Genomic DNA, 144,179 nt, shown 5'->3' with positions numbered 1-144,179 from the left:
GGTTTACTGTTTAATCTTGACTCCACCCCTCTCTAGTCCCAACTCCTCCCATCTGCAATCATAATTCCTCCTCTCTCAATTCCTGAAAAACTGAACTTTTTGAGTGAGACTGAGATAGAGCTTTGTGATTGTTCTATGTACATGTGACTGTGCTATGGGGTAATTGTATTTATTAGCCCTAGTACCCACACACCTGCAAGTGAGGGGCATATGCTCTGTAACCCTTGCTCTCCTGGCTCCTCTGTGCTGCTGTGGTATAGGCTGCAGCACAGCGTTCTGCCTCAGGCTCTCCCTAGAGAGCTCTCTTTAGCTCAAAAGTGGGCGTGGCTATGACTGTGAGACTGCCCCCCCCCCTAAATCCGGCCCTGGAGGGGACACCTTTCCTATCACAGTTACATGTGTTATATACAAGAGCTTAGCTACCATAGGTGCAGGGAGTGCAGCTGCTATGGGGCCCAGAGCTGAGAGGGGCCACCTTCCCTGTCACAGTTATATGTGTTATCTACAGGGTGTAGCTACCATAGGTGCAGGGAGTGCAGCTGCTATGGGGCCCAGAGCTGAGAGGGGTCACCTTCCCTGTCACAGTTACATGTGTTATATACAGGGGTGTAGCTACCATAGGTGCAGGGAGTGCAGCTGCTATGGAGCCCAGAGCTGAGAGGGGCCACCTTCCCTGTCACAGTTACATGTGTTATATACAGGGTGTAGCTACCATAGGTGCAGGGAGTGCAGCTGCTATGGGGCCCAGAGCTGAGAGGGGCCACCTTCCCTGTCACAGTTACATGTGTTATATACAAGGGTGTAGCTACCATAGGTGCAGGGAGTGCAGCTGCTATGGGGCCAGAGCTGAGAGGGGCTACCTTCCCTGTCACAGTTATGTGTGTTATATACAGGGGTGGTAGCTACCATAGGTGCAGGGAGTGCATCGGCTATGGGGTCCAGAACTAAGAGGGACCACCCTCCCTGTCACAGTTACATGTGTTATATACAGGGTGTTGCTACCATAGGTGCAGGGAGTGCAGCTGCTATGGGGCCCAGAACTGAGAGGGACCACCCTCCCTGTCACAGTTACATGTGTTATATACAAGGCTGTAGCAACCATAGGTGCAGGGAGTGCAGCTACTATGGAGCCAGAGCTGAGAGGGGCCACCTTCCCTGTCACAGTTATATGGGTTATATACAGGGGTGGTAGCTACCATAGGTGCAGGGAGTGCAGCTTCTATGGAGCCCAGAGCTGAGAGGGGCCACCTTCCCTGTCACAGTTACATGTGGTATATACAGGGGTGTAGCTACCATAGGTGCAGGGAGTGCAGCTGCTATGGGACCAGAGCTGAGAGGGGCCACCTTCCCTGTCACAGGTACATGTGTTATATACAGGGTGTAGCTACCATAGGTGTGGGGAGTGCAGCTGCTATGGGGCCCAGAGCTGAGAGGAGCCACCTTCCTTGTCACAGTTACATGTGGTATATACAGGGGTGTAGCTACCATAGGTGCAGGGAGTGCAGCTGCTATGGGACCAGAGCTGAGAGGGGCCACCTTCCCGGTCACAGTTACATGTGTTATATACAGGGTGTAGCTACCATAGGTGCAGGGAGTGCAGCTGCTATGGGGCCCAGAGCTGAGAGGGACCACCCTCCCTGTCACAGTTACATGTGTTATATACAGGGTGTTGCTACCATAGGTGCAGGGAGTGCAGCTGCTATGGGGCCAGAGCTGAGAGGGGCCACGTTCCCTGTCACAGTTACATGTGGTATATACAGGGGTGTAGCTACCATAGGTGCAGGGAGTGCAGCTGCTATGGGACCAGAGCTGAGAGGGGCCACCTTCCCTGTCACAGTTGCATGTGGTATATACAGGGTGTAGCTACCATAGGTGCAGGGAGTGCAGCTGCTATGGGGGCCAGAGATGAGAGGGGCCACCTTCCCTGTCACAGTTACATGTGTTATATACAGGGTGTATCTACCATAGGTGCAGGGAGTTCTATGTGTCATATACATTTTTTAAAGTTAGGGTGTTACATACATACTTGCCTTGGAGTCTGAAATATATCTAGTTACGCCCATGGACCTGTTCATTGTAATGTGGCATAATATGAACCGGGGGCACTGCAATGTGGCACAATATCCCTATAATTTATGTGTGCCATTATTAAAGGAGGGTTGGGATTGATTTGCCAGCAGTTGGGATGACGGCGGTCAGAATACCGACTGCAGCATCCCGATAGAATTACCTTCCCCTTGTCCCTCTAAACCTCCCTATCCATAGCCTAAACCTAACCCTGCCCCCTGCAGCCTAACCCTAACTGTCCCTGGGGGACCCTAAACCTAACCCACCCTTCCCGCATCCTAACCCTAACACACCGGGGCACAGCCTAACCTTAACCCTCACCTTGCAGCCTAAACCTAATGTGCCCCCCGTGGCTTACCTCTTCGGCATGGCGGTGGGTGTTAGGGATGCTGGTGTCGGGATTCCAGCGTCGGGATTCCAGCGTCGGGATTCTGATAGGGGGGATCCCGTCTGCCAGGATCCTGAACAGATCCCATTAAAGGGATAGTTTGGAAACAACTACAGGAGTGAAGTAGATTTCTTTATTACTACTCCTATACCTACACACCAACCTCTCTCCCTGTCACACACACTTTTATCTTAGATCTTCCTGCATTCATGAATATGGACACTCTTTATTGTGATAGTGTGATCTATAGGACAACAGCTGGGGCAGAAGTTTGGCATTTTTACCTGTACATTCTTGGTAGTAGATTTTTTTTAAATCCATGGGGTAAATTTACTAAGATGAGAGTTCTATTTAAGATGGGATGTTGCCCCTAGCAACCAATCAGATTACAGGTATTATCTTCTAGAAGGTGCTAGATAAATAAGAAGTAGAATCTGATTGGTTGCTATGGGCAACATCCCATCTTAAATAGAACTCCCATCTTAGTAAATTTTACCCCTATGTCTTCATTGGTTTAACGTTTTCCTATTTATTCTCAGCTTTTACTTGTGTCATTTATACGGATCAGCCTATTGCCTTTTATTGTACAAGGCATGTCACCTTTATTTATTACTGATGCTGAATTTTGAGGTCTTAATTGTATAGGAAAGCAGCATTAAGGGGGTAAGTTGATCGCAGCAGCAAATTTGTTAGCAGTTGGGCAAAACCATGGGGGTCATTCCGAGTTGTTCGTAGCTGTGCTAAATTTAGCACAGCTACGATCAGGCACACTGACATGCGGGGGGACGCCCAGCACAGGGCTATCCCGCCCCGCATGTCAGTGCCGGACCCCCCGCAGAAGTGCAAAGGCATCACACAGCGGCGATACCTTTCCACTTCAAGAGTAGCTCCCGACCGGCGCAGCTTTAGCGTGCTGGCCCAGGAGCTACTCGTCGCTCCCCGCCCCGTCCCGCCCCCCCAGTGGTCCGGCCACTGGACCGCACCCCATAAACGGCGGCTTAACGCCGCCGTCCATCCCCCTCCCGCCCAGCGTCCACCTCTGCCTCAGAGGCGATCGCTTGGCAACGATGGCTGCCATGCGCCGGCGCACTGCGGCGTCGGCACATGCGCAGTCCCGACCCGATCGCTGCGAGAAACTGCAACGAGCGATTGGATTGGAATGACTCCCCATGTGCAGTGCAGGGGGGACAAATGTAACATGTGCAGAGAGAGTTAGATTTGGGTGGGGTGTGTTCAAACTGAAATCTAAATTGCAGTGTAAACATAAAGCAGCCAGTATTTACCCTGCACAGAAACAAAATAACCCACCCAAATCTAACTCTCGCTGCACATGTTATATCTGCCACACCTGCAGTGCACATGGTTTTGCCCAACTGCTAACAAATTTACTGCTGCGATCAACTCTGAATTACCCCCTACGTCTCACCGGTGTGACATTAGATTGGTCCGCAAGACTCGTTTTTTTGTCCTTCTTTATATCTGACCTGCTTTCTGATCTCTGATGACTATAAGGAGCACGTATGCCTAAAACTTTTCATGAAGACAGACTATTGCCTTTATAATTGGTCTCTAGGGTTATTTAAACATGAAAGGCCAATTATTTGGCTAACCATGCTTACAACCATAGTTGCCAATTCAGCTTATAACAAGCGGAATTGGGCTTGTTTTTTCTTCTGGTTGCTTATTTTTTTGGGTGGTTGCTTGTTGCTTGTTTTTGGGCTTATAATTTTTTTTGCTGCTTGTTTTTGGGCTTCTTTTGTTTTTAGGTATCACTGACACCGACTTTCAGAGATAATTAGTCATTCATCCATATAACACAGATCCTCACACAGACATACTGTAGGTGAGACATGTGGATGAATAGAGTCTTAAAGAAATGATGATGAGTCATTCATTATGTCTATTGTTGCCAACTGCTGGTTGTGTGTATTCAGTAGGGCTAATTTGTTTTTAACGATGACAACAACAAAGACACTGACCAGACACACAACAGTGAAGCAATTTAGGACCACTTTATGTGGTATTCTTTATGTCAGATATGGTTTAAGACGCTTGGGTATTTGTTGCAAGGATTTTAAACCAACTACCAATATGCTTCAGCGCTTCAACTCAGGAATGTATAACATGGAAGCTTCTATAGACGATGGAGACAGCTCAGATGAATTTGCTTACAGTATATCCATTTTACATAAAACCTTTGAAATTCAGTGTGCTATGTACTTTACCTCGCAGTATGCCATCTGCAATGCACTTTACTTCACACAGTGTGCCATGCACTTTACCTCACACAGTGGGGGTCATTCCGAGTTGTTCGCTCGCTAGCTGCTTTTAGCAGCATTGCACACGCTAGGCCGCCGCCCTCTGGGAGTGTATCTTCGCTTAGCAGAATTGCGAATGAAAGATTAGCAGAATTGCGAATAAATAATTCTTAGCAGTTTCTGAGTAGCTCGAGACTTACTTCTACACTGCGATCAGCTCAGCACGTTTCGTTCCTGGTTTGACGTCACAAACACGCCCTGCGTTCGGCCAGTCACTCCCCCGTTTCTCCAGACACTCCTGCGTTTTATCCTGGCACGCCTGTGTTTTTCCGCACACTCCCAGAAAACGGTCAGTTTCCGCCCAGAAACACCCACTTCCTGTCAATCACACTCTGATCACTTCAACGATGAAAATTCTTAGTTCGGACGTGAGTAAATCTACTAAGTTTTGTGCTAAATTACTTAGCGCATGCGCACTGCGTACCATGCGCATGCGCATTTTTGCCTTAATCGCTCCGTTGCGAAAATCGGCAACGAGCGAACAACTCGGAATGACCCCCAGTGTGGTATCTGCAATGCACTATACTTCACACAGTGTGCCATGCACTTTACCTCACATAGTATGCCACCTGCAATGCACTTTACCTCTCAGTAATTCCTTTGTTATTTATTAAATTGAGTTACTATTTAATATTTATATATGCATTTATTATTTTGAATTGTCTTAATAATCTTTTGTTTTGTTACCTTGATTTGGCCTCTTTATTTATGTAATAGAAGTACAAAGTTGGATGTTGTAAGATTATTTGTTTTATCTTTCCATCGAATAAATATTTCAGTGAATACAAATGACCACAGATACAGTATATACAGTTGGCAATTTTCACTTGAGATTTTTCTTTAGAGGAAACATGAAAGTATAGTATCTTAAATTCACAACTCTAACTATAATATTTATAAAAATTCCAGTATTCTTTAAAAGCCAGTTTTGTGCTTATAAATATCATTGTAAAGACCTTAAAGGCAGATTATATAAATAATTCTATGTATTTTAATAAGACAAACAATAATGTTTGTTTTTATATATAAAAAAAAAAACTTGAGTTGGGCTTTTTTTTGGGCTTTTTAGGATTGGTTTGGGCTTGTTTTGGGCTTATTTTTCAGTCATCGGTTGCTTGTTTTTAATTTCAGAGTTGGCAACACTGCTTACAACTAACATCTACTGTGCTTCTAATAAATATATGTGCACTTCAGCTTACCTCCATAGATTTAGACCACACGTCTCAGCATTCTAGACCGTTAATCTGGGACTCATTATCTTGTATAGGGCGACTGAAAGTTCTCAGTGGACTTGAAGCTGTGGGACAAGATGAAACTTGCAAAGCTCCATGACTTGGAGAAATCTCTGCTTTGGATAAAGTAATTACGATCTGTAAGAGGTAAGAAGAAACAAACACTTAAAAGCAATGGAAAATATGCAAAATGATGGTACATTATCTACTCCTTGAACAATTAATTGGCCTCAATTACTCAACTTTTATGTGATTTTTTTACTAGATTACCTTTTCCACTGTTCACTTTGGTCTTTTGTCCCGTGTTACGTCTCACTCTATTCCCTGACATAACTGGTAGTATGATTTTCACAATATACCATCATGTAATAACATGTATGGCTTTCTATCATGTTAAGCCTGGAGAAGTGATAAAGTAGTGAAAAGTGCAAGGTGATAAGCATCAGCCAATCAGCTCCAATATGTAAATTGACAGTTAGGAGTTGATTGGCTGGTGCATTATCACCTTGTACTTATCACTGCTTTTTCACTTCTCCAGGCTTAGTACATCTGCCCCAATGTACCTAGATAACATATTTCTGTGTCAAAAAGATGTCTCTTGTGGTTCACTGTTATTTAGTAAAAAAACAGTAGCAGCGCTGTTTAAAAACAAATGTAGACTGTTGGACTGTCGGATTTCCCCCGACATACTGAAACTGTCCTATGGGAATTCTTAATGAGTGGTTTATTAGCACCATTTTTATATATGATATTTGCTTCACACTTGTGTAAGTGTTTTGGAAGGGGGATCTCCCCGATATTACTATATCTCCTTAAGGGAAGTAGTAGAGAGTGAACTCCAATATTATCTGGAAGTAATACACGAGGATCTTGGTGTATGTTTGTTTTTCTTTTCCATGTATGAGAATATCCTGTGGAAAATTGGAAGGAAAAATCTCCAGATCCATCCCACTTAAGAAATTAAGGGAAGTGTATTTCCATTTGTGAGCGCTTGAGCTCAATATTTGTTTTTTGTTTTTTGCATATTGTCTTGTTTGGAACTGTTGTGATTCCATATCCATTATATTTCTCGAGCTGCATCACATTAGAGCACAGAGGTACCTCAACATTCTTTAGGCTCAATAGGTATTCATCCACAAATGGTATATACTGTAGCTTTCAAGGACCTTTAAACAACGCTAGTGGACACAGTTCGTGGAGGTAACATTACCAATGGAGGCCGCTGGAGGAAGATCCGTAGCTTTATCCAATTGAGCTCTTTGGAAATGAAGCTGTCCTCTCTAGTGTGCAGTGACCGACCCAAATGATATCTTTCACAGATGGTAGTTGCCAAATGAATTGGTGGTGTCCACAAATAAATGTGTCCTATCAGGTCCGTTGGTGGAGCAGGAATCAAATGGAGGTATCTGCTGACGGGATGGTAGGGGTTCCAAAGCCTGACGCGTTTTGCTGCTATCTAGCAGCTTTATCAAAGGTGAACTGTTATTAAGTCTGCATTCACCTAAATATTGGTTTAGCACAATACTGTGTAACAGCTTGTTATGTACACATGCCTGGATTTAACTTTCACTCAATAGACTAGATCCGAGTCCTATTCAGTTTTCGTCTCTTTGCTGACATAAGATAGGAGTCAGAGGCTGCAGCTCAGACACTCCCTGCAGCCTCTGACTCCTATCTTATGTCAGCAAAGAGACGAAAACTGAATAATTAAGAATACTAAACTGACACTGGTTAAACGGATGTATTTTAATGCTATATTAACAGCATAGGGCGATATTTCTATGTATTGGCTGAGGCTAGAGGTGATTTCTGTGAGCAATGAAAATGCATTATGCTCTATGAAAGGCTATTTGTGCTTTAGTGCGCACAAGAGGTGTGGCTGATGTATTGGGTGAGGTTTACAGTACCAAAAGTTGGTAAGAATGTTCAATTTGTCCCTAACAACAGTGACAATGACACTCTGGTACGATCAATATGGTATCTGAGTATAGTTTGCACTTGTGTATCAAGAATAAACAGACCAATGTTATTATAAAGCAAAAATACTAAACCTAGACCCCACCTCCTGTACTTTTGAAATGGTCCCTCCAGGAAAGATACTGGACGTATGTCCAAGTAAGAGTTTGGTGGGCATGATGCCATGAACAGAGTCATCAAGGTCCATTCTCCTACAATTCTGCAGCGATGCCATGAAGATGAGATTTATGTGATCAAGCCTTCAGACCACTCACTTCACTGGGTATCTGGAAAAGGCTGATCTACTCTCCTGGAAGGCTGGAAGAGTTTTATTAAAGTTTGGTATCTTCTGGACATTCCAGGAGAACAGGCAAGTCTGTCCTTCTTCAGGTTCATTATAAATTTATCTCCATAGAGATCCAAGGCTCCAATCTCCTCAATATAATGATGTAAGTATAAAATGTATTCTATCAGCACTGTCACATATATGTAAGAAAAAAAATATTATAAGATACTGCGACATACCTGAGTCTATTATTCAGCCTTCGCACGAATCCAGACCTGAAGATTAGATTCCCAACCGCATTCCTCAAGGCACACCAACAGCCAGTGCCAGATTAAGGTCCACACGGGCCTGGAGCTGAAATTTATAAAGGGCCTAATTTAGTTTTGCAACATAATGTTCCGCCCTATCAGTTTAATAAATAGAATGTGCGTCACACTAAAGCTATACTTCCCCGCCCACAAACATGTTATCTGCACGCTTACTGAGCTACTGAGGCAAAAATAATCAACACAAGTATTAGTTACCAGATGGGCAAGTGCACCCTGAGCGCATTTGATGCCAGTGTGAATCCACCTGATGACAGTGTGATGACCAAGACAACTGATTAATACAGGCCTGTGGACAGGGCTGGTGCAAGGTTTCTCAACACCCTAGGAAAAACTTCAGCCTGATGCCCCCTCCTACACACCAGTAGCCACTATACAGCCACTCAGGTGAAAGTGTGGATGCAGCATCTTAGAAGTTCAACAGCAGCCGTATGCATTAAGTTTAACAAGGACGCATCTTTCAGAGTTATCCTGTAATTTATGATACACACCCCCCCCCCCCCCCCCCCCCCCACAGATCCTGGCGCCCTAGTCAGCTGCCTACAGCTGCCTAATGGTAGAGCCGTCCCGTCCCATGGAGGAGGATGTACTGAGGCTGATGGAGAGTAAAAATAAGGGATGAAGGGGAAGAAGACTGAGTGGCACATGGAACATAGAGGAGGAAAGCAGCAAGACAGAGAAGGGGAAGAGAGGGGGTGTTACAGTATATAAAGACATTGTAGCAGGAGAAAAAGACAGTGTGGAATAAAAATAGACAAAATGGGAAAGAAAAAAAAGGTGAGTCTCAGAGAGATAAGGAGAAACAGACAGTGGGGGAAGGAAAGAGTCATGTGGAAGAGATAGCAGGGAAAGAGGCAGATGGAGTAAAAGCTGGGAGACAACTGTTAGGGGACAACCACATTTACAATATGATAATACAATATATATATATATATATATATATAATAGCTAAATATAAAAATATTCATAAATGCAAGCTGGGGAATTAAATTAGCATTGTGTACACGTAGCTCCCAGGTTAAGTGCCCATAGCTATTCAATTGACTGTATCGCACCCAGTAACTATTGCCTTGGGCTTAGTCGTGATAAAATGCATCTCCTGGATTAAATGCAGAGTGCAATGGTGTTACCACAAGTGGTAAACCCGCAACCAACCCCAACCCACTAGTTATCATGGGCATACCACGTAGGCAATTGAATAGCTTTGGGCACATCCTCATGATGCTAATTGACTGTACCCCATTGCATTCTGTAACTAACTTAAACATATCAATATGCACTTCAGAAGCACCAAAAAAATACAATGAGCAAACTATTAAACACATAAAATGATCATGTTTACATGCATGGCACACACACATGGAGTTACAATTCAACAGCCAACGGCCTGCAGCCCCGCTATCAAACTTCCACCATCATCTCCCCGGACAGTAGCTCTCGCTAATCCGTAGCAAACAGGTGATTCCCGGCTGCTGCTCCCGGTTCCCCCTTCCCTGTATCTTTGCACTCTAACAAAGCTGAAGCTGTGACCTTCACAACCCTGGCGTCTTCTATCCAGGATCAAGGGGATTGGTGTCTCCATCCCTCAGACTGGGTACCAGAGGCCCAGCTCCCGAGTCCTATGTCTCCTGCTCAGCTTCTTCCACCCCTCAGTGGGCCAGAGACTGCTTGCCACCTACCCTAGTCACATGGGCTCAGATTGGGAGGTCCATGCACATACCCTGCACCACTAAACGTACTCCTGGCACATTCACATGCCCCATGTATATACACATACCTTTAATTTTACACACATAACCCCTAATATACTTATATGCACCCCTCATGTACATGCACATACCCCCCCCATATGCATATATACAACACTGTATATACACATACCCACTAAAATACATATATAGACATAAGCCTCCCTACTAAAAATATATACACCCTCCCGTACTTACACCCAATATATAGTGCATATATACAAACTGCTATACATATACTCTCGGACAGCACTCCATAGACTGGCTATCACTGGATAAGTGATCAACAGCATCCAGCAGGAACACTGTAACTCACCCAGCCCGATCAGTAATTACTTCACCTGAGCCGGACTACCTCCGTGTAGCTGTGTTTAGGTGGTGTGGTAGCACCTGTGTTGGTTCACAAAGTCCGTAGGAGGCCATAAGACACTAGTAATGTAGCAGCGCACAGGAAGTGCAAGAGAAGTTTACCGCTGCGCTGCCACACAGTGTGCTGATGTTGATCCACAGAAGGAGGGGGGGCTCCAGTGGCTGAGCTGGCAGCGGGGGAGGAGTAATCCGCTGGCTGCGCTGTCAGAGGCGGGTGGACTGAAGGAGTGTGATCCGGCGGCTGTGCTGGCAGCAGGGGAAGGACTGAGTGAACCTCCGGTTACTGCGCAGGCAATTAGGAGAGGACTTGAGGAGTGATCTGAAGGCTGCACTGGCAGGGGGACTCCAGTGGCTGCGCTGTCAGAGGGGGGAGAACTGAAGGAGTGATCCGACGGCTATGCTGGCAGCGAGGGGGAGTAGTGATCCACTGGCTGCGCTGGCAGGGGAAGTGGGGCTCCGGTGGCTGCGCTGGCAGGATGCTGACTGTAGCTAGTAAAAAAACATTCCTCAGAATGCTGTGGGCCTATTTTGATGAAGGGCCTGGAGCTGCAGCTCCATCAGGCCCATTGTTAATCCGGCCCTGCCAACAGCGCAGGTTTTAGTGATATCCAGGCTTCAGCACAGATAGTTAAATCAAAATAACTGAGCTACTAATTAAGTCACCTGTGTTCAAGCTGAATATCACTAAAACAAGGACTGTTAGTGTGCCTTGAGGACCGAGGTTGGGAATGCCTGTCCTAGTGAAAGGACGAACATTGAGTCAGCATACAAAACACATGCCTTGGCCTTGTACAGGAAAAGGATGGGTTCACTCCGAGCCTTGGCCAAGCAAGTCTATTTTCATAACACTTTTAGATGCTTAAAAACATGCATTTTCCTCTCAGCGTGAGCGTAGGGTAACAGGATGCAAACTTACCACTAATATGAGGTCTCTTGAAAGTCAGCATTAAGTGCTTTGACAGGACTCTAATCTATGCTTGCACAGCAGGCACAGCACAATAACATTTTAAGGAGATTTGGAACATGATGTCAGATTACTATAATTTACATGGGAAGATTAATTAGTTTCCTTATGGGTGAGCTCGGATTTTAAAATGTGTTTCAGCTCATCTATGGAGTGTGAACTTTGAGATCAACAAATACAATAGCTTGTACTGGAGAAAGAAGGTAATTAAAGGTGTAAATTAATTTCACAAACCCCAAGTGTAAATGGCATTCAAGCATTAGCGCTGGGATAATGGTGCAACTAATGTTCACTTCTGATAACACAAACATGCTGTGTTAAGGGATTCAAGGCCTAATTCAGAGATAGATAGAAGTTCAATGCGGCATGCAAGCAGCACTGAATTTCCATCCGACCTCTAGGAGGGGCATCAGGAGACGTTTCAGTAAAAGAGACACCTCCTGCAGGTATCTGCGGTAACTGCGACCATCCAATTTTGTGACCATCAGTGCTCAATGTTCCCCCGCAGACAGAAAGCTGAGTAACCCTGAAAAGGCATCTGCTCTGCCCTTCTGAGAGCACAGGGGGTGCCCAGGGAGGCTAAAGCAGCATCACCAGGCCCCTACCCAACCTTTATTATGGTACTTGGCAAGGGGGATCATTCTGAGTTGATCGCTCGCTAGCAGTTTTTAGCAGCCGTGCAAACACTATGCCGCCTGTAAAATCCAAAAAACAAAAGTTCAGTAAAATGACCCAAAAATCAAAATTAAAAGCATCTGATGAGAAGCGTAAACTTGCCAATATGCCATTTACGACACGGAGTGGCAAGGAACGGCTGAGGCCCTGGCCTATGTTCATGGCTAGTGGTTCAGCTTCACATGAGGATGGAAGCACTCATCCTCTCGCTAGAAAAATGAAAAGACTTAAGCTGGCAAAAGCACAGCAAAGAACTGCATTCTTCTAAATCACAAATCCCCAAGGAGAGTCCAATTGTGTCGGTTGCGATGCCTGACCTTCCCAACACTGGACGGGAAGAGGTGGCGCCTTCCACCATTTGCACGCCCCCTGCAAGTGCTGGAAGAAGCACCCGCAGTCCAGTTCCTGATAGTCAAATTGAAGATGTCACTGTTGAAGTACACCAGGATGAGGATATGGGTGTTGCTGGCGCTGAGGAGGAAATTGACAAGGAGGATTCTGTTGGTGAGGTGGTTTGTTTAAGTCAGGCACCCGGGGAGACACCTGTTGTCCGTGGGACGAATATGGCCATTGACATGCCTGGTCAAATTATAAAAAAAATCACTTCGTCGGTGTAGAATTATTTTAACAGAAATGCGGGCAACAGGTGTCAAGCCATGTGTTGCCTTTGTCAAGCTGTAATAAGTAGGGGTAAGAACGTTAACCACCTCAGAACATCCTCCCTTATACGTCACCTGGAGCACATTCATCAGAAGTAATTGACAAGTTCAAAAACTTTGGGTGACAGCGGAAGCAGTCCACTGACAACTAAATCCCTTCCTCTTGTAACCAAGCTCCTGCAAACCACACCACCAACTCCCTTAGTGTCAATTTCCTCCTTAGACAGGAAAGCCAATAGTCCTGCAGGCCATGTCACTGTCAAGTCTGACGAGTCCTCTCCTGCCTGGGATTCCTCCGATGCATCCTTGAGTGTAACGCCTACTGCTGCTGGCGCTGCTGTTGTTGCTGCTGGGAGTCGATCGTCATCCCAGAGGGGAAGTCGTAAGACCACTTGTACTACTTCCAGTAAGCAATTCACTGTCCAACAGTCCTTTGCGAGGAAGATGAAATATCACAGCAGTCATCCTGCTGCAAAGCGGATAACTCAGGTCTTGGCAGCTTCGGTGGTGTTAAACGTGTGTCCGGTATCCAGCGTTAATTCACAGGGAACTAGAGAATTGCTTGAGGTACTGTGTCCCCGGTACCAGATACCATCTAGGTTCCATTTCTCTAGGCAGGCGATACCGAGAATGTACACAGATGTCAGAAAAAGAGTCACCAGTGTCCTAAAAAATGCAGTTGTACCCAATGTCCACTTAACCACGGACATGTGGACAAGTGGAGCAGGGCAGACTCAGGACTATATGACTGTGACAGCCCACTGGGTAGATGTTTTGCCTCCCGCAGCAAGAACAGCAGCGGCGGCACCAGTAGCAGCATCTCGCAAACGCCAACTCGTTCCTAGGCAGGCTACGCTTTGTATCACCGCTTTCCATAAGAGGCACACAGCTGACAACCTCTTACGGAAACTGAGGAACATCATCGCAGAATGGCTTACCCCAATTGGACTCTCCTGGGGATTTGTGACATCGGACAACGCCACCAATATTGTACGTGCATTACATGTGGGCAAATTCCAGCACGTCCCATGTTTTGCACATACATTGAATTTGGTGGTGCAGAATTATTTAAAAAACGACAGGGGCGTGCAAGAGATCCTGTCGGTGTCCCGAAGAATTGCGGGCCACTTTCGGCATTCAGCCACCACATGCCGAAGACTGGAGCACCAGCAAACACTCCTGAACCTGCCCCGCCATCATCTGAAGCAAGAGGTGGTAACGAGGTGGAATTCAACCCTCTATATGCTTCAGAGGATGGAGGAGCAGCAAAAGTCATTCAAGGCTATACAGCTACCTACGATATAGGCAAAGGAGGGGGAATGCACCTGACTCAAGCACAGTGGAGAATGATTTCAACGTTGTTCAAGGTTCTGCAACCCTTTGAACTTGCCACACATGAAGTCAGTTCAGACACTGCCAGCCTGAGTCAGGTCATTCCCCTCATCAGGCTTTTGCAGAAGAAGCTGGAGACATTGAAGGAGGAGCTTAAACAGAGCGATTCCGCTAGGCATGTGGGACTTGTGGATGGAGCCCTTAATTCGCTTATCCAGGATTCACGGGTGGTCAATCTGTTGAAATCAGAGCACTACATTTTGGCCACCGTGCTCGATCCTAGATTTAAAACCTACGTTGTATCTCTCTTTCCGGCAGACACAAGTCTGCAGAGGTTCAAAGACCTGCTGGTGAGAAAATTGTCAAGTCAAGCGGAACGTGACCCGTCAACAGCTCCTCCTTCACATTCTCCCGCAACTAGGGCTGCAAGGAAAAGGATAAGAATTCCGAGCCCACCCGCTGGCGGTGATGCAGGGCAGTCTGGAGCGAGTGCTGACATCTGGTCCGGACTGAAGGACCTGCCAACGATTACTGACATGTCGTCTACTGTCACTGCATATGATTCTGTCACCATTGAAAGAATGGTGGAGGATTATATGAGTGACCGCATCCAAGTAGGCACGTCAGACAGTCCGTACGTATACTGGCAGGAAAAAGAGGCAATTTGGAGGCCCTTGCAGAAACTGGCTTTATTTTACCTAAGTTGCCCCCCTCCAGTGTGTACTCCGAAAGAGTGTTTAGTGCAGCCGGTCACCTTGTCAGCAATCGGCTTACGAGGTTACTTCCACAAAATGTGGAGAAGATGATGTTCATCAAAATTAATTATAATCAATTCCTCCGTGGAGACATTCACCAGCAGCAATTGCCTCCAGAAAGTACACAGGGACCTGAGATGGTGGATTCCAGTGGGGACAAATTAATAATCTGTGAGGAGGAGGATGTACACAGTGAAAGGGGTGAGGAATCGGACGATGAGGAGGAGATGGACATCTAGCCTCTGTAGAGCCAGTTTGTGCAAGGAGAGATTGATTGCTTCTGTTTTGGTGGGGGCCCAAACCAACCAGTCATTTCAGTCACAGTCATGTGGCAGACCCTGTCACTGAAATGATGGGTTTATTTAAGTGTGCATGTCCTGTTTATACAACATAAGGGTGGGTGGGAGGGCCCAAGGACAATTCCATCTTGCACCTCTATTTTCTTTAATTTATCTTTGCATCATGCGCTGTTTGGGGACTATTTTTTTAATCTGCCATCCTGTCTGACACTGCAGTGACGCTCCTATATGGGCCAGGTGTTTGTGTCGGCCACTTGGGTCACTTAGCTTAGCCATCCAGCGACCTCGGTGCAAATTTTAGGACTAAAAATAATATTGTGAGGTGTGAGGTGTTCAGAATAGACTGGAAATGAGTGGAAATTATGGTTATTGAGGTTAATAATACTATGGGATCAAAATGACCCCCAAATTCTATGATTTAAGGTGTTTTTGAGGGTTTTTTTAAAAAAAATCACCCGAATCCAAAACACACCCGAATCCGTCAAAAAAATTTCAGGGAGGTTTTGCCAAAACGCGTCCGAATCCAAAACACGGCCGCGGAACCGAATCCAAAACCAAAACCCAAAAAATTTCCGGTGCACATCTCTAATAAAAACATTGGTGAACTCATATTAAAATCCGAGGGCGGTATTCAATTCTTTTCAACCCCTCCCATACCCGTTCTGTTTCTGCCCTTGTGGGGGTGGGATCATCATTTGAGCTTGCTACTCCTGGGGTAGCAAGGCACCCGACCCTTTACACAGCTAAACCCGATTACTATGGGCGCGATATCTGCGATAACGGGGATCATTTTAGAAAGGAGATTGGGCGTGATATATCATTTGAATACCACCCTACCACCGCTACCTGAGGGCCCACTCCTTCCTCTAGGGATCAGGTTCCAGACTGTGCACTTGTATTATACATGGTAGATATGTTGCATTACACTGCACTAAACTATTGTGTATTTCAAGCCTCTGCGCAGGCTGGCCACACCCCCTTTGTAGGTTGGCCACACTCCTAAGTATGGGCCCCTATAACTGCATATAACCTGGATGGCCCTTCATGCCCCAGTCTGACACTGAATGTAACCCTGCCACCATGGTAGACGTATGCGCCCCCTTCACCACCACCATAGGAGAGGCATGTGCCAACACCACCACCATCATCTTCATCAGAGAGACATGCACCACCACCACCACCACCAGAGATGTTCGGAGACACATAATGTATTATTTATTTAATACAATATCCTTTGAATCAGGGTGTCCCAACATTGATCGTTTGAGGATTTCCATCTGTGGGACAGGTCAAATATGAATTCATATAAACAAGATTAAAGATATGAATGATTAGAGGCTGACGCTGTATTACAGATTGCCAGGGCTGACAGAACTGTTCAGGAAAAAGAGAAATGCAGGCGCACTCTCCAAGCACCAAGAATACTGACGGTCATAACAACTCTGACAAACAACATGATGCACAAGTGAAGTTCTCAGCACAAACCCAGCCAAAAATATGGACCCAACCACTGTGTCCAAGAGTACTTTATTAGATAGGTCCCTAACATCCCTAATACTAAAACTTTGGGGCCAATCCAATTAGGTACATGCTGCCATAATTTCTGCAAATTTGCATTGTGAATTCATTTTGCAATCCAATTAGCAACTCACATTGAACCAGTCAAAGTAAACTCGCATTTATTCTATTTGCACCTCATTGAGGGTGAGAGGTGGAACTAAAAATCTTTATTTTAACGTTAGAATGTCAGGACTCTGGTGGTCATTCCGAGTTGATCGCTCGCTAGCAGTTTTTAGCAGCTGTGCAAACGCTATGCCACCGCCCACTGGGAGTGTATTTTATCTTAGCAGAAGAGCTAATGAAAGTATCGCAGAGCGGCCGCAAATTTTTTGTGTGCAGTTTTAGAGTAGTTCAATACCTACTCAGCCAGCAGTGCAACTGAAAAGCTTCGCTAGACCTTGTGTGAAACTACATCTGTCGTTGTAATAGTACGTCGCGCGTGCGCATTGCGCCGCATACGCATGCGCAGAAGTACAGGTTTTTTTTGCCTCAAAGCAGCTAGCGAACAACTCAGAATGACCACCTCTGTGCAGACCAACTTGGACACCCCCTAATGACTAATTCGGCAATTGGAAGTTTCCAATTAGCTGTATTCATGCAATAATGACATGTCATTTGGGGGGGGGGGGGGGGGGGGTTTAGTAGAGAATTAATTATTTAGAAAAATAAATGTTTTTTTTTAGATTTTTTAAATTCTATTTCGTCACCTCAAAGTACCTCAAGAGCATATTTATTCCTACTTTTTTTTTTCATTTTTCTTTTTTTTTTTGTATGAAAGTAAATGAATAAAAGTTAGCTCTTTTATAATTTTTCACTTTAGAAAAAAAAAAAAAGAAAAAGAAATGCACAAATCAGCCATTTACCTCCATTACTTTCTTTATGACCACTAACAGCCTTCTGTATGATTCTACAAATTAAATTGTCATTTTCTTGGTGTTCAGGAAGGTCACCCCACTTTTTCATGCACTTCTCTCATATCACATATGGCTGACAATTCACAAACTCCGACTGTGATTACCATGAATAGGCATTTTTTTAATTGGATTAGAGAATTCTCGGGAGCACGCATTCATGCAAATGTCTTGGAGTTTCATGAAACATTTTGCACCCTTTTGGATTGACCCCATTATATAAATGTATCCAGGTTTTACATTTAAATAGACCCTATTCTAATATGTAGTCAGCAATTCAGGAACCTGTGCTAATTAAAAACACCTAGGGGTTGATGGAAGGGGTGCTATTCCAAAATGAAGGAGCCTTACCTTCAGACTGATGACCGTCGCCTCTCCTCTGCTTTGGTCACTGCTTCCCATGCACGAGTTCAAGATTTCTTCCGTGTTGCACCCCTTCAGTGGAACGCGCTTCCTCGCTCCATTAGACTCTCCCCGACCTTGCAAAGCTATAAACGGGCACTGAAAACCCACCTATTTATCAAAGCGTACCCCTCCAATGCATAACCTAGTCCTTAGGCTGCTCCTTCATCCTCTGCCCCACGCCTTGAACATCTCTGCTTTGCTTGCATACCGCCACCAGGCTTCCTCCTGCTTGCTTGCACCTCATGTCATCTGTCTGTCGCCCCTCCCCACTAGATTGTTAGCTCTTCAGAGCAGGGCCCTCTTTCCTCTTGTTGTCTAAGCTCTCTTCTCTACACATTTCACTCAGCGACCATCTTTACCTGCTTTTTCTCCTACTGGTAAAGGCTCCTCTCTATCTATGGCCGCCAGCCCCAAATAGTACAATGATTACTTCCTTGCTACTTACATCTAAGCTGTATTATGTTTTGAGTATTGTGGTGCTCTTTGTTACCTGCACTCCATTTTTGTTATTTATTTACTGTTAGGCTAAGTTTTGTCTCCCTGTACTGTCCTTTGTACAGCGCTGAGAAACACTTGTGGCGCCCTATAAATAAAATTTAATAATAATAATAATAATAATATATACACAAATATAGGGCTAGAATGTTCAATATGTCCTTTGAAAATTGTTGTAAATAAGTGAATAGCCTAAGCAGCAATCTATATTAATATTATACACAATGTAAAACAAGCATGCTTTTTTAAATACACATTACAGTGTTAGTACGTGCTTTCTTAAACCATCTGCTTTACTTCAAAGTGCAAATTGTTCTTTACGCAATTACCGTATAAAATTCTTTGAAACATAAAGAGTGATTCAGTAAGAACCTGCATTAGACGCTACGATGAGATCTAGAATGTTACTCCTTTGGACCAGGATTATTGTGCTACTGATGTGGTTACTGGTAAGAGATACAACTGTTAGAATATTTGCTCACGTCATTGCCGGCACAGCTTAAAATGAACATACGGCAAAGTGTTATCTAATTTAAAGACTTGCAAACACCTAAATATAACAGGTTGTAAATACCACCAAACATGTCTAGTACATGGAGAAACAAATAGCAATAGAGAGAAATATCAATTAGCGGTCTGTAATTCAGTTTCACTTAAAGGGACACAATAAAATGGAATGCACAAGGGTTCTCTGTGTAAGAAAAGTAAAGCTTTCCTGGAAAAGGAAAATACTGTATTAGCGCTTTTTCTCATTTATCCACAGTATGGATGGTGTAGTGGTTAGCATTACTAACTCACAGCACTGAGGTCATGGGTTCAATTCTCACCATAACACTAACTGTGTGGAGTTTGTATATTCTCCCCGTATTTGCCTGGGTTTCCACTGGGTACTCTGGTTTCCTCCCACAATCCAAATTTATACTGGTAGGTTAATTGGCTCCCAACAAAATTAACCCTAGCATCAATATGTCTGTGTGTACAAGTGACAGGGAATATAGATTGTAAGCTCCACTGGGGCAGGTACTGATGTGAAAGGGCAGATATTCTCTGTAAAGTGCTGTGGAATATGTGTGTGCTATATAAATAACTGGTAATAGATCAATTTTAGCGTTTAATAAGTGTAAGTGGAATTTTTTATATTAAAACATGATAGTCTGCTTTTTCAACTTAATTTCTTATTTTAATAACATGCAATAATTTATTTTGACAGTCAATAGGTTCAGGCTGGCAGGAAAACATTATGAGAGTTAACCCTATCACCGCTAATTTCTGCCCTCCTTTTACTCTGGCAACTAAACTTTCTTCACCAAAGTATCCTTTTGACCATTTACAACTGCAAGCCTCTGCCATACAGTACTTTGTAACACTGGTTACCTGTTTCCACAAGGGTGCCGTTCAGTGTCAGACTGAAACATGAAGGGCCAACCGGGGGGATGCAGCTATAGGGGCCCATATTTAGGGGTGTGGCCAACCCCCATAGAGGTTTGGGCAACCATTAGAGAGTGCATGGTGTAGGACTTTTAAGAAAAAAGTACCAGAACTTCAATGCACTATAGAATACACCAGTTCTGTGTAGTACAGTATAATGTACTACACTTGAATTATATGTATAATCCAAATGCACAGTTTGGTACCTGATCCTTAGAGGAGTGGATGGGCCCTCTGGCAGTGGGGCCTAACGGGGGTTTCCACTGTACCCCTGTGGGCCAGTCCGATCTTGGTGCCGTTTAAAATGATGTGGCTTTAACACATGAAAAAAGCCACATCCTAAATACAGACTACTCTTTTGCCTCAAAGGCACCTTAAAATATTAAAAAAAAATAAACAATGTTACCTGTAAGACTACACACCACATTCCACAGACCCTGTATGAGAAATAGGGAGAGATGTATCTTTGTACATAACGTGTGATTTACACAGAGATGACCCAATATCTGCACCCTGCTTTTGGGACAGTGTACTAAACTTTTGCGTTTCTTATACCATATAGTTCTAATCCAAACCATTTTTGTTTCAAGATTATACCTCTTATATGTATCTCCATATCGCTGATTGACACCCTGCTGTATTGACTAGCAAGGGTGATCTAGCAAGTCTACCAAGGCTGGATTGTTTGGGTCAGTGTACATCACTTAATTTTTAGGGAGACATTTACTAAGCAGTGGTAAGAGCAGAGAAGTGAGCCAGTGGAGAAGTGCCCATGGCAACCAATCAGCACTGAAGTAACATCTATAATTTGCATACTATAAAATGATACAGAGCTGCTGATTGGTTGATGGGGCAACTTCTCCACTGGCTCACTTCTCCACTCTTTTCACTGCTTAGTAAATGTCCCCCTTAGAGTAGGTAGAGATTCATGTCTAGACTAGTGTACATTGAGATGAGCAGTGGAAGATTGTGATGATGGAGTGTGGATTTTACCCCTGAATTGGGATGAAGTCCTATTAGGACTTTTGGTCATTGTACTGTCTAAGATCTTTAATTACACCAAATGACTGCCTTTCCCCCGATTGACTAAAATCCTATTTTCGGCCATGTAGAAACTGACACATTTATATGTATGAGCAGGGGACTAAACAGAACTTTGTGGGCCCCATAGCAACATATTGAGGGGCCCCTGTCCCAATGCTTTTATAGACACCTCTCCACCACACTTATTAATTTTATGCCCCATAATAGTGCCCTAGTCAATATTATGCCCCAGTTTATTTTCTGAAGCATTGTAGTAGTTCCATAGTTTACATTATGTGATATTGCAGGGCTGCCAGTACACATTATGCCACGTAGAATCCCCAATTCACATTATGACATACAGGGTGGTATTCAAATGATATATCATGCCCATTCTCCTATCTAAAGTGATGCGCGTTATCACGCATATCGCGCCCATAGTAATCAGGTTTAGCTGCGTAACGGGTTGGGTGTCCTCACTACTGCAGGGGGTAGCGAGCTGAAATGATTATAACACGCCCATCAGCAGAAATAGAATGGGTGTGGAAGGGGGTGAAAAGAATTGAATACTGCCCACAGTGTCCCCAGTTCTTATTATGCCACATTATAGTGCTCCCTGTTCACACTGTGCCACGTTAGAGTGCTTTCCAGTTCAAATGATGCCGTGTTACAGTGCCCCAGTTCATATTATGCAACACTATAGTGTCTCCATTTTATATTGTGGCACATTACAGTGCCCCAGTCCTAAGTATCTAACATTATAGTGCCCTACACATTAGAATGAGCAGATCAGTTTATGACAACTTTCAGTGGCCTCCGGGTTATATTATGCCACATTACAGCACCCCCATACCATTGTAACATCCACTACATACCTCTCACTGAAAATGTAATGTCACACAATTCAGGATGGGCAATGGATCAGACCAAATAGCTTAGCAGTCAAATCTGAGAAATTGGTATGTCACTTTATAACCTGGTCCAGGCCCCCTAAGCCTCTGGGCCCCATAGCAATGACACCTCTTGTAACCACTATAGTTATGTCCATGTGTATGGTATTGTGCCCCAATCCAAACATACTGGAAATATTCTTTGCACACCCTCTATCTAGTCTAAGATAGATTTGCCTTAACCACGAGACTGTGCAATCAAAATAAAAAATACTTTTAGTTTGGACTCCTTTGTGTGCGTCAGAGAGACAGAGGGCAATATTTACAAAGTGCAATTGGTAATTTAAAGGGGCACTCACATTCAGTGTAAAGAAGTGGCGTAAGTTCGCCCCAGTCGCCCGGAGGCATGATAAAATATTGGTGCCCCCCCCTATACATATAGGAGTATACATATATATATATAATATATACACACGCCATATGTAGATATCTGGTACTCAGGGTGAACAGTAGCAGCGTACTCAGGTGCCTTTCACAATAGTATAGATACACACACACACCTCTTTCACTTACACACACGCCTCTTTCACTAACTCACACTCCTCTTTCACTTACACACACGCCTTTTTCACTTACACACAACACACAAACACACCTCTTTCACTTACACACACACACCTCTTTCACTAACTCACACGCCTCTTTCACTTACACACACACCTCTTTCACTTACACACACACAGCTTTTTCACTTACACACAACACACACACACACCTCTTTCAGTAACTCACACGCCTCTTTCACTAACTCACATGCCTCTTTCACTTACACACATGCCTCTTTCACTTACACACACGCCTTTGCAATGGTGTTTGCATCTACAACATACTGCCCAACCCGGTGACATCATCTATATAACAAAACTCACTTTTTTTTTTTCTAATCAGTGCTAGATGCATATCCTATAACTCTATAGGTATAGTTGGAAAAGGTTCAAAACCATAGATAAGACTGCAAGATTGCAATTTGTGTTTGCTTCTCCTTACCATCCTGATCCAATTTAAAGTTGGCTAGTTTAATTGATTTGCTTGACTGTGTAATAGCTCAGAGTCAAACAATTGCATGTTCTCCTTTGGTTCCCCAGAGGTGGACAACTCAGACAAATCTTCTACCCAAGTGGCAGAGCAATGTCCTGAGGAAGCAGAAATCCAAGTGAACCAGGTTCCTGTTAGTTTTGAGACCTGGAAGTGTGACTGAAGTGTAAACAGCCATAGGACAGGGCAGTGGGAGAAGCAGCATTTGGGTCAAGGATTTAACAGCTTTACAGCATTGTAGAGGAATGTGATGTTTGGAGGTTGGCTTACTGCATACTAAATATGTTTTGTGGAGGGAACAATTCTGTAGGGAATGGAAAGCTGACTGCTGGGTCATGCAGATGATGCAAACAGGACTGTTTCATATGGGAGAAGCAGTGTGAAGAACATGTGATAAGGAGAGGACCAGGGTTATGAGAAATATCCCCATCTCCTGACAGCAGGAGAAACATTTTTAAAAGCAATTTATGAGCGTAACCAGTGAAAAGAGAGAAGACGGATGCAAAATAGATAATCCTTGATGAGAATGATGTAGTCTATGTTTTAACACGCACAAGAATGTTAATATAAAAAGACTGAAGGTAAAATGATAATGCAAGAGATTAAAACGAGAACTTGAATGATAAAACTTAGTCTCAATAAAAAAATGTTATCAAAATCCCTCATTCCCTTCTAGCTTAACCTTTTACTGGATCCTGTGATATTGGCGTACACTCACCGTTCTCTGCGAAGTGTGGTCAACAATTCGTAAGATGGGGCTATTCATGTAGCAGTGAAAAGCCCTTTATCAGTGAAAACAGAACTTTTTCACTGCTTCCTGCTATTCCAAATTCCATTCGCCATCTCTGGATGGCATAAGGAGGCTTGATAAGGGAGAAGAGCAGTGAAGACAGCTGTCTCCCTGCCTTCTTCCCGCCCCTTCGGTGACAGGAACAAATCAGAGGAGCCTGGGGCATATGCTAGGTCTCTTCCTCCTGGTTGCCCACTGCCCCAGTGTCCCCTTGCTCTGCTCCCGCTACTGTTATAGTAAGATGACCCGACCGGGTCAGCTTCTTCTGACTGCCCCCTCACCCTGGCTCTCAGCCCCGCCACTCTGTCTAGAAGCCACTGCTCTTATTTCACCCCTGCAGTCAACCCCCGGCACCACTCTGTCTAGTATATATGTCACACTGATTACTTTTGCTGCCCCCAGCTCTCTCAGCCCTTCCCTGTCCCTGATCTGCCCTAGGGTGCATGTGCAGCAGAGCCAGGATCCAACACACCGCAATGTCTCCAAGGAACACAGCTGAAGTCAGGATCTCAGAGGGCCTCTTATTCGCATTGCATTGCCAGAAAGGTGTTACTTAACTAATTTATATATCGCATCAAATTTTGTTTTGACTTTCTTCATGAATAGACCCCTTTATTCAAAGTGATCTGATTATTATGTGCTGAATAGATTAGCTGAGACAGCACCCAATGGAACATGTGTAATTGGGTCTGAGTTTGCCGGTTGTGCGGAATGCCGGCTGGTCTCAGGCGTTTTTTAAAGCGGCAATCATTTAAAAGGTTTGCCATGCCTTGTAAATGATTGGCGCTTTTAAAAAAAAGTCCAAGTTCGGACGGAATCCCGCACCTCCAGCAAACTCGGTCCCTATTACATATACCCCTATGATTCTATGGAAGTGGAGGAATCAGAACATGTTATTTATACCACTTTCACACCGAAAACTCCCTAAATCTTGGCGTTTACCCAGCATTGAGCGTTGGGTCATTTTACCGGTCTTAGCCAGACCCCCCTTTCACACAGAAAAGCAATTTACCAGGTGAAGCAGTTCTACCTGATAATTTGCCGATCAACCCAGGTATTTCTCCTATGTAAAAGGGTCAACTTGAGTCAAAAATGCCGGGTCTTCTAACCTGGTAAAAAACAGGGTCAAAGTCCCGGCAATTTCGTCTCGTCACTTTCACACAAAAAAAGGACCTGTTTTGATCGGCAAATTACCAGGTAAATGTGCTTGACCCGGTTAATTACTTTTCTGTGTAAAAAGGGGTATAAAATGTATTTGATGGAATGATCATACAATACCTCTTAATACTATAGTCTTTATTTTTTTTAAAAAGCCTTCTGACGGAGAGGATCCGACACTTCACTATTCAATTTGCGGGCATTTCCAACAGGTTTTTTAAACTCGAATCAGCATTGTCGAAAATGCGCCAAAAACTTGTTGGAAATGCCTGCAAATTCGACAAAAAATGTGGATCCACGGCTAATCCACCGATCCACGTGTTTTCCGAAAAACGGCACTGGAAGTCGGAAAAACTGCGCTGGAATTGAATAAGTCGAATCCAGATTTGACCTAAAAAAGTCGAAAAGTGCAGTTTTTGCGACTTGTCGGAAATTCAGACACTAATTGAATAGACCCGTTAGACAGTATTGTAAATCCTCATCTTTTACAGATCACTCCCCACCATAGTGTTTAAGTTAACAACTGTATTATATTGGGGAGACATAGCTCTTTGATAGAGTTAGTCTGCGAGAACAAACACCAGTAATTACCCAAAATGTATTACTGTATTGGTTTCATTTTATTTAGAAGGTACTTATTATTTTTGCATTAACACAATACTGTGTGGAACATATTGGTTCCTTTCTGCTTCCTCCAAAGTATTAATGGGACCATTTAAAAGTCTGTTTAATGTTGTGCATGCTTAGAGAACATCTGGAAGGAAGTGCTACATAGATGATGGTGGTATTTCGTGGTAGAAACAAAACCCAATAACGCATATTGTGGACAGCTGCTGACTGATGCTCCGAAAGCACAGGATCTCATTCTGTCCTACTGAACAAATGCTCATTTTCTCTAGACGTAATCCCTCTTGCTTTCTGAGCACAGGACAGTAGTGTGCCAGGAATATATTAAGGATACTTTGTGAGCCAGGGGAACTTCTGTACTAAATGCTGTCCATATGTCGGTGAGTGTGGATAACGCATGGCAAAGGGGTTTTAAATCTATTCACTGCTGGCAGATAAATCCCTTGTGGATGAGAAGCAATACCACCATATCTAAGATTTGCTGCAATTTAAAATCAGCACATGTACGTTGGCTTGTAATCAGTACCTGGACAGGGCACCCGTTCATTCCCTGCATGCCTGCGGATTGCTTTCCGGCACGATAATGGATAAAAGATATAGACCATTTCCTCTCCACTAATATTGAAGATTACACCGTTCAGTAACTAGGACTGTGGGTTTGAGACAACTGTATTAAACCATATTTAGTCGATCATCATAGACCTTCTGGAGAACATGAAACAAGCTGTTCCAAACTGAATTCTATGATTGTTTTCTGTAGTAATCAGTGGTTTCTTGCGCCACATACTTTTCTACACAACATAGAAACATAATCACGGTATTGAGAAATAAATTTGCCAGGGCCAGTTGGATACAGGCCCTCATTCCGAGTTGATCGCTCACTAGCTACTTTTAGCAGCCGTGCAAACGCATTGTCGCCGCCCCGCTTTGCAAGTGTGCGAACGCTTGTGCAGCCGAGCTCTGCAAAAACATTTTGTGCAGTTTCAGAGTAGGTCTGGACTTACTCAGCCCTTGCGATCACTTCAGCCTGTCTGTGTCCGGAATTGACGTCAGACACCCGCCCTGCAAATGCTTGGACATGCCTGCGTTTTTCCTACCACTCCCAGAAAATGGTCAGTCGACACCCATAAACGCCTTCTTCCTGTCAATCTCCTTGCGATCGGCTGTGCGTATGGAATCTTCGCTAAATCCATCGCCCAGCAACAATCCTCTATGTATCTGTACCACGCGCCTGCGCATTGCGGTGCATATGCAGGCGCAGTTTTGCAGTTTTTTACCTGATCACTGCGCTGTGAAAATCGGCAGCGAGCGATCAACTCGGAATGACCCCCACAGAAGGAATATTGATGTTCCAATACACAAACATTTGGCAAACCCCATGGAAAAACAGGATAAAATAAGGAGGTTATATAGACTTTGGTATACTCTTGCTAGCGGGTTGATTCTAAAGTGCATGTAATTCAGGAATCACACATTTGTGTGAGTGCAGCCACAACACCAGTAGCAATAGCATTTAAACTATGGTGTAGAAGGTGCAACTGAAAATGGCACAACTCAGAATAGACTACATCGTGCAAGGCCACATTTACAATGAGGCGGATGGAAATATAGCTCCAGACCTAGACATAAAAATAGGCCCATTATTATGACAGCATGATTACCATCTGCCTAACTGGTCACACAGTCACCCATAAATCTTACGTTTTTCTTACAAAATTATGCAGTTTTCTATTTCTGTGTATTTAGCGTGTCTTATAGTGTAGGGGTGTACACGCCCACAAGGCACTGGCCACGCCCACACAGCACTGCTTACAGCTCTTTTCTTCTCATAGCTCCTCCCCTTCTCAGTATAGGTCCCTGAACATTTTTGGCCTCAGATCATGTGGCCCTTAATCCAGCCCTGTAAAAGATGGTTGTATGGATTCAGTTGATCATGCAACAGTCTGGACCATAGACAAGCTCAGGTAATTACTGAGTTTTATCTCATACTAGTGCCCCTATATCAAAGGTTCCTCCAAAATTGGCTGATCATCATCAAATACTATTCAGTCACTAGGCAGAATCCAGCAGTTATTGCATATACGGACCTTTCTAACCCATTAGGACTCTCCTCTGATGCATGTCCTGTGGTATTAATAAGAACTGTGCTATATATTGGCATATTGGAGTAATTGCTGATGTCTGTAGAAAACTAAAGCCTGAGGAAACTTACCGTTATACACTGCGGAAAGCTGGAAGTACTAGCTAAGAATACCCAAGTGCAAGAGGTTGTAGGTTGATTGCAGGACCAGAATAACTGCGGGGCAGGTGATAAAAAATTGCAACATAGCCCCCAAAAATGGAAACACACAAATATTAAGCAATCCCAGGATGTATATACTTTAGACGGCAGCAGATAATCAAAGTTATCTTCTGTGGTCCGCCCAATTTTGTTTTCAAGAGCAGAAGCCATATGGGGGCTGATAAATGGTCAAATTTACCAAGCTCTGAAAATTCTGCTGGTAGCTAACACCATCTTCAGAAGTGATAGCCATTGTGGCCTAAGGGCTACATTACACCAATACGTTGGCAGGGAGTTCCTCAGGAATCATCCCCGGAACTCTCCACTAGCACATGCACAGTTTGATGGCCGCACACGCGCAGTAACGCAGACAGGTCACGAACCTGGAAGTTAAGAGATCACGTTAGAGATCACTTCACGTCTTAAACATCATCCATGCAACGCTTAATTCCTTATCGCTGCTATAAGTGGCAATTAAAAATGATAATTATCGGGACCTCCGAGCCCATTCTGGTACAGGAAACTTGGAGGAAAAACTGGCATTGGGTCCCCCCCAGCTTTCCAGGAACCAGAACCATACCTAACGAGCTGGGGGGTAATGCCATGGTAGGTAGTCACATATCATGGGTCCCCTAGCCAGCACACTAACCAGACCAAAAACTGGCCACACCAGGCCTGGAATTCCTCTGGAAGTGAAACCACTCTACAAAAATGGGTTCCCTCCTCCTGGGATTCCAAGGTCCTGGGGTTGATGTTGAAAAATAGAGAATATTGGGGGTCATTCCGAGTTGTTCGCTCGGTAAAAATCTTCGCATCGCAGCGATTTTCCGCTTAATGCGCATGCGCAATGTCCGCACCGCGACTGCGCCAACTAAATTTGCTATGCAGTTAGGATTTTTACTCACGGCTTTTTCATCGTTCTGGCGATCGTAATGTGATTGACAGGAAATGGGTGTTACTGGGCGGAAACAGGCCGTTTTATGGGCGTGTGGGAAAAAACGCTACCGTTTCCGGAAAAAACGCAGGAGTGGCCGGAGAAACGGAGGAGTGTCTGGGCGAACGCTGGGTGTGTTTGTGACGTCAAACCAGGAACGACAAGCAGTGAAATGATCGCAGATGCCGAGTAAGTCTGGAGCTACTCAGAAACTGCTACGAGGTGTGTAATCGCAATATTGCGAATACATCGTTCGCAATTTTAAGATGCTAAGATTCACTCCCAGTAGGCGGCGGCTTAGCATGAGCAAATCTGCTAAAATCCGCTTGCGAGCGAACAACTCGGAATGACCCCCCTTGTTCTTTGCTGTGGAACTACAGGTCCGAGGAAGTCTGACCCAGCTTGGAGAATTAAAGTGCTAGCATGCCCGGACAGTACAGGCCTGCTGTCACCTGTACTCCTGCTGTAAATATATATATATATTTTTTTTAAGTACTCACATAACTAATGCATTAGACACAATCACACTCACCATTAGACATAATCACACACTTTATACTTACCTACTCCTTGGAGGTGGATAGTTGCCTTGTCCAGGTAGAACTCCAGGGGACTTGATAAAACAAAAAATGCAGCTTCCTTAGCCCAGCAACAGGCTGTACTGTATGAACAGTATGGTGACCTGAATGCAGGGCCAGATTAAGCCCTTGGGGAGCCGAGGGCACCCAAGACAGGGGGCCTTACCCACCGACCACCAGCACCCCACAGCTGCAGCCGATCACCAGCACCCCCCGGCTGCACGCGCTGCTTGCCTCCCCCCTCCCAACGAGGTCGGCCACCATTGCAGCAGGGAGAGAAGACTGCAGGCTGCCAGGGAAGGAGGGATCCACGCTGCCGGGGGAGGAGTGCGGCTGTGCATGCGGCTACCTCCCCCCTCCTCTCGGGCTGCACGGTCGTGGACTAAGGCATGCAACCTCCAGCCTCCGCTGCTGCCAGGAGAGCTGCTGCTGCTGCCGGTGACAGTACCGTGCAGAGCACCAGCTGGGGGGGCCCTCAAGACAGGGAGCCAGGGGTACTGACCCCTTGCCCCCCCCTTAATCCGGCTCTAAATCAATGACAAATCCCATGTGGTTCTCTGCAATATATAGCTGAACAGCTAAGAGTCAGACAGCTCTCAGCCAATCAATGGTTCTATGGTTGAAATGAACTAAAATTGCACATGCCAGTAACCGATGAGTATCACCATTGGAAGGGTGGCAGCCCTGTGAGAGGGAGTACCGTAGCCAGGGCCGGTTCCGGGGCTTCTGGCACCCGGGCGGCATTAGGGTGTGTGGCTTCATACAGGGGGCGTGGTCAGTTACGCCCCCTGTACTGTTGTAGGATGTGCGGTGCGCGATGACGTCATCGCGCAACGCACAGCAAAGGTCCTCTCCACGAAGGTAAACTAGACGCTAAGTGTCTAGTTCCCTTCGTGGAGAGGACCTTTGCTGTGCGGTGTACGATGACGTCAACGCGCACCGCACATCATTACAGTGAAGGTCCTCTCCAGGAAGGGAAACTAGACGCGTAGCACATGCTTATTCATGCACATGCTTATTTTCCTATGTTTCTTAATATTTAACTTTTTCCTCAGTAAGGAAAAGTCAATTCATTTAATACTTAACTTTTTCTAAATGGTGTCAGTACTAAGTTTTTTTTAATTGCAAAAAATAGAAGTGAAGGTTTATTCCTCCTGTATGCCTTAAGATTGCCCTATAATACAGTGGTATGCTTCTCTGACTCTTGGTTATGCCCCAAATGCCATCAGGTGTTCCATGAATGTCCTTTAGGCCATGCAAGGCTAGAGTACCAGGAAATGTAATTGTATTTTAATCAGTAGACATTAACCTTACCACATTCCATTACTCTCTCTCCCTCTCTCTCTCTCGTCACAAGAGAACTGACTTCTGTATTGGAGTGCACACTTTCCCAGCTATGCATTTGTTGGTCCACTTGGCTCTTTCAGCTGTTTACGTCTGGGAACAGTCCATGGAATATTATCTACAGCTGATGTGAATTTGCAATTATCAATTGTGATTCAGCCAACAGTTGACCTTAAGGCTGGTTTACGTCTCTGAATGACCAAATAAATATTTATCTACATCAAATGTGAATTTGCATTTTTTATTTATTTTACCCATGAAGAAGTCCTTTTTTCTTCTTCAATGAATTGTGTAAAGGTTTCTGGTGCGTGTCCAGGCAATAAAAGGGAGGATCCTGCCTTCGACTTCATGCCCATAAAAGTAGCGGCTTCCGAGGTGGGGCAACAGCACAGTCCAAAATTAAAATAGGGGAGCCACACCAATTGCCACCCCAAATGATGCCAAACATCGCCGTCCAAGACTCACTGACAGATAGGGTGGGATGTAGTAAAGGAAAAAATGGGGTTAGTTGGTTCTTGGTTCTAATTTAATCCGATTTTGCACTAGGCTATCTGATGACACTGAGAAATAGGCACCCAACTTGCTGCAGCCTAAGTAGCTTAGTGGGCTGGTAACTGCCTGTTCTACTGGCAATGTTTATGGGTTTCTTGGTTCTATTCCTCTTAGTGTTTCATTCTGAACATTTTGCACTAGGCTAGCTGATGACACTGAAAAATAGATACCCATATTACTTTAGCATAAGTAGCTCAGTGGACTAGTAGCTGGTTTCTATGTTGGCAATGTTAGTTGGGTTCCTGGTTCAAATCCTGCTAGGTTACTATTTAATACTACAGATTTTGCACTAGGCTAGCTGATGACACTGAGAAATAGACACATAGCTGTCTGCAGCCAGAGTAGCTCACTGGGCAGGTAGCTGGTTTCTAGATTGCCAATGTTAGTGGGATTCCTGGTTTTGATCCCTCAAGTTTCTGTTTAATTCTATAGATTTTGCACTAGGCCATTAGAATACACTGATAAATAGACACCTGTCTGACTGCTCACTGGGCTAATAGCTGGTTTCTGTGATGGCAAGGTGCGTGGGTTTCTTGGTTCTATTACTGTTAGGTTTTCATTTAATTCTGTAGAGTTTGCACTAGACTGATGACACTGAGAAATAGACACGCAGCTTACCAAAGCATAAGTAGCTCAGTGGACTAGTATCTGGTTTCTATACCAGCAATGTTAGTTGGGATCCTGCTTCAACTCCTGTTTGAGTTTCATTCTGTAGATTTTGCACTAAGCTAGCTGATGACATTGAGAAATAAACAACAAGCTGACCACAACCTAAGTAGCTCAGCGGGCTTGTAGCTGGTTTCTGAACTGATAATGTTAATTTAGTTCCTGGTTTAAATCCTTAGCTTTCCATTTAATTCTGTAGATTTTGCACAAGGCTATTAGATGACACTGAGAAAAGAAACCAAGCATAATACAGCCTAAGTAGCTCAGTGGGCTAGTAACTGTCTGCTCTACTGGCATTGATGGAGGGACTCTTGGTTCTATTCCTGTTAAGATTTAATTCTGTAGATTTTGCACTAGGCTAGCTGATGATACTGATAAATAGACACTGACCTGACTGCAACCTAAGTAGCTCACTGGGCTAGTAGCTGGTTTCTGTACTGGCAATGCTACTGGGGTGCATGGTTCTATTCCTTTTAGGTTTTAATTCTGTAGCTTTTGCACTAGACTAATGACACTGAGAAATAGACAGACACCCTCCCGAAGCCTAAGTAGCTCAGTGGGTTAGTAGCTGGTTTCTACACTCACAATGTCAGTAGGGTTCCTGGTTCGAATGTCAATGTGATCAATTACCGCAGTGCATTGGCCAATTTAATGCAAAATAAGGAGCTTGTGGGATTCAAACCAAAGACCCCAACACAGTCAGAGCCAGGCATAGGCAAACTAGGCAATTGTCTAGGGCATTTGATATTCCTAGGGGCATCAGTAGTTTCTGCTGATTAAAATGATATGTGGCATGCCTATATTCTGTGTGTAGCATTTCATATGCAGACACAGCTTATAGGCATGCTGCATATAATTTTAATCTGCAGAAGCGGCTTGTGCATCCTAGCCACATAGCAATGCAAATAAGATGCATTTTCATTTAAAAAAAAAAAGTTGCCCGACGTTAGCATTGAGGCAAGATTTCTGAGGACACATCTGTATCCAAGCAGTGGCAGAGGTCACAGTGTTAGTGGCAGTGTGAGTGCTGTGTGCATGTGAGTGGGTTGGTTGTGCAGTAGTGTTCGGAATATGTGTAAGGAGCATTATGTGTGTCATGTAAAAATGCATTAATAATGCGCAATATATGTGTAAAGGGCACTGTGTGTCATTATGTGTATAAGGGCATTAATAATGTGAGGCATATGTGTAACAGGGTACTACTGTATGTGTGTCATTATGTGTATAGGGGCACTAATAATGTGCAGCAAATGTGTAGGGGGCACTATGTGTCATTATGTGTAAAAGGGCATTAATAAAGGTTGTCACAATGTGTAAGGCGCATTATGTTTATAAGGACATTAATAATGTGTCTCATATGTGTAAGGGGCATTACTGTGTGGAATTATGTGTATAAATGCATTACTAATGTGTGGCATTATGTGTATAAGGTGCTCTACTATGTGGCATTACGTATAGAAAGGGCACTACTGTGTCGTCTAATGTGAATAAAGAGCAATAGGGTGTGGTGTAATGTGAATAAGGAGCAATTCAGTGTGATGTAATGTGAATAAGGGGCACTACTGTGAGGAGTAACGTTTATAAGGTAAAGTGATACTACTGTGGGATGTAGTATGAATTATGGATACTATCGCATGATCATATGTGAATAAAGTTGCAGTACTGTGTGGCGTAATTGGAATTGGGGTTACTATTGTGTAGTCATGCGCCTTGCCAGCAAAAAAACACCCCTTTTTGGGCTGTGCGCCAAATGTGCGAACTGTTCCTATTTAAAATATAGGGGGTACAAACACCAAAATGAGGACTGCTATGGGTGAGGGGTGATGGTGCTGGGAAAGGGGTGCAAGGTCAGAGGCGGAAACAGCGGTGGTGCTAGGGGGCACCAGCCAAAATCTTGCCTGGGGCATCATATTGGTTAGGGCCGGCTCTGAACACAGTAGTTAGTGTCCTAGCCCATTATGCCATCGCATCTATAGAGAGAGGTAGAGACTTACTCAATGACCAACCTGGTGCAACACTGACTACAAGGTACTTAAAGCTAGAAAAGGGTTGACCCAGTAAACTACTACCTAACCCCCACTCACAGGTGCAGTAGATAAGTCACTTGCTATATTAGGATACATACCTGGTAACCTAAGGCAATTAATGTAAAGTTGACCGGTAATGATGACCAACAGGTGTAGAGTGGTATAACCATGAAGCCTAAACAGTGATTTTTGCACTAGTCTAGCTTATGACACTGAGAAATAGCTAATTAGGCCGTAGTGAGCTGGGTGGCTAAGTGGGCTAGTAGATGCTTTCTGTATTGGCAATGTTAGTGTGGCTCCTGGTTCTAATCCAGTTAGGTTTCCATTTAATTCTGTAGATTTTGCGCTATTCTAGTTGATGACACTGAGAAACAAACACACAGCTGTCTGCAGCCTGAGGAGCTCAGTGGAGAGGTAGCTGCTTTTCTATCCTGGTAATGTTAGTGGGGTTCCTGGTACTAATCCCTTAAATTTCTATTTAATTCCGTAGATTTTGCACTAGACTAGCTGATGACACTGAAAAATAGATACCCAGCTGACCGCAACCTTATACCCCTTTTCCACTAGCTCAAAAAACACGGGTAAATGCACGGAGGCGCGCATTTACCCGTGTTTTTTGCAAGTGGAAAAGGGTCACCCCGCAAAAACCCGGATCAAGTGACCCGTGAATCCTACCTGGGTAGCTACCTGGGTTGGACACGGGAATGATCCGGGTAGGGTTGTAGTGTAAACGGGAGCCGTGTCGATGCGACACGGCTCCCGTTTACATTGTATGGAAGGGCGGTGCTGGGAGATCATGTGATCTCCCAGCGCCGCCCCTGCTGCGTCACTAGAAGCGTCACCAACCTGGTAATATGCCGGGTTGGTGACTGCTGATGGGAAAGGGGCTGAGCACGGGTAGCAGCAGGGCAGCTCCCGTGTCAGGCTCCCGGCTGCGACCCGTGCTCGCAGGTGGAAAAGGGGTATTAGTATCTCAGTGGGCTAGTAATTGGTTTCTGTACTGGCAATGTTAGTTGGGTTCCTGGTTCGAATCCTGTTAGGTTTCTATTTAATACTGTAGATTTTGCACTAGGCTATTAGATAACACTGAGAAATAGACAGGAGCTTACTACTGCCTGAGTAGGTCAGTGTGCTAGAAGCTGCCTTCTGTACTGGCAATATTAGCTGGGTTCTTGTCTTGGTTCTATTCCTGTTAGGTTTTCATTTAATGCTGTAGATTTTGCACTAGGCTAGCTGATGACACTGATAAACAGGACACCAGCTCACTGCAGCCTAAGTAGCTCAGTTATTATACCCCTTTCACATCGCACTAAAAACCCGGTATCGACACGGCATATTGCCGTGTCGAAACGGGTCCGTGTGCGATGTGAAAGGTCCTTTGGTGAATTAGCGGGTCGCCTGACCCGGTAATTCAACCCGGTAAAAAAAGAAGGGTTATTACCGGGTCAGGCGCAGTGTGAATGGGAGCCGTTCCGATGCGATACGGCTCCCATTCACAGCATAGGGAGAGGCGGCGCAGGAGATGAGCTCATCTCCCGGCGGCGCCTCCACCCCCGCCCCTGCTGCTGCTGCGCCCTCCGCTGCTATGGCAACCGACCCGGTCTATTGCCGGGTCGGAAAGCCAGCAACGGAGCGCAAATGCCGGATCCCACCCGGTAAGTACACGTTTCTCTTACCGGGTAGGATCCGGCATTTGCGATCTGAATGCAGCAAATTAGCTAGTAACTTCCTGCTCTACTGGCAATGTTAGTGAAATTCTTGGTTCTAGTGATGTTAGGATTTCATTCTGTAGATTTTGCACTAGGCTAGCTGATGACACTGCTAAATACACAACCGGTTGACCACAACCTTAGTAGCTCACTGGGCTAGTAGCTGGTTTCTAAACTTGCAATTTTAGTTGGGTTCTTGGTTCTATTCCTGTGAGGTCTTCATTTAATTCTGTAGATTATGCACTAGACTAATGACACTGAAAAATAGACACGCACCTTACCAAAGCCTAAGTAGCTCAGTGGGCTTGTAGTGGTTTTCTGTACTCACAATGTTAGTGGGCAGTCCATGGTACATATCAGTTAGGTTTCCATTTAATTCTTTAGATTTTGGACTAGGCTAGCTGATGACACTGAGAAATAAGACAACCAATTTAATGCAGCCTAAGTAGCCCAGTGTACTAGTAGCTGGTTTCTATACCGGCAATGTTAGTTGGGTTCCTGGTTTAAATCATGTTAGGATTTCATTCTGTAGATATTGCACTGAGAAATAATAACACTGAGAAACAAACACCCAACTTGCTGTAGCTTAGTGGGCTAGTAACTGCCTGCTCTTCTGGCAATGTTGGTGGGGTTCTTGGTTCTATCCCTGTTAGGATTTCATTCAGTAGGTTTTGCACTAGGCTAGCTGATGACACTGAGAAATAGGCACCCAGCTGACCGCAACCTAAGTAACTTAGTGTGCTAGTAGCTGGTTTCTGTACTTGCAATGTTAGTAGGATCCCTGGTTCTATTCCTGTTAGGTTTCCATTTAATTCTGTAGATTTTGCACTATTCTAGCTGATGACACTGAGAAATAGCCACACAGTTGTCTGCTGCTTAAGCAGGCCAATGGGTTAGTAGCTGGTTTCTAAACTGGAATGTTAAGTGGGGTTACTGGTTCTAATCCCTTAAATTTCCATTTAATTCTATAGATTTTGCACTAGGCTATTAGATAACACTGAGAAATAGACAGCCACTAACTACTGCCTGAGTAGCTCAGTGTGCTAGAAGCTGGCTTCTGTACTGGCAATACTAGTTGGGTTCTTGGTTCTATTAGGTTTTCATTTAATTCTGTAGATTTTGCACTAGGCTAGCTGATGACATTGAGAAATACACACCCAGTTGACCACACCTAAGTAGCTCAGTGGACTAGTAGCTGGTTTCTGTACGTGAGATGTTAGGTAGGCTCTTGGTTCTATTCCTGTTAGGTTTTCATTTACTTCTGTACATTTTGCACTAGACTGAGGACACTGAGAAATAGACAAACAGCATACTGAAGCCTAAGTAGCTCAGTGGGCTAGTAGCTGGGTTCTATACTCGCAATGTCAGTAGGGTTCCTGGTTCGTATCACGCTCGGTTTCCATTTAATTCTGGAGATTTTGGACTAGGCTAGCTGATGACACTGAGAAATAAGAAACCCACTTTACCGCAGACTAAATAGCTCAGTGGACTAGTAGCTGGTTTCTCTACAGGCGATGTTAGTTGGGTTCCTGGATCGAATCCTGTTAGGTTTCCATTTCATTCTGTAGATTTTGCACTAGGCTATCTGACAATACTGAGAAATAGCCAGGGTGGCTCAGTGGGTTAGTAGCTGCTCTCTGTGTTGGGAATGATGGTGGAGTCCCTGGTTCAAATTTTGCCTGCTACTATAATGGAACTGGTAAACTTGGTATACATATGACTTACAATCCAGACAAAAATAGTTTTCGGCATAACTCTGGAATGGCTGGAACATTTTACACAGAGGCACACATGGGTAGGGGCAGAGGCACCCTTATGTAAGGGCAGAGGCACACATGGGTAGGGACAGAGGCACCCACGTGTAAGGGCAGAGGCACACACGGGTAGGAGCAGAGGCACCCACGGGTAGGGACAGAGGCACCCACGGGTAGGGACAGAGGCACCCACGGGTAGAGACAGAGGCACCCACGGGTAGGGACACAGGTAACCACGGGTAGGGACAGAGGTAACCACGGGTAGGGACAGAGAGTAGGGGCAGAGAAACCCACCGGTAAGGATAGAGGCACCCACGGGTAGGGGCAGGGGCAGACTTTATTGTTGAAGCTAAGTAAGGAGACCTAGGGCCCTTTGACATAGCGTCAGCCTGCAAACCTAACATATTTAACATACAGCGGATGGAGCTTGGCCTGTCGTCCCAGCATTTACATCACTGAGCAGGGCAGCATCAGAGGTGGGACGGGGCAGAGAAGGAGGCGGATTATTCTCCTCAGCACCAGCAGTTACAGCACTGAGCAGGGCAGCATCAGAGGTGGGACAGGCAGAGAAGGAGGCGGATTATTCTCCTCAGCATCAGCATCAGCAGTTACATCACTGAGCAGGGCAGCATCAGAGGCGGGACGAGCAGAGGAGGCGGATTATTCTCCTCAGCACCAGCAGTTACAGCACTGAGCAGGGCAGCATCAGAGGCGGGACGGGGCAGAGAAGGAGGCGGATTATTCTCCTCAGCACCAGCAGTTACAGCACTGAGCAGGGCAGCATCAGAGGCGGGATGGGGCAGAGAAGGAGGCGGATTATTCTCCTCAGCACCAGCAGTTACAGCACTGAGCAGGGCAGCATCAGAGGCGGGACGGGGCAGAGAAGAAGGCGGATTATTCTCCTCAGCACCAGCAGTTACAGCACTGAGCAGGGCAGCATCAGAGGCGGGACGGGGCAGAGAAGGAGGCGGATTATTCCCCTCAGCACCAGCAGTTACAGCACTGAGCAGGGCAGTATCAGAGGCGGGACGGGGCAGAGAAGGAGGCGGATTATTCTCCTCAGCACCAGCAGTTACAGCACTGAGCAGGGCAGCATCAGAGGTGGGATGGGGCAGAGCAGGAGGTGGATTATTCTTACCAGCACCAGCATGTACAGCACTGAGCAGGGCAGCATCAGAGGCGGGACGGGGCAGAGAAGGAGGCGGATAATTATCCTCAGCACCAGCATTTACAGCACTGAGCAGGGCAGCATCAGAGGCAGGACGGGACAGAGAAGGAGGCGGATTATTCCCCTCAGCACCAGCAGTTACAGCACTGAGCAGGGCAGCATCAGAGGCGGGACGAGGCAGAGAAGGAGGCGGATTATTCTCCTCAGCACCAGCAGTTACAGCACTGAGCAGGGCAGCATCAGAGGCAGGACGAGGCAGAGGAGGCGGATTATTCTCCTCAGCACCAGCAGTTACAGCACTGTGCAGGGCAGCATCAGAGGCGGGACGGGGCAGAGAAGGAGGCGGCTTAGTCTCCAGCATTTTTACAGCATCAATCCGGGGAAGCCCAGAGGTGCGGCCTGACAATGATTGCTAGGATTCTTTAAATTCCATAGCGAAGCATGGGTATTCAGCTAGTATGTGGAAAAAAGAAACTCTTATCCATGAAGCAGAGGAGCTACGGCTGTAAAATGATTGTCAAGCAGGTGTGTCTACTTAAGAGACAGGCAGCCAATCAGGAGCAGTCTCTCAACTGTGAGAGATTATAAATAAGAAAGGTGCAAACTCAGTATATGTTGCATGGAGCATTGAAGGGGGTACAGTTTTATTTTCAGCCCAGTAAGAGGGCACAATTGCATTTTTTTTTACCTCCTATAGGGGGTCAACACTCTTTTGCCACTACAAGTCCAAGAGTTTTATCAGGCAGGTTTTACCCTGACCACAGATTTAGGAGTAGTCAAATGACCACACATTGCTAGTGGTTTGCACAATCCTGCTGCTGGGGAATGAAAAACGAAGACATTGTACGCTAAACCCCACAGCAGTATGAAAACATCTGGATGACTTCAATCTGATTATTCCTGGGCACAGCCCTTATTTTTAGTCATCATGCGTTACAATGTTGTGTCAATACACAGAAATAACTACTATGGATTACACTTTATTTAGTGCACTTTGATAGGGGATCCGGTCTCTAGGTCGACAGTAACCAGGTCGACATTATCTAGGTCGACCACTATTGGTCGACAGTAACTAGGTCAACAGGGTTTCTAGGTCGACATGTTCTAGGTCAAAAGGTTGACATGAGTTTTTCACGATTTTTTTCTTTTTTTTAACCTTTTCATACTTTACGATCCACGTGGACTACGATTGGGACTAGTAACCTGTGCAGAGCGAGGCGAGCCATGCAAGGGGACACGGTGCACTAATTGGGGTTACCGGTCACTTTACGAAGAAAACGACACAAACAAAATGTTAAAAACTCATGTCGACCTAGTCACCGTCGACCAATAGTGGTCGATCTAATGACTGTCGACCTAGTTACTGTGGACCCGACGATCCACACCCGCCTTCACCATATCAGGGGCCGCCTATGCTATTGTTAAACAGAACTTGGCGTGCAGGCAGTTAATCTAAAACACATTTTGGTTGATTTTCTTTTTGTTTGCTAGGCACAAAATACCAGGAGTAATCATAATATGTTACAAAACATCCTTTAATTACTAATAAACTATACATATTACATGCTTCATGTCTACAGAGAAGCAGCTTTCATCATTTCCCTGACTGCTTCTAGTTCTGCAGTGTCTTCAGTTCTGTACAGAAATCAATTTATATGACTGTCCCTATGTGGAAGATTTAATATTCTGTTTGCAGCAATCAGCTGTAGAAATCTGAGAAAGGTACTTGAACTGAAGGACTGCATAAATATGATTTAATATTAAATAGAAGTAGGTCTGAGAAAACAATCACAAAATAACAGTTAGGGTTCCCACTTCATCACGTTCCACCTGCTGAAATAACATAATAGATTTTGGGGGATTGCTGAAGCGCGTCTTATTAATGGAGTATGAGCCAAAAGACATCTGCTGCGCAACAGGTGAACGTCCTCTACAGCCACCTTTTGAAGGCTTCCATCACGTTCTGCATTGCATTTATATTTATTTATGTATTTTTGTCAGTGTTCATTCTCTGTTGCTCTTGGTAAGATTTAGAGTCCTCCCATGGGCGAGGGCCTCGGATGTTCATCCAGTTGTCAAGGTCCTTCTGCTTCAGCTTCTGTAGATGACAAGTGAAAAAAAAAAATCATTGGTTGAAATCAGACCACTGGAAGATGACATAGTGGACCTGACTTGGTTATGCTTGGTACAGGGCACGACGGTGATCGGGGAGTAAAGTAAAGTTATGCTGGGTACAGGGCACGATGGTGATCGGGGAGTAAAGCAAAGTTATGCTGGGTACAGGGCACGATGGTGATCGGGGAGTAAAGTAAAGTTATGCTGGGTACAGGGCACGACGGTGATCGGGGAGTAAAGTAAAGTTATGCTGGGAACAGGGCACGACGGTGATCGGGGAGTAGAGTAAAGTTATGCTGGGTACAGGGCACGACGGTGATCGGGGAGTAAAGTAAAGTTATGCTGGGTACAGGGCACGACGGTGATCGGGCAGTAAAACAAAGTTATGCTGGGTACAGGGCACGACGGTGATCGGGGAGTAAAACAAAGTTATGCTGGGTACAGGGCACAACGGTTATCGGGAAGTAAAGTAAAGTTATGCTGGGTACAGGGCACAACGGTGATCGGGGAGTAAAGCAAAGTTATGCTGGGTACAGGGCACGACGGTGATCGGGGAGTAGAGTAAAGTTATGCTGGGTACAGGGCACGACGGTGATCGGGGAGTAAAGTAAAGTTATGCTGGGAACAGGGCACGACGGTGATCGGGGAGTAGAGTAAAGTTATGCTGGGTACAGGGCACGACGGTGATCGGGGAGTAAAGTAAAGTTATGCTGGGAACAGGGCACGACGGTGATCGGGGAGTAAAACAAAGTTATGCTGGGTACAGGGCACGACGGTGATCGGGGAGTAAAACAAAGTTATGCTGGGTACAGGGCACAACGGTTATCGGGAAGTAAAGTAAAGTTATATGTGGGTACAGGGCACGACGGTGATCGGGGAGTAAAGCAAAGTTATGCTGGGTACAGGGCACGACGGTGATCGGGGAGTAAAGCAAAGTTATGCTGGGTACAGGGCACGACGGTGATCGGGGAGTAAAGCAAAGTTATGCTGGGTACAGGGCACGACGGTGATCGGGGAGTAAAGTAAAGTTATGCTGAGTACAGGGCACGACGGTGATCGGGGAGTAAAGTAAAGTTATGCTGGGTACAGGGCACGATGGTGATCGGGGAGTAAAGTAAAGTTATGCTGGGTACAGGGCACGACGGTGATCGGGGAGTAAAGTAAAGTTATGCTGGGTACAGGGCACGACGGTGATCGGGGAGTAAAGCAAAGTTATGCTGGGTACAGGGCACGACGGTGATCGGTGAGTAAAACAAAGTTATGCTGGGTACAGGGCACAACGGTGATCGGTGAGTAAAACAAAGTTATGCTGGGTACAGGGCACGACGGTGATCGGGGAGTAAAGCAAAGTTATGCTGGGTACAGGGCACAATGGTGATCGGGAAGTAAAGTAAAGTTATGCTGGGAACAGGGCACGACGGTGATCGGGGAGTAAAGTAAAGTTATGCAGGGTACAGGGCACGACGGTGATCGGGAAGTAAAGTAAAGTTATGCTGGGAAAAGGGCACGACGGTGATCGGGGAGTAAAGTAAAGTTATGCTGGGTACAGGGCACGACGGTGATCGGGGAGTAAAGCAAAGTTATGCTGGGTACAGGGCACGACGGTGATCGGGGAGTAAAGCAAAGTTATGCTGGGTACAGGGCACGACGGTGATCGGGGAGTAAAGCAAAGTTATGCTGGGTACAGGGCACGACGGTGATCGGGGAGTAAAGCAAAGTTATGCTGGGTACAGGGCACGACGGTGATCGGGGAGTAAAGCAAAGTTATGCTGGGTACAGGGCACGACGGTGATCGGGGAGTAAAGTAAAGTTATGCTGGGTACAGGGCACGACGGTGATCGGGGAGTAAAGTAAAGTTATGCTGGGTACAGGGCACGACGGTGATCGGGGAGTAAAGTAAAGTTATGCTGGGTACAGGGCACGACGGTGATCGGGGAGTAAAGCAAAGTTATACTGGGTACAGGGCACGACGGTGATCGGGGAGTAAAGTAAAGTTATGCTGGGTACAGGGCACGACGGTGATCGGGGAGTAAAGTAAAGTTATGCTGGGTACAGGGCACGACGGTGATCGGGGAGTAAAGTAAAGTTATGCTGGGTACAGGGCACGACGGTGATCGGGGAGTAAAGTAAAGTTATGCTGGGTACAGGGCACGACGGTGATCGGGGAAATGAACCATGTTAAAAATACCCGATTTGCCGTGCTCGCCCGTTTTCGATCGGGATTTTTAAACATGTTTAAAACTTCCCAATCCCTCAAGGCGACCGCTGGGGAATCAGGCCATTGCCCCAGCCCGTATCTGATCTATGGGGGCCTTTATTCCCAACTCAGAGTCAGGCCCAGTACTAGGATATACAATAGGGGTATTTTAAGATTTAAAAAAAATGAAAATGAAAACATAATTTTTGCACGTTTACACCTTGAGAAGCAAATGGTTGAAAAAGATTCATTGCAGTTTAAATGAATAAAAGCTAGCATATCTCAACCCTAATGCCCCCACCCCTAATCCTCCACCGAACCAGGCAAGAGTCCTCTAGGGTTCCACTGTTCCTCTTAAATACAGGAACTTACAGATGGGGTTGGGGAGCAGGAGAACAAAACCACATGCTTTCAATTGTTGACTGGTAATCCGGCTCACCTCTCCCACAGCAAGGTTAACAGGTTTAATTAACCAGTTCTATGGAGTAGATGTATTAAGCCTGGAGAAGTGATAAAGCAGTGATAGGTGCAAGGTGATAACGCAGCAGCCAATCAGCTCCTAACTGTTGATTTACATATTGGAGCCGATTGGCTGGTGTGTTATCACCTTGCACTTATCACTGCCTTATCACTTCTCCAGGCTTAATACACCTGCCCCTATATTACAAAACCACTGGGGCTGCGGGCCTGCATTGCCACTTATTACTAGGTGGTAGCGCAATTTTATGCAACAAGTATGTAAAAATGGAATACATAGTAAAAGTCGCCCAAACATACAACTCTAAGCATGACCATTGCTGGAACGCATCGGTAGACTGTATTTTTTAAATAATATGTTGAATAATAAATACTACAAAGTTTTATTACAAAATAATAATTCAAAACAGATACAATTATGGCAAATACCAATTCTTGAATACAAATATACCACAAATTAGCAGATAACTATGTTTTAAGAAGAAACTGGTGTATACAACATGTATTGTTAGCATTTCCATACATAAATGTAAAAATGAGGTGTGGGATCGTTGTAACACAGGGGTTCCATTGCCACACTTACACCTCATTTCCACCAAAATATCGGGTCTGACACGGAATTTGGAACACAGTTGCAAACCGGGTCAGACCCGGGTTTTATCTCTTTCCACCGCCGCACCGGCTTGAGTTATTCCTGAGTTAGCTCTGTTCACACTACGCAGGGGTGCAGTGCCGGCGCTTGGAGACTACATCATCTCTAAGCGCCACGAAATTCGTCTCTTCCCATGCTGTAAACGGGTCCTGAGTCAGATGACCCGGGTTACCCGTTTACACTGCAGCTCACCCAGGTCCTTCCAGGGTAAAACCCTGCTAGCTACCTTGGAAGCATTGCCGGGTTGCTGCACCCAGGTTTATTTAGGGGGGATCCTTGTCCACTGACCAAAGTCCGGGGTTGATGTGCATTCACATGCAAGTGGCCAGGATTTTCATGTCCCTGTTTTCCATGCTTCCACCAGTATTACAAATGCTAATAAAAACTGTATTTTGATGCCAGTCGGTACAGGGGCTTTAGTGGGCAAGGGGGCCTGAGTTGTAAGAATGTAGCAATTTGTACACTGATAGAAGCAAGAGTAATGCTGGCCATACACTAATACACTAGTACTATATTGCGTACGAATTAGACGCGTCGTATGATGCATTGTGTGCACATCGTACGTGTTTTGGGTACGATTACGATATGCAGCCCCGTTTGTCGAATGTGGCATCCTCCAATCAAACGGGCAGGCCATATTATCCCTCGTGATCGAACCTGGTTTTATGCACATACAATGCATCGTATACGATCAGCATTATTTTTGAGTGGCATTATTTTGAGTGGCATTTCCTTCCAGGTGATCACGTGATTTTTGTAAGGCACACAATCGGATTGATAGATTGTATGCTTCATCGTATGCACAAAAAACTCTAAATCGTGTGCCAGGAGGCTCCCGGGGGGAATGAAGGGAAATCTTATGAGGAATCGGATCGGATGCTGGTCGCCCTAATGTATGGCCTGCATTAGATCAACACCCCATTTCAAACCGATCTGTGAATCACTTGCTGATACACACGACACGAGAAATAAAACATATATAGGTTACATTCAGAAGTACTGTATAGAGAATGCCAAAACTAGTCAAGAAACATGCTTACTCTGTGGCAGAGCTGAATTGTATATTTGTTTTATCGCCACCTGCTATTACAGCAGAGCTACGGCCGCCTTATACACCAGGCGGATAAACGACAAAACAAGTTATTAAAGAGTGACAATGAAACCATCACTCATCTGCTGAACGCTGGACTGTTTTATGTGTCAGTAGATGGATATAAACCCGGAACATACACATTGAGGTGTCAGGTGTATCCCTATGGCAAATAACAGAACACAATTTATCCCCATGAAAAGTGCATTATCACAAGCCACTGCTCAGTCACAGACACAGATTGGGGCTGCAAAAGAAACTTGAAAGGAAACATCTTTCAAAAAAAAAAAAAAGACAAATGATAAATTCATTATGTACAATCTGGCATAAAGCAGTTAAGCACACATGCAAACTACAACAGCACTGCGCTCTTGGTCTGTGCATAAAAAAGAAATAGTACTAGACAGCAGAATCTAATTCTACATTCATACTGTGATGTGGCTAAAAGCTCAGACAGAATAACAAGGACGCAAAGACTTGCTGAAGATCACTGCTCAGATACAACGCTGGACAAGCTTAGATGGTAATGAAGTGCTCTACTGAACTACTTAGCGTGACTTTACCTTCATGTGGCACCGGCTAATTGGTCAGTGGCACTATATGCAAATGAACAAGACTAACCATTTAAAGCAGCATGCTTTTAATCATGTTTACACAGGAGGGTTGGCAATGGCTCATTCACCACAGGCACGGTGCATTTAACTTGCTTTTAAAGGGGACCTATCATACGCATGCAGAGGAAACATCCATTGTGTGAGCTGAACAAATATTCATGAGAACGTAGGCTATGCACCAGGGATGTGAATATCATGAAGTCACCCCCAGTGATGCTGCTGTTTTTTAGCAGATTGGATACCTGCATGGTATGTAAAAATGTGGCATTCACGTCAACTGATGTGCATAGGAAAAAATGCTTCCGCTATGATGAAATACTTGTATGAAATCTCTTTAAAGTAGGATAGTTTTTCCCTCAATTGTTGACCCTCCTATTAGAAAAAGGTAAAGGGCCCTCCTTCCTCATCCCTAGCACTATAGTTGCTCTGCATGGGCGGATTGAACCACCGGAAGCATGGGAGAAGTCCTGCTGGGCCAATTCAGATTAATATTTGCGGATACCCCCTTGAAAAAAAAAACAGTTTCACACAATTATTTTTTTTAAATATGCCCCTAAGTGAGCAGTACCTTGGCATATAACTTACAAGCAGCAATGAGGGATAAATGAACGGAGCTGCAGGTTTTCAAAGTTACTGATTTTTGGCCATATTACGGTCTGATTTTAATATGGCGATGGCAGTAAAGGCAAAACCCAGCATATGTTTTCTTAAATAACACCGATTCATTATTTTTATTTAATCCCACGTGAATGCACCAGTTAATAGGTTTATGTAATGTGCAATGTGGATACAGGTTGAGTCTCCCATATCCAGAAACACAGATTTATTTTTCTAACACGACTGAGATAATGACATATTTACTTTCTGTTGGTTCAATGCACACAAACTTTGCTTAATGCTCAGAATTATTGAAAATTCTCTGCGTATAATGGGGGTCATTCCGACCCGTTCGCACGCAGCGGTTTATCGCTGCGGTGCAAACGGGTGCGGAATGCGCATGCGCTGTGGCCGCAGTGCACGTGCGCGACGTTGCCCGGCGACAGGGGTCGCCGGGTTACGACGCGTCTAAAGAAGGAAGCGGTCGCAGAGCGGACCGCAAAGAAGATTAATGGGAAGAAGGCGGACCTGGGCGTCACCGCAGCGTTTCCAGACGTTTTCAGGGAGTGGATTTGAAAACGCAGGCATTTCCAGAAGAACGGAGGGCGGATGTCTGACGTCAAAGGCGGCTCCTGCATCGTAGAGATCGTCGCACAGGGTAAGTATATCCAGGGCTGGTCTACTTCTGCTTCAAATTTTTTTAGCATAGCAGGGATGCACAAGCGATCGCAGCCCTGCTAAGCTAAAATACACTCCCCCCATAGGCGTGGACTAGCTGATCGCAGCAGCAGCAAAAAGTTGCTGGCTGCGATCAACTCGGAATGACCACCAATGTGTATATGAAACCTAAATGCATTCTGTGTTTAGACTTGGGGCTCATCACCAAGATCTCATTATGGTATGCAATTATTCCAAAATCCGATATCCAGAATACCTCTGATCCCAAGCATTCTGGATATGGGAGACTCAACCTGAATTAAAGGAACATATGGAATATGAATGTACTATGTGTTGTGTGGACTACATATGTAATTTAGTGGTATTATTCAAGCAACGTGGCTGCATGTAGGGGATATTAATGTAATGTTAAGACTGGTCATCTAATGTATAAACAAGTAGGGTTCCAGTGGCAGAACTAGTGGCGCTGTAGTAGGTACACTCCACCAGGGCCCGCCACAGTGAAAGGGCCCGCAGCTGCCAGCATTACAATGAGTCACACAGACTCATTGTGTGTCGTCCGCCTCCAGTGTCTCAAAAACTCAATGCAGCGGCTGCCTCATACACCGACCGTCCCATGTGCCTCCCGCTGACCAGTTGTTCTGAGGCCTCCCGCTCAGCTTTGCTAGTGCTTTCCTGTCGGCGCGGCACCTCTGTTGCTGCTGCTAGTGGCTCCTCTACTGACTTGATGCACTGGGGGCTGCCGCTTTAGTGCTTCCCGCTGGCCCAGCACTTTGTGCTGCTTTGGCTGCTGGTGGCTCCCCGGTCCCGGCACCTGAGGTCTCCCTGGACTAGTCTATGGCTGCTCCCAGCACTGCAAAGATCGTTTGCCACTCTGGAGCATCTTTCCACAATGTTACATGCACAGGGTGAGCCTGCACCAATTAAAGCCAGTACATCTTACACAGGTGAGCCTGCACATCTTACAGTCTAAGCGAGAGCAAGCACATCTTAAATGGAGCTCTGCTGTGTGGCATAGGGTGTATAAGGAGCTCTACTGTGTGGCATAAGGTGTATAAGGAGCTCTACTGTGTGGCATAAGGTGTATAAGGAGCTCTACTGTGTGGCATAAGGTGTATAAGGAGCTCTACTGTGTGGCATAAGGTGTATAAGGAGCTCTACTGTGTGGCATAAGGTGTATAAGGAGCTCTGCTGTGTGGCATAAGGTGTATAAGGAGCTCTACTGTGTGGCATAAGGTGTATAAGGAGCTCTACTGTGTGGCATAAGGTGTATAAGGAGCTCTACTGTGTGGCATAAGGTGTATAAGGAGCTCTACTGTGTGGCATAAGGTGTATAAGGAGCTCTACTGTGTGGCATAAGGTGTATAAGGAGCTCTACTGTGTGGCATAAGGTGTATAAGGAGCTCTACTGTGTGGCATAAGGTGTATAAGAAGCTCTACTGTGTGGCATAAGGTGTATAAGGAGCTCTACTGTGTGGCATAAGGTGTATAAGAAGCTCTACTGTGTGGCATAAGGTGTATAAGGAGCTCTACTGTGTGGCATAAGGTGTATAAGGAGCTCTACTGTGTGGCATAAGGTGTATAAGGAGCTCTACTGTGTGGCATAAGGTGTATAAGGAGCTCTACTGTGTGGCATAAGGTGTATAAGGAGCTCTACTGTGTGGCATAAGGTGTATAAGGAGCTCTACTGTGTGGCATAAGGTGTATAAGGAGCTCTACTGTGTGGCATAAGGTGTATAAGGAGCTCTACTGTGTGGCATAAGGTGTATAAGGAGCTCTACTGTGTGGCATAAGGTGTATAAGAAGCTCTACTGTGTGGTATAAGGTGTATAAGGAGCTCTACTGTATGGCATAAGGTGTATAAGGAGCACTACTGTGTGGCATAAGGTGTATAAGGAGCTCTACTGTGTGGCATAAGGTGTATAAGGAGCTCTACTGTGTGGCATAAGGTGTATAAGGAGCTCTGCTGTGTGGCATAAGGTGTATAAGGAGCTCTGCTGTGTGGCATAAGGTGTATAAGGAGCTCTACTGTGTGGCATAAGGTGTATAAGGAGCTCTACTGTGTGGCATAAGGTGTATAAGGAGCTCTACTGTGTGGCATAAGGTGTATAAGGAGCTCTACTGTGTGGCATAAGGTGTATAAGGAGCTCTACTGTGTGGCATAAGGTGTATAAGGAGCTCTACTGTGTGGCATAAGGTGTATAAGGAGCTCTGCTGTGTGGCATAAGGTGTATAAGGAGCTCTACTGTGTGGCATAAGGTGTATAAGGAGCTCTACTGTGTGGCATAAGGTGTATAAGGAGCTCTACTGTGTGGCATAAGGTGTATAAGGAGCTCTACTGTGTGGCATAAGGTGTATAAGGAGCACTACGGTATGCGGTTAATATACCACCTGTCGGGATCCCAGCTTTCAGGATCCCAACACTGGAATCCCAACAGGTGGCTAAATGCCGGCGGTTGGTATACTGACCACAGTCCCGTATTTCCCACTCGGGTGGTAGGTCCACGCCACCACCCGAGTGGGAATATAACCTGTGGTGAGCAAAGCTCGCCACCGGACCCAATGCGGCTGCCGCTGTCGGGATACTGACAGCCTCCATCCAGACAGCTGGTATATCGTATTTACTCCAGTACTACTGTGCGGTGTAATGTGAATAAGTGTGCACTACTGTGTGGCGTAATATGTACTGGGTGTACTATTGTGTGGCCATGCCAGGGACGTGCGCTGAGCTAAATGGCTCAGGAGGCACTGGCTTGCACCAGAGCCAGATTTACACGCAATATATGAGCCAAAGGGTACATGGGGGCATTATACACATGTGCAGCAGTATATACATCTGAAAATGTTGTGAGTTTTGATCAGAGATGTGCGGAAAAGATAGGTGCCTCACCTGCCATAGACTTTTTACTCCACAGTTTTGGCTATAAAAATTATTAGAATAATGCAAAGAAGATATTTCAGACATATTCTTTGTATTTTTCATATACTTTATACAGTAAAAACTCAGGCACAAACGTTAGTATGACAGGAAAGTCTCTGCCTCACCTGCCTCACCCCACCGCACGTCACTGGGCCACGCTCCTTCTCAGTAAGACCACGCCTCATTTTTTCCACACATACCTTCAGCGCACTCTGTTCCTATTTGGAATATGGGGGGAGGGAATGCATATTGTTGGACCTGGGCCCACCACTCTCTAGTTCCACCACTGATGGTGTCTCTATATTAAATGTATAGGCTAATAACATAATGCGGGGTGAAGGACGCTAATAATGAAATGTGGGACTCTATTAAATGTGAGTGCTATTCATTTAATAAAGGGTTGGCTGGATGGCCGGGGGGGGGGTGGAGGGGGAGGGGGAGTGGGGGGGGGGGGGTGGAACATTATATATTAACTGTAGGTATTAATAATTTACTGTTGGGGCTGGTTTGGGGGAAAAACATCCTTGGAGTATTGTGCCACTGCTTAGCTTTCTGGGAGGACTCCAATATTCGAGCACCAGCCAAGCAGCAATAGAGTTTAGGAAACCAGCAACTGTCTGAGAGCTGTGCTGATTCCACCATAGCAATCACTGTGCTCCCCCCGATCTGCCCTTGCCCAGGGCCAGATTAGCAATGGGACAGATGGAGCTCCAGCTCCAGGCCTCCACATAAAAATAGGCCCATCATCACGGCAGCATGGGGATCACTAGCCACCAGATGGCCGCAAGGTCATTCATAAATCATCAACTATTAAGACTGCATTTCTAATTTTCTCACAAAATTATGCATTTTTTAAATATTTTTACATATTTAAGGAGACATTGGAGCCGATAGTGCAGGGGTGTACGCGCCCATATGGCTCTGGCTACACCCACATAGTACTGATCACACACACCCATTTCTCATAACGTGGGGGGGGGGGGGGTAGACTCATGAACTCACGTTGGCCTACTACATACATAAAGGGGGTAATTCCAAGTTGATCGCAGCAGGAATTTTGTTAGCAGTTGGGCAAAACCATGTGCACTGCAGGGAAGGCAGATGTAACATGTGCAGAGAGAGTTAGATTTGGGTGTGGTGTGTTCAATCTGCAATCTAAATTGCACTGTAAAAATAAAGCAGCCAGTATTTACCCTGCACAGAAATAAAATAACCCACCCAAATCTAACTCTTTCTGCACATGTTATATCTGCCTCCCCTGCAGTGCACGTGGTTTTGCCCAACTGCTAACAAAATTCCTGCTGCAATCAACTTGGAATTACCCCCAAAGCCCCTGAAACAGGGTAAATAAAATCACAGTAACCTTACAATAACACCCACTGGTGTGAGGGGAAAAAAGAAACATCTGTAGAATCGTACAAACAGTAAATATTTTAAGTTGACTTAGAATCACCTTGTTTGATCTTTCTGGGGCATCAGGCCCACCAGAATGCAATCTCTCAATCATCGGAAACTGCTGCATTTTTTATGCGACCGCTACCTATTTGTTATAAACAGCTCCCTGAAACCTGTCTTTGCGATTTTATTTAAAATGCTTTCAGCCGGTTCTCGTTGCCAACTCAACTTACTTGAAGTGACAGAGAAGAGGAGTGAGGACAGGATGCGGGAAAGGTTATATTTTATCCAATCTTACTCTCATATTTAAAGTAAGTTTACATCAGTTCACAAACTCAGATGTGTAGTTGTATAAACGTAAAATCATTCCGGTCACCCCCGCGCTGCCATGTTATTGGGCATGGATACAATTTGTGTTTTTATGCTTTTCAATCCTCATTTGGAACTGAAGGACAAGAACAAAAAAACAAAAAAAAATAAATAAACCATAACAAAACCTAAACCGCAAAGTCCAAGAGCACCGTCTGCCCATTCGGCATCTGATGAAAAACACAGATTTAAAAAGCAACTTAATGGACTGAAGTCATTATTAAAAGATAATTGACAATATCAGAACGGACTGGTGCTTTGAAATTTCAAACAAAACTAATGGGATTAAAATAAAACAAAAAATATTTCTAAAGTGAAATTATCCTGATAGCAAAACAGACTCTTACATGAAGGAATGAGAGCAATATATTGTACGCAAAAGATTCCTGGTCTTAAAAGCTTTTTTAAACTTTGAACAATATTGAATAAAGTATAAACAACAAACGAAGCCCCCAACCCCCACAATCTTACTGGATAGGGGTAAATCACGTTTTACTGCCCTGTTGGCAATGAGTGGCGGCTCCTTCTTACATTTGGTAGGGGGGCTGGAACTCTTCCCGTGCCTGGAGAATAGGCAGTCAGTCCCCGGTTGTCCGCACCTGCACAATTCCCCCGGCTTCTATGCACCGCACAGACTGCAGCCCGTAGAAGCATCTGGCTTCACAGACACTGAGGGGGTTGGTGGATTTTACCTGGGGGGGTGGGGCTGCAGTCCTACAGCCCATAGGTAAAATCCGCCACCGGTTGGCATCCCTTGTGAAAAAGTGTTGGCTCTGCCTTTTTTATGCTGCCGATAAGTTCAAATACTAATAGTTAACACTTGGACCTAATTATGGTTGACCACCAGATCTTGATTATTGAAATAGGTGTTTGAATGGGGGAAAGCAGAAGGGCGGTGCTTCCATCCCCCCCACCCAAGTCAATGCTGTTGGGAGAGCAGTACTCAGAACTGCCTCCGTCACAGAGTACACAGCCACCGGTCACTAGGACCTGCCGCGGCTCGCACACCAGGTCGACCCTGCATCCTGCGCTAATGCACATGTGTGGCCATGGTGTGGGTCTCTCTCCTTCAGCGTCCATTAGCCACGGGCCCTGCTACAACCACAAGGGCTGTGTGCCTATGCTGTACCACCGCTGCCTAGGTGCCAAAGCACACTACTGCTCTCACAGCGAGTTCAGAGCCGGATGATGCATTCTGCACCAGACGCACTACAATGACCAGCAAAAATGCCCAGCTCCTGCTTGTGAGATCCCTGCACTTACTGTGGTTTAACACCTGCATCGTGTAGGTGGTGTGACGGGTTACTCCAGCTACCCCGGAGGGGGCAGAGACCTTCAGTGATTGAGGGGAGCCAAAGTGATATCTTGCCCCATCCAGCTGATGCCCTTGACCCCACTCAACCCATGTAAGGGAAATAATAGGTGAATTAAGTTCTAAAAATATTTTTGAAAATATGAATAGTCTTTAATAACATGTGAGGGATCTACAGGAAACAATGAGCCTGACTTAGCGTTGTACGCAATGCCGATATTTACCGAGTTGAGTGATTATCGTTAAACTGCTCACGCATCTATGTCGCACTGCGCACGATACGTTCTAAGCTAAGTACTAGATTATGGAGCTAAGTATAACATATATAAAAGCATAACAGTAACCATATTTTCATCATGGCGTTCTTAGATCTAGCTCAGTCCGTCAAATGTTGTAACAATCTTTTTCCATGAACTTCAGGCGATTATTCTCACGTTCAATGGGAACTGATTATTGATCCCATGAGACGTAAGGCAATTCAGGTACAAGTGAAGCAGAGAATTCAGGAAGTTTGCTTTCTTATAGGGTGATTAATCATTTCATTAAGCACATACTTTTCCACCGGAATGGGCTATTCTGGGAATGACTCCACCGCAACAATGTATGACCCAGGATGTAAAGCAGGTTAAAAAACCAATCCAGGTCTTCTAGTAAGGAGTGGTATGAATTAAGAAATGTGGTTGCTGACATGACACCCCCCCCCCCCCTTCCGATGGTAATGTGAGAGTTTACCTTCTGTTGTCCCCCTTATATGGCAATGTGTTTTTGTGAATGCTACTAATGTCATATTGCTCTATGTCTCGCTGCCGTTTCCGGTTATGTCATATACTGCCTTTTTGAACATTTGCTTATTCTTGTGTTGTGCTCATTGTTGGGTCTCGTTACATAGCTGTACTTGACACTTAAGCCCAGATTTATCAAGCCTTGGATGGAGATAAAGTACCAGCCAACCAGCTACTAACTGTCATTTTTCAAACACAGACTGTGACATGGCAGTTAGGAGCTGATTGGTTGTTACTGTATAACTCTCCAAGGCTTGATAAATCTGGTCATGAATATTCCTAGTACTGGTTTATGTTGCTTTCTTTTTGTGCAATAGTATTTTGCTTTGTGTCGGATTAATAAATATATCTAAAAAAAATAATAATAGATTGTTTGACATTAATACCCCTTTCACATCGCACAAATAACCCGGTATCGACACGGCATATTGCCGTGTCGACACGGGTCAGTGTGCGATGTGAAAGCACTTTCTGAGAATTAGCGGGTCGCCTGACCCGGTAATTCAACCCGGTATAAAAGAAGGATTATACCCGGGTTGATTACCGGGTCAGGTGCAGTGAGAATGGGAGCCGTGTCGATGCGACACGGTTCCCATTCACAGCATAGGGAGAGGCGGCGCAGGAGATGAGCTCATCTCCCAGCGCCGCCTCCACCCCCGCCCCTGCTGCTGCTGCGTTCCCCCGCTGCTATGGCAACCGACCCGGTATATTGCCGGGTCGGAAAGCCAGCAGAAGGGAGCAAATGCCGGATCCCACCCGGTAAGGACACGTTTCTTTTACCGGGTGGGATCCGGCATTTGCGATGTGAAAGCGGTATAACTTGTGCAACTAAAATGCACATGTTGCCCTAGGTTCCCAGACTGGGTGCTGTGCCCCGGGGCATTTGCAAGGGTGCCCTGGATAAGTGGTCCAGGACCAATTCAAATTATTTATTGCCACTTTGATAGGCAAAACCAGTGCTGGGGTCTTCCAATCGTAACATATGTGGACAAACTGAATGGAATCCGGTCTATCACCTAAGGGTGAACCCAAGGGCGGTTCTACACCTTGTGGCACCCAGGGCAAAAGTTTCCATTGGCGCCCCCCCCCCCCCAGCAAAACAGATAATACGCAGCTAAGGCGCACGTCAAAAATATGGGCATGGCTTCATATGGGAGGGGCGTGTCCACAGTTATGTAGCTGTGCCCCCTGTAGATTTGCCCCCAGTAGCTGTGCCCCCTAGTAGCCGCTTACAAACACAAAAAATAAACCAAAAACAATACTAACAGTACCAGCCCCGCTCCTGCTCCCGACCGCTGCCGCTCCGTCTGGCTGCCCGCTCCTCTCTATGGGAGAGACCTCATGACGTCTCTCCCATAGCGGTGCCGCACAGACACTAGAGGTCAATTATGACCTCTAGTGTCCGACGATGGAGCCGGCTGCAGCGGACGCCCACACTGCCCACGGCGTCTGCTGTAGCCGGGGAGTGGGATGCGGGTAGGCGGTGGGCGCGGCCGCAGTCACCCCGAAGGCGCCCGCAGCTCCCCAGGTGGAGGCACTGCTTGCCCGCGCCAAGAACCGATCCTGGGTGAACCCAAGAATGACGTATAAACACAATTTACTTAATTTTTTTTTTTCCTGAATTTCACAATAAGAAACTTTTGGCCTAGGGGTGCTGGGAATTTTTCTTGGGATGCTCTAGGGCTCAGTTATTCGCACAAGTTTGGGAACCACTGTGTTACATAAATGTAGTAATATTTTACTTACATACAAGGCCATTTACCAAACTGCACCAACACACATCTCTTCACTCATCTCATAATATCTCTCTACAAGATCTACGTCTCTCATCCAGACGCATTAGTTGCTCCCACTTAAAATGACAGGACTTTTTCCGGACTGCACCCGCTCTGTGGAATCCCCTCCCACGCACAATAAAACTCACCTCTAGTCTCCAAACATTCAAGCGTTCCCTGAAACCTCACCTCTTCAGATAAGCTTATCGAATTCTGGGTCCACCCACGTAACCTTCAGTGTCTCCTATCTAATTACATACTCTCTGTACAGTCCACACATAACCTCACGTATTTTGTCTTTCTTCACTTTCACATACTCCTGACTACTTGGCCAACATTGCTGGGTGATCATATCATACAACCCATTAAGAACCTTTGGAATCTGGCAGGACCATTATGCAATGGTCAGCACCAATCTTGTGCATCAATGCCTTTCTCCCTATAGAGTGTAAGCTTGCGAGCAGGGCCTTCCTCCCTTCAGGTCTGTCTGTTATTACTCAATTTTGTTTTATTACTGTTGCTCCAATTGTAAAGCGCAATGGAATATGCTGTGCTATATAAGAAACCGTTAGTTAATTAATAAATAAATAAATACAATTTGATTAGTAAAGCTGAAAGATAAGCTCTATCAAGTTAAAGTGTTGCTGAATTCTAGCTGTGATAATACAGAAAGTGTGCAAAACAAAACTTCTGCCTAGGCATCCGCCAATTCACCTCTGTGCGCATTTAAGACTTGTATTTTGGTTGTAAATAGCGCTGTCCTCCTACAGCCAAGTAGACAGTTCATTGGGATTCAGTATGGGATCCCGGCAGTCAGGAAACAGACGCCAGAATCCTGGCAGCGAGTCCCCGAGCGGGCTCGTTGCTCTCACCGTGCTTTGGGCTCGGTGGCGAGCCACCTCGGGTGGTGGCGTGGACCACCACATGACGGGGAATACAAGGCTTCTGTCGGGATTCCGGGCATCAGCATTTACACGGCTATCGTTATTCCGGCGTTGTGATCCTGAACGCTGGGATCCCAAAAGGCGGTATATTGACCGCATCCTGTACATTGGGGTAACTGTAAATTAATCCAGTAGGTCACTAGCAGCAACAGGGAGCAGTAATGGTAAAGTGGTGATATGGTGGGTGATGTGTAGGACTTCCGTTGTGTCATTTCACTGTTATTAACAGTGGAACTGTGTGTTTTTAATAGTTATGCCCAATCAGAGTTAGATATTATAGTCTAAGGAGCAAGCATGCTAAGGGGGGAATTCAAATGTTTGAAAAGTCGGTTGGGTGTCTGTTTTTTCCCTGTCTATTAGATAGGAAAAAACAGACACCCAACTGACTTTTCAAACAATTGAATCTCCCCCTAAGAGTTACAGTAATTCCACTCTCCACAACGTAATTCTATGTAGCAGCATACCTGTGTATGGTTTACATATGATTTGCCGGCGGCCGGGATGCCGGCTGTCTGTATCCCGACAGCAGCATCCCACCTGCCAGAATGCCGTTAGCGGGGCGAGTGCTATGAGTTCTCCTGCAGGCTTGCTGTGCTCGCCAAAGGTTCTGATCCCGCTCTATGGTGTTGTGGACCCCGCGAGTTGGAATAGTTATGCTGAGCCAGTATTCTGGCTGAAGGCATTGTCGACTGTTGGGATTCCCGGCGTCTGTATCCTGACCAATGGGATCCCGACATTCGGTAAATTAAACGCATCCCCTGTGTATTAACTGCAACCTAGCTGATATACCATTAGTATGCAGGAAGGTGGGGGCGCCAGTGTTGCTAAGGTTTCTGGGTAGATGTGCCTCATCACCGGCAGAGTGTAAATATATTCATATCAAAACAAGAACAATTAAATTAGTAAATATAATGACATGTAAGGGATGTAATTTCACTACCAACCTTCACATCAATGGCAACGAGGAGCCTAGTTCTCATAATTAGACACCTTGCAGCAACAACTGTTGTATATTATTGGCAATTACTGTAGCAATAAAAAAACAACTGTATTTCGCCTGCATTTATCACAACATCATCATCAAGGCATCCGACATTTACTCCGCTTTCCTGGCAATACTGGCCTGGGATGTTGCTTACCGCTAGGCCCTCCGTCAGTTGTGCAAAATGGGAGCATGGGCGCATGGGAGTGTGGACACCCCGTCACCGCCCCCGGTGTGCTTTAATAAACCAGCAGCAGTGCAACACCTACCAACTCCTCCGTGGATCGGCACAAATGTCCCGCCTGCTGGATAATGGGACAGCCCTTCATAATCAGGACTGCCTGACTAAAAGAGAGACTATTGGGAGGTATGCTATCACCATAAGGAGCCGGTGATAGTTCATGATCGCTCACAAAGACACCCCTATTCTCAGGCAAAAGGCCTCTTTATGGGTGTAGTATGAGTGGCCGGCACCAGGATCTCGATCGCCGGCATGCTGGCAGCAGGATGAGCGCAAATGAGCCCCTTGCGGGCTCTCTGCGCTCGCCACGCTGTGGGTACGGTGGTGCGCTACGCTATTTATTCTCTCTCTAGGGGAGTCGTGGACTCCCAAGAGGGAGAATAGTTGTCGGTATGCCGGGTGTCGGGATTCTGGCGTCGGTGTACTGAGCGCCGGGATCCCAACAGCCGGCATACTGAATACCACCCCTCTTTATCCTTAGATGACTACATCCCTCAATTTGATCTTTGTAGTGCCATTTTGGAGGATCCCAAACCAAAAAAAACTAAACAGCCAAAATCTAGATAGTAATAAAAACTCCATTGTTATTAAAACTGTAGGTGTCTCTTGCTTCCTGTGATCTATTAACGAGTCCTATTAAGTGATGGTCTGGAGAGAGTAAATCCTGTGCTTATTCAGTACAAAACAATTTGGGAAACTGATCTTAAAAAGACACAAAAGGAAACAGTTAAAAAGGAAAATTTTCAGCATGACAACAATAATATTATATATATATATATATATATACATACATACACACACACACACACACACACACACACGCACTCATACACACAGAAAACATATATTCCGCACAGCCAGTCATGTCACACGCAAACTGAAACAATACAAGAGCTCCTTTAAAAAACGAGTGTCCTACTTTGTCATGTGCCGTAGGTGACACATTCCTTACACTCTGCTTTGCATGTCCTCAGCCCAAGAACAAATCATCTGAGCTGATAGAAAGAGATATGATGGCTTAGACAAATGGGTCTCTAATGAGAAGGTTTGTGTGCTAGGAATGCAGGAAATAGGAACAGAACCTGTCTCACACACCCCTTGTGAGGAGCAGAGCCTGTCATTCTGAAGCCATGATTAGGGGTCTACTTATCATAGGAAAAAAAAACATCCGTCAGAGACAGGGCTTCTCTTCAGCTTCTCCAGGTATGGCATAGGCAAGCAGGGGACATAACTAGGGATATGCAAGCAGTGTCATTGCCAAGGTCACAACAATCACTGCCCAACAGCACCTGGATGCTCTGCACACACCCTGCAGCCTGAAGAGCAGGACCCTATGGGCTGTGCACTACGTCCTCAGCGTGACAATAGGACATCACAATATCAGAGGCAGGGCTGACATAGATCCCTACTCCGGCCAGGGGCACCGACAGCTGTGCCTGACCCAGGTACTGGGGGGAATAGGGCCGATGCAGGGAGGTGTGGCCGCCCCCTCCTTAGGTAATGTAAAAAACATTAGTCTTTTTGTAGCCACGCACTGTGCAGGGTGCACCAGCGCGAGAACCGATGGGCACCGGCAGGTGGTGAGCGGGTACCATCATCACTCACCTCCCCGCACACATCACGCAGGGAGAGAGAGGACACTGCTTCTGCAACTGCCTCTCATCCTAGCGCAGAACACAGCAGCGTGTGTACTGGGCTGCGGAGAGAGCCTGCTGAGCAGCTGTCACTCCTCTCTCTCCCCACCCCAAGTGCTGGTGCTATCTACAAAGTGGGAAGGGAGGGCAGCAGGACCCGAGCCTGTTGGAATTCCCCCTCTCTGCGCCACTGGCTCCGGATCTGTTGGTAATAGGTTGCCATAGCTGCGGGGGGCGGAGCCAGCAGCGGGGGGGGGGGGGGGGGGGGGGTGGAGGCGGAGCTGGGAGATGTCCTCTTCCTATGTATCGCACTGACCCAGGAACCCGTTTACACTGCCACTGACTGGTATTCAACCTGAACACACCCCACCCAAATCTAATTTTCTCTGCACATGTTACACCTGCCCCCCTGCAGTGCACATGGTTTTGTCGAATTGCGGGGCTCAGAAGCAGGGACCCAGTATGGGGAAGGTGGGAGGTGCTGCGGTATAATCGCCTGGAGTGGGGGACGCAGCCGGGTGACCGGAACCATCAACAGGAAGGTAGATGGTTAACATACCACCCATCGGGATCCCGGCTGTCTCAATACCTATGCCGGGATCCCGACGGGGATCATCATTGCCAGGGGTGTAATGACTAAGTGGGGAGGGAATACGGTCATTAGGTCGACACAACTTAGGTCGACAGTCATTAGGTCGCCAACTAAAGGTCGACATGTATTAGGTCGACATGGTCATTCAGTCGACATGTACTAGGTCGACAGGTCAAAAGGTCGACATGAGTTTTTCACATTTTTTTTCAATTTTTGGACTTTCATACTTTACGATCCACGTGGACTACAATTGGGAACGGAAACCTGTGCCGAGTGCAGCAGTAGCGGAGCGAGGCACCTTGCCCGAAGCACGGCGAGCGAAACAAGCCATACGAGGGGACGCGGTGCACTAACTGGGGTTCCCCATCACTTTACGAAGAAAGCGACACCAAAAAAAGTCCAAAAATCCATGTCGACATTTGACCTGTCGACCTATCACATGTCGACCTAATGACCATGTCGACCTAGTGTCCCTGTCGACCTAATGCATGTCGACTTTCATTGGTCGACCTAATGCATGTCGACCTTCATTGGTCGACCTAAGTTGAGTCGACCCAATGACCCATACCCGTGGGAAGATACTGCTATCCATAAATGGGGTTATGTGTATGGGAGAAGCACTGCTTCGCTCAGCTGTATAAATAGCATTTGTGTGCAGCCCCCATTGAAACCTATGGGGGCTGCAGAAATGTGCACAAACAAATAAATAAGCAGAGAAAGTAGTGATTCCCCCGTACTCTTCTCTGTTAATACAGATCATCAATATTTTAGGATTTCTCCGGTTACAATTCGGATGAAAAATATTTAAGTTTACTAAATAGACCCCATGGTCACAAAAAATATTACCAGATATTACCAGAGTCACTAAACCTAAAATAGAAAACTAAGGGCCTAATTCAGACCTGGTCGCTAGGTTGCATTTTTGTACAGCGGGCGATCAGGTCAGAACTGCGCATGCGTATACACCGCAATGTGCAGGTGCGTCGCACAGGTACAAAGCGGATCGCCGCTCAGTGACGGGTTTTGCGAAGGATCCATTCGCACTGGCGTTTGCAAGGAGAATGACAGGAAGAAGGCGTTTGTGGGTGTCAACTGACCATTTTCTGGGAGTGGTTGGAAAAAAAGAAAAGGCGTGTCCATGCGTTTGCAGGGAGGGTTCCTGACGTCCATTCCAGTCCTGGACAGGCTGATGTGATCGCAGCGGCTGAGCACATCCTGGGCTGCGCAGAGACTGCACAAAATCAGTTTGTACAGCTCTGCTACACATGCAATCGCACACTTGCACAGCTAAAATACACTCACCTGTAGGCGGCGCCTATCTGATCGCAGCAGTGCAAAATTCGCTGCCCAGCGATCAGGTCTGAGTTAGGCCCCAAGAGCATACATTTTTTTCACACACAGAACAGAAATAAACAGAAACCCACAAATAACCCTCAGTCAATATAAATAATGTTAGAATAATATTTGTATCAGATCAGAGCTGCTAGATGTAACATAGTAACAGTTTTTGAGGTTGAAAAAAGACAATTTGTCCATCAGGTTCAACCTATTTGTTGTTTACTATTCTGTATTAATTTTTAGGATTATTTTAGCCTGTTGCTAATGTCGGCCGTAGTGTTTATTCCTCTTTTATTTTTATTAAAATAAGTATAGTGCATGACTACGCACCATAATCCTGTATATCCTTATCCACTAGGTACTTATCTAGCCCATTCTTAAAACTGTTGACCGAGTCCGCCATTATTACTCCCTCAGGCAGGGAATTCCAAACACGTATTGTCCTTACTGTGAAGAAACCTTTAAGTCTCTGTGTGTGAAATCTCTGCTCTAACCTAAGCGGGTGTCCACGTGTCCTCTGTGTTGATCTTACCAAAAACAGATCCCCCGCAAGCTCTATGTATTGTCCGCTTATATATTTGTAGATGTTGATCATGTCCCCTCTTAGTCTCATCTTTTCCACTGTACACATGCCCAGCCTTGCAAGCCTTTCCTCGTATTCCAGGGTCTCCATCCCCTTAATTAGTTTGGTCGCCCGCCTCTGAACCTTTTCTAGTTCCAGGATATCCTTTTTGTAGTAGGGTGCCCAAAATTGTGCACAGTATTCAAGATGTGGCCTCACTAGGGATTTATATAATGGGAGTATAACACTCTTATCCCTTGCGTCAATTCCCCGCTTTATAGATGCTAGTACCTTGTTAGCCTTCTTTGCTGCAATCCTACTTTGGGTACTGCTGCTTAGTTTGCTATCTATGGGAACACCTAAGTCCTTTTCCAGTACAGAATAACCTAATTTTACCCCATTCAGTATGTAGGTGTTATTTTTGTTCTTGCTACCAATGTGCATTACCTTACATTTGTCTATATTGAAGCTCATTCTCCATTTTGCTGCCCATGCTTCCAGTTTGACTAAGTCGTTCTGAAGAGACTCAGCATCTCCCTCCGTATTTATAACCTTACACAATTTGTTATCGTCGGCAAAAATTGACACCATGCTCTCCAGATCTACTGCTAGATCGTTAATAAAAATGTTGAACAATAGTGGTCCAAGTACATACCCTTGTGGCACACCACTTAGTACTTCAGTCCAATTTGAAAAAGTTCCATTTACCACAACGTACTGTTCCCTATTATCTAACCAATTTCTGACCCAAGTGCATATTGTGCTCCCTAGCCCTAGTTCTTGTAACTTATAGATAAGTCTCATGTGTGGTACTGTGTCGAAAGCTTTAGCAAAGTCTACAAAGATTACATCCACCTCCTTACCCTGATCAGGGTTCGCACTTACCGTTTCATAAAAGCCTAGTACAGTAAGTTTGTTTGACATGATCTATCCTTCACAAATCCAAGTTGGTTCCTATTAATAACCTTACTGGCTTCATTGAACTTCCGTATACTGTCCCTTAGAATACCTTCCAGTACTTTCCCCACTATAGATGTAAGACTAACTGGTCTATAATTACCCGGTTCAACTTTACTTTTTTTTTTGAATATTGGCACTACTTCCGCTATAAGCCAGTCTTTGGGAACCTTGGGGGTCATTCCGAGTTGATTGTAGCTGTGCTAAATTTAGCACAGCTACGAACACGAACTCAGACAGGCGGGGGGACGCCCCAGCACAGGGCTAGGCCGCCCCGCACGTCAGTGCCGCCCCTACCCCCCGCAGAAGTGCGGCGATGCCTTTGTACTTCAAGAGTAGCTCCCGGCTAGCGCAGCTTTAGCGTGCTGGCCGGGAGCTACTCTGCGCTCCCCGAACCGCAGTGGCTGCGTGTGACGTCAGGCAGCCGCTACGAGCCATTCCCCGCACGGTCCAGCCAAGCCTGCGTTGGCCGGACCGCGCCCACGAAACGCCGTTTTGTCCCCTCCCGCCCATCAAACGCCTCTACCTATCAGGCAGAGGCGATCATAGCGCAGCGACGGCAGGCCATGCGCCGGCGCACTGCGGCGCTGGCGCATGCGCAGTTCTGACCCGATCACAGCGCTGCAAAAAACTGCAGCATGCGATTGGGTCAGAATGACCCCCCATGTTTGTTGTAAGTGAGTCATTGAAGAACAAAAATAGTAGTCTTGCTAGTTCGGTGTGAAGATCCATCAGAACCCTTGGGTGAATTCCGCCGGGACCAGGTGATTTATTAATCTTAATTTCTTTAAATCTGGCACATACTACCACCTCACTTAAATATGCACTTAGTAGTGAGACATTATCTTTTCTGCGATTGTGTGTTAATCCCTGCATCTGGTCCTCTCTTGTGAATACCGATGAGAAAAACTCATTTAATTTGTCCGCAATGTCATTATCGTTTTTGAATAAGACTCCCAGCTTGTCCTTTAAAGGGCCTATACTCTCCATATTCAATCTTTTGCTGTTGATATATTTAAAGAATTCTTTGGGGTTTGATTTGCTTTTCTTTGCTATTAGCTTTTCAGTTTCTACTTTAGCCGCTCTTATTTTTTTTATGCATATTTTGTTACAATCCTTATAGTGCTGGAATTACTCTGCATTCCCGTCTGATTTGTATTTTTTTTGAATGCTCGCCTTTTTTTACCCATTAGTTCCTTAATCTTCTTGTTAAGGCACATTGGTTTGGAATATTTAGTCTTTTGTTTGCTGCCCATGGGAATACATTTATGAGTATTACTAACAATTAGTCATTTTAATACCTCCCATTTCTCCGTAGTATTTTTACCTTGAAACAAAATTTCCCATTCGATGTCCCTTAAAGCTTCCCTCATCATGTCAAAGTTGGCTTTGCTAAAGTTTAGAGTCCTAGTTGAGCCAATATAGGACTGCTTATGAAAACTGATGTTGAATGTGACCATATTGTGGTCGCTGTTTCCCATAGGCTCCCATACTACAATATTCTATATCAATTCTCCATTGTTAGTTAATACCAGGTCTACGATTGCATTGTACCTAGTTAGTTCCTCGATTAGTTGAAGCAAGTAGTTATCATTTAGTATAATTAAAAACAAATTACACCTAGCAGTATCACATGGATAATTTGTCCAATTTATCTTCGGATAGTTAAAATCTCCCATAACTATTACATCTCCTACTCCTGCTGCTGCTTTTTCAATTTGCTTCAGTAACATTTCCTCATCAGACACATTAATAGCAGGTGGCTTGTAGCATAACCCCAATACTATCTTTTTTGTTCCCCTTCCCCCACATGCAATTTCTACCCATAATGTCTCAACAGTATTTACAGTCCCCTCATGAATATCTTCCCGTATATCAGGTTTTAAAAACGGCTTTACGTAAAGACATACCCCTTCACCCCGTTTATTTAATCTATCTCTCCTGAACAATGTATAACCCTCTAGGTTGACTGTCCAATCATGAGATTCGGCCCACCATGAGATTCGGCCCACTATGTGATAATAAAAATGGCTACATTTGACTCTAACAATTGACAACCAATGATATTTTTACTTCTGTATATATATTATGATTACATTTTATTTCTGATAAAACCATTCACTTAGGGAGGTATCCAATTACCCACGGTCAATTACCACTGGTAATTGAATCCCAGGGGGGCTATCCCATTAGCCTTGATAAGTCAGCACTTACCCCCGATGCCTCAGGCACGCAAAGCATAATCCACAATAAGTGCCCCTTAGACACGCGATAAGTGCCGCAAAAATACATAGGTCCGTGGCTTTACACAGGACCTGTGTATTTTCACACAAAAAACTGGTGTGTTTTTTGCATTACCTAATTGCATAGGTGGTGATAAAAAAAAAAAAATCCGAAAATCACCCATTTTTCGTGGCCGTGCCACTATCATAGGTAACTGGATATCCCCCTTAATACTAATATTTGTTTTGAAAGAACACATTTGTATATCTTTCTAGAGAGGTAACAGATGCATGGTTTGTTTCTCGGTTGTTTTCTTTTCATATTCACAGAAACACACTATAATTTATTTATTTATTAAGTTTCTTACACAGCGCAGCAAATTCTGTTGCGCTTTACAAATGGACACAATTATAAGACAAAACTGGGTACAGTCATAAAGGTAGGAAGGCCCTGCTCGCAAGATTACAGTATATGGGATGGGGCATATTCAATTAGCTGCAGGGTTTACCGCAGGAGGATAGCCTCGAGATTTAACATCTGGAGCTATTCAATTAGAAGCTCATTTCCTCCCGCAGTAAAGCCACAGCTAACGCGCGTAAACCCATAGGTTCCGGGTTAAAGTCCAACTGACTGCAGATGTCTGTTTCCGCCCCCGGTCAGTGCAGCCTGCGGGCTTACAATAGGTTGAATATAAATAGCTACAGTGCAATGCAACAAGCACGCTGTATGCCCCACAGCTAATTGAATATGCCTCTATACATTATAAACAAAACCATACACACATGAATATCTGAAGACCAACCCAGATACAATTAAATGTCAATCAGCAGATATGGATTGAAGATAATATACTTACAGATCACTGGTAATGGCCTGCGTGACTGGCCCAAGTGATCCGGATGCTCGTCCACTAAATATGCTGTCATGCTGATCATTGTTTGTATGTTTTGGCGCTTGGCAAGGTCTACCCACATGTGGCCAACTTTAGTGAACTTGATGGTGATTAGTAAATAGATATTAGTGCTATAGTAAGAGTGAAGTTTTGTATTGATGCCTGCATTTGCAAAATTTCACTTTCTTGGTCACCCATAACAGTATAAAGAGATGAGGCAAAGCTAAGGAAAAAACACCATGCCCCATCTACCACCCAATAATCAAACTGGACTGCATCCCCCAGGCGCTGCTCCATCACCACCCCCAAGGCACTCCTGAACCTATTTTTCTAGAAAACAAGCACTGATAAGAAAGTCGGCTATATGACATGTGCTGCATAAAGAGCTGCATTTGAACACACACACTTTTAAATCAGAAACACATCACTAATAAAAGGTGTTTGAGAATTCTCATGCGACATATGTTCTTTATACACCGCATAACTCCCAACTGCCCCCGATTTTCACGGGACAGTCCCTTTTTTTTGGGACTGTCCCGCTGGCTCACCCGCAGGCCGCAGTTGGGAGGCTCCTGTCACTCTGCTCTGCCGAGCATGCGCACAACGGCTATTCACGGGAGACAGAGGTGCTGGGGGAATGCCAGCAGCTCGCAGAGCTCTGCCCATGCCCCCTAAGTGACGAATTCGGGAGGCGTGGCTTGTGGACTCTTCATCCCCACTAAGCCATGCCCCCTTTCCCCAAAGCCACATCCCCTTTTCGGTGCCAGAATCCCGCTTAGACCTTCCTCAATGTTGGGAGGTATGTAAACAGACTGCAGACGCTTGTCCTAGCGTTGTCATTGTCCAACTGAGACGTATTCATTTTCTAGCCCATATTTTTGCCTCTACTAGAAACAATGGGGCAGATGTATTCAGCCTGGAGAAGGCATAAAGAAGTGATAAAGCAGTGATAAGTGCAAGATGATAACGCACCAGCCAATTAGCTCCAATATGTAAATTAACAGATAGAAGGTGATTGGCTGGGGCATTATCACCTTGCACTTGTCACCGCTTTATCACTTCTTTATGCCTTCTCCAGGCTTAATACATCTGCCCCAATGGGCCTAATTGAGACCTGATCGCAGCAGCAAAATTTTTCTCTAATGAATAACTGTGCCCCTTTAATAACTGCAATATAGAATGACCTTGTACACATATATATTTCTGTAGTGCAGCAAGAATATTAAATCCTTACATTGAATCATCTTCTTGCCTTCAGCTGATGTAGGGTCTTATTCAGGTTTGTTAGCAATTGGGCAAAACCCTTTGCAGTGCAGGAGGGGCAGATGTAACATGTGCAGAGAGAGTTTGATTTGGGTGGGGTGTGTTCAAACAGAAATCTAAATTGCAGTGTAAAAATAAAGCAGCCCGTATTTACCCTGCACAGAAACAAAATAACCCACCCAAATCTAACTCTCTCTGCACATGTTACATCTGCTGCCCCCCCCCCCCCCCCCCCATCCCTGCATATAGTTTTGCCCATTAGAGAAAGATTTTGCTGCTGCTAACAGGTCTGAATTAGTCCCAATACAGCAGGCACCTTTTTCTGGTCCTGTTTTTTCTTCTCTTTTTTTTTTGTCTTGCTTCCTCCGTAGCATAAACAGCTGTATATTCTATATTCACAAGCACTGACAACAAAGCAAACAGTTTTGCTGTTCCAGGAGGAGTGACACCACAATAACCAGCATGTATCCCAGTTAATCCTCTTTACTTTTCTTTCTGAAATCAGTTTTCTATGGCACAGCTTACCGCAATGGGCAAACTTCGCCACAAAAGTCACATCTACATATTTTCTTTCATCTGTTTGAAATTTTTAGCTTTTTTCCCCCCCATCAAAACTCATGCTACCGGACAGTTCACAGATTTATGTAAAGCTGGGTGTAGGTTTTATTTGCTTTTCTGTACTGTATGTGCTCACCATATATGCGTCCGCATACATCCGTATGCAAATCTTGATGCATCTTATACTTAGGACTGGCCAGACAAAACATGGGAGGAAGGTTGAAGGCAAGTGCAGGCTGAATACAATGAGGGCCTGTTCACGTAACGGTGACTGAAACAAACCTGGAAGAAGCAGGTAGGTACACCTGTCAAGAGGCGTGTCTCTTGTGGGTGCGGTCTCTTCTGAAAGGTAATTGCTGATAGTACTGAAGTCATTCGTTTGGCTGCTGTATTAATGGCCCTTACACACCTACAAGTCCCTGTTCCACCAAATAGAAGAATGCTCTTCTGAAACACTCTGGGCCTGATTTGCAAAGTGACCATATTTACTGATCTTTGCAGATCTGCAGTTCTTTTCAGAGTTGAGTCGTATCACCACTTGCGATTAAATAGGTGTAACTGTGTGACAATGGGGCATTCACACTCAGCGTAGGTTTGCAGCGCACACAGATGGAACTGTGGCCTATTAGGAGGCGAGCTTACACAAATATCTGGCAATTTCAGATGGATCTCTTGCACCCGGGACATCGCTAGCACAAATCCGTGTCACTTGTGGTGGCAGATGCTCTCACAAGTGAATGTGGAAAAGCAGTGCAGCGGCAGAGACCTGGTCGACTGAATTCGGGGGGAATGCCGCCCACCTATTTTCAAGCAGGAAACGCGGCTGCACTGCGTGCGACACTAACTCTGGCAGGATGTTCTAGATCACCCACTTCGAAACTCTCAACACACTTCGAGCAGTGGATAAAGATTAATAACACAAAAGATACTGTGAGCCTAGTCAAACACATTTTAATATGTTTGCAAAAGGGATGAAACGCTGATTCATTCGTCGGTGTGAATTTCATGCTGAGCGAGAGATGCTAAGAGAATTCCAATGAAAGTGGAAGCAAATCAGCAGGTGATGCGGATCGGTACTGCACAGCAAAGACAAAGCGTTTTCCAGTGCGGGAGAATTCTCTTCTCTGAACACAAAACAACAAACGTTTCACATTAATGAACTTTTGCGATATTTTTGCAAGTACTGTCGTAACTGTACAAGAAAGTTTGTAAAAGTCCAGTCGTTTCCATTTATTTAGAAAGGATTTCTTTAAACCGATATTTTGGATTTTCTGAAACGGGTTAGATTGGATTCTCAAAAGTAAATCTGGAATAGATCAATAAATATTGGTGGCAGGACGGAGGAAGTGCAAGCTTCCAAGGAAGACCGTTACTATGTGTTCTTCTACTGTAGTTACAGTACTACTCACAGTTGTCTTTGCTAAAATGTCATATATGATTTTCAGGAGCACATATAAAGCGGCTAGTATTTACCCCGCACAGAAACAATATAACCCACCCAAATCTAACTCTCTCTGCACATGTTACATCTGCCCCATCTGCAGAGCAACATGGTTTTGCCCAATTGCTAACAACTCTGAAAAAAACCCTTAGGCATCTCTCTTTGTCCTTCCTTGCGTTATTTTCATTTGATTTGTGTCACATGTACAGTAGGTTATATAATGACCTGGCTAACCTTTCCACTTTTCACAATAAGCATTTCCTAATCATCATTTCTATATTTGCTTTCACCTTTATATTTGCTGGCTAAGAATACATATATTAGAGACATGTGCACCATGGGAAATAGAGTTGTTTGCAGGAGTTCCTATACAGTAGCACAGTGTTCTTTTCAACGTCCCAGAGCACTGATGACTATTAGGAATGCAATCCTACAGGCTGACAGAGGAGGTCCTGAACATCAAAACCTTTAATTTTTCTAGGATAAAAATGCTTATTTTGTGTGATTTACAGTACATACAGCAGATGGCATGTTTTAAGCGGGACAACGCAGATTGTACATGTATATGTTTAATTTAAGATACTGCGAGATGCAGTCCTTGGCCTCGCCACTCCCAGAAAATGGAGATTAGGTGTGGTGTGTCAAACTGAAATCTAAATTGCAGTGAAAAATAAAGCAGCCAGTATTTACCCTGCACAGAAACAATACAACCCATCCAAATCTAATGCTCTCTGCACATGTTACATCTGTCACACCTGCAATGCACATGGTTTTGCCCAACTGCTAACAAATTTGCTGCTGCGATCAACTTGGAATTACCCCCAATGTCAGTGTTACCATTTGACATGTGGACATTCTGTATGTAAAATTTCCATATGACACCCAGGCAGTGCACAAGCAGTGAAGCCTCCCTGCGTGTTAACTATATTTTAATGACAACAATTTTGTTAGCAGTTGGACAAAACCATGTGCACTGCGGGGGGGCGGGGGGGGGGCAGATATAACATGTGCAAAGAAAGAGAGTAAGATTTGGGTGGGGTGTGTTCACTCTGCAATCTAAATCGCAGTGTAAAAATAAAGCAGCCAGTATTTACCCTGCACAGAAACAAAATAACCCACCCAAAACTAACTCTCTCTGCAAATGTTATATCTGCCCCCCCCCCCCCCTCCTGCAGTGCACATGGTTTTGCCCAACTGCTAACAAATTTGCTGCTGCGATCAACTTGGAATTACCCCCAATGTCAGTGTTACCATTTGACATGTGGACATTCTGTATGTAAAATTTCCATATGACACCCAGGCAGTGCACAAGCAGTGAAGCCTCCCTGCGTGTTAACTATATTTTAATGACAACAATTTTGTTAGCAGTTGGACAATACCATGTGCACTGCAGGGGGGGGGGGGGGGGGGGCAGATATAACATGTGCAAAGAAAGAGAGTTAGATTTGGGTGGGGTGTGTTCACTCTGCAATCTAAATTGCAGTGTAAAAATAAAGCAGCCAGTATTTACCCTGCACAGAAACAAAATAACCCACCCAAAACTAACTCTCTCTGCAAATGTTATATCTGCCCCCCCCCCCCCCTGCAGTGCACATGGTTTTGCCCAATTGCTAACAAACTTGCTGCTGTGATCAACTCAGAATTTCCCCCTATGTTTGATTCTAGGGTAAAACTTACATGTAGCTGCTTTTTTCATCTAAGAATTTCAGCTTGAATGTAAAGAGAGACCGTTTAAAAAAAAAAAAAAAACTAAAAAAAACCTAAAACTCTCACTTTGCTTTTTGAACTTTGACAGCATTACTAATTCTTTATTTTCACGCTTCCAAGAAATGAGGTCTAGTCTTCCTCTGTGATCCATGCTTCCAGTAAAGTGAGCACATTTCAAGTACAAAGTAGAGACAGTGGGGGTCATTCCGAGTTGATTGCTAGCTCCTTTCGGGCGCTGCACAGCGATCAGGCAAAAAAATGGCACTTCGGCGCAATGCGCACGCGCAACGTTCTTTTACAACGGCTGATGTAGTTTCGCACAGGGTCTAGCGATGCATTTCGGTCGCACTGCTGGCCGCAGAGTGATTGACATGAAGTGGGCGTTTCTGGGTGTCAACTGACCCTTTTCAGGGAGTGTTCTAAAAAACGCAGGCGTGCCAGGAAAAACGCAGGTGTGGCTGGGCGAAAGCAGGGCGTGTTTGTGACGTCAAAACAGGAACTGAATAGTCTGAAGTGATCAAAAGACCGACAATTGCCGGAGAAAGAAAGGGATTGCCTTTTTGGAGCACTCTATGAAGTTTTAGTTTTTCTGAGGTCTAACTAAGTAGTCTGAAGTGATCGCAAGCGCTGAGTAGGTCTGAAGCTACTCTGGAACTGCACAAAATTATTTTGTAGCCGCTCTGCGATCCTTTAGTTCGCACTTCTGCTAAGCTACAATACACTCCCGGTGCACGGCTGCTAAAAACTGCTAGCGAGCGCACAACTCGGAATGACCACCCGTGTCTGATCTGAAATCAGTTTCCCACAGCCCTACCTATTACATGACTGGTTTCTCAGTGCGCTGGTGGCTCGTGACAGTGAAAAAAGGAGGTGCAAACCCTTAAAGAGATTTAGAAGCACCGGTAACGTGGACATGCCTGCAGCGTGAAGCCGCCACACCCAGGTTGTGTGGCAATTTCCTACAAGATTATGAGCCTAATTCAGACCTGATCGCACCTCTGCGAATTTGCAGAGGTTTGTGATCGGACAGTCGCCGCCCATTGAGAGTGAAAATTCGCCCCGTGCAAGTCTGCGTACACCGCGCAGAAAGCTTTCCAAACGCCGGTCAGCTGCAAATCTGTTCACAACTCACTCACCATATAATGATTTTTCCAGTGTGTGCGTAGCCCGGGACTTACTCCTACAATGCGAAGAAAAACAAGCCGATTGGCCTGCGTTCTTCCGGACACTCCCAGAAAACGGCCAGTTACCACCCCCAAACGTCCAAAAAAGATGCAGGATTTTTTTTGCAGTTTGGCTTCACGCCTGCGCATTACGATCCATATGCATGCGCAGATGTTCGATAATCGTCCACTTGCGGTTTCGCACATCAGCGATCAGGTCTGAATTAAGCACTATGTACATAACAATTAAATGAAAAACAAAAAATTTCCATTATACTATGAAGCATTTAACATTAGGGTTTTACCTGCTATCCCCAATTTACTTCTATTTAGATTTCAAAAGAGCAGAATTCCCGTTATCCTGCAGGATTACTATACAACTACAGTACCGCACAATTAAAATCTTGAAAAACACATAAAAAGAACCACAAACATCACAGAGTATCCAGTGGATAATAATATATGACAGCTGCATGTGTGGATGCTTGGAAGTGGTCTACAAAGAATATAGTATAGTATGTAGGCTGTGCTGGAACATCTGTACATAATATGTTTCTGCAAAGCAAGTGGTTAAATATAAATACGTACTACAATACGGCTTAAAAAAAAAATACAGGTTAGAGCAGATGGGACACAAATAAACACTCTGAGAGGTTGACAAAATAATTTAAAATCTACAAAGAGATCAAACTTTAGTTATTAGTTACTCCAGCTTGGAAGTTCTAAAAGTAAAACCACAGCTCTATTTAAACTGCATGTAACTTATAGCCTGTGTATACGGGTAAACCGAAACAGACGGACTCAAGTGTAACGGACTAAATATCAAAATAAGTACTTGTGCTGTGCTTGCTATGGGTGGGGATGGTGCATCTCAGGGCATCTGAATAGCCATCTATTCTCTGTAACCACCCATGGCCTTAATTCAGAGTTGAGCGCAGCAGCAAATTTGTTAGCAGTTGGGCAAAACCATGTGCACTGCAGGGGGGGGCGCGCAGATATAACATGTATAGAGAGAGTTAGATTTGGGTGAGGTGTGTTCAAACTGAAATCTAAAATTGCAGTGTAACAATAAAGCAGCCAGTATTTACCCTGCACAGAAACAAAATAACCCACCCAAATCTAACTCTCTGCAAATATTATATCTGCTGCACCTGCACTGCACATGGTTTTGCCCAACTGCTAACAAATTTGCTGCTGCGATCAACTCTGAATTACCCCCCATGAAAAAAAGTATGTTTCCAATACATTTCTCATACTGCGCGTCTCAATTGCAACTGCGCCTCTGTGTCTACACAAGGTGGAACACATGCGCCGTACAAGGTGTTAAGGCATTTTCGTGCACACAAATGGCAATAAAAATAAAAAATTGCTCAATTCCGTGAATATCAGTATTGTGTCTCAGAATATCAGGGCGTTTCCATCATATAATGCAATTTTGAACTTTTACAGCTTCCTCAAGCCATATCATTACCAATGTCTGATTATGTTTCAACTCTCCTATATTATTTTTAAGCACCCTTGAGTATGTAAATTGAGGTCAGGAGTGATACAATGATATATTACCGTAATGCTTGCTAAGGGGTATATGTAATAGCCTGCTAGGTGAATGCTCTTGATTTGCAAATGACTGCAGCAGCTTTAACGATACGGCCAAACTCCGCAGAATCTCACTAACCCCTGTCTGCACCTCACAAGCAATGTATAAGCTCCTAACACTACCTACTAATTATATATAGGGGACGTCCGGTCATGTACTGTAGGCTTTAAAAAAGACAATGAATTAGAGATTTCCATGACACACAATGCACGGTCTTGAAAACTGTACCTGTTGAAGTTCTATACTTGTATGTTACATTCCTGCATAATGCTTAGGGCATGGAGCATCAGTTTCATACCAGAAGTACAAGCAGTCAAGGACAGAAGCTTCATGGGGGAAGATATTACTCGGATTCCAGCGGAAGACAGGAAAGAGAGGGACGTCGTGTTTCTCACACCCGGTGAGTAGGAGACGCACCATTCTCTTATTTCCCCCTTACATTCGACTGGATTGATCAGGTCTCTGATACAGGCTGAGATGGAGAGAAGGGATTGGCTGACCTTTTTCTCGCTCACTATGCATGGCTGAACTCTCCCTGCACACGCCAGAAGGACACTTTGCTAAGATTATATATGATATGCAAGTGTCAGAATAAGAAATCGGAATCAGGAGACGTTTTACAAGAGTCCGCTTGCATTTCATGTGCTTTTATATTTACATGCTGTTCGAAAGATCATTAAAGATGTTGCAAAGCATCTAAATGCAGCAAAAACACAGAAATGAGACAAGTAGCATACCAAAATATGCTACCAAAGGTTAAGTAAAGCTGCCAATATGTAAGGTAACACTACCAAAGATGATTTATCCTGTCAGGCCCATTTACATGGAATAACAATAGCACATAAAATACACTTAAAAACATACCACTGAGGACAAGCCCTAAATACGAGGGGTGTGCGATGCGTATGTAGGGTAGACACAATCTGACTGTCTGGTTTTGAACTGTAATCTCTGACTAAAGTTCTTGTGAAATGGCAAGGAACAGAACCATATATAAGCAACACTGCACACCGAAGAATTCGGCATGTTCACTTCACTGTGGAGATCAACAGAGGCCACTGGAGAGGGCCATGATCTTCTATGACTACAAGAGTGGTCTGCGACAGCAGAAGCTTAATTACTGACTGTGAGCTGCTTTTGGGGAGGAAGCACCGGCCCAGAACCACCGTGTCTGAGTAGTTTGCAGAACTGTGGCGCTGGAGATGGTTCCTGGAAGACTAGGAGCGCTGCAGCTGACCTGTGGAACCCATCACTGAGGGCAACGTTGCTCTGTGTGGGCTACAGTTGAGATGGATGACAGGGTGAACATGGCCCAGTTAGAGAAGGAGACAGGCATCTCATCAGGATCCGCCTGCTTAATACTCAACAAGAAGCTTGCTCTAAAGCAAGGTTTCTACATGCTGGGTGCCTCATCAGCTGGCCCGAGAGCAAGAGGCTCGGATGACTTGGTGCCACAACATGATCGCCAGATTTGATGGCGGTCGCTCCAACGCTATCTGGAAGGTCATCAGTGGTGATGAATCCTGGATCTACAGGTTTGACCCCGAGACCAAACAGTCAGCCCAGTGGACTCCAGTTGGAGGTGCGCTGCCACGGAAGTTCCAACAGGAGTGGCCAAGCAGGTGGCTATATTCACTGGGAACTGGTACGCCATCAAATGCCTGCAGCACATGCTGGAAGCCATTTCCATGGGCCGTTCAAGAACTCATAGTGCCCTTCTCCATCATGACATTACACAGTCCAGAAAAGCAGTGGATTTTCTGGCCCATTAACGCATCCAGGAGCTTAGTCATCCATTGTACAGTCCAGACCTGGCCCCCTGAGACTTCTTCCCTTTCCCACAAATCAAGCGCAAGACGCGTGGGATTCGTTTTGAGTCACTGGAAGCTGCAGTGGAGACTTCATCCAGCGCATAGAAGACATACCTGCTTCAGACTGGTCCAGATACTTCACCAAGTGGTTTTGAGCACATGCAACTTTGCACAGACTCCTTTGGTGAATACTTTGAAAAAATGTTCATTTTGTTTGTAAAATAAAATACTTTTGTGCTTCCGGAAACTTATTACACACCCTTCATAAATGAATTGCTTGCAACTCTGTATCCTGCACCTATATTATGGGGTAAAGGACGGATTTACAACCCATGCAAAAGCTCAGGATATCAATATGAACAGGACGATAACACCAATCAGGAAGAAGGATTCACTTCAAGGGGTAAATGTAACAGCCTTAAGGCCCATACACACAAGCCGAGAAAATAAAAGATCTCGCTCAGAAGGGCCATTCTGAGCGAGATCTTTTACTATCTCATGTAGTGTGTACACTCAATGCCGTTAACGACCCTCTCCCTCGTCTGAACATGTACAGACGAGGGAGGTCCTCGTTAACGACCGCTATGCTGCAGATGCAGCATGGGCGTCATTCCCCCCGCCGCCACTCCCTTCCCCGCTGGCATCAGCAAGTGTGTATGCACCCCGCCAGGTCCCTGCTGCTGCCAATATCGGCGTCGGTGGGGGCTCGTTTAGTGTGCATGGGCCTTTAGACTTGTAGGCATTGACGAGTTCCTGATGAGTCTGCCTGATGTTTTAAAGTGGCAATCGTTTAAAAGGTGCCTTTTAAATGATTGCCACTTTAAATATCAGCCAGACTCGCCGGGAAACTTGACGATTCCCGCAAGTCATATCCACCTTAAAACAACTCTCTGAAACAAAGTTGAAAATCATGTAGGTCTTTTTTATGATTGGCCACACACCCACACACACACACACACACACACACACACACTTCTGCTACCGGCATCTGTATGGGGTTATCTGTTGACCAACGGCCTGGAATTTTAACATACAGTAACAATGACGGTGTTTGTAGGTAGAGGAAACGTTAATAAGCCCCACACAAATCTCACACTCAAGCCAAATGAATTTAAAAAAAATACTGTAAATAAATAGAGATGCAGGAACTTCAATATCAGCTCGTCTTTATTTTTTAAAACTACTGTGACATTAAGGACTAGATTGAAAAATGATTCTTAAATAATAATAAAAAATGACATTTAAGTTACTGTATACTTTGCTATCCCTTGTAGTATAAACAAAAAAGACTTCTATGAAAATATAAAAAAATTTTTTTTACAATAAATACAAATATTTATTTGTGGAAACCTAGATCATCACAAAGCATATGGCTGGGAAAACCGCCAGAGATCTGATTTGTTCTGCAGATTTATTTTGTTCCTCGCAATCAAAATTATCACCAGTACGTGGCTTTAGTGCTATTCAGAATAAGAACTTTAGACACAGTACTGAGTGGTGTGGAAAAGAAAAATACTCCAGTGACACTAGGAATTAAATAAACCCAGTCATATTAAATTTATATTTTACTCATTGATTTTCATTTGGCTTATAACCACCTATTTAGCATGCCCTTTCTTCTACAGCTAGAGTACTTTCTCTATATCAGTGATTTCATGGTCCGTTCTAAACTTCAAAAGACTTAAGGCGGTATCCAATTATCCGCGGTAATATACCATGGCTAAGTACCTCCCCCGTGGCTATCCAATTAGCCCCAATGCCGGCACTTATGTGGGATTTTGTTTCCGGTTGCCTCAGGAAGGAGAAACCGAATCCAAGATAAGCTTGCATTTTTTACCGATCGCACCGCGAAAACGGGTGTGGATCAAATTGACAGTATCTAGGTGGACAACGTTTAGGTCGACCACTATAGGTCGACAGTCACTAGGTCGACAGGGATGGAAGGTCGACATGTGGTAGGTCGACAGGTCATAAGGTCGACATGAGGTTTTTTTTGGGGGGTTGTGTAGTTTTCTTCGTAGAGTGACCGGGAACCCCAATTACTGCACCGTGTTCGCTCGCCATGCTTCGGGCAAGGTGCCTCGCTCCGCTACTGCTTCACTTCGCACAGATTACCGTTCCAATCGTAGTCCACGTGGATCGTTAAGTATGAAAAAGTTCAAAAAAATAAAAAAAAAATGTGAAAAACTCATGTCGACCTTTTGACCTAGAAAGCCTGTCGACCTTCCATCCCTGTCGACCTAAACATTGTCAACCTAGACAGTGTCGATCTTCAGACCAGATCCCCGCAAAACCACATAGGCCCACGATTTTTTACGGATCCTATGTGTTTTTGTCCCAAAAGGAAACATTTTTGGGGTGTAAAAATTGCAAAAAACTAAAACCTTTTCAAGACTGATTGGATCCCCTCCTTAATATTAGTAATAAAAGCAGGCTGACACGTAAGCACTATTAGAAGAGGGAATAATAAGCCTAATTCAGTAAGGATTGCAAATTCTGCTTTGGATCACGTGCTGGGGACCGCCCATCGCTGGGCAAGGTTGCCCAGCATGCTGACCGCCGCCTCCCCCCCAACCCCCCCCCCCCCTTTCAACAAGCAGAAATTTCGAACACATCACATTTTCTACTTGTTAGCAGAAACCGAGGAAGGCTCCTGCCGGTGCAGCTTAGCTGCGCCCGCAGGAGGCCCGACGCCATGTTCTCGATCGCAATAATTCCGGTTGGATCGCAATTTGCCAGGGTAATGTTTTTAATCACCCACACACTGAGAAGGCACTGTATATTAAACATAGATTAACATGTAACACTAAATTTACAGTGTATCAGATAATCTGCCCATGCGGCCTGTCCTACATCGGGAAGACCGAACGTCCCTTTAAAGAACGTATGGCAGCACATCGGTCGGCCATTAAGGCCGCACTGATTTCTGGAAATAGTGACCAGCCAGTTGCGAGACATTTCGCACTGGCACCCCACAATCTTACTACTCTTAAATATAGAATGATTGACCACATTCCACAAACATTACGTGGTGGTAACCGTGGTCATAAATTACTACAGTGTGAAGCACGTTGGATTTTCCGACTAGGCACCATAGCGCCTAGGGGACTTAATGAATATTCAGGTATCAGTGTTCTAGCTAATGATGGTTAATTTGTGACTAAATATTCATAGAAGTGATTTTATCATTGACTTATATATATGTATTTTCAGCCTAGTATATTTACTTGATCTGCTGCCGCTCTGATTGATCATGCTAGTATTTATTGTTGCATTTTGATCGGCTGTTATAACAACACCTTTTGTCCAATTTATCCACATCGTCTCGTTTTATCGGGACTATATGGTTAATTTTATGATGCTTAATTATTATAGCAGTATTTTTGCTAGGCATATATATGTCACTCAGCGACTATATTCTTGTCAGCCATCACTATATGTTTGTATATAATTGTTATTGCTTTGTTGTTGCTCTGGTTACGGGTGCCGTCTGTCGTCCTTTGTAGTGCGCCATGACGTCACCCGCTATGCGCCCGCCGGGTGTGCAGTCCCGCCGCAGCGCTTGGTCTACACGTGGTGATCACCTATTTAAGGTATGTTGTGTTCATTGTGTTTGTATTACCTGACGAAAATGCCACAGTAATAAAACGGGCATTGAAACGTTGTATTTCTACCTAAGTCTCAAGTGTTAATCATTGGAGTGCCGCACCATTTCTGCTGTCTGCGTATCCATCCGTGACGGCACCCAATGTACTTCTACTCCTAGTGGCTGTGCCGGACCCCTGCCTCATATATATACAGGTTGAGTATCCCATATCCAAATATTCCGAAGTACGGAATATTCCGAAATACGGACTTTTTTGAGTGAGACCGAGGTAATGAAACCTGTGTTTTCTGATGGCTCAATGTACACAAACTTTGTTTAATACACAAAGTTATTAAAAATATTGTATTAAATGACCTTCAGGCTGTGTGTATAAGGTGTATATGAAACATAAATGAATTGTGTGAATGTAGACACACTTTGTTTAATGCACAAAGTTATAAAAAATATTGGCTAAAATTACCTTCAGGCTGTGTATAAGGTGTATATGTAACATAAATGCATTATGTGCTTAGATTTAGGTCCCGTCACCATGATATCTCATTATGGTATGCAATTATTCCAAAATACGGAAAAATCCCATATCCAAAATACCTCTGGTCCCAAGCATTTTGGATAAGGGAGACTCAACCTGTATATATATATATATTATCCGGCACTCAGGATGAATAAAGATGATTATGCCAGGATGCCCTCCTCTATTAGCATATAGAAAAGAATCCTTCCCAAGTCCTATACAGAGCCTTGCAGAAGAAAACACAGGCGGCACTCCATGGTCTTGTCAAATAAGTCTGTATTAGAAATTACAGCATGGTGCAAAAGCAGCAACGTTTCAAGACCATTACGGTCTTTTCATCAGGCTGTGCATCATAAAGGGTGATACAACTATAACGATATTTGTATCACCATTTATGATGCACAGCCTGATGAAAAGACCGTAATGGTCTTGAAACGTTGCTGCTTCTGCACCATGCTGTAATTTCTAATACAGACTTATTTGACAAGACCATGGAGTGCCGCCTGTGTTTTCTTCTGCAAGGCTCTGTATAGGACTTGGGAAGGATTCATATATATATATATATATATATATATATATATATATATATATACACACATACATACATATATACACACATACTGATATATATATAGAGTTGCATGTAGAAGCGGCACTACGTACTGTACTGAACAAGTCACATACAACCGACATTTCAAGGCTCGCAGCCCCCTTTTCAAGGTGTGAAAAAAAGGGGGGATGCGAGCCACGATACGTCGGTTGTATGTGACTTGTTCAATATTCTGTACTATACCTCCACCCCACGGTGGGCACCTGGACGTTGTTTACAAATCAAAGGGAGTGCTGGACTACCTACGTGTGTGTGTGTGTGTGTGTGTGTGTGTGTGTGTGTGTGTGTATATTATATATATATATATATATAATATATACATATATATATATATACATATATATATACACACACACACACACACACATATATATATATATATATACATATATATATACACACACACACACACACACACACATATATATATATATTCACATTTACATACATACACACATGAATTATTATGTATAACTATCAATTGTGTATTACAGGATATTCTAAGCAATTGATGCATTCTAAATTGTTAGAAGGCAAAAGTCACGGAGTGTTTTCAAATAACAGAAAGTAACAGTGTAATCTATAGAAGGTAATCACACTACAAAAGACTACTCTTGTGGTATAGCGTTATCAAATAACATAGTGCATAAAGACAGGTTGTCCCGGCAACAGGGAAGAGACTTGAAATACTACAATTAATGATGCCATGCTCCGATACAGAGAAATGCATTTAGCATTCCAGCTGACGGTATGATGGCAGTGTGGGACCGACGCCGGAATCCTGGCACCGGACCATAGTTAGGTACGGTTCAGTTTGAGCCTGTTTTTTGTTTTTTTTTAAATACTAGCAGGGAAGGGGGGTTCCGTAGCCGCTACCCCCCCCCCCCCCCTTCCCCAGAGTCTTAGCCCTAGCCATCACCTCCAGAGTCTTGGTCCTAGCCACCACCCTAGGCAGGTTTAGGCTTAGGGTAGGGGACAGAGGAGGGGTAAAATACTGTCGGCATTCTCAGTGTAGGGATGGCGGTGTCGGTCATGTGACAGACTGCATCCCAACAGTCAGGATCCCGTACCAAACCCAATCCAGAAACACGAAACACTGATAACATGATTCACAGACGTTTGGAATGTGTGTTATAGCTGTACAAGAATCCAAAAGACACTATATAAAACATTACATGTCAACCAATGCAGCTACACCGTCAGACTGCTGCTTGTTGTTGACCAAAGGTGTCCAGGACATAAGGTGCTGAGGAACAAAGCAACCAGAGGCCACCACAAATTACTCTATCTGAAATAGTGGAGCTATCTTTCCACAACTTAACAAATTAAAGAGCCTTAATGGGGTTTGTACTGCACAAAAACGTACTACACTATAGTTAACCTGCTCACTCACTACTGTAACATTTGTTTCATTAGTGGCATGCAGATGCACCTCTGATACATAAAATCTGGATGGTAAGTTTAAGCATCACCACCAATATCCAATCTTAAGGCTCATCACACTTAAGAGGAAGAGACATTGGGGGTCATTCCGAGTTGATCGCACGCTGCCAATTTTCGCTGCGCTGCGATTAGGTCTCCACTGCGCATGCACCGCAATGCGCACGAGCGTCGTACGGGTACAATGCGGATCGTTGCTGAGCTATGGATTTAATGAAGAATCCATACGCACAGCCGATCGCAAGGAGATTGACAGGAAGAGGGCGTTTATGGGTGTCAACTGACCGTTTTCTGGGAGTGGTAGGGAAAAAGCAGGCGTGTCCGGGCGTTTGTAGAGCGGGTGTCTGACGTCAATACCAGCACCAAAAAGACTGGAGTTATCGCAAGGGCTGAGTAAGTTCAGACCTACTCTGAAACTGCACAAAATGTTTTTGCAGAGCTCGGCTGCACAGGCGTTCGCACACTTACAAAGCGAAAATACACTCCCCCGTGGGCGGCGACTATGCGTTTGCACGGCTGCTAAAAACAACTAGCGAGCGATCAACTCGGAATGAAGGCCATTAGCCCACCTTTAATAAAAGGAACCAGAACCATAAAGCTTAACCTGATGACAAAAACCAGCCGCCAATAAATGTATTCACTTTATTCACAGTGTGAGAGGCGTAGGCTTGAGAAACCCAACAGCAAACGCAGACTGGTGGAACACGCAAGGACAATGGGGGTCATTCCGAGTTGATCGTAGCTGTGATAAATTTAGCACACCTACGATCAGGCACTCAGACATGCGGGGGGACGCCCAGCACAGGGGTAGACCGCCCCGCATGTCAGTGCCACCCCCCCCCCCAGCGCAGAAATGCAAAAGCATCGCACAGCGGCGATGCTTTTGCATTTCAGGAGTACCTCCCAGCCAGCGCAGCTCCTGCGGCTGGCCGGGAGAACCTCTTCGCTGCCCAGATCGCAGCGGCTGCGTGTCATGTCACGCAGCCACCGCGGCCCGCCCCCCCCAACTGTCCGGCCACGCCTGCGTTGGCCGGACCACAACCTTAACGCCTGCCGTCCAGCCCCCTCCCGCCCAGCAACCGCCTCTGCCTCAGAGGCGATCGCGAGGCAACGACGGCCTTCGGCCGTCTGGCATGCGCCGGCGCACTGTGGCGCAGGCGCAGTTCCAACCCGATCGCTGCGCTGCGATAAACTGCAGCGAGCTATCGGGTCGGAATGACCCCCAATGTGCGGAAATTTGCTTATGTGACATTCCATCAATTGCGGGCGTAAAATAAAATAATAATGCATGATCAAAATAATTCACTACATTCCAAAGAACGGCTTTCTGACGACCGTTCTATTTACGTGGCAGCCCTGTAAGGAAATGGCCTAGCTCACCGGTACTTGGCGCTTTCCATGCCGAGTGCACAATAATGATACAGACTGGCAGCGGAAACCATCGCATGCATCTGTGCTATTAAAAAAGTATGCATAGGTTTTGTTTCTTACTGTATTCTTACTTACTAAACTTGGCAAGTACTCCCCCCCCCCCCCTCCCCTCCCCCCCCCTCCCCACAACAACAAAAAAGACAGAGCGGAGACCAGCCAAGGTGTGTAACAAACTGCATGTGGCAGGCCGGGATGGCAGGCCACGGGCTCAGGGAAGCTGCTCTAGTTGAATAAGATCTAATAGGAGCTGCTAGCAACAGTCCCGGCAGCACGCAGCAGCAAATGATGCAGTGAGACAGCCATCGTGACAAGAGGTTATTCCCCCCCACCCCACCCCAATTATTTTAGTGGGAGGGGGTAATAGGAAAACAAAAGGAGGAAAGCTAGTGCACCGGTGAACAAAAGCAACTCACCAGGTTAACTAGACTGTGATGAAACGGGGTAATAATCACAGCAGTGCCAAAAAGCATAATAATAATTGTGACAAACATCATCTGGTCTGGGGAGTTGGGCTCTGCACGGTGGTGAGAGATCATTCTGTCGGCCAGACTGCTTTCATTCTCCAGTGAAAATAGACGGTAGCCCAGCAGAGCAGAAGCATCCATCAGCGTGCATGCTGGGGAGGGAAGTTCGGAACACGGCTGGGTAGGAGAGTAACAGCAGCTGACATTAAAATAAATGAATTAACACACACATCCTTGTGTTATTTATCACATTACTTATCTTTATGTAGACCTCTCTTTTAATTTTATCAATCTATTCTCAGCGGACAAATAACTCATAACAGAATTTGCTTTGTCATTCTGTAGTTAACAAAATACAAGCTCTCACCTCATTTGCTCCCTCTCTCCTGAAGCCTGCTTCCCACCATGTCCATCTATTCAAGCTGGCGCTCTCCTCCGGCACGGTCCCCTCATCGCTGAAACACGTACTTGTTGCTCACATCCTTAACAAACCCACACTTGACTCCCGACTTAAACTACCGTCCTCCCATCTGTCTCCTCTCCTCTGCCCTCTGAGCTGTTTTCCTTTCTATCTCCACTCCAGAGAAATCATCCTTACTAAGGTAATCAATGACCTTCTCATGCCAAAGCCAATAGCCACAATTCTCATTATTCTAGATCTATTGGCTGCGTTTCACACGGTTGATCATTCTGCTCCTTCTATAAACTCTCCATTCCATTGGTCTCCACGGGGGGTATTCAATTGTTTGAAAAGTCAGTTGGGAGTCTGTTTTTTACTATCTAATACAATTGAATTCCACCCCATGAATCTGGCACCCCTCTTACCTCACAAACCATTCGATTTAGGTCTCTAACGCTACCCTACCCTCCCCCCTACATGTCTACAACCACCTTATCATCCTTCTCTTCTCCCTTTAAACCTCCTCACTTGGAAAACTCAGCAGCTCCTTCAGTTTCCAATGGCAATCAATCAAAATGACCTGTATTTTCCTGGCCTCTCCGTCTCCGTCCTCACTCAGGTCTCTCTGTTTCTCTGCTTTCACATTCTGAATGTCCCAGCATTTAATAAAGTTAATTACGGTATGCCCATAACGTAGAGGGACCTTTCCTCCATGGTCCTATCCCCTCCCCCCTGTCAATAACATCTCGCTCAGGTAGGACCCAACTCTGCAGCTGCCCTTGTCATCCTTACCTCGCCCCTGTTGTCCAACTCGCACATTTAAAATCTCTCTCACTCTTGACGTTTCCACCCTCGCTACACCTCTAGGACTGCACTCTCTCTCTTAACCACTCATGCTACCAAAATCCATCTCAACAAACTCATCTGCTCCTAAACCGCTCCTTTCCCTTGGCCTTATACTTACTTGACTTCTATCATGAATACATGATGTCACATGATCTCTCCCCCACACACACACCCCTGAATCAATGGCTCCCCATACAAATTAGGTTTTCAAAGTCTCCGCAATGAATTTTGGTGGAAACTGGATCATGCAATAATCCTATATATTAAAAAAAAAAATTAGCTAATCTACTACTGAATGGATGAAAATTTTGTATGTAACACACAGAAAATCTGGCACTCAAACAAATATATTGGTAGATGCCTGGCTCTGGTGCCCTCCTTAGGGGAAAATCTACCCACAATGCGGCCAAAGACAGGAAGGCGGCACTCAGAGGCTTGTAATAAAGGGGAAACAGTGGCGCTTTAATTCGACATTTCGGGGAGAGACTCCCCTTCTTCAGCACACACACAACAATACAGTGCCCATAAAAACATTTAAATACCTTACAAGCGGATCCCCTCAGTCTCTACAGGTTGCCAGACACCCTTGCGGTCACGGTTCGAGTCCATGCACTGGAAAAAACCTCACACAGGGTGCGCACAGTCAACGCGGCAGTGAAGTCACCGCACAACAAAGGGTGACTATGGAAACTTCCAGCCATTCAGACGGTAGCTGGATGGAGGCACCAAGTACCCAAACAGAACAAGAAAACAGTGTGGTGCATCACTATAGACGTGTTGGCCAATAAAACATGCATAGCTATAGTTATACAAAACAACACATTATTTAGCACTGGTATTTTATAGCACTAAGTTCATATTACTGTCAGGTTGTCACAGTAATGCATTCTTCATGGTGTATATTTTATATAATGTGATGTTTTTTTTTATAATCTGTTTGGTTTCTATGGGAAATACCACCACTTCTATGTTTTAGAAGTTTTAGTAAATCTACCCCTAAGCGTTATATTTAGTATTGTATATTAATGGACTCAAGTGTGCTCCTTTGCATTCTATGGCACTTACAATGTGTCAATCATTCATTGGGGGGGTATCTAATTTGGTGCAATCCGTTTTCAGCGGATCAAAATGGACGGATATCGTGATTTGTGATCGATGGTCAATATCACCATCCAATTAGGGTCCGTTTTGATCGCCAGAAAACAGACCCGCGATACCATGTGTTATCGCGGCTCCAGCAGCTACTTATAGCGGATTATGGCACCCAAAGCATAATCAGCGATAAGTGCCAGCAAGGGGGGAGGAGCTCGCCGCATTGGGGCTAATAGGATAAGCCCTGGCCGCGGGTAACTGGATACCCCACATTGAGTTTAGCTGTATAGAAAATGCAACATTATCTGAACTACTGTAGGGCTTTTTGAAGTCTGTGGAGAACATGGGCACTGTACACAGTGTGTTTATAATGAACAATGGGCTGAACCAGTGGAACTTTACCGCTGGTCAGGAAAGTTGGCTTTGGGAGACCGCCGGTCAGCATACCGTCGCCAGGATCCCGGCTGTTAGATGTCCGGCGGAGGAAAGGGGGGGCGAGCACAACGAAAATCCCCTTGCGGGCTCAGTGGCGAGCGCTGGTACTATTCCCACTCTGGGGTATATTCAATAAGAGTCGGATCCATTCCGACATGCAGTTGTCGGAATGGATCCGACAACCCCTATTCAATGGACAGGGTCCTGTCAGGCCGATGCTGTCAGCGGCTGCGCTGACAGCAGCGGCAAGGGAACAGAGATCGGCGGCCGTGAGCAGGAAGGGTTGGCTGCGGAGGACGTGTGGGGCGGCGGGGGGAGGCGCTTCAGGGAGAGAGGTGCCTGTGGGCGGCGGGGGGAGCAGAGATCGGCGGCTGGCGGGAGGGGCTGGCTGCGGGGGGACATGTCTGCGCCGCCGCAGACATGTCCCCCTGCTGGCCGTCGATCTCAGCTCCCCAGCCGCCCGCAGCACTGATTGTCTCCTCACCTCAATCCGACTTGTTTTCAAGTCGGATTGAGTTTGTCGGAAAAGGGGCCAAAACCTGTCGGATTTGGCCACATTTCTGACAGAAGCACGTGGATCGGCGTCTATTTCGCCGATCCACGTGTTTTCCGACAAGTCAGGAATTCCTGACTTATCGGAAAAAATCAGCCCCTTCCGACCTATTTCTGTCGGAAGCTGCCGCCTTTCCGACAAGACGGCAGCTTCCAACAGTTATTGAATACACCCCTCTATGGGTGTCGTGGACACCCACAAGTGGAAATAGTCTCTGTTGGCGTGCTATTCAGGGTTCGGGATCCCAGCGTTGGTATTGCATCCCGGTCAGGGGACTTCATGCTGTCCATCAGTACCTTACCTGTGGCTCTAGGCTTCTAGGGCACAGCTATAGGAGCGGTCAGGCTGTGATCACAGTGGTTGTCTTTCAGTTTGGGAGGCAAGGCTCTACACAAGGGTCGCAATACTATCGGGATAGACAATCACAAAAAGGAGTCTCACATCCAGGAGTAAATTTACTAAAGCTTCTAAAACAGAGAATTGGTGATGTTGCCACTAGCAACTAATCAGATGCTATTATTTTCTAAAAGACAATAGAGAAATAACAGACAGCATGTGATTGGTTGCTATGTGCAACATCACCATTCTCTGTTTTAGAAGCTTTAGTAAATTTACACAATCAATGGCAAGCCACAACAGCAAACAATATAAAAATAAGAATTTACTTACCGATAATTCTATTTCTCATAGTCCGTAGTGGATGCTGGGGACTCCGAAAGGACCATGGGGAATAGCGGCTCCGCAGGAGACTGGGCACAAAGTAAAAGCTTTAGGACTAGCTGGTGTGCACTGGCTCCTCCCCCCATGACCCTCCTCCAAGCCTCAGTTAGGATACTGTGCCCGGACGAGCGTACACAATAAGGAAGGATTTTGAATCCCGGGTAAGACTCATACCACCCACACCAATCACACCGTACAACTTGTTATCTGAACCCAGTTAACAGCATGATAACAGAAGGAGCCTCTGAAAAGATGGCTCACAACAACAATAACCCGATTTTTGTAACAATAACTATGTACAAGAAATGCAGACAATCCGCACTTGGGATGGGCGCCCAGCATCCACTACGGACTATGAGAAATAGAATTATCGGTAAGTAAATTCTTATTTTCTCTAACGTCCTAGTGGATGCTGGGGACTCCAAAGCTCCCAAACGGGCGGGAGAGTGCGGATGACTCTGCAGCACCGAATGAGAGAACTCCAGGTCCTCCTCAGCCAGGGTATCAAATTTGTAGAATTTAGCAAACGTGTTTGCCCCTGACCAAGTAGCTGCTCGGCAAAGTTGTAAAGCCGAGACCCCTCGGGCAGCCGCCCAAGATGAGCCCACTTTCCGTGTGGAATGGGCTTTTACAGATTTTGACTGTGGCAGGCCTGCCACAGCATGTGCAAGCTGAATTGTACTACAAATCCAACGAGCAATCGTCTGCTTAGAAGCAGGAGCACCCAGCTTGTTGGGTGCATACAGGATAAACAGCGAGTCAGATTTTCTGACTCCAGCCGTCCTGGAACATATATTTTCAGGGCCCTGACTACGTCCAGCAACTTGGAATCCTCCAAGTCCCTAGTAGCCGCAGGCACCACAATAGGTTGGTTTAAGTGAAATGCTGAAACCACCTTAGGGAGAAATTGAGGACGAGTCCTCAATTCTGCCCTGTCCGTATGAAAAATTAGGTAAGGGCTTTTATAGGATAAAGCCGCCAATTCTGAGACACGCCTGGCTGAAGCCAGGGCTAACAGCATTACCACTTTCCATGTGAGATATTTCAAGTCCACAGTGGTGAGTGGTTCAAACCAATGTGATTTTAGGAATCCCAACACTACATTGAGATCCCAAGGTGCCACTGGAGGCACAAAAGGAGGCTGTATATGCAGTACTCCCTTGACAAACGTCTGAACTTCAGGAACAGAAGCTAGTTCTTTTTGGAAGAATATCGACAGGGCCGAAATTTGAACCTTAATGGACCCTAATTTGAGGCCCATAGACAGTCCTGTTTGCAGGAAATGCAGGAATCGACCCAGTTGAAATTCCTCCGTAGGGGCCTTCCTGGCCTCGCACCACGCAACATATTTACGCCAAATACGGTGATAATGTTGTACGGTTACATCCTTCCTGGCTTTGATCAGGGTAGGGATGACTTCATCCGGAATGCCTTTTTCCTTCAGGATCCGGCGTTCAACCGCCATGCCGTCAAACGCAGCCGCGGTAAGTCTTGGAACAGACATGGTCCCTGCTGGAGCAGGTCCTGTCTTAGAGGTAGAGGCCACGGGTCTTCCGTGAGCATCTCTTGAATTTCCGGGTACCAAGTCCTTCTTGGCCAATCCGGAGCCACGAGTATAGTCTTTACTCCTCTCCTTCTTATGATTCTCAGTACTTTTGGTATGAGAGGAAGAGGAGGGAACACATACACTGACCGGTACACCCACGGTGTTACCAGAGCGTCCACAGCTATTGCCTGAGGGTCCCTTGACCTGGAGCAATATCTGTCCAGTTTTTTGTTGAGGCGAGACGCCATCATGTCCACCTTTGGTTTTTCCCAACGGTTTACAATCATGTGGAAGACTTCTGGGTGAAGTCCCCACTCCCCCGGGTGAAGATCGTGTCTGCTGAGGAAGTCTGCTTCCCAGTTGTCCACTCCCGGAATGAACACTGCTGACAGTGCTATCCCATGATTTTCCGCCCAGCGAAGAATCCTTGCCACTTCCGTCATTGCCCTCCTGCTTCTTGTGCCGCCCTGTCTGTTTACGTGGGCGACTGCCGTGATGTTGTCCGACTGGATCAATACTGGCTGACCCTGAAGCAGAGGCCTTGCCTGACTTAGGGCATTGTAAATGGCCCTTAGTTCCAGGATATTTATGTGAAGTGACGTTTCCATGCTTGACCACAAGCCCTGGAAATTTTTTCCCTGTGTGACTGCTCCCCAGCCTCTCAGGCTGGCATCCGTGGTCACCAGGACCCAATCCTGAATGCCGAATCTGCGGCCCTCTAGGAGATGAGCACTCTGTAACCACCACAGGAGAGACACCCTTGTCCTTGGAGACAGGGTTATCCGCTGATGCATTTGAAGATGCGATCCGGACCATTTGTCTAGCAGATCCAACTGAAAAGTTCTTGCGTGGAATCTGCCGAATGGAATCGCTTCGTAAGAAGCCACCATCTTTCCCAGGACCCTTGTGCACTGATGCACTGACACCTGGCCTGGTCTTAGGAGTTTCCTGACTAGGTCGGATAACTCCCTGGCTTTCTCTTCCGGGAGAAACACCTTTTTCTGTACTGTGTCCAGAATCATCCCTAGGAACAGCAGACGTGTCGTCGGAATCAGCTGCGATTTTGGAATATTTAGAATCCATCCGTGCTGTCGTAGTACTATTTGAGATAGTGCTACTCCGACCTCTAACTGTTCTCTGGACCGTGCCCTTATCAGGAGATCGTCCAAGTAAGGGATAATTAAGACGCCTTTTCTTCGAAGAAGAATCATCATTTCGGCCATTACCTTGGTAAAGACCCGGGGTGCCGTGGACAATCCAAACGGCAGCGTCTGAAACTGATAGTGACAGTTCTGTACCACAAACCTGAGGTACCCTTGGTGAGAAGGGCAAATTGGGACATGGAGGTAAGCATCCTTGATGTCCAGAGACACCATGTAGTCCCCTTCTTCCAGGTTCGCTATCACTGCTCTGAGTGACTCCATCTTGAACTTGAACCTTTTTATGTAAGTGTTCAAGGCTTTCAGATTTAAAATGGGTCTCACCGAGCCGTCCGGCTTCGGTACCACAAACAGCGTGGAGTAATACCCCTTTCCCTGTTGTAGGAGGGGTACCTTGATTATCACTTGCTGGGAATACAGCTTGTGAATGGCTTCCAATACCGCCTCCCTGTCGGGGGTAGACGTTGGTAAAGCAGACTTCAGGAACCGGCGAGGGGGAGACGTCTCGAATTCCAATTTGTACCCCTGAGATACTACCTGCAGGATCCAGGGGTCCACTTGCGAGTGAGCCCACTGCGCGCTGAAATTCTTGAGACGGGCCCCCACCGTGCCTGAGTCCGCTTGTAAGGCCCCAGCGTCATGCTGAGGACTTGGCAGAAGCGGGGGAGGGCTTCTGTTCGTGGGAAGAAGCTGTCTGTTGCAGTCTTTTTCCCCTTCCTCTGCCCCGGGGCAGTTATGAGTGGCCTTTTGCCCGCTTGCCCTTATGGGGACGAAAGGACTGAGCCTGAAAAGACGGTATCTTTTTCTGCTGCGAGGTGACTTGGGGTAAAAAGGTGGATTTCCCAGCCGTTGCCGTGGCCACCAGGTCCGATAGACCGCCCCCAAATAACTCCTCCCCTTTATACGGCAATACTTCCATATGCCGTTTGGAATCGGCATCCCCTGACCACTGTCGCGTCCATAATCCTCTTCTGGCAGAAATGGACATCGCACTTACTCTTGATGCCAGAGTGCAAATGTCTCTCTGTGCATCTCGCATATATAGGAATGCATCCTTTAAATGCTCTATAGTCAATAATATATTGTCCCTGTCCAGGGTATCAATATTTTCAGTCAGGGAATCCGACCAAGCCACCCCAGCACTGCACATCCAGGCTGAGGCGATTGCTGGTCGCAGTATAACACCAGTATGAGTGTATATACTTTTAAGGATATTTTCCAGCCTCCTATCTGCTGGCTCCTTAAGGGCGGCCGTTTCTGGAGACGGTAACGCCACTTGTTTTGATAAGCGTGTGAGCGCCTTATCCACCCTAGGGGGTGTTTCCCAACGAGCCCTAACCTCTGGTGGGAAGGGATATAGTGCCAATATTTTTTTAGAAATTAGCAGTTTTTTGTCGGGGGTAACCCACGCTTCATCACACACTTCATTCAATTCATCTGATTCAGGAAAAACTACTGGGTAGTTTTTTCACACCCCACATAATACCCCTTTTTGTGGTACTTGCAGTATCAGAGATGTGCAAAACCTCCTTCATTGCCGTGATCATGTAACGTGTGGCCCTACTGGAAAATACGTTTGTTTCTTCACCGTCGACACTGGAGTCAGTGTCTGGGTCCGTGTCGACCCACTGAGGTAACGGGCGTTTAATAGCCCCTGACGGTGTTTGAGACGCCTGGACAGGCACTAACTGAGCTGCCGGCTGTCTCATGTCGTCAACAGTTTTCTGTAACGTGCCGACACTGTCACGTAATTCCTTAATTACGGCCATCCATTCAGGTGTCGACTCCCTAGGGGGTGACATCACCATTATAGGCAATTGCTCCGCCTCCACATCATTTTCCTCCTCATACATGTCGACACACACGTACCGACACCCAGCACACACACAGGGAATGCTCTGATAGAGGACAGGACCCACTTAGCCCCTTGGGGAGACAGAGGGAGAGTTTGCCAGCACACACCAGAGCGCTATATATGTATAGGGACAACCTTACAATAAGTGTCTATCCCTTATAGCTGCTTATATCTGTTATTTTTGCCAAATAAGTGCCCCCCTCTCTTTTTTACCCTGTTTCTGTAGTTGCAGGATGCAGGGGAGATTCTGGGAGCCTTCCTACCAGCGGAGCTGTGTGGGAAAAATGGCGCTGTGTGCTGAGGAGATAGGCCCCGCCCCCTTCACGGCGGGCTCTTCTCCCGCTTTTTTCTGGAAAACTGGCAGGGGTTAAATACATCCATATAGCCCAGGAGCTATATGTGATGTATTTTTTGCCAAATAAGGTAAATTCATTGCTTCCCAGGGCGCCCCCCCCCAGCGCCCTGCACCCTCAGTGACCGAAGTGTGAAGTGTGCTGAGAGCAATGGCGCACAGCTGCAGTGCTGTGCGCTACCTTATGAAGACAGGAAAGTCTTCTGCCGCCGATTTATGGACCTCTTCTTGCTTCAGCATCTGTAAGGGGGCCGGCGGCGCGGCTCCGGGACCCATCCATGGCTGGGCCTGTGATCGTCCCTCTGGAGCTAATGTCCAGTAGCCTAAGAAGCCCAATCCACTCTGCACGCAGGTGAGTTCGCTTCTTCTCCCCTTAGTCCCTCGATGCAGTGAGCCTGTTGCCAGCAGGTCTCACTGAAAATAAAAAACCTATTTAAACTTTTACTCTAAGCAGCTCAGGAGAGCCACCTAGATTGCACCCTTCTCGTTCGGGCACAAAATCTTAACTGAGGCTTGGAGGAGGGTCATAGGGGGAGGAGCCAGTGCACACCAGCTAGTCCTAAAGCTTTTACTTTGTGCCCAGTCTCCTGCGGAGCCGCTATTCCCCATGGTCCTTTTGGAGTCCCCAGCATCCACTAGGACGTTAGAGAAACCAAGAGCACGCAAACCCGGACCCCATTCCATTTATCCGCATGTATCCCATTACAAACACTGGACAGCTGTATTATTACACTGCAATTTAGTCTGATTTTGGCCACGCCCCTCTCACATCTACACATGTTACACCTGCCCCACCTGCAACGCAGCATGGATGTACCCAGGTGCAAAGCTATTTACTTGTTTTCACTTTGCTCCCAGCTTAGAAAAGCCCTACTGACAACAAAGCCCAAATGTACTGAGTGCTCCACCAGAGTTTGAGTGGGTTTCCTCTGGATACTTCCATTTCCGCTCACATTCCAAAAGCACAGTGGGTTAGATTAATTGGATTCTGACAAAACAAACTGCACCAGGAGACCCTGCAGATTCATTTGTTACGTAACACTTGTATATCTGCGTGCGACTGGGTCTCTGACTGGATTCGGTATGGGATCCCGGCGGTCAGGAGACCGACGCTGGAATCCCGACAGCCGGAATTGCTGTCGGAATTGCTGTGCTCACCACGTTTCGGGCTTGGCTCTATTACCCCTCGGGTGGTGGCGTGGGCCACCACCCGAGGGGGAATACCGGGCTTCTGTCGGGATTCCGGGCGTCGGCTTTTACACGTCTGTCGGGATTCTGCCATCAGGATCATGAATGCAGGGATCCCGACAGGCAGTATGTTGACCACATCCCCTCTGGCTGTATATGCAGTGCTACAATGTAGCAGCCGCAGCTTTTTTACAATGCAATCTGCTCTGCTGGAATCCTGACACCCGCAAGGATTGGTAAAATCGGTAAAATGAGAAAACAGACACACACTTGCACAGGCATCTGTCCCACTTTACATCAGCAGAATCGAATAGAACACAGGTTCTCAAACTCGGTCCTCAGGACCCCACACAGTGCATGTTTTGCAGGTAACTCAGCAGGAGCACAGGTGTATTAATTACTCACTGACACATTTTAAAAAGGTCCACAGGTGGAGCTAATTATTTCACTCGGTATTCTGTGAGGAGACCTGGAAAACATGCACTGTGTGGGGTCCTGAGTTTGAGAACCTGTGCAATAGAATCTATTAATCTTGAATCCCAACCTAGCTTGGTAGGAAAGGTCTATCATGGCCGGTAGGATTGAACGGACTGCAAAATGAAAAATGTAAGGCTTCATGCTCGTACATATATACGCTTCGTTTTTCTGGTTCCCTTCAGCCAAGTATTTATGTCATCAGTTACATTTGTTCATTTCTATTGTCCTTCGTTAAAGACACAGAAACGGTTTATGAAGAAGACAATGTCCAAAGCAGAATATGCAGCAGGGCTCTACATGCTGGAAGAGCATGGACAGCAAAGTGACGAATACATCAGAAGTTATAGGATGGTAATTTGAAGGCAGATATGACAATGAAATGGTTAATGACTAGGGTTCGGGTGGTCTAGACCTTTACTACAGACCGCACAGCAGATGCGGGAAAGAAGAACAAACAATTACAAAGCAGTGGATTCCTATAGATAGAAAGTGGTAAATGGAATGTAGTGGGTCTTGTCTAAGTTTAGGGTGACACACCCGCCCTGTGGTCAGAGGGGCTGAAAGAGTAGAGGCAAAGATTTTCCAGAGACACAAATAGTAAATTGCTAGTGCAGCATACGGTACCTCATATTCAGCTTCCAGGGAAACCTCCTCTTTCTCTTTCAGCAATTTAGCTAGCGATGGGTCTATCTGTAATGTAACCAGAAATTCCATTAGTATGTAGAAAGTTGTATTTTGAATGGTTAAGACACGATAAAAACATGCTTGTTTAAAATGAAATACAATCCCTGCGAATCTTAAAACACAGGGGGTTATTCAGACCTAATCGTTGCTGTGCGATTTCGCAAGCCGGCCGATTATCGATCACCTGCACATGCGTGCGGATCGTAGTATGCAGGCACGAGGCCAAAGAGCAAAATAATCCAGCTATTTTTTTGATTGCTAGCTGTACGCAATGTGATTGACAGGAAGCTGGCGTTTGGGGGGTGGTAACTGGCCCGCTTTCCAGAAGTGTCAGGAAAAACGCAGGCGTGGCCAAACGTTTTTAAAGGGGAGGCGGGGGAGGGGGGGGGGGGTGAAGTCCGCTCCGGACCTGATCAGCCTGATTCTATTGCACTGTAGGAGTAAGTCCTGGGCCACGCACAGACTGGAAAAATCATCTGATGGTGAGTAAGTTGCGAACGGATTTGCAGCTGACCGGCGATCGCCGAGATTTTCGCAAGCCGTATACAGACTTTGCAGCGGGCGGGTATTCCCTCTGTCTGGGCAGCGGCTATCTGATCACAGACCTCTGCAAATTCGCAAAGGAGCGATCAGGTCTGAATAACCACCATAGAAAAAATTGTAAGATTTTATTTTAACTTAGTGGTTTTTTGTTTTTTTTTATAACGGCTCACATAGTGGATAGGACGTACAACAAAACTACGTACTACATAGGTGATCACACAGGACAGTTGTAGACAAGATCACAATTTACAAATATACATTATTGTAATCTGTGGCTACAGGGTTATGTAAAGAGAGGATCCAGCTCACAAGAGCTTACATCCTAGAGCGACTAGGGGTGGACAAATAAGGCAGAGGGAAGCAGAGCTGAGGGGATGTAGTGGGCATGCCAGCGGTTACAAGACCGGAGCCGGAATCCCGAAACCTGCCAGGATGCAGACGCCAGAATTCCGGACGTAAGTATGCTGGGGAGGGTTAGGGTTAGTCTGTCTGCAGGAAAGGAGGGGTAGGGGTAGAGGTAGGGTTAGGGATAGTTTTGTTTCTCCCACCTGTGGGGATTTTGGCAGCCAGGATGCCAGGGTCTGTATTCTGACCGCCGGCATCACGTACCGAACCCAAGTTGGGCATTTCAGGGTGAAGTTAAATTTTAGGAGCTTTTGAAGATTGGGTGAATGTCTGAGGGAGGGCAAATGAAACAATATGGGGGACAGCTATAAAAACTGGAAATGCACACAGAAACCAAACACATTTTCTCATTCATTTTCTAAGTTGTACTAGAAAAACGGCAGGCAGACTCTTCTTGGTTGCTATGAGCAACTGATCGCTATTCAATTGTTTTGCGCCCCCCCATCTCCTGTATGATGTAAAATCGCGGGGCGCAATTCAATTGTTTTTTATTTTCACCCTGATCGCGGTTTTAAAGGTCAGGTTTAGTTGCGTAAAGCAGCAAAATCCGACCAAAGTGCTGGCTGCAATCACGATAAGTGCCACTTGGGCACCCAAACGGGACACTATTTGCGCATTTCAGGTCGCCACTCCCGGGGAGTAGCGAGCTGAAACACAGAGGCCGGCAGCCATTCTACAATTGAATAGCTCCGTTGGGCGCCATCTGCTGGCTGTGCCGCCCCTTATGTCAAACAAAACACTCCACGTTGACCTTTAACTGCATGGCGGCAGTTTTCTCATTTACTTGACATTACCAAGGAACTAATCCAAATTAGCGGTGAGGCGCGCCTCAGCCTGTGTGTTATGTTTCTTGCACATATTATAGTAATGAAAATCATCAACCAATTTTGCATAGAAACCTATAAAACGCAAGCAAAAAAGGAGCGAAGATCCTTACCTAAAGACTGCATGGAAACATAATTGAATTGGCACCGAAGTTTTTACAATCTACATTCGCTATGCTATAATCACGTGTGAATAAGGTGAATGTTTCATGTATCACCAAATTAGTTATACAGGCTTCTAATCCACGAAACAGCTATTTACAAGAATTTGAAAGCAGTCAAGTGACCAACAACTTCTTTATAGTGGTTTGTTTTGCAATATGCCATGCGATTTGAGCTTTGAAAGTAACGTTTTATCACATCACAGTCCATCGTTTGTCTTATTTTTGTTTCTTACGTTTTGGCTTTAATTTCGGTGCTATCGCATCTTCATGTTTTATTCTTTTCATCCGTTTGGATTAGGCTGTGCACACATCAGAACGATGTTCCCTGGATGCAACATCGTCTGCGATGGGGCCCCGATATCAACAAGTGCATGCATACTTGTTGATGTCGGCTGCGACAGGGGGAGGAGCGGTGTCATGCTGCCGACCTCATAAGCAAAATAGCACGTCGGACCTGCATGCAGATACCACATGAGAATTATACATGTCATCAAACTTTAGGCATGTACTATAAGGACTCACATTCTGCCAAACCTTTTTTTGACAGTTGGCGACACCCCTTTTATAGCCTTGAACACCCCTTTGATACTGTGGCAATGCCCCCTATTAAAGTGTGAGATGTGATTGTGTTCATTAAATGGCTAACCCGAAAAAAACAACAATGGGTTAGATCGCACACAGTGTGATTTTTCAGCAATAATAATAAATATGGTTGTCACGTTGTGAGAACAAGGCATTAGTATACAAAACAACCCAGATATTGAGGGTATCTGGGGTTCTAGGGGCATCATGTTTTTTTTTGATGTGAGAACAGGGGGACTATCAGAATAAGACACCAGATGTTGCAATAAAAAAAAAATGCATGTGTGTTCATTAAAACAAGCGCGGGGACATCCAGGAGGAAACAGCAGAGAGACAGTTGACATATGCGATAGGAAAGGAGAGAGAGAGAGGAGAGGGGAAGAGGGTCAGGAGAAGAGAAGAAGATCAGAGTATCAACAGCAAAGAGATGATATTGGAGGCGAAAAAGTGCTGATGAGCTTACCTCAAGAGGATGTATATAGAGGGAGAATAGGAGAGATCCAAGAACAGAACCCTGGGGGACACGTACTGAAAGAGGAAGAAGGGGAATGGAGAAACGGGAGAATATGGAGATAGAATGGTTAGAGAGGTAAGAGGGCAGCCAGCATAGTGCAATATAATGCAGACTGAGGAACTGAAGAACATGGGATACTTGATGGATCTTTAGCACCAAGCAGAGGTGCCGAGAGGGGAAGGGGGCGGGTACTAATTATCCAGGCCATGCTTGCTGGAGGGGCCTGATGGGGGTAGGTGGGGTGTGTGATCACACAGATTGCGCCCCCATGGATCTGCCCCTGACTAAGGAGCAAATGGCGTCCTCCTCCCCTTCCCTCCTCTGTGCAGGACTTCACGGGGCGCAAGTATTTTTTCTATAAGGGATTTTTTTTTTTTAAAGGGGGCGCGGTTACTTCTCTCATAATTAGGCCACACACCCTGCATTATCTGGGCTCAGTCTCCCTCTCTACACCCCTGGCACCAAGAATGGGGTGGGTGCAGGTGTCACTTCTAATGATAACTGCTGCAGCTAGAAAAACCGAGTGATACATATGCTTAGAACCAAATGGATTATTGCACAGACGGAAAGATGCTAGCATTAGCATAAGGTAGTAAATCTGCAGACATACTGGCACTTTGCGTCCTGACTAAGAATCAGGCCCAGAATGTGGAATTAGGCAAGGGACAGTCTACAGCAGTGGTTCTCAAACTCGATCCTCAGGACGCCACATGGTTCACGTTTTCCATGTCACCCAGCAACTGCACTGAGTATCACCAACTGTCACATTTCAAAAATCTGCAGGTGACATGCAAAACATGAACCGTGTGGGGTCCTGAGGACCGAGTTTGAGAACCTGTGGTCTAGAACATTTCTTTACAGCATACTACAGGGCCATCGCGGCTGTGTTTATTACAGGTGTCACATCTGGGTTTAAATCCCAAGGAATTTGCCAAAGTGCAATTGGAAGAAAGAGAAATAAATCTATGTAAAAAGCAAAAATGACGAGAATCAACTTTTTGTTAGCGGAGCGTTGGGGTAAAATGGACGGTCATAATTTAGCAGGACGTTCCTTCCTAAAGAAAAACTCCTATTGGGCAGACAAACCCATGTTTATTGGCTGAAATCAATGTGCGCTAGCGCCAATAATGGAACACATTGCTACAAAGAAGATTTTACCCCACTCCTAGGACATTTTGTGCTTTATAAATGAGGCTCTGTGAATTTTGTGTGTGAAAAACAAAATCAAATCATCTTTTCTTCGCACTTTTAACTTCTCAAACCACTCACCGGCGTGATGGGAGAAATGCATTACCCTACAAACAGAAGGAACACAATTCATACAAAGGTCCGTAGTTTACAAGTGATGTCTTGTATTCTGTGCATTTGTATGGATTCAACTAGTATCTGACAGTTTAATTCAGAAAAGATACAAAGGTCAATTGCATCTCATGTCACATTATCTAATGGCCACAGATTGTCTTATCTACGAGCAGTTGTTCAGATATACATCACTCTACGGCAGCTGAAAATGAGTGGGGAAACTGCAAGTACAACTGGAAGGCTGTTGTTCCAAAGCTGAAGTATTAAACATCAGGTAAAGAGCTGGAATGAGAAACTTTCTACAATTGATATTGCACATGTTCAGTAAGCCAGGTTGGGTATGAGTTTCCGGCGGTGGCAAAGCCGGCGTTCAGAATACTGGCTGCGGAATCCCGATGGTCAGAATCCTGACAGGGGAAGGTAATTATACTTACCTCCCCCGTGGCTCTCTAACCCCCCCATCCAACAGCCTACATCTACCCAGCAGACGCCCCACAGCCTAACCCTAACCCTCACCCCGGTGGTACCTAAACCTAACCCTTCCCACAGCCTAAACCTAACCACCCCCCAACCCACTCAGTGGATTTCCTAACCCTAAGTGCCCTCCTCCCCCACTCCATGGTGCAGCCTAACCTATCCTATCCCTGCTGTCGGGATTCCGGCTCCGAGCTGGAGAACCTATTCGGAATGCTGGTGTCGGCATTCCCGAATAGTGTCAAGATTCCAGCGTTGGCATTCTGATTGCAGGGATCCCAACCGGCGTGATCCTGACCAGATCCCCAGTAAACCATACTGTATAACCTTCCCATGTAAGTTTATGTTTGCCTTTATTTATGGAAAATATGTAGTAGCAGTCACAAAAATGCATAAAACAACAACAACAACAACAACAACAACAACAACAACGTTTTATAAGAATGGTAAGAATTTTGGTTCTGGCCTCTTGCCCAAGCCGAGAGATGTGAGAAGGCATTAGCTTGGCTACATTCTCAGAAGACATATACAAGTCACAGTCAGGAGTATAGTGGCCAATCCCGGGATCGGCGGGATCCTTGGATTTTGGGCAAGAATTGGAAGTTCCAGTCCCGGGGATTACGGTATTAGCCAGCCCCATTTCTTTTTAATGCCGGGCGGTGTTGAGCGTCCTCAATAGGCTTAGACCAGGCATGTCCAAACTGCGGCCCAGCATGCCCTGACACAGCTTTAGCATTCTCTGACAGCAAAACTGTGTCAAGGCATGCTGGGATATGTAGTTTCACAACAGCTGGAGGGCCACAGTTTGGACATGCCTGGCTTAGACACTGCCCAGCTCCCCCTGCCTCCGGCTGTGCGCATTGTGCAACGTAACATGTAGTCCGATTATTCTCCCACATACAGGAAACAAATGGTGAGGCTCACAAAAATTAAGGGAGTGAATCAAGCATGATTTATCGATCCCCAAGAATCATAAGGATAGTGCAATATACACAAGATTTTTGTGTCGTGCCTATTTATCATCTCTGTAATGCAGGCGATAATAAGAATTTACTTACCGATAATTCTATTTCTCGTAGTCCGTAGTGGATGCTGGGGACTCCGTCAGGACCATGGGGAATAGCGGCTCCGCAGGAGACAGGGCACAAAAGTAAAAGCTTTAGGATCAGGTGGTGTGCACTGGCTCCTCCCCCTATGACCCTCCTCCAAGCCTCAGTTAGGATACTGTGCCCGGACGAGCGTACACAATAAGGAAGGATTTTGAATCCCGGGTAAGACTCATACCAGCCACACCAATCACACTGTACAACCTGTGATCTGAACCCAGTTAACAGCATGATAACAGAGGAGCCTCTGAAAAGATGGCTCACAACAATAATAACCCGATTTTTGTAACAATAACTATGTACAAGTATTGCAGACAATCCGCACTTGGGATGGGCGCCCAGCATCCACTACGGACTACGAGAAATAGAATTATCGGTAAGTAAATTCTTATTTTCTCTGACGTCCTAAGTGGATGCTGGGGACTCCGTCAGGACCATGGGGATTATACCAAAGCTCCCAAACGGGCGGGAGAGTGCGGATGACTCTGCAGCACCGAGTGAGAGAACTCCAGGTCCTCCTCAGCCAGGGTGTGTCCCTGACCAAGTAGCAGCTCGGCAAAGTTGTAAAGCCGAGACCCCTCGGGCAGCCGCCCAAGATGAGCCCACCTTCCTTGTGGAATGGGCATTTACATATTTTAGCTGTGGCAGACCTGCCACAGAATGTGCAAGCTGAATTGTACTACACATCCAACTAGCAATCGTCTGCTTAGAAGCAAGAGCACCCAGTTTGTTGGGTGCATACAGGATAACAGCAAGTCAGTTTTCCTGACTCCAGCCGTCCTGGAAACCTATATTTTCAGGGCCCTGACAACATCTAGCAACTTGGAGTCCTCCAAGTCCCTAGTAGCCGCAGGTACCACAATAAGCTGGTTCAGGTGAAACGCTGACACCACCTTAGGGAGAAACTGGGGACGAGTCCGCAGCTCTGCACTGTCCGAATGGACAATCAGATATGGGCTTTTGTGAGACAAAGCCGCCAATTCTGACACTCGCCTGGCCGAGGCCAAGGCCAACATCATGGTCACTTTCCATGTGAGATATTTCAAATCCACAGATTTGAGCGGTTTAAACCAATGTGATTTGAGGAATCCCAGAACTACGTTGAGATCCCACAGTGCCACTGGAGGCACAAAAGGGGGTTGTATATGCAGTACTCCCTTGACAAACTTCTGGACTTCAGGAACTGAAGCCAATTCTTTCTGGAAGAAAATCGACAGGGCCGAAATTTGAACCTTAATGGACCCCAATTTGAGGCCCATAGACACTCCTGTTTGCAGGAAATGCAGGAATCGAGTTGAAATTTCTTCGTGGGGCCTTCCTGGCCTCACACCACGCAACATATTTTCGCCACATGTGGTGATAATGTTGTGCGGTCACCTCCTTCCTGGCTTTGACCAGGGTAGGAATGACCTCTTCCGGAATGCCTTTTTCCCTTAGGATCCGGCGTTCAACCGCCATGCCGTCAAACGCAGCCGCGGTAAGTCTTGGAACAGACATGGTACTTGCTGAAGCAAGTCCCTTCTTAGCGGCAGAGGCCATGAGTCCTCTGTGAGCATCTCTTGAAGTTCCGGGTACCAAGTCCTTCTTGGCCAATCCGGAGCCACGAGTATAGTTCTTACTCCTCTACGTCTTATAATTCTCAGTACCTTAGGTATGAGAAGCAGAGGAGGGAACACATACACCGACTGGTACACCCACGGTGTTACCAGAACGTCCACAGCTATTGCCTGAGGGTCTCTTGACCTGGCGCAATACCTGTCCAGTTTTTTGTTCAGGCGGGACGCCATCATGTCCACCTTTGGTCTTTCCCAACGGTTCACAATCATGTGGAAGACTTCCCGATGAAGTCCCCACTCTCCCGGGTGGAGGTCGTGCTGAGGAAGTCTGCTTCCCAGTTGTCCACTCCCGGAATGAACACTGCTGACAGTGCTATCACATGATTTTCCGCCCAGCGAAGAATCCTTGCAGTTTCTGCCATTGCCCTCCTGCTTCTTGTGCCGCCCTGTCTGTTTACGTGGGCGACTGCCGTGATGTTGTCCCACTGGATCAATACCGGCTGACCTTGAAGCAGAGGTCTTGCTAAGCTTAGAGCATTGTAAATTGTTCTTAGCTCCAGTATATTTATGTGGAGAGAAGTCTCCAGACTTGATCACACTCCCTGGAAATTTTTTCCTTGTGTGACTGCTCCCCAGCCTTTCAGGCTGGCATCCGTGGTCACCAGGACCCAGTCCTGAATGCCGAATCTGTGGCCCTTTAGTAGATGAGCACTCTGCAGCCACCACAGAAGAGACACCCTTGTCCTTGGAGACAGGGTTATCCGCTGATGCATCTGAAGATGCGATCCGGACCATTTTCCCAGCAGATCCCACTGAAAAGTTCTTGCGTGGAATCTGCCGAATGGAATCGCTTCGTAAGAAGCCACCATTTTTCCCAGGACCCTTGTGCATTGATGCACTGACACTTGGCCTGGTTTTAGGAGGTTCCTGACTAGCTCGGATAACTCCCTGGCTTTCTCCTCCGGGAGAAACCTTTTTCTGGACTGTGTCCAGAATCATCCCTAGGAACAGCAGACGTGTCGTCGGAGACAGCTGCGATTTTGGAATATTTAGAATCCACCCGTGCTGTCGTAGAACTACTTGAGATAGTGCTACTCCGACCTCCAACTGTTCTCTGGACCTTGCCCTTATCAGGAGATCGTCCAAGTAAGGGATAATTAAGACGCCTTTTCTTTGAAGAAGAATCATCATTTCGGCCATTACCTTGGTAAAGACCCGGGGTGCCGTGGACAATCCAAACGGCAGCGTCTGAAACTGATAGTGACAGTTTTGTACCACGAACCTGAGGTACCCTTGGTGAGAAGGGCAAATTGGGACATGGAGGTAAGCATCCTTGATGTCCAGGGACACATATAGTCCCCTTCTTTCTGGTTCGCTATCACTGCTCTGAGTGACTCCATCTTGATTTGAACCTTTGTATGTAAGTGTTAAAATATTTCAGATTTAGAATAGGTCTCACCGAGCCGTCTGGCTTCAGTACCACAATATAGTGTGGAATAATACCCCTTTCCTTGTTGTAGGAGGGGTACTTTGATTATCACCTGCTGGGAATACAGCTTGTGAATTGTTTCCAATACTGCCTCCCTGTCGGAGGGAGACGTTGGTAAAGCAAACTTCAGGAACCTGCGAGGGGGAGACGTCTCGAATTTCCAATCTGTACCCCTGGGATACTACTTGTAGGATCCAGGGGTCCACTTGCGAGTAAGCCCACTGCGTGCTGAAACTCTTGAGACGACCCCCCACCGCACCTGTTTGTACGGCCCCAGCGTCATGCTGAGGACTTGGCAGAAGCGGTGGAAGGCTTCTGTTCCTGGGAATGGGCTGCCTGCTGCAGTCTTCTTCCCTTATGGGGACGAAAGGACTGAGGCTGAAAAGACGATGTCTTTTTCTGCTGAGATGTGACTTGGGGTAAAAAAGGTGGATTTTCCAGCTGTTGCCGTGGCCACCAGATCCGATGGACCGACCCCAAATAACTCCTCCCCTTTATACGGCAATACTTCCATGTGCCGTTTGGAATCTGCATCACCTGACCACTGTCGTGTCCATAAACATCTTCTGGCAGATATGGACATCGCACTTACTCTTGATGCCAGAGTGCAAATATCCCTCTGTGCATCTCGCATATATAGAAATGCATCCTTTAAATGCTCTATAGTCAATAAAATACTGTCCCTGTCAAGGGTATCAATATTTCCAGTCAGGGAATCCGACCAAGCCACCCCAGCGCTGCCCATCCAGGCTGAGGCGATCGCTGGTCGCAGTATAACACCAGTATGTGTGTATATACTTTTTAGGATATTTTCCAGCCTCCTATCAGTTGGCTCCTTGAGGGCGGCCGTATCTGGAGACGGTAACGCCACTTGTTTTGATAAGCGTGTGAGCGCCTTATCCACCCTAAGGGGTGTTTCCCAACGCGCCATAACTTCTGGCGGGAAAGGGTATACCGCCAATAATTTTCTATCGGGGGAAACCCACGCATCATCACTCACTTCATTTAATTTATCTGATTCAGGAAAAACCACATGTAGTTTTTTCACACTCCACATAATACCCTTTTTTGTGGTACTTGTAGTATCAGAAATATGTAACATCTCCTTAATTGCCCTTAACAAGTAACGTGTGGCCCTAAAGGAAAATACGTTTGTTTCTTCACCGTCGACACTGGAGTCAGTGTCCGTGTCTGTGTCTGTGTCGACCGACTGAGGTAAAAGGACGTTTTAACGCCCCTGACGGTGTTTGAGACGCCTGGACAGGTACTAATTGGTTTGCCGGCCGTCTCATGTCGTCAACCGACCTTGCAGCGTGTTGACATTATCACGTAATTCCTTAAATAAGCCATCCATTCCGGTGTCGACTCCCTAGAGAGTGACATCACCATTACAGGCAATTGCTCCGCCTCCTCACCAACATCGTCCTCATACATGTCGACACACACGTACCGACACACAGCACACACACAGGGAATGCTCTGATAGAGGACAGGACCCCACTAGCCCTTTGGGGAGACAGAGGGAGAGTTTGCCAGCACACACCAAAAACGCTATAATTATACAGGGACAACCTTTATATAAGTGTTTTTCCCTTATAGCATTTTATTATATATATACATATCGCCAAATAAGTGCCCCCCCTCTCTGTTTTAACCCTGTTTCTGTAGTGCAGTGCAGGGGAGAGCCTGGGAGCCTTCCCACCAGCATTTCTGTGAGGGAAAATGGCGCTGTGTGCTGAGGAGAATAGGCCCCGCCCCCTTTTCGGCGGGCTTCTTCTCCCGTTTTTCTGAGACCTGGCAGGGGTTAAATACATCCATATAGCCTCCAGGGGCTATATGTGATGTATTTTTAGCCAGAATAAGGTACTATCATTGCTGCCCAGGGCGCCCCCCCCCAGCGCCCTGCACCCTCAGTGACCGCTGCTATGAAGTGTGCTGACAACAATGGCGCACAGCTGCAGTGCTGTGCGCTACCTTATGAAGACTGAAAAGTCTTCTGCCGCCGGTTTCTGGACCTCTTCACTTTTCGGCATCTGCAAGGGGGTCGGCGGCGCGGCTCCGGGACGAACCCCAGGGTGAGACCTGTGTTCCGACTCCCTCTGGAGCTAATGGTGTCCAGTAGCCTAAGAAGCCAATCCATCCTGCACGCAGGTGAGTTCACTTCTCTCCCCTAAGTCCCTCGATGCAGTGAGCCTGTTGCCAGCAGGACTTACTGAAAATAAAAAAAAACCTAACAAAACTTTTACTCTAAGCAGCTCTTTAGGAGAGCCACCTAGATTGCACCCTTCTCGGCCGGGCACAAAAATCTAACTGAGGCTTGGAGGAGGGTCATAGGGGGAGGAGCCAGTGCACACCACCTGATCCTAAAGCTTTTACTTTTGTGCCCTGTCTCCTGCGGAGCCGCTATTCCCCATGGTCCTGACGGAGTCCCCAGCATCCACTTAGGACGTCAGAGAAATAGCAATGTATGGGGATGTTGCGATTGTGATATTTATCAAGCTCCAAAAAGCCTGGCTTTTTTTGTATGCATGTGCAGAAGCACTATTGGGACAAACCCCGGCAATGCAAGCATTTGCCTTTGCGATCAGGATTTTGCATTTGACGGGGCAGCTGTCCTGGAATAAACTCATCTATGAATCATCCCAAAAAATCAAGATACAGAGGCTGTGTGAGCATGTATTGTTAGCAAGAAGAGAGTCTATATACAGAAGACAACAGAGAGCATTCACAAATGCAGAAATTGTTCAATTGCCACTCACAGGTGAATTATGCCCCAGCAGACAATGTGGGGGCTCATTTGGAGCTGGGAGGAAAGCAAAAATGAGCAAGTAACTTAGGTGGTCATTCCGAGTTGATCGCTCGCTAGCAGTTTTTAGCAGCTGTGCAAACGCTATGCCGCCGCCCACTGGGAGTGTATTTTAGCTTAGCAGAAGTGCGAACGAAGGGATCGCAGAGCGGCTACAAAATAATTTTGTGCAGTTTTAGAGTAGCTTCAGACCTACTCAGCGCTTGCGATCACTTCAGACCATTCAGTTCCTGATTTGATGTCACAAACACGCCCTGCGTTCGCCCAGCCACGCCTGCATTTTTCCTGGCACGCCTGCGTTTTCCCGAACACTCCCTGAAAACGGTCAGTTGACACCCAGAAACGCCCACTTCCTGTCAATCACTCTGCGGCTGCCTGTGCGACTGAAAAGCATCGCTAGACCTTGTGTAAAACGACATCGTTCGTTGTAATAGTATGCCGCGCGTGCACATTGCGCCGCGTGCGCAGAAGTGCCATTTTTTTGCCTCATCGCTGCACAGCGAACGAATGAAGCTAGCGATCAACTCGGAATGACCACCTATATACAGAAGACAACAGAGAGCATTCACAAATGCAGGAATTGTTCAATTGCCACTCACAGGTGAATTAGATTATGCCCCAGCAGACATTGTGGGGCTCATTTGGAGTTGGGAGGAAAGCAAAAAGGAGCAAGTAACTTAGCACCTTGGTAAAACCATGTTGCACTGCGGGTGGGGCACATTGAAACTGTGTCCAAACTCAAATCTTATTTGCAGTGTAAAAATGAAGCTGCCCAGCATTTATGGGCTGCATGAAAAAAACGCCAGTATTTACCCTGCATGTAAAATAATAAGAATTTACTTACCGATAATTCTATTTCTCATAGTCCGTAGTGGATGCTGGGGACTCCGTAAGGACCATGGGGAATAGTGGCTCCGCAGGAGACTGGGCACATCTAAAGAAAGCTTTAGGACTATCTGGTGTGCACTGGCTCCTCCCCCTATGACCCTCCTCCAAGCCTCAGTTAGGATACTGTGCCCGGACGAGCGTACACAATAAGGAAGGATTTTGAATCCCGGGTAAGACTCATACCAGCCACACCAATCACACCGTATAACCTGTGATCTGAACCCAGTTAACAGCATGATAACAGAGGAGCCTCTGAAAGATGGCTCACAACAATAATAACCCGATTTTTGTAACAATAACTATGTACAAGTATTGCAGACAATCCGCACTTGGGATGGGCGCCCAGCATCCACTATGGACTATGAGAAATAGAATTATCGGTAAGTAAATTCTTATTTTCTCTAACGTCCTAAGTGGATGCTGGGGACTCCGTAAGGACCATGGGGATTATACCAAAGCTCCCAAACGGGCGGGAGAGTGCGGATGACTCTGCAGCACCAAATGAGAGAACTCCAGGTCCTCCTCAGCCAGGATATCAATTTTGTAGAATTTTACAAACATATTTGCTCCTGACCAAGTAGCTGCTCGGCAAAGTTGTAAAGCCGAGACCCCTCGGGCAGCCGCCCAAGATGAGCCCACCTTCCTTGTGGAGTGGGCATTTACAGATTTTTGGCTGTGGCAGGCCTGCCACAGAATGTGCAAGCTGAATTGTACTACAAATCCAACGAGCAATAGTCTGCTTAGAAGCAGGAGCACCCAGCTTGTTGGGTGCACACAGGATAAACAGCGAGTCAGATTTCCTGACTCCAGCCGTCCTGGAAACATATATTTTCAGGGCACTGACAACGTCTAGCAACTTGGAGGCCTCCAAGTCCCTAGTAGCCGCAGGCACCACCAATAGGTTGGTTCAGGTGAGACGCTGAAACCACCTTGGGGAGAGACTGAGGACGAGTCCTCAATTCCGCCCTGTCCGAATGGAAAATCAGATAAGGGCTTTTTCAGGATAAAGCCGCCAATTCTGACACGCGCCTGGCCCAGGCCAGGGCCAACAGCATGACCACTTTCCATGTGAGATATTTTAACTCCACAGATTTAAGTGGTTCAAACCAATGTGACTTTTGGAACCCAAAACTACATTGAGATCCCAAAGTGCCACTGGAGGCACAAAAGGAGGCTGTATATGCAGTACCCCTTTTACAAACGTCTGAACTTCAGGGACTGAAGCTAGTTCTTTTTGGAAGAAAATTGACAGGGCCGAAATTTGAACCTTAATGGACCCCAATTTCAGGCCCATAGACACTCCTGTTTGCAGGAAATGTAGGAATCGACCCAGTTGAATTTCCTCCGTCGGGCCTTACTGGCCTCGCACCACGCAACATATTTTCGCCAATTGCGGTGATAATGTTTTTGCGGTTACATCCTTCCTGGCTTTGATCAGGATAGGGATGACTTCATCCGGAATGCCTTTTTTCCTTCAGGATCCGGCGTTCAACCGCCATGCCGTCAAACGCAGCCGCGGTAAGTCTTGGAACAGACAGGGTCCTTGCTGGAGCAGGTCCCTTCTTAGAGGTAGAGGCCACGGATCCTCCGTGAGCATCTCTTGAAGTTCCGGTTACCAAGTCCTTCTTGGCCAATCCGGAACCACGAATATAGTGCTTACTCCTCTCCATCTTATCAATCTCAGTACCTTGGGTATGAGAGGCAGAGGAGGGAACACATACCCTGACTGGTACACCCACGGTGTTACCAGAGCGTCTACAGCTTATTGCCTGAGGGTCCCTGGACCTGGCGCAATACCTGTCGAGTTTTTAATCATGTGGAAGACTTCTGGGTGAAGTCCCCACTCTCCCGGGTGGAGGTCGTGCTGAGGAAGTCTGCTTCCCAGTTGTCCACTCCCGGAATGAATACTGCTGACAGTGCTATCACATGATTTTCCGCCCAGCGAAGAATCCTTGCAGCTTCTGCCATTGCCCTCCTGCTTCTTGTGCCACCCTGTCTGTTTACGTGGGTGACTGCCGTGATGTTGTCCGACTGGATCAACACCGGCTGACCTTGAAGCAGAGGTCTTGCTAAGCTTAGAGCATTGTAAATGTCCCTTAGCTTCAGGATATTTATGTGAAGTGATGTCTCCAGGCTTGACCATAAGCCCTGGATATTCCTTCCCTGTGTGACTGCTCCCCAGCCTCGCAGGCTGGCATCCGTGGTCACCAGGACCCAGTCCTGAATGCCTAATCTGCGGCCCTCTAGAAGATGAGCACTCTGCAACCACCACAGGAGGGACACCCTTGTCCTTGGTGACAGGGTTATCCGCTGATGCATCTGAAGATGCTATCCGGACCATTTGTCCAGCAGGTCCCACTGGAAAGTTCTTGCGTGGAATCTGCCGAATGGGATTGCTTCGTAGGAAGCCACCATTTTACCCAGAACCCTTGTGCATTGATGCACTGAGACTTGGCTCGGTTTTAGGAGGTTCCTGACTAGCTCGGATAACTCCCTGGCTTTCTCCTCCGGGAGAAACACCTTTTTCTGGACTGTGTCCAGGATCATACCTAGGAACAGAAGACACGTCGTCGGAACCAGGTGCGATTTTGGAATATTGAGAATCCAATCGTGCTGCCGCAACACCTGAGATAGTGCTACACCGACCTCCAACTGTTCCCTGGATCTTACCCTTATCAGGGAATTGTCCAAGGAAGGGATAACTAAAATTCACTTCCTTCGAAGGAATATCATCATTTCGGCCATTACCTTGGTAAAGACCCGGGGTGCCGTGTACCATCCATACGGCAGCGTCTGAACTGATAGTGACAGTTCTGTACCATAAACCTGAGGTACCCTTGGTGAGAAGGGTAAATTTTGACATGAAGGTAAGCATCCTTGATGTCCCGAGACATCATGTAGTCCCCTTCTTCCAGGTTCGCAATCACTGCTCTGAGTGACTCCATCTTGAATTTGAACCTCTGTATGTAAGTGTTCAAAGATTTTAGATTTAGAATCGGTCTCACCGAGCCGTCCGGCTTCGGTACCACAACAGTGTGGAATAATACCCCGTTCCCTGTTGCAGGAGGGGTATCTTGATTATCACCTGCTGGGAATACAGCTTGTGAATGGCTTCCAAAACTGTCTCCCTGTCAGAAGGAGACATCGGTAAAGCCGACTTTAGGAAACGGCGAGGGGGAGACGTCTCGAATTCTAATTTGTACCCCTGAGATATCACCTGAAGGATCCAGGGGTCTACTTGCGAGTGAGCCCACTGCGCGCTGAAATTCATTGAGACGGGCCCCCCACCGTGCCTGATTCTGCTTGTAAAGCCCCAGCGTATACTGAGGGCTTGGCAGAGGCGGGAGAGGGTTTCTGTTCCTGGGAACTGGCTGATTTCTGCAGCCTTTTTCCTCTCCCTCTGTCACGGGGCAGAAATGAGGAACCTTTTGCCCGCTTGTCCACGAAAAGACTGCGCCTGATAATACGGCGTCTTCTCATGTTGAGAGGCGACCTGGGGTACAAACGTGGAATTCCCAGCTGTTGCCGTGGCCACCAGGTCTGAAAGACCGACCCCAAATAACTCCTCCCTTAATAAAGCAATACTTCCAAATGCCGTTTGGAATACGCATCACCTGACCACTGACGTGTCCATAACCCTCTACTGGTAGAAATGGACAACGCGCTTAGACTTGATGCCAGTCGGCAAATATTCCGCTATGCATCACGCATATATAAAAATGCATCTTTTAAATGCTCTATAGGCAAAAATATACTGTCCCTATCTAGGGTATCAATATTTTCAGTCAGGGAATCCGACCACGCCAACCCAGCACTGCACATCCAGGCTGAGGCGATTGCTGGTCGCAGTATAACACCAGTATGTGTGTAAATACCTTTTAGGATACCCTCCTGCTTTCTATCAGCAGGATCCTTAAGGGTGGCCATCTCAGGCGAAGGTAGAGCCCTTACAAGCGTGTGAGCGCTTTATCCCCCCTAGGGGGTGTTTCCCAACGCACCCTAACCTCTGGCGGGAAAGGATATAATGCCAATAACATTTTAGAAATGATCCGTTGTTATCGGGGGAAACCCACGCATCATCACACACACCTCATTTAATTTCTCAGATTTAGGAAAACTACAGGTAGTTTTTCCTCACCGAACATAATACCCCTTTTTTTTGGTGGTACTCGTATTATCAGAAATGTGTAAAACATTTTTCATTGCCTCAATCATGTAACGTGTGGCCCTACTGGAAGTCACATTCGTCTCTTCACCGTCGACACTGGAGTCAGTATCCGTGTCGGCGTCTATATCTGCCATCTGAGGTAACGGGCGCTTTAGAGCCCCTGACGGCCTATGAGACGTCTGGACAGGCACAAGCTGAGTAGCCGGCTGTCTCATGTCAACCACTGTCTTTTATACAAAGCTGACACTGTCACGTAATTCCTTCCAACAGTTCATCCACTCAGGTGTCGACCCCCTAGGGGGTGACATCACTATTACAGGCAATCTGCTCCGTCTCCACATCATTTTTCTCCTCATACATGTCGACACAAAAGTACCGACATACAGCACACACACAGGGAATGCTCTGATAGAGGACAGGACCCCACTAGCCCTTTGGGGAGACAGAGGGAGAGTTTGCCAGGACACACCAGAGCGCTATATATATACAGGGATAACCTTATATAAGTGTTTTTCCCCTTATAGCTGCTGTATAGTTAATACTGCGCCTAATTAGTGCCCCCCTCTCTTTTTTTAACCTTTTCTGTAGTGTAGTGACTGCAGGGGAGAGACAGGGAGCTTCCCTCCAACGGAGCTGTGAGGGAAAATGGCGCCAGTGTGCTGAGGAGATAGGCTCCGCCCCTTTTTCGCGGACTTTTCTCCTGCTTTTTTATGGATTCTGGCAGGGGTTAAATGCATCCATATAGCCCAGGAGCTATATGTGATGCATTTTTTTTGCCATCCAAGGTGTTTTTATTGCGTCTCAGGGCGCCCCCCCCCAGCGCCCTGCACCCTCAGTGACCGAAGTGTGCTGAGAGCAATGGCGCACAGCTGCAGTGCTGTGCGCTACCTTGTTGAAGACAGGACGTCTTCTGCCGCCGATTTTCCGGACCTCTTCTGCCTTCTGGCTCTGTAAGGGGGCCGGCGGCGCGGCTCTGGGACCCATCCAAGCTGGGCCTGTGATCGTCCCTCTGGAGCTAATGTCCAGTAGCCTAAGAAGCCCAATACACTCTGCACGCAGGTGAGTTCGCTTCTTCTCCCCTTAGTCCCTCGATGCAGTGAGCCTGTTGCCAGCAGGTCTCACTGAAAATAAAAAACCTAATCTAAAACTTTCACTAAGAAGCTCAGGAGAGCCCCTAGTGTGCACCCTTCTCGTTCGGGCACAGAGATCTAACTGAGGCTTGGAGGAGGGTCATAGGGGGAGGAGCCAGTGCACACCAGATAGTCCTAAATCTTTCTTTAGATGTGCCCAGTCTCCTGCGGAGCCACTATTCCCCATGGTCCTTACGGAGTCCCCAGCATCCACTTAGGACGTTAGAGAAAAATTCATGTGTGTGCACCTCTTGCCATTGGCGGTACACACAGGCTCCTGGGTCCAAGGGAGTCCACCCGTGTATCCATTTAAAATACTTACCTCCCTATTGACGCCGCAAGCATCACCTGAAACGTGGTTTCCGCAGATATGCGCATGTGCAGTTCAGAAATCACCAGGATAATAGTGCATGCGCCATTTTTTTCCTGGAGCGTTAGCTGATGAACAGCCGGATACTCTTCTGTAACGGTCGGATCAGGAGGCCGCATCTTATTAGCTGCTTCAAAATGTAAGATGCACGACTTCCCGATCCTGGTCCTCTTGAAGATAGTACACGCTGAGCTAAAAATAGCTCCGTCATCGGGGTGCACACTGATCGGAAAATTGCTCCAAGGATCACAGAGTTTGTCTGACCTGCAGGACGATCTGCACAGTGGGGGTAATTCAGACCTGATCGCTCGCTAGCGTTTTTTGCAGCGCTGCGATTAGGTCTGAACTGCACATGCGTATGCACCACAATGCGCAGGCGCGTCGCACGGGTACAAAGCGGATTGTTGCTGTGCGATGGGTTTTACAAAGAATCCATTCGCACAGCCGATCGCAAGGAGATTGACAGGAAGGGGGCGTTTGTGGGTGGCAACTGACCATTTTCTGGGAGTGGTTGGAAAAACACAGGCGTGTCCAGGCGTTTGCAGGGCGGGTGTCTGACGTCAATTCCGATCCCGGACAGGCTGAAGTGATCGCAGCGGCTGGGTAAGTCCTGGGCTACTCAGAAACTGCACAAATCTTTTTTGTACCACTCGGCGGCTGCACATGCGATTGCACACTTGCACAGCAAACATACACTTCCCGGTGGGCGGCGACTATGTGAACGCAGGACTGCAAAAAAACAGCAAGCGAGTGATCAGGTCTGAATGACCCCCAGTGTGTATCCAGCATTATAGGGAAATACACATCTTAGAAAATAAGGAGGGGGATATAAATTAAAAAAAAGACCATTCATTTGTTTTGGAGGCCTGATTCAGTGTTGTACGCAAACCCGATGGTTTGAGTACAATACGTGCCTCGTTCCTCCCCCCAAAACGGCAACAACACACCTCCATTTTAGGAAACTGAGGCCGTTGCCCTCCCCGCCCACAAACGGCATCAGCCTGTCAATCATTGTCAGTCTGCTACCAATCAGCATCCATTGTCGCAGACCATACTGCACATGCGCAGAATTAGTTTGGTACATGCTCAAAGTACTGAACATCTGTACTTTACAGGCATGCGCCGCTAATCCGCTGGAACCTGAATTAGACTGATAGCGCTAAGTTTTTCAGCACAGTTTGCTGGTGCGTACTAGTTACACTGCATTGCGCATAAGATGTGTTTTCAGGTAGAGACATGGAAAAGATGGCCAGCGCTAGCAGACTGCATGTGACCCGGCGTGCCGAGAGGGGCTGTTTGGTGCGATAATGTATGAGGACACATCTGTAGTTCAAAACAATGATCAGTAGAGGTGGCGATAAGTGTGTAGTGACGGAACACAATAAAGACTGGAAGGAAGGGGAAGTGATTGACACTAATATTAGGTTCTACAATCGGTTACCGCTGCAACTCAGGAAGCTAAATATTTGCACAATTAGCAAAACTGAACATATTTTGATTGCCAGATGGTCTCCGTTTAATGTTCATTAGCTGAACTGATAGATGTCAAAAAGCTGGAACCTCCTGCTCGGAGACGAGATTAGTACTTGAAAAGTCATAAAAGCAAATAGCAGCCCCACAAACACGCTTTCCCTGTGGATATCCCCCCTCCCACAGCAAATGCTCTCTCTCACGCTCTTCAATTTTGCGGCGTTAGATGTTACCTAAATCACTGCTTGGCAGAACAGAACACCGACTGTGATCCAATTATGAGTTTTACACTCCCAAATAGATACGAAGCACTAGATAATTTCCAGATTAACCATCAGGCCTCATCAAAAGCGTAAGCATAGTATCATCACCTAGTACCTGAGGTTACTGAGAGCGAACAGTGCTGCGGTAGCACAGGGCACTGCTGAAAACCATTGGTTTCTTACAAAAAAGAGTCCTGTGTTGCGTCTTTATTCATATGCATCATTTTATTACTGTAATACAGTTTAAAGCATTCAACGAGCAACAGGTAAGTGTAAATGACAAGTAGGAAGATTAGCCATCGGAACCCAATGCTTTAAAATAAACCGCAAATAAAACATTCTAGTAAAAAGGTTGTTGTCACCTTTGATGGCATTCGGGAGGTCAACCGAAATTGCCTAATCTTCCCCATTGTATTCACTTACAGTGAACATAACGCAATGGAGCTCCAGAACGCATGTGGATAGAAGTAATTGAAAAAATGTTTTCCTTTTTCAAAATGTTGTCCTAGAATTAGAAACGCTAGGAAAAAAAATTGACATCAGTGGGTACGAAGCCTAATAAAGATCTAGCTATGTAGAATGCCATTTCTTTCAACCCTGGGTTGTAAAGAACAGGTAAGGGGATTGGGGAGGGGGGTTGGGGGACCTCAAAATGCCACCTACTTTGGTTCTTCCTTAGTAGTTGTTATTATCATCATTATATTTAATTTATATGGCGCCGGAAGGGTTCCACAGCACCTAACAAAGGGCCTAATTCAGACCTGTGCGAATTCGCAAGGCGGCCAACTATTGATCGACTGCGCATGCATATGGATCGTAATGTGCACGCGCGAGGCCAAGCTGCAAAAGAAATCAGCATCTTTTGTTGATCGCTAGGCGTACGCAGGTAGATTGACAGGAAGAGGACGTTTGGGGGTGGTAAATGCATGTTTTCTGGGAGTGTCAGGAAAAACACAGGCGTTCCCAAGCATTTTCAGGGAGGGTATGTGACGTCAGCCCCGGCCCTGAGCAGCCTGTTTCTTTTGCACCGTAGGAGTAAGTCCTGGGCTACGCACAGACTGCACAGAATGGAAAAACATTAGATGGTGAGTGAGTTGCGAACGGTTTTGCAGCTGACCGGCGATTGCAAAGCTTTTGCACAGGGTGGATTTTCACTCTGTCTGGGCTGCGACTATCTGATTGCAAACCTCTGCAAATTCACAGAGGAGTGATCAAAGTCTGAATTAGGGCCAACATACGTAAACAAATGAGAAAGACAAGGAAACAAAGACATAAGGGGAGTACACACGTAGAGATGTGTGCTGAGCGATCTATCACAGGCCACTCAGCACACATCTCTCCCCCCGCTCAGAACTCAGCGCAATGTGTGCTGAGCAGAGGGGGGGCGCTCATTTCACACAGCGGTGAAGTGAGCGACCTGACTAGATTGTGGGCCAATCTAGAGTCAGCGCTATTGGGCATACACACAGAGTGATGTATGCTTCTTTTCTAAGCAATCTTAGCAAGCAAAAATCAATCCATGTGTACCCCCCCTTTACAGTACAAGACAATGTAGGACAAGTCTGGGACAGGACACTGAAATAGTCGGGTGGCAGAAATCGGGGGCTAGGTGCTGTTAAAGGGAGTATGGAGTAGGAAATGTTATAAGAGAGGGAAAGCACATGAGGGAAGAGGGTCCTGCTTGTTAGAGCTTACATTCTGAAGGGGTGACACAGATGAGATAGAAGTGAGCATGTAGCAGAGGGTTAGGATGAGAGATGGCAGGGTTTGATGAAGAAGTGGGTTTTGAGAGCCCATTTAAAAGGTTTTGTAAAGGAGTGGAGAGTCTGATAGGGAGAAGAAGAGAATTCCAGAGGTAAGGAGCACCATGGCCAAAATCTTGGAGACATGAATGGGAGGAAGTAATCTGTTGGCAGGAGAGGCGGCATGTATTTGTGGAGCGAAGAGGAGTGGGAGTGTAGAGGGAGATAAAGTCAGATATGTAAATGAGAGGAGTGGGTGAGAGCTTTGTAGGCGAGTGTGAGAAGCTTAAATTGTATTCTGAAGTTGAAGGGGAGCCAGTGTAGGGCTTTGTAAGAGAGGGGAGATGGACGCAGTATGCCTGGAGAAGAAGATGAGCCTGGCAGCAGCACGGAGGATAGATTGGAGTGGAGAGAGGCGGTTGTCAGGGAGGACAGATAGGAGGAGATTACAGTAGTCCAATCTGGAGCTGACCAGTGCGTGGAAAGTGTTAGTAGCAACCATGGTGAGAAAGGGTCTGATCCTGCAAATATTTTTGGAAAACGTCAGGACTGTGAGAGGTGCTGCATGTGTGGTTTGAAGGAGAGAGAGGAATCAAGGCTAACTCCAGGACAGCGCACTTGGGGGCTAGAAGAGATGGTTGTGCTGTCAATATATAGCGATATTGTGGGAGGTGAAGTTATGCGGAAGGGTGGGAAAATGAGCAGCTCATTCTTAGACATGTTAAGTTTTAGAAAGCGCTAGGACATCCAAGAAGAGATAGCGGAGAGACAGCTGGAGATACAATTCTTCCTGTTTGTCTCCAGCAAATCATGGGCTGTGCGTGTTCTGTGATCTCTCTCTACACATGGCTTGATTCGGAGATGTACAGAAATGCCTTCGCAGCAGCTGCGTGAAATTATGCAAATGTCACAACTGCTGGGATTTGTATTGAGAAGCCCAGTGGAAACGTCTGAGAGCCGTTGCTAGTGTACAAAGACATGGAACCCCCATCTGTTAATAATAGAATGTACGAGTAAGCCTATGGTAGCCCAACACTGCTGTCAGAAGCAAAACGTGACCGCATGACTATATCGCCAAATGCGTAGTGCGATAAAGAACCATGCGCAGTGGGGAAAACGCTCCACTGCGTACAAGATTGACATTGCATTGCTCTTTGAGACAGGCCCAAAGACTGAGACACCTTTCTGAGATCAGATTATGATGATCTCCCGCCTTTCCAACCTTTTGACCAAACTTCACACAGTCTGGCAAAAGGGACCATATTAACTCTTTTACATTGCACAAATAACCCAGTATCGACACGCCATATTGCTGGGTCGACACGGGTCAGTATACAGTGTGAAAGGGCCATGCCCGAATTCCCGGGTTGCCTGACCCGATAATTGAACCCGGGTAATAAGAAGGGTTATTCCCGGGTTGGATACCAGGTCAGGCGCAGTAGGGAGAGGCGGCACATAGATGAGCTCATCTCCGAGCGCCGTTTCCACCCCCACTCCCGCCTCCGCCCCCACCATTATGGCTACCGACCTGGCAATTTGCCAGGTCGGGAAGCCAGAAGATAGTCTCCAATGCCGGATCCCACCCGGGAAGGACCCGTTTCCAATTCCTGGGTGGGATCCGGCATTGGAGATGTTTAAGGGGGACTAGTGTGTTACAGTGTAAAAGTGAAAGAACAGAAACATAAATGTTACACCATTACTGGATTACTTGTATTGAGTTAGTCTTTATTTAATTTTGGCTACAACTCTGTAGCAGTGAAGATCATTGGGAGCAATCCAAAGCCGGGGTTGTGCTATATGCTAATTTTATGGCAGGTTCTGTGACCACGAACGGGCTCCGAATAGATGCTTATTACTGTATTTCAAAAATGTAATAACAAAAAAAAAAATAGAATGAAAAACAAAACAGTATATGCTAGATATTAATAATCACAACAATGTAAATCGTTATTACTTCAACGGACTGAAAAAGTGCAAAACTGGACATATAGGGCCTGAGAGGGGGCATTATTAATATTTACAAATACATAAAAGGGACAATACAAGGATCTATCAGGTGATTTGTTTATTGAAAAAACGCGCGTGCACGGGTGTAGTATGGCATACCGACAGCGTGGCGAGTGCAAATGACCCCCACGCTATTTATTCTCCCTCCACGGGGCTCGTGGGACAATATCTGTCGGTATGCCGGGTCTCGGCATTCCGGCGCCGGTATACTGTGCGCCGGGATCCCGACATTCGGCATACTGAAGACCACCCCACGTGGACACCCTCTGAGGTTAGACGAGAGAAAATGTCATACACAAGGAAGGAAAGGGTTCTTCACAGTAAGGGCAGTAAGGATTTGGAAATCTCTGCCACAGTAGGTAGTATTGGTGGTCTCAGTCAACATGTTTAAAAATGGATTAGATACTGTAAATTCCAAGGCGAAAGAAATATACAAGGAGATAGCATTTCAAAGGAGTACATTTTACAATATAGGTTGAACTCGATGGACATTTTGTCTTTTTTAAATCTCATTAACTATGTTACTAAAGCCAAAAGTAAGCAACTGGGCAAAACCACATTGCACTGCTGGTGGGGCAGATGTAGCATGTGCAGGGAGAGTTAGATTTGGGTGGGTTGCGTTTGATCTGAAATGTAAATTGCAGTGTAAAAATAAAGCTGTTGAATGTTTGTGGGCTACAGACACTGTTACTTGATTTTCTTGCTGTACTTACAAACATGGATCAGGCCCATAATACAATGAAATAACTGCAAATTGTCACTACAAGTCAGTCAAGTGGGAGGAATTATGTCACACGCCAATTACTAAGAGGAGGTCAATCTCTGCTTCAAAAGGCCAGAATATAGTTGGCTCATAGCCATCTCAAGAGCTTTACCAGGCTGTGCACCCGTGTTAGAAAGCTGCTTTCTTGTATGTATTGCAAGCGTGACGATTGCCAATACCCTAACACATGGACCAGTTATTTGTTCACCAGGAAAGGATTATTTCTGCCTGACCTTGCTCTAATCCATACTACTGCAAGGTCAAAGCATAAAACACATCTTCAGCTCACTGGAGGATTGTAGGGTAACACACACATTGTATTACATTTCCACAATGGGATAGCTGCAATAGATGGTACTGCCTATTAAGAATGCAGAAGTTGCATGTTGCTTTTACCCAAGTAATGAAAAGAGTTTCCACCGTCAGATGATAATGAACGATCTCGTTCATTAATGAACAAGATATTGCTCAGAGGGGGTCATTTCAAGTTGATCGTAGCTGTGCTAAATTTAGCACAGCTACGATCATGTTTCCAGACATGCGGGGGGATGCCCAGCAGCTAGTCCACCGCGCATGTCAGTGCTGCTCCCCCCCCCCACCACCACCCAAATACAAAATCATCGCACAGCAGCGATGCCTTTGTATTTGTGAAGTAACTCCCGGCCAGCGCAGCTCCTGCGGCTGGCCGGGAGTTGTGTGTCGCTGCCGCTGGCCGCAGCGGCTGCATGTGATGTCACGCAGCCACCACACCCTGCCCTCCCAACGCCTGCGTTGGCCGGACCACACCTACTAAACGGCGGCTTAACGCCGTCATTCAGACCCCTCCCGCCCAGCGACCGCCTCTGTCTCAGAGGCGATCGCTGGGCACCGACAACTGCCATGCGCCGATGCACTGCGGCGCCGGCGCATGCGCAGTTCTGATCCGATCGCTGCGCTAAACTGCAGCGAGCGATCGGGTCGGAATGACCCCCAGTGTGTAGGTACCAACGATGAACAATGCGCGGCCCCACGGCCATTCATCGTTGGTGCCGGCTCGTTTATACATGCAAGCACAATGTGGACAATATCGTCCATATTAGCATGCAGGGCTATGGGGCCGGATGACGGGGGAGTGAAAAATAGTGACATTGGGGGTAATTCCAAGTTGATCGCAGCAGGAATTTAGTTAGCAATTGGGCAAAACCATGTGCACTGCAGGGGAGGCAGATATAACATGTGCAGAGGGAGTTAGATTTGGGTGTGGTGTGTTCAATCTGCAATCTAATTTGCAGTGTAAAAATAAAGCAGCCAGTATTTACCCTGCACAGAAACAACATAACCCACCCAAATCTAACCCTCTCTGCACATGTTATATCTGCCCCCCCTGCAGTGCACATGGTTTTGCCCAATTGCTAACTAAATTCCTGCTGTGATCAACTTGGAATTACCCCCAATGTCATTATGGTTCTATTTGCTCCTAATACTTTAATAATAGTGGTAAAACTTTGCTTTATATGCTACAGTTAACTGCAATTACATTTGAAGCAAAGAACATTCCTACTGAAAATTGATGGGTCTATGTTTTAATAAAGAGGTGTAAGCTCCATGGGCGAGCCACAGAATTGAGTTATTTTATTTCCCCTGTGTTTCTCCTAATAGTGCTGTATCGTGCGACAGACATGACTGCACCGATCCCGCAGAGCTAGGCAGTTACTTCTCAGGTTTTGGTGGTGCAGTTTGGGGCTTTGACAGTGGTCATTTGTCAGAGTAGCATGTTCTAGCTGGAGTGAATGAGTGATATATAAAGAACCTTGCAAAAGCGAGAACCAAGGATGTTAATGATCGCCCAACCTCGTCACTACAAGGCAGAGCTGCAGGGCGCCGCGGGGTACAGATCGATAGCATAGTAAAACAGCAGAGAGCTTCATAACTCATGAACAGTGCATGCTTCAGGGCTCTTAAGTGCAAAGAACAGTATTGAGACTCACACAACTGATGGCATGCTACACAACGCATTATGTGCCTAAAGAAAATGGATCACAACCTGTACATTAGCCTGACATAGTGGGATCATTGCAGCAACACACTGGGCAATGTGTCTGTCCACAAGATGGGGGTGATAGGATAAGTTAAAGTGTACTTTAAGCACACACAACTCATCCAAGGGGTTGGGTATGTATGACTGGCAGTCTGGTCACCATACCGACGCCAGAACCCGTCTTGCAGATGCCCAGCAGGGGGGGAGGGGGCTGGAGCAACAAAGCCCCTTGCGGGCTCGGTGGCGATAGGTGTTGCGGACACCTACGAGTGGGAATAATTCCTGCTATACCCCTTTCAGACAGCCCGAGATGGGTCGCACCCGGGAGCCTGACACGGGAGCTTCCAGTGTGTGGCCCGCCTCACGCATATTGCCGGGTTGATGACATCGGCGGTGACGGCTCTTGGAGATCACATGATCTCCAAGAGCCGCCCATACACACACAGTGAACGGGTAACGGGTCGCATCGATCCGGCTCCCGTTCACACCGCACAGTGAGCCGGGTTGAACATGAGTTCAACCCTGCTCGCGACCAGGGTTGAAATACCGGGTCACTCAACCCGGTATTTCAAACCTGGCACCTTTGAGACTGCACTTGAACACGGGTTATGCGCGCTCATGTGCCAATAACCCGTGTTCATAGGTGGCAGTCTGAAAGGGGTATAAGTCGGCATGCCAACTGTCGGGACTGTAAGGGGGGCGGGATTCCGGCATCCGTATTGTGACCAGCGGTCTCCAGACCGCCGGTCATGTAATTGCTTCCCCATCCAATAGCAGGTACAATGAAGCAAAGAGTGATAATAAACAGGAGCTGAAAGCAGTAAATCTGTATTCTCTGCTGCCTTACATTATTTAGAACTGGCAACCATCACTGTCACATTCTGCAGTCTGCCCGTACAGTCTACTGATGGCATTATGCTGAATAAACTCAGAGCAAAGGAAAGTAAATGCTAGGAACGCCTGCTTTTAATACATTTGATATGGAACAAGGATGAATGTAAAGAAAGAGAACAAAAGAGATAGCTCTAGTAGTAGCAAGATATTCTATTGTCTCAAGTGAATGAGAAGGTGTGGTGTATACAAGGGGGTACCATAAAGTTTTTAATGATCACCAAGAAGTTATTGAGATATCCGAATGTAATTTGATCAACATAATCATCGATCCTTATATGTACGATGTTGTTAATTACAGCTACTTATGGCAACTTGTTTCATTTTTCGAGCTGGTAGAGGTCAGTAAAATTGAAAGCCTGCAGTGTTATTAAAATTGCTTCACTTGAAGGGAACAGCACCTGCTACATCCATGATGGAAGGGCGACTGTTAATGGTGATGAACGTCCATGATAGGACACTGTTGTGAGGTGGAAAACTTGCAAACTGGACACCAGTCCCTCTCAGATGAGCCTCAATCTGGGAGACCCTCAATCATGGATGATCTTGACACGATGTAGGCTCTTGTCCTCAAAGACAGACAACTAACTATTGAAGTGATGATGAAATAAAAGAAATACAGCATGGTATGATCAGCAAAGACTTCCATTTCCTAGCCGACAACGCACCCACACATTCTGCCCAAGCATCCGCTGTGGAAGCTGACAGGTGCAGCTATGAAATTTTTGCCCCATCCCTCCTATTCGCCTGATCTTAACGCTCGCAAACTTCTTTCTCTTCCCTGAGATGAAGAAGCCACTTCGGGGTAGGCAACTTGACAACACAAATTATGTCATTCTGGAAGTGGAACAGTGGTTCTCAAGCAATAACAGGACTTCTATAAGGACGGGTTGGGTCAAGAAACGCTGGTAGAAATGTATGGCTCTGCAGGGTGACTATGTGCAGAAGACTTTAGTTCAACATACCACATTTAAACTTTCTATCTCATTCGGTAGATGGTGATAATTGAAATTATATGATACCCCCTCACACATTACAGAACTATAGCGGACTTCACTATTACATTCTAAAAACTATAATGGAATAATAAGTGATTCTCGTCAGCTCACTGCACAAACAGCAAAATTACACTGGCTCACTAGGGTCTGTTACAGGGCAGTCTTACAAATGATAAAGACTACAGCTCAACTGCACATCTACTCAAAATCAATATCAAGTGCAGCTTATCTAGTGGTTTGCTGGGCTGGAATCAGTAGTATAATACCCCTTCACACTGCCAAAAATAGCCCACGTTATTGCACATGAACGCGCAGCAACTCCGGGTTTTTGTGCAATGTGAAAGGGTCCAGGGGAAATAACCCAGGTCAAGCGACCTGGTATTTCAACCCTTGTAGCGAGCATGGTTAAAACACAAGTTCAATCTGGGCCACTGTGCAGTGTGAACTGGTTGTGGGGTTGATGTGACCTGCTACGATAATTTCCATGCGCCGCTTCCACATGCGTCACATGCTGGCATCACCAACCAGACAATATGCCGGACTGGGGACGCCAGTCTGAAAAAGGGGTCTCTGTGACGAAGACTAATCAGTAACCTGGGTTATCAGGTGGTACCAAGGTACGCTCACGCAATTTCCCCTTGCCCAGCAGTCTTTTAGCCTTCTGCGATGCTAGGCTTCACCTATAGCAGCCGTCTTTCCAGGGTAAATTAGGTCCACCCAGTACTCAGATGCCCCCAGGTCTTCTCTAGGGACAAGGCGACTATTGGAGGCTGGTCATGAGTAAATGCAGTACAGTGCTACGTCACTGGACACAACCTAGATAACCCTGCCTAATAATCAGACAGAGATTATAAAGAAATTGTACACAGGTGCAACAATGCACAGGGTGATATACTGGTAACACTCAAAGAACACGAAATGCAACAATGCACAGGGTGGTATAATAATGAACACTGATATGTAAATGCAACAATGCACAGGATGATATAAGCAACTTAACCAAATATAAATGTAAAGGCAAGAGCCTGTGTGGAAGTACCACACAAAAACCTGAATTCAAGGCTAGCTGGATTCAATCAGGAAAAACGATCTTCAAAGGGTAACAGAACCTCAGGAGTTCACAGGGCTGACAGGGTTCACACATGTAGCAGGAACAATCACCAGCGATTTGGGAGTGAACTGGAGGTGAATATAAATGAGCTCTAGCCAATCAGAAAAGTAATTATATAATACAGTACAGCTGCCCTGCTGCACGTAATCCTAGGTCTTAAGCAACGGGGAACACCGGCTGCCTATGGCGTCTCCGTTGCTAGGAGTCCTGCGGCTCCCAGTGCCCAAATTCAGCCTGTTGCTAGGCATCAGGCAGGGACCAGGGAGCATTGCGCCCGGCGTCTGCCTGTTGCTAGATGCCGGGCGGGGACCAGCAGCCTCTGCTGCAGGAAGAGACGCAGCTTCCCAGCTCCCAGGCAAAGGCCGGGACATGCGTCCCCCTGTAGACAGTCTCAAGCGGGTCGCTCCTGTGCACAAGTCCCGACTGCAACCCACTAAATGTGGCGTGAAAGGGGTATTACTAACAGTTTTTCAGTTACATTATTGACAAGTACCACCTTCCAGCCTGGATGTTTAGAGCTTGGAAGGGTTGCGCAGAGATGCAATTAATATAAGCCTAGTATGTAAATCAGTATATTATCAGCTGGAAATGATGATAAAACATGTTACATTCCTTTTAAGCCAAGTTATGAAAAATCTCATATAGTATAAAAGGAACATGCCTCATTGGAGATCAGTAAATTCAATACTGGAAAGACTACTTGTACAGACACATTTTCTGCAAGAAAATAGCCTATCCCAGGAGACTGTAAACAAATATGTAACAGGTTATTATGCAGGTTGGAAGCATAATACAATTTGATATTCACTACAATGAATTATCATTCAATATTTCATCATGTCAAAACAAACACTTGGGACCAAAGGGAAAAAAAAAAAAAGAAGAAGAACATGAAAACGATAAAATCATTTGGAAAAAAAAAAGAAAGAAAGAAATGTTTAGCTGAAATAAGAGTAAATAACTCTTCTCTATCAGTAGAATCTAGGTCACCCAATTGGCCACAGATGATAAGTTGGCATTATACCGTGGGAAACAGATTTGAGTATTATGAAAAGGAAGATGCAGTATTAGAAACCAAAAGACTTAATAAAAAAAAGTATATAAAATATTTAGCAACTTTTAAAATGGAAAATCTTGTTCGTCTATTGCAAGTAGCAAAATAAAGGCCCAGTAACAGTATAGGTCAGTGATGGCTAACCTTGACACTCCAGCTGTTGTTGAACTACACATCCCAGCATGCCCTGCTACAGTTTTGCTATTTGGCCATGCTAAAACTGATGCAGGGCATGCTGGGATGTGTAGTTCAACAACAGCTGGAGTTTCAAGGTTAGCCATCACTGGTCTAGGTTGTGCATCAGGACCATCTAAACATACAGGCACACTGAGCAGCTGCCCAGGGCCCAACAATTCTAGGGGGCCTTCGAGCAGGGACGGATGGTAGTCACACACTCAGAGCCGCAAGGTAGTATTCTCCCAGCCTGCAGCCATACAGTAAATGCCTGGCAGCATGCCGATTGGTGGATGGCTAGAGCTATCCACCAATCGCAGTACTGACAGCCATTCACTGGATGGAAGCCCATGGAAAAATGGCACAGAATCGTAAAGGGGGTAAGTCATGGGGGGCATTTTTTTTTTGTTTTTTTGGGGGGGGTATTGGTTCCCATGAATGGGTGTGTAGGAGCCCCAGTGCATGCTTTACCAGGGCCTTCTATGCTGTTAAGCCGGCCCTGCTGTGCGTAGCCAAATTGTAGGTACTTGTCCGCTCATAGGCGCTAGGGAAATGGATACTATTCCACATTTTGGAAGGGATTTAGTGATGCATTTCTAACACGTTCGAGATGCTCTATTCATGTGTTGCGTTTTTACCAATACTACTTCGTGTACTAGCAGCGATATGCAAAAATGCAGTGTTAAAATGGGATGTGTAATAGGCTCATTCCTAGCGCTGCATTAAAAAAAGGTAAACAACGCTTTTTCAGGAGGAAGCCGAAGAGGAACGGTCAACCGTCAGCTGATGTTCTTGTGCATGTCCTTCTGCACCATAAATGAATCAGCGATTTTCACCATATATTGATATAACCAAGCAATGATGCTTACTTTTGTTGACTTGGGATATGCACCCTTCCGGTGATTTCTGCACTGCATACAGTGGCAGTTTCACAGAAAACAAATTGTTATTTAAATTGTGTTGCGATGATCAATCTATGGATCTACTCACTATATAAAGAAAACATTTATTTGCCATTGCGAGTGAAGAGGCCACTAAGAATAGACGAATTGGTCTCTCTTGTTCAACAGAGGACTATATAACGGCCATTGGTCAGCTTCTCGCCATATCTGTGCTATGCTGGCCTGCGGGTAAAAACCATGAAGACACAGTCCAAGTTCCGCCTTCCAGAATCAAGAGCACTCTGACAGGGAAGTTGCCGTTGTGTGTGATGGTCTGTCAACTTTTAGGATGGGGCATAACTTGTTATATTATACTTATCTTTTAAATCTATTACTAAATATTAAATAATAAAACATTGTCAAACATACATGTATATACACACACACACACACAAACACACACACACACACACACACACAGTAGTAGTAGATTGGTTTATTTACACATATTATGGCATACTTTGTGTAAACAGACACAATTTTGATAAACATGTACGATTACACAGGAAACATGCGTAGATTAAACAAACAACAAAAACGGATGATTGAGACACCTGCAGAATTCCTATTACTAGGTAACTACTCCATTTCTTTCCGTAGAATGTGCACGATCGCGCAGACAGGAGATATGTCTGTAAAGGTAAAACATCGCCACCATCTGGTTTGGTTCTGACACTACATTAAGCATCACGCCTAACCCTTGTACAACTATAGTCATCCTAGTTTTGCATATCTTGTTGATTTCATCTGTTTCCTAAAGATCTTTTACATTCACCCTTTAAACAGCCAGCAAGGACAATGACTGCCCTTGAAACACCACACGTGTATAAGTAACAACCACAAAACTAAGGGAAGAAACTCCTGTGTACATATAGCACCTACAGACAGTAAACCAATAAAGGGCAGTTCTAACGATCCATGTAACAATGTTTTAATGTGTAATACACAGGTGATGAAAATATACAGAAACATTATACTAAAATTAATGATTTACAAGTGCCATTAATATATGCAAAATGTCCTGTTAAATATGGGGCCTTATTATTTGGTTTGTGGGGAGGGGGCTTGGACGGCACACCCTAGCATCTTATAATGGGATGTGCTACCTTGCTGGGGTCTTAGGGCCTAATTCAGACCTGATCGCAAAAGCAAACTCCTTCTCTAATAGGAAAAACCGTGTGCACTGCAGGTGGGGCGGATGTAACATGTGCAGAGAGAGAGTTAGATTTGGATGGGTTATAGTGTTTCTGTTGCAGGGTAAATACTGGCTGCTTTATTTTTACACTGCAATTTAGATTTCAGTTTGGACACACCCCACCCAAATCTAACTCTCTCTGCACATGTTACATCTGCCCCACCTGCAGTGCACATGGGGGGTCATTCCGACCCGATCGCTTGCTGCAGTTTATCGCAGCGATCGGGTCGGATCTGCACATGCGCCGGCGCCGCAGGCCGTTGTATTGTAGCGATCGCCTCTGCCTGATTGATAGGCAGAGTCGGTCACTGGGCGGAAGGGGGCTGGACGGCGGCGTTAAGCTGCCTTTTAGAGGGCGCGGTCCGGCCAACACAGGCGTGGCCGGACCGTTGGCCGGCCGCTGCGACCCGGGCAGTGAGGAGGTTCTCCCGGCCAGCCGCAGGACCAGCGCTGGCTGGAGTTACTCCTGAAATGCAAAAGCATCGCACAGCTTTTTGCATTTCTGCGGGGGGTGGGGGGGTGGACTGACATGCGGGGCGGACTAGCCCTGTGCTGGGCGTCCCACCGCATGTCTGAGTGCCTGATCGTAGCTGTGCTAAATTTAGCACAGCTACGATCAACTCGGAATGACCCCCATGGTTTTGCCCATTAGAGAAAAATTAGAGAAAAATTTTGCTGCTGCGATTAGGTCTGAAATAGGCCCTTAGTACTACAATATAGGAACAAGAGAGCATGTGCACCACATATATTACTGTTTGAAAGTTTTAGAACACCCCCAGTTTTCAATAAAATGTATGCAGTTTAATGTCGCAATGTACTGTGAAATTAAAGCTTAGTACATATAAAAAAAATTGGAGATAATAAATAAATTATAAAATCATTTTTCCTTTTCTTCAAACTTAGTACTAACATAGCCTGGACGTACTTTATGTTTTGGATCATTATCTTGCTGTAGAATTAAACCTTGATTAACTAGGCTTAGGGTGTGTACACACGGTGAGATCCTTGCTATGCCCGATTTTTACTTGCGATTTCCCCTGAACTCCCCAGAGCCCAGCACCACCGATTTTGACTAACTTTTCATGAGATATGGACTATGTGTGCTTACGATTTTGGCTTATGCGAGATGTCATTGACATGTGAGATGAACTAGATAGTACACCGATCTAGCAAGGATTGACTTACCTGCACAGTCTATCTTTTCTTGCGATGCCGACCTGGCGGGACCGCGCATCGAGGTCGAATCGGGATCGCAAGGTGACTTTCACCTTGCGATCTGCACTAACTTTTCTTGCGATTTTGACTATGTAGTCAAAATCGAAAGAAAATATCTCACTGTGTGTACACACCCTTAGACCAGAGTGTATTGCATAGGACTGCAATAATACTGTGCTAACCCATTTGTTTCAGGGTTCCGGTAACTCTGAGCAAGTCGCCGACTTGGGATCCAGCAAGAGAGCCCCAGACCACTTCCTCCTGCATGATTGATAGTTGGTGTCACAGGAGTTTGTCTAAGTGGTGGCTTGTGTTTAAGCCTGAAATTTAACATGGGGGTGTCCTGCCATTAAATTCACGGCCCTTTTAAATTTTGGCCTGAAACACACAGGTAAGAGGAGTCTTTTACAAGCTGCTGAATGATGATTAACCACTTGCCATAACCGTGTGGCATGATGGTAACAGTATTTATAATAATCCAACAGAAGGTATGAGTCTCCTTTTGATAATGTTTATAAATGTCATGTTGGCAGTTATGGCTAATGAGATGCAGTAGTCATGGTAAGACCAAGTGAATTAATTGCAAGATGATATGAGAAGAGGTCCTAAGCTGTCACGGCTGAGATCGCCGGCACAGACAAGTCTTTAATCAATACTTTTCTCATTTTGACTGAGCCACCTGTGCTGCAAATCTGCCCATTTATAGCTGCCAAGACGTGAATCATCACTTATGCTTAAAATATAATGTTCCTGGGTATTACATGCAATTATAGTATATGAAAAATATTACTTTTCACTGCCGGATGGGGAGGGGAGGGGGGGTGGGGGTGGCGGGGACGACAACAACTGTAATTATGTGCAGGATTGCATTCTTGCGCATAAACAGTCCAGCCAGCTTTCATGGAATGCATTGGCTGCAGCCCATCCAAGCCAGTAAAGTCTGCAGTGATAGCAGGGGAGGTGGCTTCCCTGGCAGTCCAGAGAGAAGACTCCTCTCCCTGGGTCTGCCTGTCCATCATGTGATTGGCAGGGAGCACTTCCAATGGGAAGTCACTGCCACTGCTGGGCAGTCCTTGTGGGTGGTGAATTTTACTGTGAGGGCTGCAGCCACTATCTAAAATCCGCCACTGTATTTCAGTATACAGATTATATACATGCACATTCTTCCCATGTAACCGCTCAATAGGGGTCGGTTCACATGTTTCTAAAGCATTGTAGAGCTTGTATGTGGAAACGAGAGGATGCATGAGCAAAAGAAATGCTTTCAGCAATATTGCTGACAGTATGGTAGCCAGCGCCATACAATAGTGTACCAGGTACCGCAACCCTGCCGGAGAATTCACACATGACAGTCATTTATAGAGAGAGAATGGGCCATCAACCAAATGACATTCAGCAAACAATGACCCTGTGATGTGAAAAGTGCCTCTGATGACAGGGCATATGATGGGCTGAGAGCCACGGCCCATGGGGGGCGACAGACGCGGGCCACGGGGGGGGGGGGGGGGGGGGGGGGCGACAGACGCGGGCCACGGGGGGGGGGGACACAGACGCGGGCCACGGGGGGCGACAGACAAGGGCCACGGGGGGGCGCGACAGACGCGGGCCACGGGGGGGGGGGGGGGGGGGGGCGCGACAGACGCGGGCCACGGGGGGGGGGGGGGGGGGGCGCGACAGACGCGGGCCACGGGGGGGGGGGGGGGGGCGCGACAGACGCGGGCCACGGGGGGGGGGACGACAGATGCGGGCCACGGGGGGAAGGGGGGGCGACAGACGCGGGCCACGGGGGGAAGGGGGGCGAGACAGACGCTGGCCACGGGGGGAAGGGGGGGCGAGACAGACGCTGGCCACGGGGGGAAGGGGGGGCGAGACAGACGCTGGCCACGGGAGAAGCAGAGTATATGTTTTCATATCCCTGTATTTAGCATAGGGCCCCATAAAGTCTTAACCCAGCTCTGGCCACATTCTTCAGGCGTGGCCCCAGGTCTTGGCCCCCAGCAGTAACTAAACCTATGTTTAGTCACTATGTGACTGTCACGCTGTGTAACGGATTGCCCCTGCCTGCCTGCCTGCCACCTCACAGCAGAGCCAGCCCCTGGTACCTTCATCATCTCCCCTGTCTATGGGCAATTAGCCCTATTTTAATTAATTCAACCCATTGGCTTACTACCGGGACTGGGAATCTACCCCTAGGGTGGTGTGAAAATATCCAGACACAATAAGGGTGACATGAACCGAAAAACTTTGAGAAGCAATGCTGTAACATTATTCAGGCTTTATCCAATAAAATAACATTTCTGAAGAACTACAAAACACAAGGAAGATTACAAGGAAACATTCAGCCTCCATATGGTATTTAACTCACCGTTCTTTTTAACTTTTGCACATCGTAGCGGATTTGGGTAAATTCACGCAGCCCAAAGGAGCCACCTATGACCAATAGCTGAAAATAAAGGGAGAACACGTTGTAGGAAATCGTGATATTTTTAGGGCCCTAAATGTTAATTGGAACAAAAGAAAATATTTTGTTGTCATAAGATCACATAACTCATTACAATGCTGACATACCTACAGCTGCCATAAGCACACTGCACGTCTATACAAGTGTATTTTGGATTAGTAGCAACCTTTCCAAAGTAATCCATAACACCACTTCCATATTAAAAAAGGACCTATGTACAAAGCATTTGTGGGGCGCATCACCATATATCCTCAACATTAAACAGGGAGTCATGATTTTAGAGCAAGAAAAGAGAAGATTCTGCTATCGCTGAAGAAGATGACTTGGTCTGAGTGCTGCTGGCATGGGGTGGTGAAACGCGCAGTTTTATAATAAGAATTTACTTACCGATAATTCTATTTCTCGGAGTCCGTAGTGGATGCTGGGGTTCCTGAAAGGACCATGGGGAATAGCGGCTCCGCAGGAGACAGGGCACAAAAAGTAAAGCTTTAGGATCAGGTGGTGTGCACTGGCTCCTCCCCCTATGACCCTCCTCCAAGCCTCAGTTAGATACTGTGCCCGGACGAGCGTACACAATAAGGAAGGATTTATGAATCCCGGGTAAGACTCATACCAGCCACACCAATCACACTGTACAACCTGTGATCTGAACCCAGTTAACAGTATGATAACAGCGGAGCCTCTGAAAAGATGGCTCACAACAATAATAACCCGATTTTTGTAACTATGTACAAGTAATGCAGATAATCCGCACTTGGGATGGGCGCCCAGCATCCACTACGGACTCCGAGAAATAGAATTATCGGTAAGTAAATTCTTATTTTCTCTATCGTCCTAGTGGATGCTGGGGTTCCTGAAAGGACCATGGGGATTATACCAAAGCTCCCAAACGGGCGGGAGAGTGCGGATGACTCTGCAGCACCGAATGAGAGAACTCCAGGTCCTCCTTAGCCAGGGTATCAAATTTGTAGGATTTTACAAACGTGTTTGCCCCTGACTAAATAGCCGCTCGGCAAAGTTGTAAAGCCGAGACCCCTCGGGCAGCCGCCCAAGATGAGCCCACCTTCCTTGTGGAATGGGCATTTACATATTTTGGCTGTGGCAGGCCTGCCACAGAATGTGCAAGCTGAATTGTATTACACATCCAACTAGCAAAAGTCTGCTTAAAAGCAAGAGCACCCAGTTTGTTGGGTGCATACAGGATAACAGCAAGTCAGTTTTCCTGACTCCAGCCGTCCTGGAACCTATATTTTCAGGGCCCTGACCACATCTAGCAACTTGGAGTCCTCCAAGTCCCTAGTAGGCGCAAGACACCACAATAAGCTGGTTCAGGTGAAACACTGACACCACCTTAGGGAGAGAACTGGGGACGAGTCCGCAGCTCTGCCCTGTCCGAATGGACAAACAGATATGGGCTTTTTTGAGAAAAAAAACCACCAATTTGACACTCGCCTGGTCCAGGCCAGGTCCAAGAGCATGTTCACTTTTCATGTGAGATGCTTCAAATCCACAGATTTGACTGGTTTTAAACCAATGTGTTTTGAGGAATCCCAGAACTACGTTGAGATCCCACAGTGCCACTGGAGGCACAAAAGGGGGCTGTATATGCAATACTCCCTTGACAAACTTCTGGACTTCAGGAACTGAAGCCAATTCTTTCTGGAAGAAAAATCGACAGGGCCGAAATTTGAACCTTAATGGACCCCAATTTGAGGCCCATAGACACTCCTGTTTGCAAGAAATGCAGGAATCGACCGAGTTGAAATTTCTTCGTGGGGCCTTCCTGGCCTCACACCACGCAACATATTTTCGCCACATGTGGTGATAATGTTGTGCGGTCACCTCCTTTCTGGCTTTGACCAGGGTAGGAATGACCTCTTCCTGAATGCCTTTTCCCTTAGGATCCGGCGTTCCACCGCCATGCCGTCAAACGCAGCTGCGGTAAGTCTTGGAACAGACATGGTACTTGCTGAAACAAGTCCCTTCTTAGCGGCAGAGGCCATAAGTCCTCTGTGAGCATCTCTTGAAGTTCCGGGTACCAAGTCCTTCTTGGCCAATCCGGAGCCATGAGTATAGTTCTTACTCCTCTACGTCTTATAATTCTCAGTACCTTAGGTATGAAAAGCAGAGGATGGAAAACATACACCGACTGGTACACCCACGGTGTTACCAGAACGTCCACAGCTATTGCCTGAGGGTCTCTTAACCTGGCGCAATACCTGTCCCGTTTTTTGTTCAGACGGGACGCCATCATGTCCACCTTTGGTAATTCCCAACGGTTTACAATTATGTGGAAAACTTCCCCATGAAGTTCCCACTCTGCCGGGTGGAGGTCGTGCCTACTGAGGAAGTCTGCTTCCCAGTTTCCATTCCCGGAATGAAACACTGCTGACAGTGCTATCACATGATTTTCCGCCCAGCGAAAAGTCCTTGCAGTTTTTGCCACTGCCCTCCTGCTTCTTGTGCCGCCCTGTCTATTTACGTGGGCGACTGCCGTGATGTTTTATCCCACTGGATCAATACCGGCTGACCTTGAAGCAGAGGTCTTGCTAAGCTTAGAGCATTATAAATTTACCCTTAGCTATATTTATGTGGAGAAAAATCTCCAGACTTGATCACACTCCCTGGAAATTTTTTTTGTTTTTTTTTGTTGTGTGACTGCTCCCCAGCCTCTCGGGCTGGCCTCCGTGGTCACCAACATCCAAAACTGAATGCCGAATCTGCGGCCCTCTAGAAGATGAGCACTCTGTAACCACCACAGGAGAGACACCCTTGTCCTTGGATATAGGGTTATCCGCTGATGCATCTGAAGATGCGATCCGGACCATTTGTCCAGCAGATCCCACTGAAAAGTTCTTGCATGAAATCTGCCGACTGGAATTGCTTCGAAGGAAGTCACCATTTTTTTACCATGGCCCTTGTGCAATGATACACTGATTTTAGGAGGTTCCTGACTAGCTCGGATAACTCCCTGGCTTTCTCTTCCGGGAGAAAAACCTTTTTCTGGACTGTGTCCAGAATCATCCCTAAGCACAGGAGACTTGTTGTCGGGATCAGCTGCGATTTTGGAATCTTTAGAATCCACCCCTGCTGTTGTAACAGTATCTGAGATAGTGCTACTCCGACCTCCAACTGTTCCCTGGACTTTGCCCTTATCAGGAGATCGTCCAAGTAAGGGATAATTAAGACGCCTTTTCTTCGAAGAAGAACCATCATTTCGGCCATTACCTTGGTAAAGACCCGGGGTGCCGTAGACAATCCAAACGGCAGCGTCTGAAACTGATAGTGACAGTTCTGTACCACGAACCTGAGGTACCCTTAGTGATAAGGGCAAATTTGGGACATGGAGGTAAGCATCCCTGATGTCTCGGGACACCAGATAGTCCCCTTCTTCCCGGTTCGTTATCACTGCTCTGAGTGACTCCATCTTGATTTGAACCTTTGTAAGTGTTCAAATTTTTTTAGATTTAGAATAGGTCTCACCTAGCCTTCTGGCTTCAGTACCACAATATAGTGTGGAATAATACCCCTTTTCTTGTTGTAGGAGGGGTAATTTAATTATCACCTGCTGGGAATACAGCTCGTGAATTTTTTCCCATACTGCCTCCTTGTCGGAGGGAGACCTTGGTAAAGCAGCCTTCAGGAGCCTGCGCAGGGGAAACGTCTCGACATTCCAAACTGTACCCCTGGGATACTACTTGTAGGATCCAGGGGTCCTGTACGGTCTCAGCGTCATGCTGAGAGCTTGTCAGAAGCGGTGGAACGCTTCTGTTCCTGGGAATGGGCTGCCTGCTGCAGTCTTCTTCCCTTTCCTCTATCCCTGGGCAGATATGACTCTTATAGGGACGAAAGGACTGAAGCTGAAAAGACGGTGTCTTTTTCTGCAGAGATGTGACTTAGGGTAAAAACGGTGGATTTTCCAGCAGTTGCCGTGGCCACCAGGTCCGATGGACCGACCCCAAATAACTCCTCTTCCTTTATACGGCAATACACCTTTGTGCCGTTTGGAATCTGCATCACCTGACCACTGTCGTGTCCATAAACATCTTCTGGCAGATATGGACATCGCACTTACTCTTGATGCCAGAGTGCAAATATCCCTCTGTGCATCTCGCATATATAGAAATACATCCTTTAGTCAATAAAATACTGTCCCTGTCAAGGGTATCAATATTTTTAGTCAGGGAATCCAACCAAGCCACCCCAGCTCTGCACATCCAGGCTGAGGCGATCGCTGGTCGCAGTATAACACCAGTATGTGTGTATATACTTTTTATGATATTTTTCCAGCCTCCTGTCAGCTGGCTCCTTGAGGACGGCCCTATCTATAGACGGTACCGCCACTTGTTCTGATAAGCGTGTGAGCGCCTTATCCACCCTAAGGGGTGTTTCCCAACTCGCCCTAACTTCTGGCGGGAAAGGGTATACCGCCCATATTTTCTATCGGGGGGAACCCACGCATCATCACACACTTCATTTAATTTATCTGATTCAGGAAAAACTACGGTAGTTTTTTCACATCCCACATAATACCCTCTTTTGTGGTACTTGTAGTATCAGAAATATGTAACACCTCCTTCATTGCCCTTAACGTGTGGCCCTAATAAGGAATACGTTTGTTTATTCACCGTCGACACTGGATTCAGTGTCCCTGTCTGTGTCTGTGTCGACCGACTAAAGTAAACGGGCGTTTTAAAACCCCTGACGGTGTTTTTGAGACGTCTGGACCGGTACTAATTGTTTGTCGGCCGTCTCATGTCGTCAACCGACCTTGGCGCGTGTTGACATTATCACGTAATTCCCTAAATAAGCCATCCATTCCGGTGTCGACTCCCTAGAGAGTGACATCACCATTACAGGCAATTGCTCCGCCTCCTCACCAACATCGTCCTCATACATGTCGACACACACGTACCGACACACAGCACACACACAGGGAATGCTCTGATAGAGGACAGCACCCACTAGCCCTTTGGAGAGACAGAGGGAGAGTTTGCCAGCACACACCAAAAACGCTATAATTATATAGGGACAACCTTATATAAGTGTTTTCCCTTATAGCATCTTTTTTATATATTTCTAACGCCAAATTAGTGCCCCCCCCTCTCTGTTTTAACCCTGTTTCTGTAGTGCAGTGCAGGGGAGAGCCTGGGAGCCTTCCCTCCAGCCTTTCTGTGAGGGAAAATGGCGCTGTGTGCTGAGGAGATAGGCCCCGCCCCTTTTTCGGCGGCCTCGTCTCCCGCTCTTAACGGATTCTGGCAGGGGTTAAATATCTCCATATAGCCCCCGGAGGCTATATGTGAGGTATTTTTAGCCAAAAAAGGTTTTCATTTGCCTCCCAGGGCGCCCCCCTCCCAGCGCCCTGCACCCTCAGTGACTGCCGTGTGAAGTGTGCTGAGAGGAAAAAGGCGCACAGCTGCAGTGCTGTGCGCTACCTTAAGAAGACTGAGGAGTCTTCTGCCGCCGATTCTGGACCTCTTCTCGTTTCAGCATCTGCAAGGGGGCCGGCGGCGAGGCTCCGGTGACCATCCAGGCTGTACCTGTGATCGTCCCTCTGGAGCTAATGTCCAGTAGCCAAGAAGCCAATCCATCCTGCACGCAGGTGAGTTCACTTCTTCTCCCCTAAGTCCCTCGTTGCAGTGATCCTGTTGCCAGCAGGACTCACTGTAAAATAAAAAACCTAAGCTAAACTTTTCTAAGCAGCTCTTTAGGAGAGCCACCTAGATTGCACCCTTCTCGGCCGGGCACAAAAATCTAACTGAGGCTTGGAGGAGGGTCATAGGGGGAGGAGCCAGTGCACACCACCTGATCCTAAAGCTTTACTTTTTGTGCCCTGTCTCCTGCGGAGCCGCTATTCCCCATGGTCCTTTCAGGAACCCCAGCATCCACTAGGACGATAGAGAAAGGTAGTTACTCTGGAGAACTCCGCACATGGCATATATGGTTTATATCTTGAGACTGATTCACCTTTCCTGTATGTCACACATGCAGATTCTATACATGCACATCACAGCAGTTGTACAAATCAGGGGTTCAATATTAAGGCTCCCACGGGTGGGAATAGTCCTTGTTAGTCGGGCTTGTGAGGGGGCGGGATGTAGGTGTCGGTATTGTGACATAACTACATCCCCTTACAGCAGCCGTCTGCAGGTCCCCATACAGTATACTGCAATGTCTTTTTGGCGCACATTTAATTGATCCTGTGCCATAAAACAGTATTACATTGTTGCTGCATGAGGGAGCTACAGTAGGAGCACACATGCAGGAGAAGGGATGTCCCCAGCCCGGATACTGTACAGACTGCAACGTGTCCCCAGCCCGGATACTGTACAGACTGCAACGTGTCCCCAGCCCGGATACTGTACAGACTGCAACGTGACCCCAGCCCGGATACTGTACAGACTGCAACGTGTCCCCAGCCCGGATACTGTACAGACTGCAACGTGTCCCCAGCCCGGATACTGTACAGACTGCAACGTGACCCCAGCCTGGATACTGTACAGACTGCAACGTGACCCCAGCCCGGATACTGTACAGACTGCAACGTGACCCCAGCCCGGATACTGTACAGACTGCAACGTGACCCCAGCCCGGATACTGTACAGACTGCAACGTGTCCCCAGCCCGGATACTGTACAGACTGCAACGTGTCCCCAGCCCGGATACTGTACAGACTGCAACGTGACCCCAGCCTGGATACTGTACAGACTGCAACGTGACCCCAGCCCGGATACTGTACAGACTGCAACGTGACCCCAGCCCGGATACTGTACAGACTGCAACGTGACCCCAGCCCGGATACTGTACAGACTGCAACGTGTCCCCAGCCCGGATACTGTACAGACTGCAACGTGACCCCAGCCCGGATACTGTACAGACTGCAACGTGACCCCAGCCCGGATACTGTACAGACTGCAACGTGACCCCAGCCCGGATACTGTACAGACTGCAACGTGACCCCAGCCCGGATACTGTACAGACTGCAACGTGACCCCAGCCCGGATACTGTACAGACTGCAACGTGACCCCAGCCCGGATACTGTACAGACTGCAACGTGACCCCAGCCCGGATACTGTACAGACTGCAACGTGTCCCCAGCCCGGATACTGTACAGACTGCAACGTGACTGCCTTGGTAATGCTTTATTCACACTCATGGTTATGGGAAGACCAACGAACTGTGGGGAAAATGTTAAAATTATGGCAATTGTACACACAGCACACTACAATAAACGCACACGCAGCGCATTACGATGAACGCACACGCAGCGCATTACGGTGAACGCACACCCAGCGCATTACGGTGAACGCACACCCAGCGCATTACGGTGAACGCACACCCAGCGCATTACGGTGAACGCACACCCAGCGCATTACGGTGAACGCACACCCAGCGCATTGCGGTGAGCGCACACCCAGCGCATTACGGTGAGCGCACACGCAGCGCATTACGGTGAACGCACACGCAGCGCATTACGGTGAACGCACACGCAGCGCATTACAGTGAACGCACACGCAGCGCATTACAGTGAACGCACACGCAGAGCATTATAGTGAAAGCACACGCAGAGCATTACAGTGAACGCACACGCAGCGCATTACAGTGAACACATACACACAGCACAGCAACAACAATCTGAAAAGTACAAAAGATACAATTAGAACAAATCCTTAGATTACACGATGTTCTCAGACATGTAGTCACAGCTGCCCACACACTGCCAGCGACACCCTCTCACTATATACCACATGATAACATATATCCTTTCTCACAACTCACCATCATGGGCACGCCATAGCGTAAGGTGGTATTGCTTTTATAGGATTGCCATAACCTGCCCAGCATCTTGTCATAACCTCAGTCACCTTATGGGGAAAATGATATCCGCAGCACACCGTACTTCCGACATATGTGCACCCGGAAGCGGCCTCAGCATACTGGCAAGTCCATACCACAAACCTGTCCCCCGGAAACAGATAACGTCTGTGCAGTTCCCCGTGTGAGGGTTACTACATTACAGGGGCGAAAGCATGGATACCACAGTGTAAGCATCTACTGTATCTACAGAAAAATAAATCTGCCTAAGAGGCTGTGACAGGGAGGATACTACATTAGTGTATGTCCTAGCTGTTACTTCATGATCTTTACAATAATTCCTGCCACTTACATCTATTGCTTATCTTTAAAGCTTCAAAATGTAACTGGCTACCTCTAGTAGGCAGTGCTTATCATTTCTTTGGAGAAAAGGTACAGGAACTCACCAGGGACATATGTACCAAGCATTGGAAAGAGATAAAGTGGAGAGAGAGAGAGAGAGAGATAAAGTACCAACCAATGAGCTCCTGTCTGCCATTTTTCAAACTCAGCATGTGACATGGCAGTTAGGAAATGATTGGCCGCTACTTTATCTCTCTCCACTTTATCACCCTCCAAGGCTTTGTACATAACCTGCTGATGGTCCTGTGGCCAGGTAAGTGTCCACCTGGTGTATAAATGTGCTGTACTGTGGCAGTCTGAGGATACAAGTTCCAGACAGGAGAATTAAATTATTAAAGCAGAGGCAGCCGTGGCATCACTAGGGGTCTGCGGACCACACCCGGGTGTCAATCTCCGAAGGAGGGGGCACTGGGGGCATATAAGGCACTGGTGGGGGGGGGATATCTGTCACTGGGGCATATTTGGCACTGGGGGGAATATCTGGCACTGGGGGGGATATCTGGCACTGGGGCATATATGGCACTGGGGGGAATATCTGGCACTGGGGGGGGGGGATATCTGGCACTGGGGCATATATGGCACTGGGGGGGAATATCTGGCACTGGGGGGGGGGGAGGGATATCTGGCACTGGGGCATATATGGCACTGGGGGAATATCTGGCACTGGGGGGAATATCTGGCACTGGGGGGGGGGATATCTGGCACTGGGGGAGAATATGTGGCACTGGGGGCATATATGGCACTGGGTGGGAATTTCTGGCACTGGGGGCATATATGGCACTGGGGCATATATGGTACGGGGGAATATCTGGCACTGGGGGCATATATGGCACTGGGGGCATATATGGCACTGGGGGGGAATATCTGGCACTGGGGGCATATATGGGGGGAATATCTGGCACTGGGGGCATATATGGCACTGGGGGGGGAATATCTGGCACTGGGGGCATATATGGCACGGGGGGAATATCTGGCACTGGGGGGAATATCTGGCACTGGGGGCATATATGGCACTGGTGGGGAATATCTGGCACTGGGGGCATATATGGCACTGGGGGGGATATCTGGCACTGGGGCATATATGGCACTGGGGGAGAATATCTGGCACTGGGGGCATATATGGCACAGGGGGGGAATATCTGGCACTGGGGGCATATATGGCACTGGGGGGCAATATCTGGCACTGGGGGCATATATGGCACGGGGGGGAATATCTGGCACTGGGGGCATATATGGCACTGGGGGCATATATGGCACTGGGGGGGAATATCTGGCACTGGGGGCATATATGGCACGGGGGGATATCTGGCACTGGGGGGAATATCTGGCACTGGGGGGAATATCTGGCACTGGGGGGGAATATCTGGCACTGGGGGGGGGGATATCTGGCACTGGGGCATATATGGCACTGGGGGGAATATCTGGCCCTGGGGGGAATATCTGGCACTGGGGGGGGGGGGGGATATCTGGCACTGGGGCATATATGGCACTGGGGGGGAATATCTGGCACTGGGGGGGGGGATATCTGGCACTGGGGGCATATATGGCACTGGGGGAATATCTGGCACTGGGGGGAATATCTGGCACTGGGGGGGGATATCTGGCACTGGGGCATATATGGCACTGGGGGAGAATATGTGGCACTGGGGGCATATATGGCACTGGGTGGGAATTTCTGGCACTGGGGGCATATATGGCACTGAGGGGCATATATGGTACGGGGGAATATCTGGCACTGGGGGCATATATGGCACTGGGGGGGAATATCTGGCACTGGGGGCATATATGGCACTGGGGGGGAATATCTGGCACTGGGGGCATATATGGCACTGGGGGGGGGAATATCTGGCACTGGGGGCATATATGGCACTGGGGGGAATATCTGGCACTGGGGGGAATATCTGGCACTGGGGGCATATATGGCACTGGTGGGGGGGAATATCTGGCACTGGGGGCATATATGGCACTGGGGGGGATATCTGGCACTGGGGCATATATGGCACTGGGGGAGAATATCTGGAACTGGGGGCATATATGGCACAGGGGGGGAATATCTGGCACTGGGGGCATATATGGCACGGGGGGGGAATATCTGGCACTGGGGGCATATATGGCACTGGGGGCATATATGGCACTGGGGGGGAATATCTGGCACTGGGGGCATATATGGCACGGGGGGATATCTGGCACTGGGGGGAATATCTGGCACTGGGGGGAATATCTGGCACGGGGGGGCATATGTGGCACTGGGGGGGAATATCTGGCACTGGGGGGGAATATCTGGCACTGGGGGCATATGTGGCACTGGGGGGGAATATCCGGCACTGGGGGCATATGTGGCACTGGGGGCATATCTGGCACTGGGGGCATATTTGGCACTGGGGTGGAATATATGGCACTGGGGGCATATCTGGCACTGGGGGCATATGTGGCACTGGGGGGGAATATCTGGCACTGGGGGGAATATCTGGCACTGGGGGGAATATCTGGCACTGGGGGCATATGTGGCACTGGGGGGGAATATCTGGCACTGGGGGGGAATATCCGGCACTGGGGGCATATGTGGCACTGGGGGCATATCTGGCACTGGGGGCATATTTGGCACTGGGGGGAATATATGGCACTGGGGGCATATCTGGCACTGGGGGCATATGTGGCACTGGGGGGGAATATCTGGCACTGGGGGCGTATATGGCACTGGGGGGATATATGTGTACCTGGCACATGGGGGGGGGCTATATTTGGCACTGGGGCATGTGAGTACCTGGCACCGTGGGGGAATATCTGGCACTGGGGACATATGTGGCACTGGGAGCACAGCCCTAGCAACAAGGACTACCTCCTAGCAACGAGCATGACACCCAGTGCATGAAACACCTGGCAACGAGCATGACACCCAGTGCATGAAACACCTGGCAATGAGCATGACACCCAGTGCATGAAAACCCTGGCAACGAGCATGACACCCTGAGCATGAAAACCCCTGGCACCGTGCATGGAACCAAGAGCATGAAACCCCTGGCAACGAGCATGACACCCAGTGCATGAAACCCCTGACAACGAGCAGGTAATTGAAAAGTAATTAGAAGCCTTACTGTAGGAGTTAATGTGTAATGGGCATTACGGTGTGTGGCATAATGTATCACGGACATTGCGGTGTGTGTCATAATGTGTCACAGGGCAGGCATTACGGTGTATGGTATACTATATCGCGGGCATTGTGATATGTGGTATAATGTCTCAGGGTCATTGCAGTGTGTGGCATAATGTATCACGGACATTGCGGTGTGTGTCATAATGTGTCAGGCATTACGGTGTGTGGTATACTATATCACGGGCATTGTGGTATGTGGTATAATGTCTCAGGGTCATTGCAGTGTGGCATAATACATAACGGGCATTGCGGTGTGTGGCATAGGGTATAACGGGCAGGGCATTGCAGTATGTGTCACAGGCATTACGATGTATGGTATACTATATCACGGGCATTGTGGTATAATGTCTCAAGGTCATTGCAGTGTGTGGCATAATGTGTCACAGGCATTGTATGTGCTATAATGTATCGGGCATTGCAGTGTGTGGCATAATGTATCACGGACATTGCGGTGTGTGTCATAATGTGTCACAGACATTGTATGTGCTATAATGTATCAGGGGCATTGCAGTGTGTAGTATAATGTATAACGGGCATTGCGATTCCTGTCATAATGTGTCACAGGCATTACGGTGTGTGGCATAATGTGTCACAGGCATTACGGTGTGTGGCATAATGTGTCACAGGCATTACGGTGTGTGGCATAATGTGTCCGGGGCATTACAGTGTGTACATATTGTGTCATGTGCATTATTGTGTGCGGCATAATGTCTAAGGGCCATTGCAGTATGTGGCATAATGTATACTGGGCATTACTGTAAGGAGGAAAAATGACAAATAATGTAAGGGGCATGAATCAGGATTATTTTTCTTTCCTGTGGTGGCCAACGTATGGGCGTGCAGGTTGCAAAACTGGGGTATAAGGTAGTCTTTTCCTGCAATGCCACGCCCCTTTATGTTAAACCACGCCCATTCCAACTAAACCACGCCCCTTTTTTGCTGTGCGCGCCTAAGGCGCCCGCATATTTATCCCTTTCTTGCTCCCAATTATGGAGCATGCGGGGGGGAGAAAAATTTCTAGTTACGCCACTGGGCGACACCAAAGTGCCGGCTCCTCCACAGTGACTGGAGGCTGGGTGCTGCACTGTGACATTATTGTGCAGCACTTGGCTCCTATCACAGTGTAGGAACTAGAAGTGCAGCCAGTCGATCCCCCGGAGTGA

General features: G+C 46.4%; 1 protein-coding gene across 1 annotated transcript; it reads right to left on the bottom strand.

Annotated features, from left to right (window-relative positions):
- Positions 1–40,286: 40,286 nt before the first annotated feature.
- LOC134979889 (cytochrome c oxidase assembly protein COX16 homolog, mitochondrial) lies at positions 40,287–139,554 on the bottom strand. The gene is made up of 4 exons (XM_063946517.1): positions 139,425–139,554; positions 131,549–131,626; positions 94,962–95,027; positions 40,287–40,867 (listed from the first exon to the last, which is right to left on the bottom strand). Exons 1-4 carry the CDS (start codon positions 139,488–139,490, stop codon positions 40,754–40,756), a joined length of 324 nt encoding a protein of 107 aa, XP_063802587.1. The 5' UTR covers positions 139,491–139,554; the 3' UTR covers positions 40,287–40,753.
- Between the last annotated feature and the right edge of the window lie 4,625 nt (positions 139,555–144,179).

Source organism: Pseudophryne corroboree, chromosome 12 (assembly GCF_028390025.1).
Source record: "Pseudophryne corroboree isolate aPseCor3 chromosome 12, aPseCor3.hap2, whole genome shotgun sequence".
In the NCBI taxonomy this organism is placed as follows: Eukaryota; Metazoa; Chordata; class Amphibia; order Anura; family Myobatrachidae; genus Pseudophryne; species Pseudophryne corroboree.
The sequence above is the reverse complement of the archived record's forward strand: the minus strand, read 5'-3'. Positions and strand labels throughout refer to the sequence as shown.

What these genes read in the sequence shown, in the direction of transcription:
- LOC134979889 (XM_063946517.1), bottom strand. Translation starts at nt 139,490, where the DNA reads ATGCTGGGCAGGTTATGGCAATCCTATAAAAGCAATACCACCTTACGC. An exon ending in GCTATGGCGTGCCCATGATG is followed by an intron (nt 131,627 to 139,424) that starts GTGAGTTGTGAG and finishes CTTTATTTTCAG; the next exon opens with CTATTGGTCATAGGTGGCTC. An exon ending in TGCAAAAGTTAAAAAGAACG is followed by an intron (nt 95,028 to 131,548) that starts GTGAGTTAAATA and finishes GTTACATTACAG; the next exon opens with ATAGACCCATCGCTAGCTAA.